Raw genomic sequence first — 144,179 nt, 5'->3', positions numbered from 1 at the left:
AGTCAGTCTTTCACTCTCTGCTGCTTGTAGAACTCTGCAGGACATCACAAGGAGCTGTGCTAAGTCTTTTACAAGTGAAAAAGCGTGCAAAAGCGGGCTTTATAGCAGGGGGTTGAAAAGAGCCAGGAATTGACCCAAAATGGCCAATAAACTACAAGTTGCTGGGCTGGAACCAATCCTCTAGGGACAAATAGGTTGCTCAGTGCTCCCCACTCCCACTGGTGAACAAAGAAACTTCCTCTTATCCAAATAAGGATATGGATAGCACAGGAACTAAGACAAAGCCCAGAGATCAGCAAAATCTGAAGACTGGACTATTCTAGTTCAGAAAAGCCGGAAAAAAGGGATTTTTTTTTTTTGTTTTTTCACAAAGAAAGGAGAAAAAGATACAGTAACAAACAGTAAATGCTATAAAATGGCTAGCGCACTTTAGTGTGTTAGCCTAACAATTAAATTAAACAAAAACAACTTTTTAAAGTGCTAACAGTACAAATTCAACACAAGAACAGTAAAAACAATATGCAGAGTTGTTTTATAAGCGAAATACAGTCGAGATGCAGTACTTTAAGCGAAAGCCAGAAAAAAATACTTATAAATCCAGGAAAGTCACTCTTTCACTCTCTGCTGCTTGTAGAACTCTGCAGGACATCACAAGGAGCTGTGCTGAGTCTTTTACAAGTAAAAAAGCATGCAAAAGCGGGCTTTATAGCAGGGGGTTGAAAAGAGCCAGGAATTGACCCAAAATGGCCAATAAACTACAAGTTGCTGGGCTGGAACCAATCCTCTAGGGACAAATAGGTTGCTCAGTGCTTTCTACTCCCACTGGTGAACAAAGAAGCTTCCTCTTCTCCAAATAAGGGTATGGATAGCACAGGAACTAAGACAAAGCCCAGAGATCAGCAAAATCTGAAGACTGGACTATTCTAGTTCAGAAAAGCGGGAAAACAAGGATTTTTTTTTTGTTTTTTTACAGAGAAAGGAGAAAAAGATAAAGTAACAAACAGTAAATGCTATAAAACGGCTAGCGCACTTGAGTGTGTTAGCCTAACAATTAAATTAAACAAAAATAACTTTTTAAAGTGCTAACAGTATAAATTCAACACAAGTACAGTAAAAACAATATGCAGAGCTGTTTTTAAGTGAAATGCAGTCGAGATGCAGTAATTTAAGCGAAAGCCAGAAAAAATACTTATAAATCCAGGAAAGTCACTCTTTCATTCTCTGCTGCTTGTAGAACTCTGCAGGACACCACAAGGAGCTGTGCTGAGTCTTTTACAAGTGGAAAAGCATGCAAAAGCAGGCTTTATAGCAGGGGGTTGAAAAGAGCCAGGAATTGACCCAAAATGGCCAATAAACTACAAGTTGCTGGGCTGGAACCAATCCTCTAGGGACAAATAGGTTGCTCAGTGCTCCCCACTCCCACTGGTGAACAAAGAAGCTTCCTCTCATCCAAATAAGGATATGGATAGCACAGGAACTAAGACAAAGCCCAGAGATCAGCAAAATCTGAAGACTGGACTATTCTAGTTCAGAAAAGTGGGAAAACAAGGATTTTTTTTTCTTTTTTTTACAGAGAAAGGAGAAAAAGATACAGTAGGAAACAGTAAATGCTATAAAACGGCTAGCGCACTTGAGTGTATTAGCCTAACAATTAAATTAAACAAAAATAACTTTTTAAAGTGCTAACAGTTTAAAATCAACACAAGTACAGTAAAAACAATATGCAGAGCTGTTTTTTAAGCGAAATGCAGTCGAGATGCAGTAATTTAAGCCAAAGCCAGTAAAAATACTTACAAATCCAGGAAAGTCACTCTTTCACTCTCTGCTGCTTGTAAAACTCTGCAGGACACCACAAGGAGCTGTGCTGTGTCTTTTACAAGTGAAAAAGCGTGCAAAAACAGGCTTTATAGCAGGGGGTTGAAAAGAGCCAGGAAATGACCCAAAATGTCCAATAAACTACAAGTTACTGGGCTGGAACCAATCCTCTAGGGACAAATAGGTTGCTCAGTGCTCCCTACTCCCACTGATGAACAAAGAAGCTTCCTCTTATCAAAATAAGGATATGGCTAGCACAGGAACTAAGACAAAGTCCAGAGATCAGCAAAATCTGAAGACTGGACTATTCTAGTTCAGAAAAGTGGGAAAACAAGGATTTTTTTTGTTTTTTTTTTTTTTACAGAGAAAGGAGAAAAAGATACAGTAACAAACAGTAAATGCTATAAAATGGCTAGCGCACTTGAGTGTGTTAGCCTAACAATTAAATTAAACAAAAATAACTTTTTAAAGTGCTAACAGTATAAATTCAACACAAGTACAGTAAAAACAATATGCAGAGCTGTTTTTTAAGCGAAATGCAGTCGAGATGCAGTAATTTAAGCGAAAGCCAGAAAAAATACTTATAAATCCAGGAAAGTCACTCTTTCACTCTCTGCTGCTTGTAGAACTCTGCAGGACACCACAAGGAGCTGTGCTGAGTCTTTTACAAGTAAAAAGCATGCAAAAGCAGGCTTTATAGCAGGGGTTGAAAAGAGCCAGGAATTGACCCAAAATGGCCAATAAACTACAAGTTGCTGGGCTGGAACCAATCCTCTAGGGACAAATAGTTTGCTCAGTGCTCCCCCACTGGTGAACAAAGAAGCTTCCTCTTATCCAAATAAGGATATGGATAGCACAGGAATTAAGACAAAGCCCGGAGATCAGCAAAATCTGAAGACTGGACTATTCTAGTTCAGAAAAGCAGGAAAACAAGGATATTTCTTTGTTTTTTTTTCTTTTTTTTACAGAGAAAGGAGAAAAAGATACAGTAACAAACAGTAAATGCTATAAAACGGCTAGAGCACTTGAGTGTGTTAGCCTAACAATTAAATTAAACAAAAAATAACTTTTTAAAGTGCTAACAGTATAAATTCGACACAAGTACAGTAAAAACAATATGCAGAGCTGTTTTTAAGCGAAATGCAGTCGAGATGCAGTAATTTAAGCGAACGCCAGAAAAAATACTTATAAATCCAGGAAAGTCACTCTTTCACTCTCTGCTGCTTGTAGAAATCTGCAGGACACCACTAGGAGCTGTGCTGAGTCTTTTAAAAGTGAAAAAGCATGCAAAAATGGGCTTTATAGCAGGGGTGAAAAGAGCCAGGAATTGACCCAAAATGGCCAATAAACTACAAGTTGCTGGGCTGGAACCAATCCTCTAGGGAAAAATAGGTTGCTCAGTGCTTCCCACTCCCACTGGTGAACAAAGAAGCTTCCTCTCATCCAAATAAGGATATGGATAGCACAGGAAGTAAGACAAAGCCCAGAGATCAGCAAAATCTGAAGACTGGACTATTCTAGTTCAGAAAAGTGGAAAAACAAGGATTTTTTTTTGTTTTCTCTTTTTTACAGAGAAAGGAAAAAAAGATACAGTAGCAAACAGTAAATGCTATAAACCAGCTAGCGCACTTGAGTGTGTTAGCCTAACAATTAAATTAAACAAAAATAACTTTTTAAAGTGCTAACAGTTTAAAATCAACACAAGTACAGTAAAAACAATATGCAGAGCTGCATTTAGGCGAAATGCAGTCGAGATGCAGTAATTAAACCGAAAGCCAGAAAAAATACTTATAAATCCTGGAAAGTCACTCTTTCACTCTCTGCTGCTTGTAGAACTCTGCAGGACACCACAAGGAGCTGTGCTGAGTCTTTTACAAGTGAAAAAGCATGCAAAAGTGGGCTTTATAGCAGGGGGTTGAAAAGAGCCAGGAATTGACCCAAAATGGCCAATAAACTACAAGTTTCTGGGCTGGAACCAATCCTCTAGGGACAAATAGGTTGCTCATTGCTCCCTACTCCCACTGGTGAACAAAGAAGCTTCCTCTTATCCAAATAAGGATATGGATAGCAAAGGAACTAAGACAAAGCCCAGAGATCAGCAAAATCTGAAGACTGGACTATTCTAGTTCAGAAAAGCGGGAAAACAAGGATATTTTTTTTGTTTTTTTTTTCTTTTTTTTACAGAGAAAGGAGAAAAAGATACAGTAACAAACAGTAAATGCTATAAAACGGCTAGTGCGCTTGAGTGTGTTAGCCTAACAATTAATTTAAACAAAATATAACTTTTTAAAGTGCTAACAGTATAAATTCAACACAAGTACAGTAAAAACAATATGCAGAGCTGTTTTTAAGCGAAATGCAGTCGAGATGCAGTAATTTAAGCGAAAGCCAGAAAAAATACTTATAAATCCAGGAAAGTCACTCTTTCACTCTCTGCTGCTTGTAGAACTCTGCAGACACCACAAGGAGCTGTGCTGAGTCTATTACAAGTAAAAAAGTGTGCAAAAGTGGGCTTTATAGCAGTGGGTTGAAAAGAGCCAGGAATTGACCCAAAATGGCCAATAAACTACAAGTGTCATTCAAAGGGGATCCAGTGTCTGTCAGCCTAGGGTGACATGCTCGACATGCCACGTAGCTTCACTATGGACAGCTTGCACCTGTCACCCTTGGACTTTTGAATACTCGCTAAGGCTCTTGCTACCACCATAGTGCCTTTTTTAAGCAGAGCTCAAAAAACAAACCCACCTCCATAGACATTACAGAGTAAATTAAACTAAGGGTAATGCTGCTCAACATCAGATGTGTTACCCTCAAATTGCGCACACTCAGGACTCTCCTCAGTGTGGAGAATAGCAATATCTGTGCACTAACAGACGCCTGGTTCAGGCTCGCAAATGCACACCAGCACTACCAGGTTATGTTTCATACCATGCTTTCTGACCACAAGACTCAGAACGGACAACACAAATAGGGGGAGTATCCATATGCATCACAGATACACACACCTTCGGGTTAGTAGCACTGCATGAAGCATCACAGACCATACATATGCAACTAACATTGTGCAAAACTGCCTTTCAGTATGTTGCCTGCTGCAGACCACCCTCCCAAACTCAGGAACCACACTCGGCTTTCCTGGGAACAATGAAGAATATAAAGATTTCCCAAACACCATTATATTGCATGACTTCAAATACCCAAACATTGACTGGGGATACTACTGAAGCCCCAGCACCCTCGCCCAACAGGCGATACTATTTGTAAACTCATATGCTATGGCACAACTGGTCCCCACACTCACAAGAGTGGAAAACATATTGGACCTGATCATCACCACATGGGGACTCTATGTTCCACACCAGTGATATACCCCTCATTGGTAAGGTCAGAACATACATTGATCTTGCTGGACATCCATATCCCATCCCCACACCCATCCTGGGTGATCTTGGTGAACTTCTCATAAGCCAACATCTCACTTCACCAAAGCAAGGTGGTATCCTTCAGAGACCCTGGGACAATGGTAAATATGGCTCAGACTGCTGAATCCTTTACATACACATTCTATGGACACCTAGTGGACTGCATGGATTGTGCTATCCCAAATAAAAACAGGACTAACTCCTCCAATGGCAGGGGACCTGTCTGGTCAACCCCAGCGATTAATAAGCTATACAATGACAGGAGGAAGCTACTACATGATAGAGCACAATCCCAGACAGGGAAGGCATCTGTGATCTGTATCTAAGGGCCGCTTCTAACGGACAATTACACCAGACACATAGCACAATCACAAGGCCTTCTTCAGTTATGCCAGGAACCTGGGTGGACACTCAGTGATATGCTGTGAGTTACTGCATACTGACTAAACATACCCTGAACCCACTGACATTGCCAACATCCTGGCAAACAGGTTCAGTGCAGATGTCTCCCCCCCTTCCCCCCTAAGGAGCAACTATCCATCCCAACAGAGTGTAACCTCCCTGACATCACAATTTAACAGGTGAGTGCTGCCCTCCCCAAAGCGGACAACACAGCATCAATGGGACCAGACGGTGTCCCGGCCTGCATCTTACACGAGCTTCATGACAGAGGTAACCCTCACATTACGTCACTGTTCAATATTGGAGTTACTACAGGATATGTACCCAAGGAATGGCATACAGTGACAGTGGTCCCGCTCCACAGAGTTGGTGCCACAACAGACCACAGACAATATCGCCCTATTAGCCTAACTAGCCTGTTCTGCAAAGCTATGGAGCGTATTGTCATGGGACTCATACACATAGACATTGGGAACCTACAGACACTGTGTCCTACACATTTCAGCGTTGTTGTGGGCAGATCTTGCCTCTTGAACCTGTTTGTATTCTTTAAACAATTACCAGGTCCATTGATGTAGGGACGGTTGTCCACACAGCCTACCTGGACCTTGCAAAACCCTTCAACACAATACCCCACTAGGCCATTATGCATAGGCTCACCAGCGTCGATATGGGCACATATCTCACACGATGGATTGCTACCTGGATCAGGGATAGCACCCACATGGTCAGAATAGCAGGTGCCATGTCTGACTATACACCAGTTACATGTGGCATCACATAAGGCTCGGTCCTGGGACCTCTCTTGTTCAGTATATATTTGTCTGATGTACAGGCTAACACAGGGGGAATATGGACGACCATGTTCACAGATGACTGCAAACTGGGTGCCATAATCAACTCTCCAGCTGGCACATGCATACTCAAACAGGGTCTCACAGAGATGGATGATTGGTGCCTGAGCCATGGCCTACAGCTAAATGCCATTAGTTGCATAGTCATCCCCTTTGGGAATAACAACATGCCCACACATTACCACATAGGTAGTAATCCATTACATATGGTGGGAGTTGTTAGGGGTTTGGGGACACGACTTGTCACCTTTGATAATCACGTTGCCAAAGTGGTTAGACAGACCTTCTATATAGCCCACCTTATCCCATATGGCTTTACATCTAGATCAAGTGAGGTCATTGTGCCCCTATACTCATCACAACAATGCTTGGTTACAATGCTACATTTGGGATGTACCTTACCCGACACCTGCAGCAACTGTAATGGCCACAAAAGTTCCTCACCAAGCAGATCTAGGGACTCACAAGGATGCCCTGCACAGTTCGGATACAGTAACTCCAGCTCTACTCAGTCGCTTACCACCTACTCAGATATGATGTGTGCCTGTTGTTTATGGAAATACCCAACCCAGAATTACTGGACATGCTCCACCTCAGGATATCCGACTCCCTTGGAGCTACACACTCCAGGGACATATACCTCAGCACAGAGGTTAATAGGACATGCAGGAGGGACAGATTCTTATCCCAGAGGCTCCACTCCCTCTGGATTGTAATCCCAGTTTCGCATAGGCAGAGCCACCCACTGACTACCTACAGAAGACATCTTGACAACTGGATGGGTGATCGTATGTTTACCCCTGGGATATCTTCTGGGTCCCTGCTAGACAGAGGCACACTAGCCTAAATGTACATAGGCTATCTTGTGTGACCTACTATTCACAGGCGCAGTGTAGTAATCTGACAGGGATGTGAAAGCCAAACACACTCTGGCTAGGCTTGTACATGCCCTAGGGCAGATAGCCTAGTATCGACCTCTGAACCTATGGTAATGTTTGGGATGCACAATGTTTATCGCTGATACTGTTTGCAGGTTTTTATTGTCTTTGCTTTCCCAGTTTCTATGAACCGCTTAGGTATCTGCAGAACATATTTGATTATGACAGGGTTCCACTATATTATATATGTGTCTGTTGTCATATAACTGTGTGCACAGGGTGGATTGCTGGATAGTGAGAGGTTCCTGGATTAACACATGCAACTGCCAGATATGTGTGGCCCACTGCTGTACTCAGACATGGCCTAAGTGTGTGAGCATGTCCAGTTCAGGCTTTCCGTGTTTTGTTGCTTGACATTTGTCTCATTTATTCAAGTGTGTGAGCATGCCCAGTGTGACATTTCAGTATGTTGCTATCTGAGGTCCACTACATTTGCTGATGTATGTGAACATGACCAATATTAACATTTATACTGTGTGTGTTGGAAGTCTTGTTCTACTCTTACTGCAGGACTCACCTTTATGCCATAACTCGACAGGGATTATGCTGTGCCTGCAGGGTTTCCATGAGATATTTTGCATAGACTTATCAACATTTCTTCATACAGGCTGACCACTGCAATACTGTCATCGTTTAGTAGTTCAGTACTGTAACTATAGCACGCCAGCGCAAACACGCTTACAACTCTTTAAACAGCCTTATACATGCTTACTCTGGCTTAAACGCGTGCACTCACACTTACACGCATGCACACTGTTTTACTCGGATTTACAGGTGCGCACAAGCATGCATACCCACTTAGCAAGAAACTTTAGTGTTATCCACGGCATACACCTTCAGTATCCTGGATTCGAGGCCCATCACTGATTTATATTTTCATACTGAGCAGACCAGACTGCTTAAGGGCCAGTAGAGCAAATATGAGCATGTTGGCTTTTGTTCAGCTATGCCCTACTTAGACCAGGCTTGTCCAACATTGCTCAATATTCACCAACATTGCTGGACGTTGCCCAATATTTCTCAACATTGACCACAGTTGTGCTAGTTGGTGTGTGCGATTTTGTTTGCATATACTACATGGTGGTAAATACTGTTTAGCACTGCTTTATATTGCTCAACACATGGCAATCATGCCTCAGGTGGTGCTGCAGGGCTGCCTATGTCGGATGCACATAGTACACTCTCTATACATGTTTGAAAGCAGGAAGTGTCAACTTAGGCATCCCTTTTACTATATGTGTGAGTCAGAGAGAGAGGTATAGTTTCCAGAGTTCCTACTGAGCCAGTGTATGTGCTATGCGTTGCCTCTTTGCCAAGGCCAAAGCATACTGGGCACACCACCTTCTGCCTACTGGGGCAGGCTCAGGTTGTTCCTCCTCTGAGTCATGCTCTGCCTGTGATGGCCTTGGCAATGGTGGGGGGCTGTTTGGCCCAGGCCTATGCTGGTCCTGCTGCAGCTGTTTTTGCAGGATCATATTATGTAGCATAGCACATACCATGACAATTTTGGTACATGTAGTTGGTGAGTACTGCAAGGCTCCACCAGACGTGTCCAGGCACCGGAACCGTGACTTGAGCAGCCCAAACACATGCTCGATTACATTTGGTGTCTGTGCATGTGCCTCATTATGGCGTTCCTGTTCAGGTGTTTGTACATTTCTGATGGGTGTCATCCATCCAGTGCATAGCCAGCATCCCCCACTAGGTGACCATGTGGGATGCCCCCATTGGCAAATGTCTGGTACAGCTGCGTCAGTTGCCAGATATGGGAAACATGGTAGCTTCCAGGGCAGCCAGCACACACATTCAGTATTATGCCCTGGACATCACACACGACCTGGCAGTTGATGGAGCGGAAGCCCTTGCAGTTGAAGTAGACCCTACCCCTCTCACTGGCTGGTGCTTTGATGTGTATGTGCATGCAGTCTATTGCACCCACTACCTCAGGGTATTCCACTATTTGTTGGAAGAGACGCATATTGCTAGCCAATACCTCACGGGAATTGGGAAAATATACATGATCACCGACATGTGCTGACATGGCATCCAGGAACTGGTGCAGTACCCTGGATGCTGATGCCTGTGATATCCCCATCATATCACCAGTTGGTCTCTGGAAGGTACCTGTTGCTAATATTCTTAGGCCAACACATACCTTGGTTTCCACTGGGATGGGTTCCCCTCTGTTGGTTCTGTGTGTGAGGCGTGGCCTGCACATCTCAACAATTTGCTGCAAGAGGTCTCTGTCCACTCTATAGTGCTCCACTATCTCCAGCTCATGTAGCCCCTGGTAGGTTACCCTGAGCCTGTACACTCTTCTCTGTCTCCTCACTGTGGGTTGTCCAGCAGCATTCACATTGTCACCACCCTCAGCATGTTGCATATGTCACCTTATAACAGCAATGGCAGCCCCTAACATTTCTTTGTCTCAGTAAAGCTTTTTCAGTTTTCACTTCTATTAGCTTACTGCAGTGTTGCAGTGTTTCTTGTAAGAAACATAATGGACTGTTGTTTGTAGAGTTTTAAGTGCTGGGCTGGGCTGGGCTAGTGTACTGCCTGTGTAATTGCCTGATTCTGATTGTTTTCACCTGCTAGCTCTGCTAGTACTCCTTGGTAGCTTCCTACTATTTGTTGTGCTTCCTTTTTCCTTTCTGTTTCCTCGGGAGGCAGCACAGCGCACACAAGCACAAACACGCTCTCAGCAGCTCACATGCACGCACACATGCTTACACGGACTAAAACTTGCTTATTCTTGTTAAAACATGAGCACACCAGCGCAAACGCGCTTACAACTCTTTAAACAGCCTTATACATGCTTACTCCAGCTTAAACACGCGCATTCACGCTTACACATATGCACACTGTCTTACTCGGGTTTACAGGTGTGCACATGCATGCATACCCACTAAGCAAGAGACTTTAGTGTTATCCACGACATACACCTTCAATTTCTTGCCTTTACCTAGCCTACCTGTTGACACACCTCTTTCAATGATGTGTAAATGAATGCTGACACATGCCACTCTGCTCCAATGAGCTTTACTTCTTTCATACATACCACACTCATGATGTCACCTATCTTCTACTCTGTTACTCCCCTTATCCTACTCCTACACTCCACTGACTGTGCTCATTTTCTATGTAAACTTGCGATTCACTATCCTAACCCTCCTTTGCATAGGATTGCCTACTAATGCTTGGTTACATCTCTTAGACTGAGCTTCCCCCCCTAGCAACCTCTACTCGGTGGCCATGTTGTCTTCAGCCTGCCATTCACTTGCATTGTAAATTCATATTAATAATAAAATCCACATTTGTGGATCTTAATTATTGATTTTCTGCTTTTTAGGGTGCAGCGCATTTGCGTGGCACTGCACTACATTTAAACCCTGGAGATCGGGATGAAAAAAAAAGTTATTTTATTTTTATTTTGCATCACTTAACATTGCCAATGGCCGTATTTTTCACCATTGGCATGCTTCCTCCTGTAAATGCATCCTTTTCTTGGAGCTGTCACAGCTCCGTTTTGCTATTTGCAGAACCATACTCAGTTGTCAACTGAGTACATTTCTGCAAATAACACTACTCCTACTCGGACAGGTTCAGGTTTCCTGGATCACAAAATTACCTCATTTGCATAGCTTTCACCTGCAATTGAGGTAATTTGCATATCCAAGCCCTGTCCATGTAGGACTAGTTTTGAGAGCTCTGTTGCACGCCCCTTCCGGCTGTTCCTGGATCGCTCAGTGGACATGTTGGCTGCATGGAGTCTTACTCTACTCTTAGACTCTGTGCAAGCCTTTGTGAATCCGGCCCAATGTATGAACACAGAAGTGTCCATGGCATGCAAATCACCACATAAGCAGGTGAAATGCTTGCAAATAATGCAGGTAGAGTGATCCAGCAAGTAGATAAGAAGTTGTGTACACCCCATGTTGGCGTCCACAATGTACATGGAAAAGTTCCATGTACAGCATGTAAAAATGATACTAGGAGCTGTAAAGGTGTACTGACAGAGGCAGAAATAGCATAGGGCACACAGATATGTGCAAAACTAAATACCATATGTCCAAAACCATATGGAAAATAATGTAAAGTAATTTTATTTTTTAATACCCTGGCTATGTTTCCTCAGTACATCGCAGTGCGCAAATATGCCATTATGGAAAAAAAAATAAAATAAAAAGATTGTAAAAACCAGAATTTGAGAGTATGTTACTGTAATACATTATAGAACTTTGTGTGGTATATGTACAATGTTGTTAGATTGGTGCGGCTGCTAATGAGTCACAGCCTGAAACCGTGCAGTTTCCAGGTACTGTGCATGGATCTGTGTGCAAATGGGCTCGGGTTACTGAATAGCAGAAATGGGTATCTGCGTCCACAGATACCATCCTTGTAAGCACAGAACCATGTTGATGTCCACAGAACAGGTAGCTGACATTAAGAGGGGTCGTGTCTGCAAACATTTAAGCTCATTGGAGCTCAGCAGCTAGTGTTTGAGTGCTGATATGCTGACCTGAGCAGGGGGGGCATGTACAGTCACTGTTAAGCTGTATGTACCTTTGAAGCATGTGTTTCATCATGTTTGCATGTGTTTGCAAAGTGTGCCGCCATGCTGAGCATGACCTTCCATGGGGGTGTGTCTACTGACTGCTAAACTTTGTTTATCTTTGAGGCGTGGGTTTGCACAGTGGGCCACCGTGCTCAGCAAGGAAGGTTGTCAAAAAAAATAAATAAATAAATGCCTGACAAGCCAATGATATATTAATTACTGACGAGACCTGTTTCTCTTAAACTAGGGCCATTAAACCCCTTAATGATGTACTTGACAGGTGAAATGCATCACAGGTAGTCAAACACACAGGCTAAACCTACAGCAGAGCACTATAAACTTTCCATACACCATACAATATGACCCCCCCCCATACTCTGCTCCATTGGAATACAGACTTGGGAATTTTAACTGAGAGAATGCTAGGGGCTGCTACAGGTCTGCTACATATGTATGTACTAGATGGTGAGGTCAATGCAGCAGCTGCTGCTGCTGACCATAGGCTTAGACTGAGAAGGAGAAGAGTGCTCAGACCTAGGGTAACCTACCAGGAGATACATGATCTGAAGATTGTACAGCACTTCAGCGTGGACAGGGACATACTACAAGAATTCGCTGAGCTCTGCCACCCTCAACTCAGACCCAGAGCTAACAGAAGGGAACTCATCCCAGTGGAAACACAGGTATGTGTAGTCCTTAGGATACCAGTTACAGGTACTTTCCAAAGACCAACTGGGGACATGATCCAGGTCTCACAGGCATCTGCTTCCAGGGTACTCCACCAATTCCTGGATGCCATGCTACCACATGCCAGTGAGCACATTTATTTACCCCACACCCCTGAGGAGAGAGCAAGCAGTATGCAACTCTTCCACCATGTAGCACACTACCCTGAGGTACTGGGTGCCATAGACTGCACTCATGTACACATCAAGGCATCACCAGGTGAAGAGGGTGGAATCTACATCAACCACAAGGAGTACCACTACATCAACTGACAGGTCATGTGCAATGCCTAGGGCATTATCATGACTGTGTGTGCTGGCAGCCCTGGCACTTATCACAACTCCCATATCTTGCATGCATCACAGCTGTACCAGATGTTTGCTAAGGGGAACATCTCACATGCTGGCTATGTACTGGAACCGTGAGTGATGGCACCCATCAGAAATGCACACCCACCAACCGAAGAATGCCATAATCAGGCTCATGCACAAGCTAGCAACATCACAGAGCATATATTTGGGATGTTGAAGTCACAGTTCTGGTGCCTCGATATAGCTGGTGGAGCCCTAAGGTCTATATTATGTGATGCAATGGTCAAATATTCGAACATATAATAGTCGACCCGTAATAATCGAACTGCCACAATGTCTAATGGAAAATAAAAAAAGAAAAACCCACCCAGACAAACCATTTAAATGCTCTACGCAAGGGGGCAAGCCCCCTGCACCCCCCCCACACCCCCTGCTACTTAAATATACCAACTCCAAGATCTCACTACAGTGCAGACAATGGAAAACTTCAATTTCCGCACTGTACAGAGATCTCCATTGAACTGTTCGACATTATGGTGGTTTGATTATTACAGCTCGACTATTATATATTCGAATATTTGACCATTTGTTCACATAGTATACACCGGAGCCCTGCAGTACTCTCCAGCCACATGTGCACAAATGTTCACAGTATGTGCCATGCTACGCAATATGCACCTGCGGACACAGTTGCAGTAGGATCAGCAAAGTGAAGGGATACATAGCCCCCCCAGTACTTAGGTTTCCACAGCTGCACCCACAGGGGGACTCAGAGGAGGAAGCCACTGAGGCTGTCCCTGTAGGCAGATGTAGGCATGCCCAATATGCCCAGTCCTTGGCCAAGAGACAACACATAGCACATGTTCTGACAACTTAGGGCCCTAAGAACTGACACCTAACTCCAACTTGCATACATATTAGTAAAAATGATGCCAACCAGACCACGCAACCTGTACCTCACCATGTATTGGCTGTGGACTGTGTGCATCAGACAGAGTTAGCTCCAAACTACAGGTCTGTGAATTGCTGTATTTGCAAGGTAAGTCACTCTCCTACACACCACTTTTAAGGGGTACTACAATATAGTAGCATAAGTATGGACTTGCCACATGTATGCAAAGGAATATAGTGGGCTATATATAGTGTGCTACTGGGCTACTTGCAGAGATCTATAGTGGGCTACTGAGCTAATTCTATAGAGCTAACAGCCACTTGGAACAACATATAATCTGTTTACTAATATGTGCCCCATAACATCCACTAAGCCACATACCTGGAAACGCCATGAAATTATTCCAGGGAAATGCCAAACAGTGGGGTGTCAGGACAGTCACATGATTGTCTATGCCAGCAGAGCACATGCTGGTTATCTCCCACCCAAACACATCAGTGTTCCATTACAACTGCTGTAACAGCAAGTCTGCAATAATATACCAGCAGACCAAACAATACCTGTGTGTTGTTGATAGTGTGAGGAATGAAACCCCTCTGTCTGGTGGCTGGTCTGTCTCTCAGTATCCCCCTCATGCTTGATTAGTGTCTCTATCAGTATGTGGCACACACAGCTCTCTCTCTCTCTCTCTCTATATATATATATATATATATATATAGATGTCTCCTTAAATGTAGTTTTTATGTGTACATTATGTACAGGTGTTATGTAGATATATGTGGGGTGTCTATGTATCATTGGACAGTGCAGTGATGCAGCAGTAGCATTGTCACCTCACAGAAAGAGGTTCTCTGGTTCAATTCTTGACTGGGGTGCCTTCTGTGTGGAGTTTGCATGTCCTCCCTGCGTTCGTGTGGGTTTCCTCTGGGTGCTCCGGTTTCCTCCCATGTTACAAAGACATGCATCTGGAGCTTTTCTCTCTGGGCCTCTGCTGAAAATTGGCTTTGGTCCAAGTTGGACTTTCCCGGTTAATAAATGATAAATACATAAATTATTTATATATATATATATATATATATATATATATATATATATATATATATATATATATATATATATATATATATATATATATATATATATTGTGTGTGTGTGTGTGTGTGTGTGTGTGTGTGTGTGTGTGTGTGTGTGTGTGTGTGTGTGTGTGTGTGTGTGTGTGTGTGTGTGTGTGTGATAAGATGTATATATAGCTATATAAAGTACAATGATACAGACTTCCCACATATATCTACATAACACCTGTACATAATGGACACATAAAAACTACATTGAAGGAGACATGCCTGTTATACACATTTATATAGATAGGGGTGGGGATATACGAATGTCTCCACATATACCAGAGTGCTGGGATTATCTGCATGTATACATCACAACAGTTGTCTGATGGAACCAGACCAAGGCCACAGCAGTACATAATTCATTCATCCACAGATCCCTGAGCCTGCGGACTGTCACCCTGTAGAAAGACACAGGTACACAGGTGGTGTAATGTACAATGGGTGCAACGCATGCCTTGGACAGGCCATATTGTCCCCATCCACATGTCGATCTATCAAACTGCAAACAGCCACATATGGCCAGACTGGTAAATGTACACACATAGCAGAACATTACCAGATATCTCACTCCTAGGACACTAGATGCAATAACAGTACCAAGAAGTATCACTCAAGAGGCCACACATGCTAACACAAGGCCACTTTGTGTACTCCACAAGTACTGTGCCTGCATCAACATATACACCTGACATAACCTGTGGTGCATTCAGTAAGTACTGTGACCTGTAGTGTGTTGGAGTTCTAATCACACACCATCCAACTTGAGAGTATCTGTGTGCGTAAACATATCCCCATGCAGCACTCCAGACAATCCCATATGGGCTATCTCTGTGTAACGGTTTTGCATTTTATGCCCTGTGACTACCTGCTGGCCTCAACATTGGCTTCCTTCACAAGGCCTGCTTATGTCATCCACCTTAAGACCATTGACTGAGCTGGTGTAATATTAGATAAACAGTGTGGCGCATGTGCTAAATACTGTGAGCAGTAGTGTGTACTATTAGATAGGTAAGGGCTCTAATCTTACAGCATCCAATGTGTGTGTGTGTGTGTGTGTGTGTGTGTGTGTGTGTGTGTGTGTGTGTGTGTGTGTGTGTGTGTGTGTGTGTGTGTGTGTGTGTGTGTAAATATCTCCCCTTACAGCACTACAGACATGCCCATGTGGCCTACATCTGTTTATTCGTTATGCATTTTATAGCCCTGTAACTAGCCACTGGCCCTAAATTGCCCTCATCTACACAAGCATAATTGATGTCCCCAACCATCTAGAGTTGTATGTACAGAACACCCAGATGAAACATAACAAGGGTAGTAGACTGTGCCACAGAGTATGAAAGCATAATGATGCTGTCTGTCCCCATTGTCCCTTACACACTGTTCTACACATATGCACTTAGGGAGCCATGCACATATACTGGCTTACCTTGCTGATGTCATATTTCTGCTGTGTTGCCTTGCCGTCCTGTGCCGCTGTTTGGCACAGTGTGTCCATAGTTGAACCACTCAGACTCCTGTGACAAAAACATATACAAGTCCATACAGACCTCTCATTCTGTAACACTACCATCAGTGTACCATCAGGCAGCAAAGATAACAATTTTTGATGTGTAGTCATGACACGTGCCAGCATACAGTACCTGTCATAGCCCACAACAACTGCCATGGCATAACACTACTGCACTACACAAACACATGTAAGGTAATATAGGCAACCTGTGCATCAGACATATATTTGCAGGTCCCTGCATTGATGGCGCAAATGGCAGGGATATGACACAAGTATCATCACATGCACAGGGTGTGGTGTGGAGGTGCCAGAAGCCTACGCTGTGGCAAACAGTTGACAGCATGTGTGTGAGTCAGGAAAGGGTGCTGGTTAGATGGGCCATGGAGAGGTATCATGTGTATCTGTTGGTAACCTGCATGTGACAGTGGTGTTGGCATGTGTGCATGTACACAGTCAAGCCCAGTGTCAGCCCTACATTTGTGTATGGTGGGCAGCTGTGGACTGTACATGGTAGAGTGGACAGTTCATCATCTCTGGTCATTTACATGAGAACTGGCTACACCAGGAGTAGCACGGGCACCATAATGCCCAAGGTCAGATGTGGTGCAAGAACTCAATGGTGACTGCTGTCAACTAGGCATGTATCCCCCATGGGACCACCCAGGGCCATGTACCTATGGCCATGGCCTGTCATGTTGTGGTATGGATAGCACACTCCCCTCTGTAGTGCTGAAGGCACTGACACTATAGGAGCATGAGTGTGCATGGCCACATGGAGTCTTAGCAGATGGTGCTGCTGGGCAATGTCCATGTGTCTGACACCCAACTCCAACCAGATGTTTCGGCACAGGCAACATGTGGTTAAAGACAGACACTGTCTCAGCCCTCTGTCTGTCCACTACATCAGTGAAATGATCCAGGGCATCACCAATGTGGTGGAGGCAGTCACAGATCTCAGACTGAGCTGCATCTATAATCCTAAGAATCTGTCTGGTGATGCATTCAGAACATGCCTGTGCCTCCATGACAGCCCAAAACATGTGCCAAGTGACCTGTGATGTGACACTTGCAACAGGAGGTGGATGGGCAGCAGTTCTCCTTTGAGCACCCCTGTCAATCTGCCTGTGTGGGACCAGCTGTCTGGCTATAGCCAGTGTCTACACTCACTGATGCCATAGTTCTCACACTGTCCTGTACTATGTCACCACCCACTGACTGTATAATATCTGTGGCCTCTGGTGACTGGGTATGTGTCGGCATACTGGTTGTACAGAGACAATGGGAGCAGAAAAGAGATTTCAACCTCTGGGACAGATTCAGTCCCCAACAACTCCAACTGTGCCTCACTACAGCCACCATCATCAGAGTCTGTTGAGAGACTGACATCAGGTTGTGAGGGGGACAGATTCCAACCCCCCCATTCACCTGTGAGAAGCAAGACAAAAGCAGTGTATTGCCATCTGCACTATTATGTATCGTAATCCACACAGAGTCATACATGTGCGGCTCTACTACTGCATTATATGTCCCACATCATCTCATCTCTGATCCCATGCACAAAATGCATACCCACAACAACATACACGGACAAGTCAGGCCCTGTATAATATGCACACCATCTACATTTGTTTAACGTTGCCAGTAAAATACATCTGTGAGGTATGCAATATGACAGTGTATATGATAGAATTACACAGAAAATCCAGTACACCTATCTTGATAATGATATGCTAGTTGTAGTATCACTGCCTCAGGTAGGTATCATCTCTCTAGTGTGTTTGAACAGGCATCTACAAGTAATTGCCTCATGTATAGCAGGCTGCATAGTTGCCCAAAACTATAAGTGCAAACATGTTAATGTTTGTACAAGACACACCAGTCATTCCCTAAGTTATGCACTGTAGTTAACTGCTCTGAATTGGAACATCCAACTATTCTACTCTGACTAAGCACAACAGTTGTGCATGAGGCAAAATGGCAGCCCTTATCTTTCATAAGGTCTATATGATCCACAAAACCACAGTATCACACTTACCAGGTGCAGAACCACAGACTCCAGTCACACCTGACAGACCTATAAAAAGGTGAGGGAGAGGCATAGTCAGCAACACCAACAAGGTAATATATGCATATATCCACATGCACAGTACCTACTGTGATAATGGCTATATTGCTGACATTCACAGTATGTGTGCACAACTGTGCGTAAAAGGCAAAACCTGCCCCCCCAATGCAGGTAAACCTGACACCCATGTACTGATATGCAGAGCCTGCCACAATGACTGATACAGTATTATGCTGGTGAACAAAATAAGCTTACCTGGATGCTCTTCTGATGTGGATGCTGTGGCACCCACCTCCAGGATATATGGCGTGCTGGATGACTGGGAGCTGTTGGTTGATCCTAGGTTCACCAGGAATTCCTCTGTGGCTAAGGGTGGCTGTTCTGTTACAGGCCCCACAACTGGTGACAGCATAAACTCTGGCAAAAGCAACTTCCCTTTGACATGCAGCATTGACTATATCAATGGCCCGGTGTCAGACCTGCTTGTAGGACCTGTCCTGCTGGCCAATCTGATTTACAGCCCTCACTAAGTCGCCCCACAATGCTGTCCACTGTTCTTGATTGTGACAAATCCTGGAAAGCAGGATGTGATGGTGGAGTCTGAGGGCATCCAGTATAGCATCATTCTCTGCAGATAAAAATGGTGGATGTCTCTACTGGTACATCGGTCCTGCAATACAACAAGTGGGAACACATTACAGGACCAGATGTGTGGATGTCCACTATCAAGAGAGCCTACATACCCATAAAGGCCTGCACTATCCACTGCTACCTCGCACGTCATACCCCACAGTCTGGCAAAACACTACATGTTTGGCCATCACCGAGATAGTAGCAATACTGCACAATGTCCCTGTGTGCAGTGACAGATTCTGATGTATGTCTCTACACCCACCACTGCAGTCTACTGTGGTATGTCCCCTAGGGGCAAATCCCCACTAATATGTTGTACAGCCACTGTCAGACAAATAGCAGTGTGCTATTACAACAACTAATTGGGGACAGTCCAGCAACACCAGTGTGCCACAATGACAGAAAGCAATGCAAACCTGCTGTAGTATATGTTCCTTGTAGGCATCATACCTCTTAACGATACAGATGGTTGCAGAATGTCAACATGTTTGCCTCATAGATGTGGTCCTTTTTGCACAAACTTGTGGATGTCTGACAAATGGTTGTCCAATCATTGATGGTTGCTGTAAGAAAATTACAACAGAATCTGGCTGTGACATGGCCGACCCCTCAGAAAACATTTCTGCTACAGTAATATCTGTTAGTCTCTTCGCACTCTTACTTTGCATGGCCAATATGTATACTCTGTCACTGAGGTTGGGCCTTTGCCCTCCCCCCGATTAATTATGGCTTTGTCTTGATTTCTTACTGTAGGAGGTTGAGAGGTATGTTAGGCATAGCTGTCGACCAAACAGGGATGAATGTCCACGAAACAGGGACTTAGCCAGAGTACATCAGGGACATTCAGGGACACTTTTACAATGTTAGACATTTATGTGTGATATTGAAAGACTAAGAGGAAGTGAATTGCAGTACATCATTTGATGTTATGGAGTGTACACCCTTAATTATTATCACTATTTGCCTTATGTGTAATCCACTATCTTTACTACAACAGCTGACCATTGTAGGAGGGATTGACAGGGACAGAGCAGAGATGTGATTCAAAGCAGGGACAGCTGAGAGGCACGCCTTTAGGTGTTAGAACAGTATCACTGACATGTCAATATCATAGATCTAATACAAGCCTACTGTTTTATTCCTTATTCCCCATACCTCCATCCTCTCATCTGCATGCCTTTTGATGGGGAAATCTAGTATATACCCAGTAGAGTGATGTATTCCTTTTTTTGAAGCATTCCTCTGCAAATGCTTTGCACATATGCTGCTTGTGTGTGTAAAAGCACATACAGACCTATTCCCCATAAGCAGTTGTTTGCCTTTTGTAGGTAATGCTCATTGACAGGTAATTGCCTCTGCACCAGTCTGTGACACAGAATTGCTAACTGCATCCAAAATAGGTGAATTGCACTGTCTTTAGCCAATGACATGGCAACACAGTGCAATATATAAGGCCTTCATGTAGGCCTTGGGCTCTTTCTTAATTTTTAAGATGGACGTTACTGAGGTGTGGAGACTACAGCATCTCACAGGGTAAGTACTGATACTGTCCACTGTAGCAATGTATGAAGTATGTTTACAGTTTTGCTTCATATGTTTTGTGAATGTCCCATGACAATGTGGTCATCTGGCAGTTCATTGGCAAACATTGTGGGTTGAAGTCAGTAAGGAGAAAGAGACATGTGTGAGTCACGCTTCATACCCATCAGAATATGCAGGCTAACGCAGTAGCTGCTATTCTATCAACGTACTATCTTTGTAGGGGCAAACTGTGAAACATATGCTTATCTCTGGGCCTTTGCCCTCCTCCGCCATGTATGTTTGTATCTGGATCCCTTGTTATAGGGGGTTGGAAGGTATGGTCAGTCTGTAACAACTACCTTAACATACAGGTTTGTGTCCTGCTCCTGCAGCCTAGGACACATGGGGGAGTGTGAACACTTTTGGAGCAGGGTAGTATGTGAAATATAGTTAGGCTATATGAATAAGTGCAGTGTGTCCCTACCTGCAGACCTTTGACTTGCAAAACTGGGTAGCAGATAATTCAGTAGCAGTAACCTATGGGGATTAAAATTCCATGACTCAGTCATTATTTGCTGTCTTCACAACAATTTAATTGAAGTGCAACACAATGGATTCAAACCCAGGACTGTGTGTGGCAAAATGTACTACATGAAAGGCATTTAACTAACTGACCTAGTGCTGGCACAGGTGTATTTGCCAGATATGTGTGCAGACATACAGACTGTGGCGCCCATTGTCTGCATCTATCAGAATGTTCATGGCTTTCAAATGCAGTTGTTCTGTAGCAGGTTCCTAGTTGAACATGTATACTGTACCATTGATGCCTTAGCAGGTGTATTTAAAAATATTGCAGATAAAAGGCAACATTTACCTGCTATTCCAGGCCTCATGTACTGTCATTATTATTTATTTGGCTGTCTACTGGTGTATATTTGCATCAGAGTCCCAAGTGAACTACCATTTTCCCCATTATGTTTAATTTCAGTCTGTCAGTGGCAAGCAGTATGTTTTGCTGGAAACACCTGCTTCAATTAAGATCTGTGTGATGCAGTGGGTTAGTGCAGTAGGCTGAAGTTGGCAGTGGTTCGGGTTTGAAACATGGCAGGGGTGATTATTTTGTAGATGTGCTTAACACTGTGGGAAACACATAAGATCATTAAGGCACATTAAAGCTCATTTAAGTGGATTTGGGTGGCATCAAAGCACTCTGCACAAACCTGCGCTAAAAAATTACAAAGAAAGTAAAAGGAGGGATAGGACAGTGGTGAAATGGGGGCAAGCAGGGGAAAAAGTATAGTGAAAAGCAGTTAGGGATGTTCAGGAAGGGTATAGAAAAGAACCTTAACTATCCATTTCTTGTACAGCAAAAGCTGTTCATTTTGACAGATTTTGTGGATGAATTTGGACTCTCAACCCCCAGAGAGAGGGGTGAAGACAACATAAATGCATCATCAAGCCAATTAGATCAAATTACCTGTGTTCACTGGACATGTGTGTGAATTGGAGAGCTATGTATGGGGCATACATCCCCCCCACCAATGCCTAGGTCACCGTAGCCACTGTCAGAGGAGGACTTGGAGGGTAAACGACCAGCTGCTGTGGCTGGAGGCAGATGTAGGCATGCTCAGTTTGTCCTTGCTATGGCTAAGAGACAATGCATAGCACATTCATTGACCACCTAGGCACCTACTACCTTTCTGCTACTTACATACATATAGTAAAATTGATGCCAAACAACTTTCACAGCCTTTACCTCCCCATGTATTGGCTGTGTACTGCTTGCATCATAAGTCCGTACTACCAAAAGAAGAAGCCACTCAGTGTGTCCAGCTGCCCAAATAAATCCTGCAAGCACAAGTAAAGTGATGTACTGTTTATTACAAAAACAAAAAATCACATAAAGTGCTTTTCGTCAGGCCACATAGCCCAACTTCTTCAGATATTTGTTCAACATAAAACATTGACTATATAGGAAGTGAAAGAGTCAGCTGTTTCTTGGAACAAACAGCAATCAGCTGTTCTTAAAGTGGCACTCACCCTCATTCATTACCTAAAGTATAGCTTGAATAGCTCTCATCTACACAATTGTTTTAAAAAAAAACAATGTTTCTAAATAGTAAGTAAGTAAATAGTTAAAATGACATAAAAACAGTGGGCCAGATTCACGAAGGCTTGCACGGAGTCTAAGAGTAGAGTAAGACTCCATGCAGCCAACATGTCTGCCGAGCGATCCAGGAACAGCTGGTAGGGGCGTGCAACATAGCTCTCAAAACTAGTCCTACACGGACAGGGCTTGGATATGCAAATTACCTCAATTGCAGGTGAAAGCTACGCAAAAGAGGTAAATTTGTGATCCAGGAAACTCGAACCTGTCCGAGTAGGCGTAGTGTTATTTGCAGAAATGTATTCAGTTGATAACTGAGTACGGTTCTGCAAATAGCAAAACGGAGCCATAACAGCTGCAAAAAAAGCATGCATTTACAGGAGGAAGCATGCCAATGGCCAAAAATACAGCCATTGGAAATGGGAAGTGATGAAAAATAGAAATAAAATAACTTTTTTTTATCCCGATCTCCGGGGTTTAACTGTAGCGTAGCGCCACGCAAACGCTGTGCCCTAAAAAACAGAAAATTAATAATTAAGAACCACAAATGTGAATGTTATAGCTAAAATGAATTTACAATGCAAGAGAATGGCAGGCTGAAGACAACATGGCCACCGAGTAGAGGTTGCTAAGGGGGGAAGCTCAGTCTAAGAGATCTAATCAACCATTAGTTGACAATCCTATGCAAATGAGAGTTAGGATAGTGAATCGCAAGTTTACATAGGAAATGTGCACAGTCAGTGGAGTGTAGGAGTAGGATAAGGAGAGTAACAGAGTAGAAGATAGGTGACATCACGAGGGGGGTATGTATGAAAGGAGTGAAGCTCATTGGAGCAAAGTGTCATATGTCAGCTGACAACTACATATTATTGAAAGAGGTGTGTCAACAGGTAGGCTAGGTAAAGTCAAGAAATGGAAGGAGGATGCCGTGGATAACACCAAAGTTTCTTGTTGAGCGTGCATGCGTGCGTGTGCACGCCAGTAAACCCGAGTAAGACAGTGTGCGCACGTGTTAGCATGTGTGCGCGCGTGTAAGCTTGAGTAAGCATATGTAAAGCTGTGTAAACAGCTGTAAGTGCGTTTGCTCCAGTGTGCGCGTGTTTTAACAAGAATAAGCAAGTTTTAGTCCATGTAAGCATGTGTGCGCATGTGTCAGCTGCTGTGCGCGTGTTTGCGCTTGTGTGTGCGGCGCTCCCCCCTCAGGAAACAGAAAGGAAAAAGGATGCACACCAAATAGTAGGGAAGTTACCAGGGAGTACTAGCAGAGCTAGCAGGTGAAAACAATCAGAATCAGGCAATTACCCAGGCAGAACACTAGCCCAACCCAGCCCAGCCCAGCACTTAAAACTCTGCAAACAACAGTCCATTATGTTTCTCTCAAGAGACATTGCAACACTGCAGTAAGCTAATAGAAGTGAAAACTGAAAAAGCTGTACTGAGTCTAAAAATGTTAGGGGCTGCCATTGCTGTTATAAGGTGACATATGCAACATGCTGAGGGTGGTGATAATGCAAATGCTGCTGGATAACCCACAGTGAGGAGACGGAGAAGAGAGTACAGGCCCAGGGTAACCTACCAGGGGCTACATGAGCTGGAGATAGTGGAGCGCTATAGAGTGGACAGAGACATCTTGCAGTAAATTGTTGAGCTGTGCAGGCCATGCCACACACACAGAACCAACAAAGGGGAACCCATCCCAATGGAAACCAAGGTATGTGTTGGCCTAAGAATATTAGCAACAGGCAACTTCCAGAGACCAACTGGTGATATGATGGCGATATCACAGGCATCAGCATCCAGGGTACTGCAAAAGTTCCTGGATGCCATGTCAGCACATGTAGGCGATCATGTATATTTCCCCAATTCCCGTGAGGTATTGGCCAGCAATATGCGTCTCTTCCAGCAAATAGCGGAATACCCTGATGTAGTGGGTGCAATAGACTGCACGTACATACACATCAAAGCACCAGCCGGTGAGTGGGGTAGGGTCTACTTCAACTGCAAGGGCTTCCCCTCCATCAACTGCCAGGTCATGTGTGATGCCCAGGGCATAATACTGAATGTGTGTACTGGCTGCCCTGGAAGCTACCATGATTCCCATATCTGGCATCTGACGCAGCTGTACCAGACATTTGCCAATGGGGACATCCCACATGGACACCTAGTGGGGGATGCTGGCTATGCACTGAAGCAGTGGCTGATGACACCCATCAGAAATGCACACACACCTGAACAGGAACGCCATAATGAGGCACACGCACAAACACGAAATGTAATCAAGCATGTGTTTGGGCTGCTCAAGTCATGGTTCCGGTGCCTGGACACATCTGGTGGAGCCTTGCAGTACTCACTAACTACATGTACCCAAATTGTCATGGTATGTGCTATGCTACATAATACGATCCTGCAAAAACAGCTGCAGCAGGACCAGCATAGGCCCGGGCCAAACAGTCCCCCACCATAGCCAAGGTTATCACAGGCAGAGAGTGACTCGGAGGAGGAACAACCTGAGCCTGCCCCAGTAGGCAGAAGGAGGCATGCCCAGTATGCTTTGGCCTTGGGAAAGAGGCAACGCAAAGCACATACACTGGCTCAGTAGGAACTCTGGAAATGATACCTCTCTCTGACCTGCACATATAGTAAAAGGGATGCCTACGTTGACATTCCCTGCTTTCAAACATGTATAGGGAGTGTAGTATGTAGATCCGACATAGGCAGCTCTGCATCAACACCTGAGGTGTGATTGCCATGTGTTAAGCTATATAAAGCAGTGCTAAACAGCATTTACCACCATGTAGTATATGTAAACAAAATCGCACACACCAACTAGTACACATGTGGTCAATGTTGAGTAATATTGGCCAACGTCCAGCAATGATGGTTAATATTGAGCAATGATGGACAAGCTGAGTCTAAGTATGGCATAGCTGAACAAAAGCCAACATGCTCATAGTTGCTCTACTGGCCCTTAAGCAGCCTGGTCTGCTCAGTATGAAAATATAAGCGGTGATGGGCCTCGAACCCATGATACTGTGTACTATAGTCATAGTACTGAACCACTAAACCATGACAGTATTACAGTGATTAATTTGTATGAAGAAATGTTGATATGTCTATGCAAAGTATTCCATGGAAACCCTGCAGGCACAGCATAATCCCTGTCGAGTTATGACACAAAGGTGAGTCCTGCAGTAAGAATAGAACCTGACTTTCAACGGGTTCATGTCATTTGATCGACAGTTCATTTGATCGACAGTTCATTTGATCAACAGTTCATTTGATCAAGAAGCATTTGCCCCCTTCCCCAATGTTGTGCGACCTTGGAGTTGATATATATAGTTAGGGGGGTGTGCGGGGCACAGCCCCCCACATTGGGGGGTGTGGGGGGGTGAAGCCCCCCACCTAAAATGCTTGTCGATCAAATGAACTGTCGATCAAATGAACTGTCGATCAAATGACATGAAAACCTTTCAACACACACAGTAGAAATGTTAATATTGGACATGTATACATACACCAACAAATGAAGTAGTCCTCAGACAATAACATACTGAAAGGTCACACTGGGCATGCTCACACACTTGAATACATGAGACAAATGTCAGGCAACAGAACACTGACAATCTGAACTGGGCATGCTCACACACTTAGGCCATGTTGGAGTACAGCAGTGGGCCACACATATCAGGCAGTTGCATGTGTTAACCCAGGAACCTCTCACTATCCAGCAATCTGCCCTGTGCACACAACACTTATATGACAACAGAAACATATATAATATAGTGGAACCCTGTCATAATCAAATATGTTCTGCAGATACCTAAGCGGTTCATAGAAAGTGGGAAAGCAAAGATGATAAAAACCTGCAAATAGTATTAGCAATAAACATTGTGCATCATGAACATTATCATAGGTTCAGAGGCTGATACTAGGCTATCTGCCTAGGGCATGTACAAGCATAGCCAGAGTGTGTTTGGCTGCTACAACCCAGTCAAATCAGAACACTGTGCCCGTGAATAGTAGGTCACACAAGATATCCCATTTACATTTAGTGTATTGTGCCTCTGTCTAGCAGGGACCCAGAAGATATCCCATGGGTACACATACGATCACCCATCCACTTGTCAAGATGTCACCTGTAGGTGGTCAGTGGGTGGCTCTGCTTATGCAAAACTAGGACTACACTCCGCAGTGAGTGGAGCCTTTCGGATAATAATCTGTCCCCACCAGCATGTCCAATTAACATCTGTGCTGAGGTATATGTCCCTGGAGTGTGTAGCTCCAAGGGAGTTGGATATCCTGAGGTGGAGCATGTCCATTAATTCTGGGTCAGATATTGCCTTAAACTACAGGCACACAACACATCCGTGTAGGTGGTAAGTGACTGAGTAGAGCTGGAGTTACTGTATTTGAACTGTGCAGAGCATCCGTGTGAGTCCCTACATCTGCTTGATGAGTAACATTTGTGGCCATTACAGTTGCTGCAGGTGTCGAGTAAGGTGCATCCCAAATGTGGCATAGTAACCAAGCATGGTCGGGATGAGTATAGGGGCACAATGACCACGCATGATCAACATGTGAAACCATATGGGATATGGCGGGCTATGTAGACGTACTGTCTAACCACTTTGGCAATGTGATTGTCAAAGGCGAGAGTACGAACAGGTTGTGTTCCCAAACCTGTAACAACTACTACAGTATGTAATGGATTACTACCTATGTGGTAATGTGTGGGCATGTTGTCATTCTCAAAGGGGATGACTATGCAACTAATGGCATGTAGCCATAGGCCATTGCTCAGGCACCAGTCATCCTATCTCTGTGAGATCCTGTATGAGTATGCATGTGCCAGCTGGAGAGTTGATTATGGCACCCAGTTTGCAGTCATCTGCGAACATGGGCAGCCATATCCCTCCTGTGATAGCCTGTACATCACACAAATATATACTGAACAAGAGAGGTCCCAGGACTGAGCCTTGTGGGATGCCATGTGTAACTGGTGTGTAGTCAGACATGGCACCTTCAACACTGAGCATGTGGGTGCTATCCCTGATCCAGGTAGCAATCCATCGTGTGAGATATGTGTCGATATTGATACCAGTGAGCCTATGAATAATAGCCATTTGGGGTATTGTGTTGGGTTGTGCAAGGTCCAGGCAGGCTGTGTGGACAACCGTTCCAACACTGATGGACCTGGTAACTGTTTAAAGAATATAAACAGGTCCAACAGGCAAGATCTGCAAACAACAATGCTGTAATGTGTAGGACCCAGTGTCTGTAGGTTTCCCATGTCTATGTGCATGAGTCCCATTACAATAAGCTCCATAGCTTTGCAGAACAGGCTAGTTAGCCTTATAGGATGATATTGTTTGTGGTCTGTTGTGGCAGTATTCAGTGGAGCGGGACCACTATCGCTGTACACCATTCTGTGGGTTCAAATCCTGCAGTAACTTTGATATCGAACAGTGATGTAATGTGAGGGTTACGTCTGTCATGAAGGACGTGTATGACACAGACCGGGACACTGTCTGGTCCCATTGATGCTGTGCTGTCCGCTGTGGGGAGGGCAGCACTTACCTGTTTATTCATGATGTCAGGAAGGTTACACTCTGTTCGGATGGACAGTACCTCCTTAGGGGGGATGGGGGGAGACATCTGCACTGAACCTGTTTGCCAGGATGTTGGCAATGTCTGTGGGTTCAGGCTGTGTTCAGTCAGTATGCAGTAACACACAGCATATCAGTGAGTGTCCAGCCAGGTACCTGAATTATCTGAAGAAGGCCTTGTGAGTGTCCGATGTGTCTGGTGCAATTGTCTTTTAGAAGCGGGCCTGACATAAATACACAAGTGATTGTAGCTGTCTGCTAGTACAGATCACAGATGCCGTCCCTGTCTGGGATTGTGCTCTATCATGTAGTAGCTTCCTCCTTTTGTTGTATAGTGTATTAATGCCAGGGTCCACCAGACAGGTCCCCTGCCATTGGAGGAGTGAGTCCAGGTGTTATTTTGGATAGCATGATCCATGCAGTCAACTAGGTGCCCATAGAATGTGTATGTAAAGGATTCAGCAGTCTGAGCCATACTTACCACTGACCCAGGGTCTCTGAAGGATACCACCGTGGCATGGAGAAGTGTGACATTTGCTATTGGGAAGTTCACCAAGATTACCCAGGATGGATGTGGGGACGGGATATGGATGTCCAGTGAGATAAAGTATGTTCTGTCCTTACCAATGAGGGGTATATCACAGGTGTGGAACATAGAGTCCCCATGTTGGTGATGATCATGTCCAATATGTTGTCCCCTCTTGTGGGTGTGGTGACCGGTTGTGCCATAGCATATGAGTTTACAAATTGTAGCAACTGTTGGGCAAGGGTGTTGGGGCCTGAGTACTATCCCCAGTCAATGTGTGTGTATTTGATGTCACCCAGTATAATGGTGTTTGGGAAGTCTGTCATATTGTCCAGTGCTCCCCCGGAAAGCCGAGTGTGGTTGCTGAGTTTGTGAGTGTGGTCTGTAGCAGGCAACAAACCAAAAGGCAGATTTGCCCAATGTTAGGTGCATATGTACGGTCTGTGATGTTTTGTGCAGTGCTACCAACCCGGAGGTATGTGTATCTGTGATGTATATGGATACTCCCCCTATTTATCTTGGCCATTCCGAGTTATGTGGCCAGAAAGCATGGTACAAAATATAACCTGGTAGTGCTGGTGTGCATATGGGAGCCTGAACCATGTGTCTGTTAGTGCACAGATATTGCTATTCTCCATACTGAGGAGATTCCTGAGTGTGGTCAATTTGAGGGTAATACATCTGGTGTTGAGCAGCATTACCCTCAGTGTCATGTACTCTGTAATGTCTATGGAGATGGGTCTGTCTTTTGAGCCCCACTTAAATAAGGCAGTATGGTGGCAGCAAGTGCCTTAGCCAGTATTCAAAAGTCCAAGGGTGACAGGTGCAAGCTGTACATAGGGAAGCTACGTGGCATATCAAGCATGTCACCCCAGGCTGACAGACACTGTATCCCCTTTGAATAACACCAATATGTCAGCCAACTGTTAAACGTGATCAGTTTGTTTGTATACTGAGACATCATACTTGGTGAGTGTAAGATGCTAGACAAGGTCAGGGTCATACTGACCTGGGCTGCATGATCAGATAGTTCCTCTATGTATCATGTCATGTGGTCCAGGGAGGAATGTCTGAGGTTGTATGCACCAGCATGGACAATGATGGAGCCAGTCCTGGACTTGCTTTGGAGTGACCTGAGTGCATGTGTTATGTAGCGGATCCTGGCACCTGAGAGACAGCTCAAAGTGACTATTCCCTTGTTTGGCCTGGTGAGTGGGATGTCAGTGTGTCTGACATTAAGTGTCACCTATTACAAGCGTATCAGGTGTGTTGTTTAGCCTGAAGTGCAGTGACTATGTGGCACACTGACATTGTGAACTACGTGATATTTGGGTATTGTAGTGGGGTAGCAGTTGTTTGTGTGTCTCCTTTGGAGGTCTCTGCTGCTTAGGCAGAGTGTATGTAGAGCCTCCGAGTATGTGTATGTGTGATAATGTGGTTTGATTGCTGTCGCTATCGGTGTATGTGAGACTGATATGTGGTGTGTGTGGTCACCTTCACCACCTGATAGACCATGCCAGTCATGGGTCGAGAGAGCTCAGCCTCCTGTATGTCAATATTGTTGCATCTCTCACATATATCTGAGTGTGTTGGGAGGAGGTGAGAGTTGTCTGTGTACATGAGGCAGATGTGACATTGTGTCATAACCACAATATTCACTAGCTGGACTGGAGAGAACACACAAAACCATGCCTGTATATTATGGTGACATACTCTGTAGCCTGATCACAAAGGATCAGTAGGGTGTTAAGTATGTAAAAGAGTATAACCAGGATTAGTGCTCAGTTTTGTTGGTGTTTTGTAAAGAGTAGCTGAAAAGGAGTCCAGACTGAGAATCATGACATGTCCTTCAGCTATGTCATAAATAGTAACGTACACTCATATATGTCCTGAGTCAGGGCCAACTGTATCTTACTGACAATGCCGACATCCTGTCAGACAGGCCCATATATACATACCCACCTCCCACTGACGATATTTCCTGACAGCATACAAGGAGATATCATGTGTAGAATGGCTGACCAGCTCCCCCAAAGCCAAAAGCATGGCAGCAATTGGATTATGTTGTTTCCCAATATGTGTCATGCATGCACTACAGAACAAACAGACCATGCACCTGAACAGTCTGTTGAACCTCAACCACTCCACAGGGTCTGGAACCGTCGAATGTATAACAGCAACATATGGCACTCCCCACAAGTGCGGGTGCACAACACACCATGGGAAGTATAGTCCAGTAAGCTTATAAAGTCTGATCTGCAAGGCCATGGAGTGCATCATGGCTGAAGTCATAAACAGAGCTATTGGAAGCTGACAAACACACAAGCCTACCAACTGTGGTATGTTCATGTGCAGATCATGGTTCCCAAACATGCTACACCATTTGCAAGGCAGCCACCCAGGACATACATCACTGAAGAGAGCTACACATGTCCCACATAGACTTTGCATAGCTCTTCATCAACATCACAGACACATGTTGTATCCATAAAATCAACAATCTGTACATAGATATGTGTTGACATATGAAGGAATGACAATGTGTCCACAGATAGATCACACAAGGTGCGACTCACAGGGTCCTGCTCAAGCTGTTCATACCTGCTGACCCACATGGATCATTCCTGGGATTGCATAAAAGAAAGTGCACACACATTACCATGTCCAGTCTGATGATGTCAGCATCCTACAAATATACCAGGAGAATAGAAGCCTCCCAGTGAAGCATATAGCGTGCTGTGTTAATGCGTATCTTTCTAGTATCATAACATCGTTAAGTAGCGGTTTGAATCCTGCAAGCACTGAGAGAGTGTGTGGGAGGGGTGTATGTATGTGATTTCCTTTGAGAGGAGTAGCCTTTTTGGAGACTGGGAAAACACATTAAAAAAGGCACATCCCTCTTTGGAATGTCTGATGATGTCAGCATCCTACAAATATATCAGGAGAACAGAAGCCACCCAATAAAGCATATAGCGTGCTGTGTTAATGTGTATTTTTCTAGTATCATAACATAGTTAGATAGGGGTTTGAATCCTGCAAATGTTGACAGTGTGTGTTAGTGTGCGGGGGGGTGTATGTGTGTGATTTCCTTTGAGAAGAGTAGCCTTTTTGGAGACTGGGAAAACACAATAAAAGAGGCACATCCCTCTTTGGAATGTCTGATGATGTCAGCATCCTACAAATATATCAGGAAAACAGAAACCACCTAGTAAGGTATATAGTGAGCTGTGTTAATGCGTATTTCTCTAATATCATACCATAGTTAGGTAGGGGGTTGAATCCTGCAAGCGCTGGCAGTGTGTGTGTGTGTGTGTGTGTGTGTGTGTGTGTGTGTGATGCTCTTTGAGAGGAGTAGCCTTTTTGGAGACTGGGAAAACTCATTAAAAGAGGCACATCCCTCTTTGGAATGTCTGATGATATCAGCATCTTACAAATATATCAGGAGAACAGAGACCACCCAGTAAAGCATATAGTGCGCTGTGTTAATGCATATCTTTTTATTTATTTATTTTATTTATTTTACATTTGTTGGCTGGGCTAGTCTAGCTGGATACATGTCCATTTTCAGTAGAGGCCCAGGGAGATAAGCTCCAAGCATTAGTAAATTACAAAAAAAGATTACAATAGTTAAAAAATGACTAAATTCAAATACAAAGAAATTAAAAAAGATTTAAGAGAATCAAAAATTGTTTCTGTGAATAATAGCTCACAGGCTGTGCAAGGTTTAAAATACAATTGAGTACAAGGACATTCAGTATTCTGAAAATAATGATTAGTAGGTCTGAGAAAGAGAAAAAGAGAGAGCAGAAGAAGGCAAGAATCACAAGGGCTAGAATAAGGTTAGATTCTATTGATTAAAGCTGTAGAGGGGACAAAGGTTGGAAGGAAGGCGTATAGAAAAAAGAACATTAAGGGGGAAAAGGTAGGGTTTAGTCTGGTTTAGAACAGGGACAAAGCCAATGAAATTTCAGATGTTCTTTGAGATGTTTCTTGAAGAGTGGTGTGGATGAGAGTGATGTGAGAGTACTAGGAAGATTGTTCCAGATTTTACCCACAACGTTGTAAAAAGTGAGTCACCAGCTTTATTGTTTGATTTAATATTGGAGATTAATAGCTTATTTGCTGAGCGAAGTGTTGCAAGATTTCTATATGGGGAGATCAGGTTGCAGAGGATTGGGGTATTGCTTGGGCGATAAAGAATATTATGTGAGATAAGCAGTTGCTTATACAGTAGATGGTTTTGTAGTTCTGACCATCCAAGTTGTTTAAGGTTGTGACAGTGGTGGGTTCTGAAAGGGGTGGCAGTGACAAATCTAGCTATGTTATTATAGCTGGTTTCAAGCTTGCTTAGATTGTGTTTTGATAGATTGATGTATATGGCGGAAGCATAGAATAGAGTAGAAGTTAGGTGAGTCTGGGCAATGGAGGTTTTAGCTAGTGGTGTGAGGAAGGGTTTGATTCTATACAGGGAGCCTATTTTTTATTGACAGTCTGTATAGTATTGTTGATATGTTCATCGAAGCTGAGGTTATTATCTATGGTTATGCCCAGTAGACGTGTAGTAGTGTCAGGGGAAATAGTAGTTCCATTGTTAGAGATAATTGTGAAGTGGAACTCTGGTGACTTTTGAGTGGGGGCAAAGAGTAATAATTTTGTTTTTTTAGGGTTGAGGAGGAGGTAGTGATGGGTGAACCAATTCTCAATGGTGTTAAAAACTGCTTGAGTAAGGGTCTGAAGAGAGATAGATGACTTAGCAGTGCAGATTAAGGTAGAATCATCAGCGTATTGTATGCATGTGGCTTGAGGAACAGCAGTATTTAGATCATTAATAAAGATGGAAAATAGAAGAGGGCCAAGGATAGAGCCTTGAGGGACTCCAATGTTTACAGGGAGGGGTATGGAGAGATTATTATCCCAGAGCACTGCTTGTTGTCTATTTTTTAGATAGGATGTAAACCAGAGTATTGCTTGTGGGTCAAGAGATTGGGCTGTTAGGACATTGATTAGTAAGTCATGGTTAACCATATCAAAGGCTTTTGATAGGTCAATGAATAGTGCAGAAGATAGAGAGTTATTATTTCGATTCTTGTTAATGCAGTCAGTAAAAGATAGAAGGGCGGTAGTTGTACTATGAAAGGGCCTAAAGCCGTGCTGACAGTTGGCAAGTAAGTTATTGTGGAGCAGATGTTGGAGTAGTTGATGATGAATACATTTTTTCCATTATTTTGGCTAGTGGAGAGAGTAGTGCAATTGGTCGGAAGTTGGAGATATCAGTGGATTTGCCCCTTTATGTAAGGGGATTATATGGGAGACTTTCCATATGGATGGGATGTTACCTTCTGTGATTGTTCGGTTTATAAGGATGGATATGGGATATGCTATGACCTTGGAAGCTATTTGAAGGTATTCTGCTGGTAGGTGGTCGGCAAAAGGGGTGCAAGGTTTGAGTTTTTGAAGGAGTTTGCAGATAAAGGATGTTGGCACAGGTTGTATATGGAAGGGAGGCAACGAACTGTCTGTGTTTTGTAAAATGCTGGGGGAAATGTGAATATTGTGTTTGCAAGAGTTTGTATAGTTTCTGTGAAGTAATTATTAAAGGCATCTGCTATTTGCAAAGGGTTATTATGGGGAACTGAAGATGGGGCTGGAGTTTTGGTATGTCCTGGATGGAGAAGTTTATTAATGCCTGACCAAAACCTTTTAGGGTTATTTGGGTGTGATTGCTGAAGGTGGAGATAGTATTTTTTCTTGTCTAAGACAATGTCATTCTTGGTTGCATTTCTTAGCTGTTTAAAATATAGGTGGTCAGCAGAGCTCTTAGTGGCTCTCCATCTGGCCCATATTTTGTTCCGTAGGAGTATTTTGTCCTTTGTTTGTTTTGTGAGCCATGGGGCTGTTTTAGTCCTAACTCGGGAAGAGCGAAGGGGGGCATGGAGATCTAGGATTTGTAGGAACTTGGTATTAAAGTAAGAAACTGCTTCATCTAGATAGAGTTGTGTCAGAGGTGACCAGTTACAGGCCTTTAGTTCGTTCTGAAAGCTCTCTGCTTTAAAGTGTTTTTTGGAACAATAGGTTATAAATGTGTTATTAATAGGTGTGTGAGCCTTTTGTTTTGTTATATAGGTAAGTACATGGTCACTAAGGTAATCTGGAAGTGTTCCTGAAGTATAGGTTTCAGGATGACTATTTATAAGTATCCAGTCAAGAGTATATTCTTTATTACTAGGTTTGTGGATTCTTGTGGGGGTGTTTATTATTTGAGTGAAGCCATAAAGATTTATGTGGGAGTTAGGATTAGGAGAGTTACAGGTAGTCCAGTCAATGTTAATATCACCTAGTACAATAGTTTCTTGAGGTAGTAGGGTGGAAAGGCTACTAAGAATCTTTTCAAGAGTGTTAATATTATTTCCTGGAGGGATATAGGTGCAGATTATATAAACAGATTTAGATTTATTAAGTTGGAGTTTAATGGTAAGGGTTTCTGCATTGGTATTAGAGGGGAGTAACACATTAAAGCATGAAATTAGAAGTTCAGATTTGTATAAGATAGCTACACCTCCACCCTTTTTGGTGGTACAGTCACATCTTCGGATGTTATATCCAGGTGGGGTTATTTCTAGGTCATGAGTAGAGGGTTTCAACCAAGTTTCTGTAAGGCAAAGGATATCAAATGCATGCACCTGTAAGAGGGCATGCAGTTGAGTAAGTTTATTGTTAATGCTACGGATGTTGAGATGGGCTATTCTAAGAGAATTTCCTAGTTTTATAGAGGTAGAGACACAATTAGTTGTTTTGTTTTGTAGGTTATTGTATATTGGAGGGTTTGGGCCTGGATTAGGATGAATATTGCAATCTAATAGAAGTTGAGTGGGATATTTTAGTAAAGTCTTAATGCTTTTATGGTACTTGGGTGGGCTTATCTTGCTGGAGAAGTAAAAAAAAAGTAACATGGGAAGATCTATGAAACCTTGGGAGTAGGTAAACTGAAGTAGAGGTTATATTACTATGGGAGAAGAAGTTGAGCTGAGTGAAAGGTAATGTTTGTTGATGGGAAGGTTCATTATTAATTAAAGAGAGATGTTTGTAGTAGGTTAGGGCATAGGGTGAAGTTAGGAATATTATTGAAGAAGTAATAAGAAGTAAGTTCTTAAGGGTATAGTTAAGTAAGAAGGTCATTTGTGATAGTGGGGTTAAGAGATTATATAGTGGGCTAAACAAAGTAAAGATAAGAGAAATTTAAGGTAGAATAGATGAGGGGTGACTTATGGGAGGGGTAACAGAGAAGTAGAGGGATGAAAAGTAAATTTATTGAAGGGTGGGGTTAGTTATAGAGAGAATTGGAGAAGGGGTGGGGTTGATAAGTAGTAGTCTAATGGGATAGGCTGAGTAGTTAAGTGGGTGTGGTCAGAGATGTTTAAGTTTAACAGCACTGGGGGTGGGTGGGAATTGGGGGTAGGGTAGTGGAGCGGAGTGAGCCCATATAGCGAATGAAGTGGGTCAGACCAAGTGGTGGAGGATTCAGAGGAGACAATCAGTAAGGGGCAAAAGAGAAGGAGACGGAGTAGCAGGTATGTAGCTTCTAGTAGAGCAGGTATGGTGTAGGAGAGAGGATAATGAAGCAGGGACGCTAGAAGTGGATATAGTCTAAAGTAGGTAAAGGATGAGAAGAGTAGGGGCTAGGAGGTGAAGCAGTAGGGCAAGAGATGAGAAATAGAAGAAAAGAGAATTATATTGAGCTAAAGCAAGCACAAGTGGGGGAGACAGCAAGGGCACAAAGCTGGATTGTACTGCCACCTAGTGGGCAGAAGGAAAACTACAGAAGGTAACCAAGACAAGGATACGTAGGTGGGGAAAGAAAAAGTTAGTAACAGAGGAAAAGGACTGTCAGGAGATACTAGGCAGGGAGAGGAGTCTGGCTGCTGGATTACCTGATTCAGTGGCAAAAAAGTACAACACACTCAACAGGTATTATCTTACAATATGGGTCAAAAGTTAAACATGCTTTGTCAAGTACTGTACAAACAGGAGAAATCAGTGGGGCAGCAGAAAAGCAAGATGGTCCAAATTGGCAAAGCCTGAAGTAAATCAGGTGGTCCTTAGAGGCCAGGTAGGTCCAGTAATGGAAGGCAGTGGGTAGATTGTTTGTCAAGTACTGTACAAACAGGAGAAATCAGTGGGGCAGCAGAAAAGCAACATGGTCCAAATTGGCAACGCCTGAAGTAGATCAGGTGGTCCTTAGAGGCCAGGTAGGTCCAGATTTTTTGTCAAGTACTGTACAAACAGGAGAAATCAGTGGGGCAGCAGAAAAGCAAGATGGTCCAAATTGGCAAAGCCTGAAGTAGATCAGGTGGTCCTTAGAGGCCAGGTAGGTCCAGTAATGGAAGGCAGTGGGTAGATTGTTTGTCAAGTACTGTACAAACAGGAGAAATCAGTGGGGCAGCAGAAAAGCAAGATGGTACAAATTGGCAAAGTCATAACATAGTTAGGTAGGGATTTGAATCCTGCAAACGCTGACTGTGTGTGTGCTCCACAGGCAGTCAATGCATTGTGAGTTTTGCTTTTACTACGGTATGACATATGATTAAAACAGTATGTGCATTGCACACATCGGGTATCTGCGTGGCAAATAAATATGTGTATATGTGACCTCAATCAGTACATAGGTGTGAAGCCTGTATACTACATGAATACATTTGTTTCCTTTGACAGATTGTGCTGCTGCTTCTCATATCATAGGTCACATATGTATGTATGCGACAAGCCCGGCCACTGTAGTGATCCGTGGCCAAGGTCATCTGTGCCACACACACCCATGACATGTACTATAGAGTACTGTGAGTGAGGGTAATTGTCTGCAGTATATGTCAGACATGTTCATACACAACAATGACTGGCAGTAATGGACAATCATTATAGGTGTACAACAGCCCTGTGGATATGCATGCAGGCCCCTAATGTGTTATGTGAAACACTGAAGGACCCCACAATACCTATGGATATGTGGATACCAAGGGACAGATGACATAACACGTGTCTGTCTGTACACATTGGTACCCAACATACATGTTGAGGGCTACCACCTATGTGGTACTGTCGGGATAGTATGTCTAGAAAATGTGGATGACTATGCCATAGTCAGCTTATGACTATACAGCATGTATTGGACAACAGGTATCTGTCTGTATGATACCCTTGTGTAGGATATGCGTCCCATCCAGGGAATGCAGTGTAGGCCAATGCATGCATTTCCAGATGTGGATGGACATATCCCTAGTGTGTTTGCATGCACCTAAGAGGGCTATATGCCACACAGGTGTGGTCCCAGAAATGTGTGGTGGTCAATACCACTGGTTACTGTTATAGTATAGTACTGGAAGGATCCAACTGTTACTGAGTTCCCTACAACTGTGTGTCATTTGTCAGGACATCATCTAATGATTGGTTATAGTCATGCTGTTGAGGTGGTGTATACCACCAGACTGCAGATCATTGACAGATATCAACAGTATCACCCAAAGCATAGTGTCAACCCATGTAATACACATATGTGTTCCCATGTTAGTACATATCTGTAGTAGAATGCATACTGGCCATCGAAAGATACCATAAAATGTCAACAATGTGTACAACAGGGTATGTCTCACATCCCATGTGTCCACTATGCACGTACATGCAGACAGTGTGCACACACCATGTTCACAGATGTACACCTGCTAATTTGTAATGCACACATCACACACGTACTGTCCACTCACTAACACATGCTGGCAACACTGTACACTTCAGCCAAGTGGTACATGGGTGGACAATACATACTCAGACCTAACACTGGTGTAAACAATGCTACAATAACTATCAGAGTTGTGATGCATAATGCCTGCTCAGATATACCTACAAGGATATCAGTACACTTTCCTGTTTGCAACTTGCTACTATTGCTACACTGCTATAATGTCACCCTGTGCATCAGAACCATGTTAGCCTAATCCTGCATCAATGTTACAGATGACAGGAGGTGGAACACGTGTCATCATATGCACAGGGTGTGTTGTTGGTTGGCCAGAGCCTGACATTGACGCATCCAATCAACATGTCTGTGTGTGTGTGTGTGTGTGTGTGTGTGTGTGTGTGTGTGTGTGTGTGTGTGTGTGTGTGAGGGACAACAGTACAGCATGGGCCAATGTTGATATAATGTGTGTGTGTATGTGTGAGCCCTAGTTGTTTGGTTAATGTGTGGGTGTCTGCATGCACACAACTCCACCATGTGGCTGCCATATACGGGCAGTTGTGAGATAGCCACAGACTGTACCTGCTAGGCCATACACATCACTGTCTCTGGCCATCGACACGGTACCTGTGCCTGGAAGGGTTTTACGGGCAGTATCGGGTACCAACCCTGACTGGGTGCTATTATCAGAGGTATGATGACTGGACCCATGTCCCTGCTGGGACTGGCCAGTGCCACGTGCATGTGGTCTAGTAGGATGGTCAATGGGCAGTCCAGCCCCAGCATTGTTGGGGCTGGTACTGTCTCTACGGAAGCATCTGTGATCCGTGGTCCATCCGCGATGACTGCCAGCTGATGCTGTTGCTGGCATGCATCCGCATCGGCTTCCCATCCATCCCTCATGGTCCTGGCTCATGGCTAACACATTGTGGAGGACATCTAATATCTCCCTCCAATGGCTATCAATGACCTCGGTGTAATTCCGGATGGCACCGGCAAGGTCACAGATGCTGTCATTGATAGCAGTGTAATGGGCCCTCTGCACCCTTAGTCCCTGTCGCATGTACCGTTCCATAAGTGCCTGTGCCTGCATTACAGCCCGGAACATACTGGAGGTTGTAATACCTCTGGGGGCATGTCTGCCAGGGGCAATACGACCAGTGGTGCTCCCCCAAGAACCCCTAGACATCCACCTATGTGGTACCATTTCAGCAATCCAGCTATGGCTGCTGTGAGGTGATGGACGTGCCATGGGTACCACACTCTCCTGGTCAATGCTGACTGTATGCTGTCCCTCAGCTAAGGCCATTGTGATGAGGGATGTATTGGCAGTATGAGTGTGTGCATAGATGGGGTTGAACGCTGTGTACTGTCGATTGGTGGACCAACGACAGACCCTGACAGACCTTCCTGTGCCACAATACATGTCTCATCATCTCCACTATTAGTGGCAGTGACATCAGGTTCCCTGCTGCATTCAGACACCCCTAACACAGCACCTGTGGAAGGAAGACAGGAAACACACTTCACAATCTGTACATGATGTTAGCACACATGCACACATGCACACATGCACACATAAACACATGCACACATGCGCACATGTTCACATGAACACATGCACACATGCACACATGAACACATGCACACATGCACACATGCACACATGCACGCATGCACACATGCACACATGAACACAAATACACTGCTCACCACAGCACATACACACACACACACACCAGCAGTCCAACACATACACAGTAGTGGGTGAAGGTGGGTGACAGTATCACAAGGCAAACAGTCACCTCACACGTGTCAACATGCAGAATATGTGTTGCTCAAGACCATGCAGTGCAAGTGTAGATGGCCCTATTTAATGACATTATGCATGGCTGTGATGTATGTGTATAGTTGTTCAGTGATTGTCTACACCCTGGAACACAATGTGTACATGGACACAACATTGCTGTGCAAGTATTATATGCTCTGCAATGTCCTGTGCACCATCACTCAATGGTATACATACCATGGCTGCATGTGTTATCTGTGTGACACATAGATTGCCATGTCTGCTTACAGTGTCTGTGTCAATAGCAAATAATAGTGGGCACAGGTGTAGCAAATGCATGCAATGTACAGACATGGGATGAGTGGTGCATGTAGATGTGAAGGAATCCCAATATTCAACATGGCCATTGTACAGTGGTTATGGTGAGTGTGGGACATATTGCAGATATGACAGTGCCAGCCATGACATGGCATGCTACATGACTGCAGCATTAAACACCACACATACCCAATATGTGTCATGTGACCTATACACCCAATAGCATTCCAGGACATATATGTGACTCTTTGTACAGATGGCAACAGCTGTGCATATTGTGTACTCTGGCATATGTAAGCACACACATAACATGCTATGCATATTGTGTATAGGTGCATATGTTTGCACACACACAACAATAAGGTGCAAAGCAAGACCGCTATGTGTAGTACTGTGGTCACTATAACTGGATGGGGTGTACTACCATGTGTCATCATCATCATCATCATGCATTTTGTGGTCACTCACGGCTACTACTGTGTGACAGACCACCGCTTAGCATGCTGTACCTGAACTGCAGTGCCATGGCTACATTCACTATTACACAGCCACTTTGTACATGGGTGTATGAGTTGCCCAATAGGGAGCATTGCCTAACATGACTGTGCTATGTGTTGAAGAGTGTTGCACAGCCCCATGATAGGCCTCTACTCCTGAAGTACATCATGTGTGTGTGGATGACATGTGGGATACTGAGGTGTGACCTTACAGTGGGTGTGTGGTTATGCCATATGTAGCATGTCTTTGTGTACTGCGTATGATAAACGTGTTATGTTGTGTACAGGTGTTGCAACTATGCTTAGCCAATGTGCAGTACGGGGTTGCCACAACTGTGTCTTATACTCTGTGTATTACATGTCAGTGAGGCAGCTACTGACGTTACTAAGCTGTGCAATGCCTTACAGCAAACATGCACGGCATGCATTATGCATAGGTGTGTTACGTTTACATGGCCTACACCTCACCTATGACATGCATATTTCATTACCAACATTGCAGTTATAACACACTCACCAGCATGGATTGGCTGCCCTGCTGTCACACCAGAGGGACCTACGAGAATATGAAAGAGTTTGTCAGTGGCCACAACTGTGGCATTGCTACAGTGGGTATGCTAAACTGCAGTATAAACACAGTCAACAATCACAGATGTGAAGATATTATTTGAAATATCAGTATTGCAAAACACTAGGCAGCAGAACTGCTAAACATGCAGTACACATCTCACGCAGACATAATCTAACAATACAGTTAAATGTCGTCTACAGATAAGGCATGTTACCTGCTTGCTCCAGGTGGATGTGCTGGGTGGCTCCGGCCTCCATGACAACACATGTCAGAGGTTGATGTTGCTGTTGTCAAGGAGCCACCACGCCTAGGAACAGCTCCTCCACTCTGGTGAGGGGGGATGAATGGCCACCCCACCACCTGTGGCAAGCTGTTGTCTTTGGATATCAGACGCATGCTGCCGGACATGTCTAATTAAATCACTGCAGTGATGGCGTACCTGCTCATATGTCCGGTTATGCATGCCTATGTCATTTACCAATGAACAAGTTCCTGCCACAGTGCAGTCTGCTCCTGCTGGTGTTGACTGCTTCTGGAGAACAGCATTGTGTACTGCTGCAATAGGCTTTGTAGTATCACCTCTTCCTCATCCGCTGTGTACAATGGATTGCGTTGGTGGGCCATCTGGCTGAAGAAGATATGAACAATATGTGTGAGCAAGTCCTGTGGCACACTTTACACCTTTAACCACAGATATCACTTTACTGACATATATACCATCCTATTGTCTGTCAGAGGTTACACACATTCAATACCACTTATTGGTTCTCAGGCCACAACTAACTAACAGTGCCTGGCACACTCTATATATCACACCACTATACAACAGTACCCGACACACTGTTTGTGACACATTGCACAACCTCAAGACAGGGGTGTATATCACACCAATGCATGAACAGAGATGTCATCCATTGTAATGGATGTAAAGTACAGGTACAGTAGTACCAGTCAACCACCCTAGTCATTGATGCCATAGCCCTGCCTAACAGATGTGTACAGTTGTTACTATAGGTGGCATGCTGCTGTAACAGAGTATATATGTTGCTCGATACACATGTATACCCTGTAACACACATATGATTGCAGCCATTGTACAGGCATGATTACACACACATCAGACAAACATACAACACACCACTGTATGCCAACACAGATGAGCATTACCTGTGTACCATACAGTACTGTATGCCACTACTTACACACCCTTATGCCTGAGTTTTGTCCTCTGTGCAGACTACAGGAAACACACATGACAGTGTTTCCAAGCAATATGAACACACACCATACTGTGCTGTTTAGGCCTACAGCTTCAGGTAGTACTACAGTTAATATGGGAGTTGGATTCACCAGCAATACCACTCACTAAGCATACATGTATTGCTTTAGCCTACAATGAGACACCACATTCGTCAACAAACCAAAAGACAGCTGATTCATCCAGGCTAACACTGTACTGAAAAGCAAATAAACTGTCTGTACAATCCAGTGATTAAAGTTCTGTTAAAATGCAGAATTTAATGAAAAAAGTAAAATAAAATAAGAACAAAAATAATAAAAATTAAGTCCCTTGTCCAACGATAAGCGCTTTCGAATAGTTCTTCTTCAGATCACCACTCCTATTTTTTGTAAATAGTATCTGTTGTTGAAAATGATGTAATTGTTAGAAAGAACTATATCCAATAGTTCAGCCATCAAATTTACTTCCTTCTGGGGGGGCTCCCATACCATGTAGTAACAAACTCACCCATTCTATTCCCTCTGTATGGAGAATCAATGAATACAAATCTTTCACATCTATTGTGAGAAAATTTAAGTTATCTTGGTATTGTAGGTTATTCATGTTGTCCAAAAATGTCCAAGAGTCTTTACAAATATGCTTTTGTTGCACCACTTATTTCTTTAAAGTGTAGTCAATAAATTTAGAGCAAGCATAGGTAATGCTTGCTCTAGCATCAACCAATAGTCTCATGGGTGGGTTATTTTTGCATTTATGCATTTTTGGCACTCCAAAAATAGTAGGTATCCTTGGGGCTGACATATGTAGATAATTTTCTAAAGTCATGTCTATCCTTGCTATAATGAATAATTCATCAAATAATGCCCTAACTCTTCCATAAGCTATGTTTAATTTGTTCTTTGATACCTCCTCCTAAGTGTCACCTTCTAAAATAGTCTGAATTTTGTGGTTATAGTCGTCCAAGTTAAAAATAACTATACCCCCTCCCTTATCTGGTTTCATTGTCCTAACATGTTTTTTGCAAGTACATAAGTGCTTGTTTTTCTTCCTTAGTAATGTTGTAATTAAAGCTAACAATTTGTTCATTATTCATCCTATCCATTTTGTGAAAAATGTCTAACATACATATTTTTTCAAACAAAGCCACAGCTGGGTGGGAATGGGGACAAAATGTACTAGAAATATAAAATGGTGTAATAGAGGGTGGTGCATCTCCTAATAGTAAATTTAAATTCAACTTCCTAATAAATAATTTAAAATCAATAATCAACTCTGCTACATTAGTTCTACACGGAGGAACAAAAGTAAAACCTTTTGCTAATAAATTAGCCAAAGTAGCATCGACATAAAAGTCAGAATAATTAAAAATCTTAAAGTCCCCAGTAGAATTATGTACAATGGTAACAACCGGTTCTTTAAGGGATACATTCTCTTCGTGTAGGTTCTTCTGATGTGTTGAATCTATAGGAAGAGAGTCTGTGATGTCCATTTTATTATGTTCACTGGTTATTGGTGTGAATGAAAGTACATTTTCCTAGGGCCTTGCCTCAGGTTGTACCCCGAGGCAGGAACTTGAAAATCCTGATTGCGTGGCCATTTTGGCCTCTTTGACCATGGTGGGCATTAGGGTAGTTGTTACCCTGGGTAGCTGCATTGAGTTTGTTAGTTTGAACCCCATTGGAGTTAGTCTTATACTTTTTATTACTATTGTTGTTGTTATTGTTGTTGCCTTTCTTTTTGGGTATTTGTGTCCAGCCCTCTTCAAGTTGATCCAATTTGTGCATGTCCATAGCTTCATCAGATCCCCCTGCTGTCCATACCCTGCCTATGTCCATAGCTCCATCAGATCCCCCTGCTGTCCATACCCTGCCTTTGGTCATTTGTGTTGCCAAAGTTCATTTGAGACAAGGGAGGTGCTGGGTATGCCAAACCCTTATTATAGGCTTCCCTGTCTCGATTTAGTTTTTTAAGTTTGTTACTTTTTAATTTCTCAAGGTGACGGTCAATAGTAGAAAACGATCTTCCATACTCGTATTTGTAATGAAAGAAGTTACTATCTCTCTTTATTTCTCCATCTAAATTAGTAGCTTCCTGTAATAAATCATCTGCAGCTTTTTTATAATGTTTACTTATAAGTTGTAACAGTTCAATGCCATGGTTATTAAACATTTTTATTAGGTCCTGATGAAATTCCGAGCCTCCTACCAACCCAGTAGGGTATTGCCAAACTTGGAGGCCTTTTGGAACTATGCCCTCACTAATACATTGTTTAAAGTAAGCTAGTTCCAAATGTAATTTTTTGTATTTAAGCAACTTTAAGTCTAGTAGTTTAACTTGTACTTTTCTACATTGTACATACTTCATTTCTGTTACTGACTCTCCATATGTCACTATTTTTCTCAATCCTCTTCTTTCCGTGACAGTCTCACTCTAGCAATTAATTAATTTTAATATTGCCTCTCCATTGCTATCTCTTGTTTTACTACCTCTGCATTTTTCTAAACTACATTATAACCGTTCCTTTATCTGCTTTCATATTTTATACTGTTTGTTTAATTGTTGTTGCTTTTTGCTTTTTGTGTTTGATTGATTGCCTTGATTCATTGATTGTTTTTTGTACTGTAAAGTTATTAGTATGATAATGGAGCTTTTCTCCTCAGGCCTCCGCTGAAAATGGACATGTATCCAGCCAGACTAGCCCGGTTAACAAATGTAAAATAAAAATAAAAAATAAAATAAAATAAATTAAGTTTACTGTTCAATGTTTCAGTTTGTACATTTACAGTTGTTAGCTTACCTTGTGTTCGAGCTGAAGTAGCAGGTTGGAAAGTTGGTAACTGTTCTGACCAAGAAGAAAAATTGAAATTAAAATTCAGGTTCACTGCCGGTTCATTGGAAATGTGCTCTCCTTGTAAAACATGGCCTTCGCTTCTGTTGTTACATCCGCATTCCAACTCTTCTTGCAGTGTGGGATAAATAGACATATTAAGAAGAGGGTCCTCATCTGGTGTGTCCATACAAATGTCAATAGAAGGACTTACTAGTTTCTGTTGGTTAATAGATGATAATGAAGATAATTTTGCTGCGATAGGTGGTGCCATAGGTTTCCCTGAGAGGCTGTCAACTCTAGCCGCCAAAACATCAAGTTGTTTGGATAATTTAAGCACTAGAGCCAATAAAGTAGACAGTGCTCCTTCCGTTTCATTTGTGGTTCCATCTGGGTCGAAAGTACATGAAGCAGGTACATTTGCAGGCTCTTCCATGAAAACAAATGAAGCTGAAAACACAAATGCAAACTAAGTCTGTACTACCAAAAGAAGCCGTTCGTGTGTCCAGCTGCCCAAATAAATCCTGCAAGCACTAGTAAAGTGACTTACTGTTTATTACAAAAACAAAAAATCACATAAAGCGCTTTTCGTCAGGCCACATAGCCCAACTTCTTCAGATATTTGTTCAACATAAAACATTGACTATATAGGAAGTGAAAGAGTCAGGTGTTTCCTGGAACAAACAGGAATCAGCTGTTCTTAAAGTGCACTCACCCTCATTCATTACCTAATGTATAGCTTGAACAGCTCTCATCTACACAATTGTTTAAAAAAAAACAATGTTTCTAAATAGTAAGTAAATTGTTAAAATGACATAAAAACAATATTTGTCCATTATAAAATATTGATTCAATTAATGTTAAAATTAAAAAATGTATATAAGATATATATATGTGTATGTCTAAAGAATATATATATATATATATATATATATATATATATATATATATATATATATATATATATACACGTAAATGTCACCATATATATGATGTTAATGTTTAAAAAGAGGTGTTAGGAGTGTAACAAGACATAAAAGCACATAAACAAAAGCAGCCAGAACGTAAACATAAGAAGCTAAATGTCAAGTAAACCAAAACGCAATGGTATATATAAAACTGTGTTAAAAACAGTGTAGTGATCAACTCCTAACCAAATTTTAAGTTGTAGTATACAATTAATTGAGTGCATTTCGTTAATACCCAGCAGGTAACATGCAAAAGTACATAATTGCCAACTCAATTCTAGTTTCTCTAACAGTAAGGAGTAAGCTATACTTTAGGTAATGAATGAGGGTGAGTGCCACTTTAAGAACAGCTGATTCATGTTTGTTCCAGGAAACAGCTGACTCTTTCACTTCCTATATAGTCAGTGTTTTATGTTGAACAAATATCTGAAGAAGTTGGGCTATGTGGCCTGACAAAAAGCACTTTATGTGATTTTTTGTTTTTGTAATAGACAGTACGTCACTTTACTCGTGCTTGCAGGATTTATTTGGGCAGCTGGACACACTGAACGGCTTCTTCTTTTGATAGTACTGCTTGCATCAGACAGAGTCAGCCCTGAACTAAAACTGTGTCAGCTGCTGCATTTGCAAAGTAAGTCCTGAATCTAGAGTGTATTCTTTTACAATATTATAACATATTCTTGTGTTTCTTAACTTGGTACGGTAATCAATAAATAGTGGAGGATTTGTACAGAAAGTACCTTAATATGTGACAGGAATTACTTATTTTACTTACGTGTGTCCATTAGTAAGTAGTAGGCCTCAAGCATCAAAGACTCACACAGTCATACCTCTCAAAAGTACTGATGATCATTGCATGCCCTCAGTTTAGCACCATACTTTTGTACGGGTCTATATTAAAAGCACAAAAGCTTACAACTGCGAATACTACTACAGTGACACATAAACATCGAACTATAACAAGAGCAAAATATGTAATCGGTGAAAATTAGAAGACCGAACATATTTCCTCAAACAACAGAGCCATACAGGTAAGGAAAGCCTAACTAAACAAAGTTAAATAAACACACTTTTGCACCCCCCCACGTGGGGGGCTGCATACCCCCCCTATTTAATATACCAATGCCGAGATCTCACTACAGTGGGAAAAAGCTTATATTTCCTCATCCCCATGATCATCCTGCTGGCCAAGGAAATATGTTTGGCAGTCTAATTTTTACGTATTTTGCTCTTGTTGTAGTTCGACGTTTATGTGTCGCTGTAGTGGTATTCACGGTTGTAAGCTTTCATGCTATTAATATAGATCCCCTTCGTACTGGTAAATCATTAAAGAGAAAAAAGTTAGAATGTAATGATACACATTGCAGTTTCTTATTTCTCAAATCTTCCCAAGATTAAACAACAGGAAAGATGCAGAACTAGAAGAGTAACAAGAGCATCATATTCTTATTTGTGCCATAGCAGTAATTCACATTTACTCCCCCTTAAAAGAATAGACTATGTTTGCTTCTGCCATAAGAGTAACTGAGCTTTGCCCCCTCCCAAAAGAACAGTGTACCCTTGTTCATGCCATATGCTTCTCCCTAAAGAACAGTATATGCTTCTTTGTGCCATCCAACCTGGCCTTCAGTTGCTGGCAATTGCATATCATATTACTCACAGTTAATATCCTCACACTTTAAGGCCACTGATATGGAATGGCTTGCACACTGCATGTCTCATACTACTGGTCGGATAAGTGATGATTTACCAAGAAACACATAAATGTAAGACAGAGCTGTATATTTACAAGCATAATTATAACATGTTGTGTGATCAATAAGTGCACTACATCCAAATATAATAAAGATTATTAAATGTACTAATAGCTGATGGTTTGATAGAAGTTTACATTCTGTTGCAGTTGGTTATATGAAGAATAACTTCAGTTATTTGCTGTAAAGTTGTTTGTGTGCAAAGAGGAATAAGGCATCCATCTTGTTTTCTGAAGTTGCATTGGTGTAAGAGTTCAAATTCCGAATTACCTAGAAATATCTCGTGGACTATAATTTTCTACTGTGTATGCCATACATTGCTTTTCCTCATTTCATGTATGTCTCCCTTGTTTTCCTTATTTTTCTTGTTTTTAATTGAACATTTTTTGTATGATGCACTGCATAGTGCAAACAGAGGTACCTGAGAACAAATAAATTTCAGGTTTGGCTATGCTTATCTGGTTTGCACAAAGTGTGGTAATGCAGAAACAGGAAACAAAAAACGGGCCACCTAGGAAGTAGACAGCAAAAAATAGAAACCAGATATATTCAATTAATTCTCTTGGCCATCATGAAAAACCCATCCTGGAGTACGGATGGAACTGGGTTATAGTACAGAGTATGCAACTTTTGTTTTACTGCTGTGACATTGCAGTTTACAGTATGAAGTGCAACATACACAACTGTTTCCTCAACCTTCTTATTGCAACAGGTGCAAGTGTAGGACTGCCATACACATGATCCTGGGTTTAAATACAGCATATTCCAAACATTATTCCTTTTATTGATTTAGAAATCTGTGTATTATCAGGCGGCAATGATGGTGCAGCGGTTAGGGTTGTCACCTCACAGCAAGAGGTTCTCCGGTTCGATCCTTGGCTGGGGTGCCCTCTGTGCAGAGTCTGCATGTCCTCCCTGTGGTCACATGGGTTTCCTCCCACATCCCAAAGACATGCTGTAGGTGGATTGGACATTCTAAACTGGCCTTAGGCTTGAGTGTGTGTGTGTGTGCCTTCTGTGGAAGGTTGGGCATCGGGTTGGCAACTCAGCACTGTAAAACTCCACTGCCAGTCATGAGCAGACAGGTTATCCACTGTGGTGACTCCTAACCAGGAAAAGCCAAAAGATGAAGAAGTAATCTATGTATTATCACATTTATGATCAAATATATGATTGCGAGTACGCTGTGTACTATAGTCCTGTAAATGTATTCCTTCTATCTGGACCAGCATGGCTTTCACATTCACTAGCAACACATACACAACTGCCTACATATGCAATAACCCTGAAATTGCATTGCTTGCCACTGCTGCCCTTTGTTTACCATTGTGCAAAAGCAGTACTGATAACTAGCGGCATATGTTAGATACTCAATACTGTCAGATGTTAGCAAAACAGCTTGTGTTTATGCATTGCTTACCTGCATGCAAGCAGGTGTATCTCACATACGTAAATATGTTTTTAACCATTGTGCAAACCTGCTGCTTGCTACACTATGGAACTGTGTATATGATGCCTTATTATTGGTGTTTATTGCCCATTTCCTTTGTATTACATAAAACTACATGTGAAAACTTTGCAAACTAAGGGCCTGATCTAACTATACATCATATATTTATAATATAGTCATTCATTGGCCCCCACCACCACTAATCACTACAACCCTTGTGTCTCAGTATGTTTTCCACACATATATCAACCGCATTACAAAGTGCAATATATAATGTTGTGTGCTCCCTCATGGACAGGGCCAGTTGCTGATGCTAGCAACCTCACTCTGCTAAACTCAAACATCTGACTATGGACAGTAAGGGTAATTGTATTGTTGCACAGCTAGGCTTCTAAACAGCCAAGTGCTATTAGGCTTGTAGCCTCATATGAAGCTATAAAGCTATGTGCCTATGCAGGCCTCCCAAGCCATTGTTTCCCACATGTCCTTCTGTTGTCATCTACTACAAATGCACCTGCACCCCTGTATAAATCAGACTTGTATTGTGGTGCTTGAGTTAAGTATTGTATTCTGTGCACTTAAATAGGTAGGGGTTCTGTTCTCACTGCAGTCGACTGTGTGTCTTAGTCAGCAGAGTAAACATGGTATCCTACAGTTACTTCTCCAATGGCATAGATTTCCAGTATTTTGATACTTGTACAAACCTACACATCCACTTCATGCAGCCCTCTCAACCTGCTGTCTCCCACATGGCCTGATGATGTCATCTACTAAATGTCACCTGCACTCCTGTATAAATCAAACTTGCATCTTGGCACTTTCTTTACATACTGTGTTCTAGTCTGTGCACTTAGGTACAGGTTCTGTTCTCATTGCAGTCAACTCTGTATGTCTAGTCAGCAGATTACACGTTATATCCTACAGTTACTTCACCAATGGCATGGATTGCCAGTATTTTGATACTTGCACAAGTCTACACATCCATTTCATGCAGCCCTCCCAATCTGTTGTCTCCCACATGGCTGTGTTCTTAGATAAGTAGGGGTTCTATTCTCACTGCAGTCAAGTGTGCATGTGTGTGTGTGTGTGTGTGTGTGTGTGTGTGTGTGTGTGTGTGTGTGTCTGTGAGATGTTACTTGAGATTGCTGGAAACATTTTACACCAGCATGTGGGACACTTATCCAGACACTGCTGATGTCATTAGCTAGAAAGTGTCAACTGACACACACCAAGTCAGAGACGAGTTGTAGCACTTGTGTAAAGTACTGTGTTCTGTAGTCTATGTACTTAGGTAGGGATTCTATTCTTGCTGCAGGCAGTTGAGAGAGTATGTGTGTATATCTGTGAGCTGTTGCTTGACATTACCAAGAGCATTTTATACCAACACGTGGGACACTTATCCTGTCTTTAACAGACACTGGTGATGTCATCACCTATAAAGTGTTGTCTGACACACAGCAAGTCAGAGTTGAGCTGTGTCGCTTATGTAAAGTACTGTGTTCTGTAGTCAGTGTACTTAAGTTGGGGTTCTATTCTCACTGCAGTCAACTGTGTTATTTTGTGTGTGAGCTGTTGCTTGACATTACTGACAGCATTTTACACCAGCATGTGGGACACTTATTGTGGCCTCAGCAAACTCTGCTGATGTCATCAGTTTTATGATAGTTTTGGATATGCAGTATTCCTACCAGACCATGTTCAGACAGTGGTCTGGAGGCCAGGCAGATGTGACCTCATCCTATACTTGACAGATTACAGTGACACAGCTTTTAATCTATCCACCTACATCATGGCATGGTTTGTAGCCTCTGTGTTACATTGATGAGAAAGGCCTGTGGTCTCTCCAGAGACACTTTCTAGAAATAAGCTGAGACACCCAGTGGAAGTAAGGTAGCCTGCAAGGCTATTGTGATTTCCACCTCCCAAACAGTAATCACATCTGCAATCCATTAATAATCTACACCATATAAAAAGGCAACCCTGTAGGTAGGAAAACAGATATTGAGGAGAGTTCTATATGTTTTTAACAGTGAGAGAAAGCATTTTCTTAAGGATATATGTACAGAGGAGTACTGAATCTCAAATGGTATGGTTCAATTTTGTCACCTACATACTGCATATGCTGGAATGTATTTCACATTAATGTGAAGCACAGGCTTTTACATTGTTATCTGTATGCATTACTTAGAAGTGTATTGATGTTATGGTCATGTTTGTCAAGCTATTTCAGAGGTGGACATGATTAGTAAGACATGAAATTACATGGAAAGGAATGCTGTGTGAGGGACATGTAAAAATGTTTCAGGGGCAGGTCCTTTGACAACACTTTTAGCATTTCATAGATGTTTTGTTAGCCAAAAGGGTCATTTTCCTTTTATTTTGTGGGGATGGGGGTTAAGTTGAGTTAATGTAGACACCACTACAATAACATCCAGTGGAGGAAGAGGGATACTCTCAAATATTAGACTGAGGAATGGAGAACTGGGAACACCCTATGTATGTGTATCAATTACAGAGACTATGTGTAAGAGTTAAAAGCTGAATATAGCCAGGACTGGTATACCTAATGATATTCTGTTATGCTCTGTTTTTCCACAGTTGTCTCAAAGACAGACATTAATGTGAGAACCCATGCCACTAGATTGGCCCAGATGAGAAATGCATGTCTTATATATGCAGCAGAACAGTACTGTTATTGTAGCATTAAAAGTTTAAGATAGTTTTTTGGGGCATCTTATACAGTTGCATCAAAGTGAACATGCAGACCTCAACTATAAAAGCAAGTATGCATGCATTATTGTGCAGAGCAAACCAACAAATTCAATATTCTAAAACAAAAGTAAGCATGCATCTCTCAACCATAAAAGAAAACCATGCATCCATTAGTATGTATGCCCAAACAACAGTACAGTATTAGAGAGTAGTGAGAGGTTGTGGGTTCAAAACTACACTTCCCAACTATACAATACTGTTAAGTTGTCATCAATATTGTAATGTAACTTCAGACCTCTATACCAGTGGCACAGATGGCTTGCAGTAAATTATGAACAGTATAACTGGAACATGCATATGTGCAATAGATGCACACATAAAAGGCTCGCTTTCTGCAATGTGGAGTATAATGTGCATCTTTTATAGGCTGGGTAGTCTTAAAAGTAAAAAAGTTATTTGTTATGAGTTGGTAGTCTTAAAAGTAAAGGTAGAGAATAGAGTCAAATAATGTATCAGGGCATTGTATGTCACATATGAAGTTACTAATGTTTGCCATTTTTTTCTCTCACCCCCAACCCTTACCTTCTCTTTTTTTTCCCACAGCACAGTGGGGTACGCCTGTCCCACAGTATCCTCCTGCCCCCACTTCACCAGCTACAGTACCTAGGCCCAGCACATCTGGGATGCAGCCTAGTAGCACTTTCTCTGCTACCCCTGCACTACCTGGCCCCTCAGGTAGTTCTGCCTCGCAGAACTGGCCAGTGGTTCTCTCAGGGAGCAGTGGCAGAGGTGGGGATTTTGTCACCCATGATGAATTGCCAGGGTTGGCATGTAGGACTGTGTGCTGCACTGTTGGTGCATGCCTACGCTGGATGGATTGCCTGCTTTCCATCACTGTACAGAATACCAGGAGGAGACATACAGGTATCAGTAATAATAGTCCAGTGGGGTGGCGACTCAGTTCTTACTGTCACCCAGCTTGACGACCATGGGTTCTGGATGTCTCTACCCTCACCCCAAACATTGCTTTGCATTTTTTTTTAGTTTGTCTATCTGCAGTCAGTTTCTGTGCAAAATATTATCCTTCATTGGATCCAAGAGATTTCAAATTCATGCATTTATTTATAAGTTCCAGTTAGTATATAAGATCAGTTAGCACATAATCATTTTCTTTATCATTCATATAACATATTTGCAGAAATGTTGAATAAAATTATTGATACAATTTAGTTATTTTGTAAAATACTTTATCTGCAGAATGACTCAAATCCACCATTAAATTATTTGTAGTATGAGTCATGGTCTTTTTTATTATTATTATTTTTATTACAGTATTTCAACTCCTGATCAGGCCCCTTGGTAATTTCTCAGATTATTTGCCTACCACTGTTATTGTTAAGAATTTTAATTAAAAAAAAACTAACTAACTAGCTAACTAACTAACTACCTAAATAAATACCACCTGATAATGTTTTCTTAAATAACTAAAATGTGTGAGGGTATATATAAGAAGGTGAAAGGAACATATCTTATTAATTTGTAAGAAAAATAAACAATATGTAAATAGTTGTTGAAGTAAAATCACAGATAGATTTAAACTAAGTTAGCATGTTTGCACTGACCTATCTTAAGAACGTTTAATCTTATGATTTCTATATGTACACCTCATGTATATGTTGTGGTAAACTTTTCGAATTCAAATCCAGCCCTAATATAGTTGAGCATAGTACTCTAGTATTAAGACAGCTTTGCTGAGTGGTAATGAAGCAGTCCAGTGAAGAGACATATGCTAATTGGTCACATGGTCTCTATCCTAAAACTGCCTACATCCACATACCAAGTGATTCAGTAAACCACTACCACAGCTGGCCCCATCACATTGTGGTAATGAACATAGCCAAAAGACTGTCCTCATCTCCCAAAATATAAGACAATACAAGAATCAGGAAATGGGGGAACCAGAAGCCACCAGTGATAGCCCACTTATGCCATAATGGCACTTAATCAAGTATGGAGACTGGGGTGGGGGGAACCACTAGCCACCAGGGATACTACACTTGTGCCATAATAGCACCTAAGCAAGTATGGGAATCAGGAGTGGGGAAAACACTAGCTACCAGAAATAGTACTTTAATCTCTTCTGCCTTAATGATACTTAAAAAAAGTATCAAGATTGGGGTGGGGGCACACACTAGCCACCAGCGAGTAATCTAAACTATTGTGCCTTAATAAATCTTAAAGTAGTATTGGGATTGGGGATGGGAGAAACTGGTAGGTAGGGGAAAGGCAGACAACTCATGGACAGATACAAGAACTGTGACATGGATCTGTGCATTTTTTTTGTGTTTCAATGTGCACTTGTTTGTGTGGGAGAGACACTGGGAGGGATGCATATGCCTACACTATACTGCTGCAGCAGTTAACTACTACAGTGTTCAAATCAGCAATGATCTACATGTTGTGGTAGCAACAGAAATTTGGAGACATACTAATTAGCTGATAATGAGGTCTTTCCTCATGATGGCTAACATGTCTCTCAATTGCAGTGCCATTTTAAATCGGAGTTGCTGGCTACTGAGACTTATCTGCATATATCAACTTGTCACAAGCTGATTTAAGTATACATTTCTCTGCACTTATTTAAGATTTGAGTCAGTAAATATTGTGAGTCTTTGATTCAGCAAATATAGTGGGCTGGATTCACGAAGGCTTGCACGGAGTCTAAGAATGGAGTAAGACTCCATGCAGCCAACATGTCGACCGAGCGATCCAGGAATAGCTGCTGAAAGGTATGCAAATGAGGTAAATTTGCGATTCAGGAAACCCTAACCTGTCGAGTAAGAGTAGTGTTATTTGCGGAAATGCACTCCGTTGACAACTGAGTACTGTTCTGCAAATAGCAAAACGGAGCCGTGACAGCTCCACAAAAAGGATGCATCCAGTCGAGGAAGCATGCCAATGGCCAAAAATGCGGCCATTGGCAATGTTCACCGATGCAAAATTAAAATAAAATATATTTTTTTATCCTGATGGCTGATGTTTAAGCATAGCGCAGGGCCGCGCAAACGCGCTGCGCTGTAAAAAACAGAAAACCAATAATTAAAATCCACAAATGTGGATTTTACAGTAATCCCTAATATACAATGAAAGGGAATGGCAGTCTGAAGACAACATGGCTACCGGGTAGATGTTGCTAAGGGGGAAGCTCAGTCTAAGAGATGTAACCAAGCATTAGTAGGCAAATCTATGCAAATGAGGGTAAGGATAGTGAATCCCAAGTTTACATAGCAAAAGAGCACAGTCAGTGGAAAGCAGGAGTAGGATAATGGGAGTATCAGAGTAGAAGATAGGTGACATCATGAGGGGGTATGTCTGAAGGAGGTGAAGGTCATTGGAGTAGAGTGGCATGTGTCTGCTGTCAGTTACTCATCACTGGAAGAGGTGTGTCAATAGGTACCCTAGCTAAAGGCAAGAAATTGAAGATGTTTGCCGTGAACAACACTAAAGTTTCTTGTAGAAGTGCCTGCAACATGTATGCGGGCGTGTGCATGCCTGTAAAACCGAGTAAGCCTGTGTGCATGCATTTAAGCTGGAGTAAGCAAGTGTAAGGATGTTGAAACCCGTGCAAACGCGTTTGCACCTGTGTGCGCACGTGTTAGCAAGAATAAGCAAGTTTTAGTCCATGGAAGCATGTGTGCACGCGTGTGAGCTGGTGTGTGCGTGTTTGCACTTGTGTGCGTGGCACTGCCACCCTGAGGAAACAGAAAGGGAAAAGGAAGCACAACAAAAAGTAGGAACTTAACCAGGGAGTACTAGCAGAGCTAGCAGGTGAAAACAATCAGAATCAGGCAATTACACAGGCAGTACACTAGCCCAGCCCAGCCCAGCACTTAAAACTCAGCAAACAACTTTCGACTATGTTTTTCTTAGAGACACTGCAACACTGCAGTAAGCTAATAGAAGTGAAAACTGAAAAAGCTTTACTGAGACAAAGAAATGTTAGGGGCTACCATTGCTGTTATAAGACGACATATGCAACATGCTGAGGGTGGTGACAATGCGAATGCTGCTGAGCAACCCACAGTGAGGAGACGGAGAAGAGTGTACAGGCCCAGGGTAACCTACCAGGAGCTACATGAGCTGGAGATATAGTGGAGTGCTATAGAGTGGACAGAGACCTCGTACAGCAAATTGTTGAGCTGTGCAGACCATGCCTCACACACAGAACCAACAGAGGGGAACCCATCCCAGTGGAAACCAAGGTATGTGTTGGCCTAAGAATACTAGCAACAGGTACCTTCCAGAGACCAACTGGTGATATGATGGGGATTTCACAGGCATCAGCATCCAGGGTACTGCACCAGTTCCTGAATGCCATGTCAGCACATGTCGGTGATCATGTATATTTCCCCAATTCCCATGAGCTATTGGCCAGCAATATACATCTCTTCCAGCAAATAGCGGAATACCCTGAGGTAGTGGGTGCAATAGACTGCATGCACATATGCATCAAAGCACCAGCTGGTGAGCGGGGTAGGGTCTACTATAATAGCAAGGGTTTCCCCTCCATCAACTGCCAGGTCGTGTGTGATGCCCAGGGCATAATAATGAATGTGTGTGCTGGCTGACCTGGAAGCTACCATGACTCCCATATCTGGCATCTGACACAGCTGTACCAGACATTTGCCAATGGGGACATCCCTCATGGTCACCTAGTGGGGGATGCTGGATATGCACTCGAGCTGTGGCTGATGACACCCATCAGAAATGCACACACACCTGAACAGGAATGCCACAATGAGGCACATGCGCAAACATGAAATGTAATCGAGCGTGTGTTTGGGCTGCTCAAGTCACGGTTCCGGTGCCTGGACACATCTGGTGTAGCCTTGCATTACTCACCAACTACATGTTCCCAAATAGTGATGGTATGTGCTATGCTACATAATATGATCATGCGAAAACAGCTGCAGCAGGAGCAGCATAGGGCCGGGCCAAACAGCCCCCCAACATTGCCAAGGCCATCACAGGCAGAGCGTGACTCGGAGGAGGAACAACCTGAGTCTACCCCAGTAGGCAGAAGGAGGCGTGCCCAGTATGCTTTGGCCTTGGCAAAGAGGCAATGCATAGCATATACACTGGCTCAGTAGGACCCCTGGAAATGATACCTCTCTGACTCACACATATAGTAAAAGGGATGCCTAACTTGACACTACCTGTTAACAAACATGTATAGGGAGTGTAATATGTGCATCCAACATAGGCAGCCCTATAGCACCACCTGAGGCATGATTGCCATGTGTTAAGCAATATAAAGCAGTGTTAAGCAGCTCTTACCACTATTTAGTATATGTAAACAAAATTGCACACACTAAGTAGCACAACTTCAGGCAATGTTGAGCAATATTGGGCACCGTTCAGTAATGTTGGTTAACATTGAGCAATGTTGTGCAAGTTTGGTCAAAGTTGCGCATAGTTCAGCAAAAGCAGGTAAATGTGGTCATATTTGCTTCACTGTTCTTGAAGCAGTCTGTTCTGCCCAGTATGAAAATATGAAGCAGTGACAGTCCTTGAACCCAGGATACTGTGCACTATAGTCATAGTGCTGAACCATTAAACCATGACAGTATGTCAGTGGGCAGCTTGTATGAAGAAATGTTGATAAGTCTATGCAAAGAATCTCATGGTAACCCTGCAGGCATAGAATAATCCCTGTCGAGTTAAGACACAAAGGTGAGCCCTGCACTAAGAATAGAACATGATTTTCAACACACATATAGTATAAATGTTAATATTGGTAATGTTCACACACATCAGCAAACAAATGTAGTGGACTTCAGACAGCAACATACTGAAAGGTCACACTGGGCATGCTCACACACTTGAATAAATGAGACAAATGTCAGTCAACAAAGCACTGAAAGGCCGAACTGGGCATACTCACATACTTAGGCCATGTCTGAGTACAGCAGTGGGCCACACATATCCGGCAGTTGCATGCGTTAACCCAGGAACCTCTCACTATTCACCAATCTGCCTTGTGCACACAGTTATATGACAACAGACACATATATAATATAGTGGAACCCTGTCATAATCAAATATGTTCTGCAGATACTTAGGTTGTTCATAGAAAGTGGTAAAGCAAAGAAGAAACAAAACCTGCAATCAATATCATCAATAAACAATGTGCATCCCGAACATTATCATAGGTTCTGAGGTTGATACTAGGCTATCTGTCCTAGGGCATGTATAAGCCTAGCCAGAGTGTGTTTGGCTTTCACAACCCTGTTAGATTAGTAGACTGTGCCTGTGAATAGTAGGTTTCACAAGATAGCTCACTTATGTTTAGTTTATTGTGCCTCTGTCTAGCAGAGACCCAGAAGATATCCCAGGGCTAAACATACGATCACCCATCCACTTGTCAAGATGTCTCCTGTAGATGGTCAGTGGGGGTCTCTGAATATGTGGGACTGGGATCTCATTCCAGAGTGAGTGGAGCCTCTGGGATAGGAATCTGCTCCTCCAGCATGTCCTATTAATATCAGTGCTGATGTTTCCATCACTGGAGCGTGTAGCCCTAAGCAACTTGGATATCCTAAGGTGGAGCCTGTCCATTAATTATGTAATGGACATGGCTTTAAACAACAGGCACAGATCGCATCTGAGTAGGCAGTAAGCGACTGAGTAGAGCTGGGGTTACTATAGCCAAACTGCGCAGGGCATCTGTGTAAGTCCCTAGATCTACTTGGTGAGGTACTTTTGTGGCCATTGCAGTTGCTGCAGGTGTCGGGTAAGGTACATCCGAAATAGGGCATTGTATCCAAGCATGGGCCTGATGAGTATAGGGGCACAATGACCCCACTTGATCTAGATGTGAAACCTTATGGGATAAGGTGGGCTGTATAGAAGGTCTGTCTAACCACATTGGCAACGTGATTATCAAAGGTGAGAGTACTAACTACTCATGTCCCCAAATCCCTAATAACACCCACCGTACGTGATGGATTATCACCTATGTGGTAATGTGTGGGCACATTGTTATTACCAAAGAGGATGACTATGCATCTAATGGTGGCAATTAGCTGTAGGCCGTGGCTCTGGCATCAGTTATCCATCTCTGTGAGACACTTTTTGAGGATGCTTGTGCCAGCTGGAGAGTTGATTATGACACCCAGTTTGCAGTCACCTGCGAACATGGTCATCCATATTCCTCCTGTGTTAGCCTGTACGTCTGAGAAATATATACTGAACAAGAGAGGTCCCAGGACTGAGCCTTGTGGGATGCCACTCATAACTGGTGTATAGTCAGACATGGCACCTGCAATACTGACCATGTGGGTGCTATCCATGATCCAGTTAGCAATCCATCTTGTGACATATGTGTCGATATCGAAGCCAGTGAGCTTATGTATAATGCCAGAGGGGGGTATTGTGTTGAACTGTTTTGCAAGCTCCAGGTAGGCTGTATGGACAACCTTCTCTACGTCTATGGACCTGGTAAAAGTTTAAAGATGTCAAACAGGTTCAAGAGGCAAGATCTGCCCACAACAAAGCCAAATTGTGTAGGATACAGTGTCTGTAGGTTCCCGATGTCTATGCGTATGGGTTCCATGACGATATGCTTCATAGCTTTGCAGACCAGGCTAGTTAGGCTTATATGGTGATATTGTCCAGGGTCCATTGTGGCACCACCTCTGTGTATCAGGAACACTGTTGCTATACACCATTCCTTGGGTACATATCCTGTAGTAACTCTGATATTGAACAATGACTTAATGTGAGTGTTAAGTTCGTCATGAAGCTCATGTAATACGCAGGCTGGGACACCGTCTGGTCCCCTTGATGCTGTGTTGTCTGCTATGGAGAGGCCAGCACTCACCTATTCATCTGTGATGTTTGGGAGGCAACACCCTGTTGGGATGGACATTTGCACTTTAGGGGGGATGGGGGGGAAACATTTGCACTGAACCTGTTTGCCAGGATGTTGGCAATGTCAGTGGGTTCAGTGTATGTTTTGTCATTATGCAGTAACTCACAGCATATCTGGGAGTTTCCACCCAGGTTCCTGACATAACTAAAGAAGGCCTTGTGATTGTCCTTAGTGTCTGCTGCAAGTGTCCGTTAGAAGCGGGTCTTAGATGAATTAATGAGTGATCGTAGCTTTTTGCTAGTACTGATCAGAGATGCCTTCCCTTTTTGGGATTGTGCTCTATCATGTAGAAGCCTCCTCCTTTCGTTGTATAGCTTATCAATGGCTGTGGTCCACCAAACAGGTCCCCTGCCTTTGGAGGAGTGAGTCTTGTTATCTGGGATAGCACAATCCATGCATTCCAGTAGGTGTCCATAGAATGCATTTGTAAAGGATTCAGTGGTCTGAGTCGTAATTACCACTGTCCCAGGGTCTTTGATGGATACCACCTTGGTTTGTAGAAGTGTGACATTTGCTTTTGAGAAGTTCTTCACTGAGATTACCTAGGATGGGGGTGTGGACGGGATATGTATGTCCAGTGAGATAAATGTATGGTTTGTCCTTACCAATGAGGGGTATACCTCTGGTGTGGAAAATAGAGTCCCCATGATGGTGATGATCATGTCCCACATGTTTTCCCCTCTTGTGGGTGTGGTGACCAGTTGTGCCATAGCATTTGAGTGTATAAATCCTAACAACTGTTGTGCAAGGGTGTTGGTGCTTGAGTAGTATTCCCAGTCAATGTTTGTGTATTTGAAGTCACCCAATATAATGGTGTTTGGAGAGACCTTCATATTCTCCAGTGTTCTCAGGAATACCGAGTGGTGTTCCTGAGTTCAGGAGGGTGGCTTGTAGCATTCTACAAACTGAAATGCAGTTTGGGCCACTGTTAGTTGCACATGTATGGTCTCTGATGCTTTGTGCAGTGCTACTAACCTGGAGGTGTGTGTATGTGTGATGTATATGGATACTCCCCCTATTTTTGTTGGCCGGTCCGAGTCTTGTGTCCGAAAAGCATGGTATGAAGTAAAACCTGGTAGTGCTGGTGTGCTTTTGGGAGCCTGAACCAGGTGTCTATTACTGCACAGATATCAACAGTCTCCATACTGATGAGAGTTCTGAGTACGTGCATTTTGAGGGTTAGACATCTGTTGTTGAGCAGCATTACCCTTAGTTTCTTTTACCTTGTAACATCTATGGAGGTGGGTTTGTCTTCTGAGCCTCACTTAAAACAGCCACTATGGTGGTGGCAAGAGCCTTAGCCAGTATTTGAAATCCTAGGGGTGACAGGTGCAAGCCTCCATAGCGAAGCTATGTGGCATGTCGAGCATGTCATTGCAGGCTGACAGACACTGGATCCCCTTTGAATGACACCAATATGTTAGCCAACTGTTAAAAGTGATCAGTTTGTCTGTATACTCTGACATCATTCTTGGTGCGGGTAAGATGCTACACAAGGTCAGGGTCATACTGGCCTGGGCTACATGATCAGAGAGCTCCTCTATGTATCTTGTCATGTAGTCCAGGGAGGAACATCTGAGATTTTACACACCAGCATGGACAATGATGGAGCCATATTTGTACTTGCTTTGGAGTGACCTGAGTGCATGTGTTATGTGGCAGATCCTGGCACCCGACAGACAGCTCAAAGTGACCTTCTCCTTGTTCAGCCTGGTGAGTGGGACGTCAATGTGTCTAACAATGAGTCACCTATTACAAGTGTATTAGGTGTGTTGTTTAGCCCTAAGGGCAGTGACTGTGTGGCACAGTGACTTTGTGAACTATGTGATATGTGGGTATTGTAGTGGGTTAACAGTTGTTTGGGTGTCTGCTTTGGATGTCTCCACTGCTTAGGCAGAGTTTATTTAGAGCCTCCGAGTATGTTTTTGTGTGGTAATGTATTTGGTTTGCTGTTGCTATAGGTCTATGTGAGACTGAATTTGTGGTGTGTGTGGTTACCTTCACCACCTGATAGACTGTGCCACTCACGGGTCGAGAGAGCTCAGCCTCCTGTCTGTCTATATAGTTGCATCTCTCACATATATCTGAGTTTGTTGGGAGGAGGACAGGGTTGTCTGTGTACATAAGGCAGTTGTAACATTGCGTCAAAATTCCAATATGCACCAGCTGGACTGGAGAGTACACACGAAAACGACCTTTGGACATGCCAGGATATTTATGACGACATACTCTGTTGACTGATCACAAAGGATCAGTAGTGTGTTAAGTGTGTAAAAGAGTATAAAAGGGGTTTAGTGGTCAGGTTTGTCGGTGTTTTGGAAAGATTATCTGTGAAGGAATACAGACAGAACCATGACACCTTCAGCTATGTCATAAATAGCAATGTACACGCATATATGTCCTGAGTCAGGGGCAACTGTACCTGACTGACAATGCCGACATCCTGTCAGACAGGCCCATACATACATACCCACCTCCCACTGACAAAAGGCCCTATCATCATACCAGGAGATATCACATGTAGAATGGGTAAACAGCTCCTCCCAAAGCTGAATGAATGGCATCACTTGAATAAGATTGTTTCCCCATATGTGTCAAAAGTGAACTACAGAACAAACAGACCCTGCACCTGAACAGTCTGTTGAACCTCACCCTCTCTACAGGATCTTAAACTGTTGAATGTGCTACAGCAACACATGACACACCCCACAAGTGTTGGTACACAACAGACCATGGGAACTATAGTCCTGTAAGCCTATGAAGTCTGAACTGCTAGGCCATGGAGTCCATCATGATTGCAGTCAGAAACAGAGCTATTGGAAGCCGACAAACACACAACCCAACCAACTGTGGTATGTTAATGGGCAGATCATGTTTCCCAAACCTGCTAGACTGTTTTCAAGGCAGCCACCCAGGACATACATCACTGAAAGGAGCTACACACGTCGCACATAGACTTTGAATAGCCCTTTATCAACATCCCAGACACATGTCGTATACATAAAACCAACAATCTGTGCATAAATATGTATTGTCATAAGAAGGAATGGCAATTTGTCCATAGATAGATCACACAAGCTAAGAATTGTGGAGTCCTGTTCAAGCTGTTCATACCTGCTGACCCACATGGTTCATTCCTGGGATTGCATAAAACAAAGTGCACACACATTACCATGTCCAGTCTGATGAGGTCAGCATCCTACAAATATAGCAGGAGAATAGAAATCACCCAGTAAAGCATATAGCACCCAGTAAAGCATATAGCATGTCATGTAAATGTGTATCACTCTAATATCATAACATAGTTAGGTAGGGGTTTGAATCCTGTAATTGCTGAGTTTGTGTGTGGGGGTGTATGTGTGTGTGTGATTCCCTTTGAGAGGAGTGGCCTTTTTGAAGACAATGAAAACACATTAAAAGAGGTGAATTCCTCTTTGCCAAGTCTGATGATGTCAGTATCCCACAAATACAGCAGTGGAAATGAAAACTCCCAGTAAAGCATATAGCTCGTCGTGCTAATGCGTATCTCTCTGGTATCATAACATAGTTAGGTAGGGTTTAAATCCTGCAATTGCTGAGTATGTGTGTGTGTGTGTTTTCCTTTGAGAGGAGTGGCCTTTTCGGAGACTGTGAAAACACATTCAATGAGGTGAATTACTCTTTGTCAAGTCTGATGATGTCAGTATCCCACAAATACAGCAGTGGAAATGAAAACTCCCAGTAAAGCATATAGCAAGTCGTGTTAATGCGTATCTCTCTAATATCATAACATAGTTAGGTAGGGTTTAAATCCTGCAATTGCTGAGTATGTGTGTGTGTGTTTTCCTTTGAAAGGAGTGGCCTTTTTGGAGACTGTGAAAACACATTAAATGAGGTGAATTACACTTTGTCAAGTCTGATGATGTCAGTATCCCACAAATGCAGCAGTTGAAATAAAACATAGGAGTTTGAATCCTGCATATGCTGTGTGTGTGTGTGTGTGTGTGTGTGTGTGTGTGTGTGTGTGTGTGTGTGTGTGTGTGTGTGTGTGAGTGTGTGGATTCCTCTTTGGCAAGTCTGACAGTATCTCACAAATAAAGCAGTGGAAATGAAAACTCCCAGTAACGCATATAGCATGTCATGTTAATGTATATCTCTCTAGTGTCATAACATAGTTAGGTAGGGCTTTGAATCCTGTAATTGCTGAGCGTGTGCGTGACACTGTTGATCAATGTGTCGTGGGTTTTGCTTTTACTACTGTATGACATATCAGTAAAACAACAGTATGTGCATTGCACACTTCAGGTATCTGTGTGGCAAATACACATATGTACATGTGACCTCAATTGGTAACTGTGTGGCCAAGACATATATGTAAATGTGACCTCAATGACTTCATAGGTGTGAAGCCTGCTTTCAACACGACTACATCTGTTACCATTGACAGTTGGTGCTGCTGATTCTCGGACCGTAGGTCACATATGTATGTATGTGACAAGTCCAGCCACTGTAGTGATCTGTGCCCTAGGTCATCTGTGTCACACACACACACACATGACAGTTTCTATAGAATAGTGTGAGTGAGGGTTTATGCCTGGGGCATATGTTAAACATGTTCAAACACAACACAGTCTGTCAATAATGGGCATTCATTATAGGTGTACAACAACTCCGTGGATATGCATACAGACCGCATATTGCTTATGTGATACACTGAGGAACATCAGCATACCTTTGGGAATGTGAAAATCAAAGGACAGATGACATCACATGTGGCTGTATGTACACATCGGTACCCCTGCTACATGTTGTGGGCTACTACCAATCTGGTACTGTCAGAATACTATGTGTAGTAAATGTAGATGACTATGCTATAGTTGGCTCATAGCTTCACAGCATGGGTTTGTCAATAGGTATCTGTCTGTATGATACCCTTGTGGAGGATAAGTGTCTAATCCGGAGAATGCATTGTAGGCCATTGTATGCATTACCAGATGTGGATGAACATATCCCTAGTGTGTCTGCTTGTACCTAGGATGGCCACATGCCAAACATGAGTGGTCACGGGAATGTGTGGTGGTCAATACCACTGGTAACAGGTATAGTACAGTACCGGAATGATTCAAATCCTACTGTGTATCCTACAGCTGTGTGTCAGTTGTCAAGACATCATATAACGATTGGTTAATATCAGGCTGTTGAGGTTATGTACACTACCAGAATGCAAACCAATGACCGATATTAACAGTATCACCCACAGCATAGTGTCATACCATGTCATACACACATGTGTACCCAAGTTGTAACATATGTGTAGTAAAATGCATATTGGATACCAATAGATAATATGAAGTGTTAACACTGTGTAATACAGGGCATGTCACCATTCCCGTGTGTCCACCATGCACGTACATGCAGACAGTGCACCTCCATCATGTTCACAAATGTACACCTTGAAATCTGTACTGCACACATCACACACGTAACGTCCACTCACCGACACATGCTGCCAGTACCACACACATCAGCCAAGTGGCACATGGGTGGACAATCCATGTTTGGAATTAACACTGGTGTAAACAATACTACATTGATAATCATAGTTTTGATGCATCATGCCTGCTCAGATATACCTACAAGGATATCATTACACTTTACTGTTGACAACATGCTAACATTGCTACACTGCTATTAGGTCACCCTGTGCATCAGCACCATGTTAGCCTGTTCCTGCATCAGTGTCACAGATGACAGGAGGTGGCACAGTTTCATCATATGCACAGGGTGTGTTATTGGTTTGCCAGAGCCCGACAATGACCCAACCAATCGACATGTATGTGTGTGTGTGTGTGTGTGTGTGTGTGTGTGTGTGTGTGTGTGTGTGTGTGTGTGTGTGTGTGTGTGTGTGAGGGACAACAGTACAGTATGGGTCAGTGTTGATGTAATGTGTGTGTGTATGTGTTAGCCATAGGTGTTGGTATTATGTGTGTGTGTCTGCATGCACACAGTACCCCCTTGTGGCTGCCAAATACGGGAGGTTGTGGGACAGCCACAGACTGTACCTGCCAGGCTGTACAGATCACTGACTCCGGCCATGGACAAAGTACCTGTGCCTGGCAGGGGTGACACGGAAAGTATCGGGTACTAAGCCAGACTGGGTACTATTGTCAGAGGCAGAGGGATATGGACTGAACCCATGTCCCTGCTGGGACTGGCCAGAGCCATGTGCACGTGGTCGTTTCGGATGGTCTACCGACAGCCCAGCCACAACATTGCTGGGGCTGGTACTGCCACTACGGGAGCGACTGGCACTTGTGTGTCATCCGCGACAACTGCCAGCTGATGATGTTGCTGGCATACATCCATGTTGATGTCTCAGCCATCCTGCACTGTCCTGGCACATGGACATTACATTGCAGAGGACATCTAGTGTCTCCCCCCAATGTCTATCAATGACATCGGTGTAATTATGGATGGCACCGGCAAGGTCACGGATACTGTCATTGATAGCGGTTTTATGAGCCCTCTGCACCCTTAGTCCCTGCCTGGTGTACTGTTCCATATGTGCCTGTGCTTGCATCACAGCCCGGAACATACCTGAGGTTGTGAGACCTGTGCGGGCACGTCTGCCAGGGGCATTACGACCAGCGGTGCTCCCACGAGAACCCCTGGACATATGCCTATGTGGTACCATTCTGGGTGTCTGGGCATGGCTGCTGTGTGGGGTTGCATGTGCCATAGATACCACACTGTCCTGGTCAATGCCTACCTTATGCTGTTCCTCACCTAAGGCCATTGGTGTTGAGGGATGTATTGGCAGTATGTATGTGCGCATAGATGGTGTGGAAAGCTGTGTACTGTCGATTGGCGGACCAACGACAGACCCTGTCAAATCCTCCTGTGCCACAACACATGTATCATCATGTTCAATATTTGTGGTAGTGACTTCAGGTTCCCTGCTGCACTCATCCAACAATACCTCAGCATCTGTGAGAGGGAGACAGGAAACACACTTTACCATCTGTACAGGATGTTTGCACACATGCAGACATGCAGACATGCAGACATGCACACATGCACGCATGCACACATGCACACATGCACACATGAACACATGCACTCATGCAGACATGCATGCATGCACACATGAACACATGCACACATGCACACTTGAACACATGCACACATGCATACATGAACACATGCACACATGCACACATGAATACATGAACACATGCACACATGCACACATGAACACATGAATACATGCACACATGCACACATGCACTCATGCAAACATGCACACAAATACACTACTCAGTCAAGTTGACACACACACACACACACACACACACACACACACACACACACACACACACACACACACCAGCAGCAATATGGAACATATTCATTAGTACAGTATCACAAGCCAAAGAGTCCTATCACATGTGTCAGCATGCAGGATGTGTGTTGCTCAACAGCATGCAGTGTGAGTGTAGAGAATCCTTGTTGATACCAGTATACATGTTGTTGATGCATGTGTGTTGTTCAATGATTGGCCTCACCCTGGAACACAATGTGTACATGGACACAACATTGCAGTGCAAGTCTGAAACACTTTCCAATGTCCTGTGCACCATCACTCATAGGTATACATACCATGGCCAGATGCACACAACTGTCAGGTGTATAACAATGCATGCTATGTGTAGTACTGTAGGTACTGTAACTGGATGTAGTGTAGTACCATGAGCCATCATCAGGCAGCATCATGTGGTCACTCAAGGCCACTAATGTATGTCACACTGGCAACTATCTTGCTGTACCTGACCTGCACCACTTAGGCTACATTTACCATTTCACAGCCAGTTGTTACATGGGCACGTCAGGTGTTCAATAGGGAGCATTGCCTAACATGACTGTGTTGTGTGTTGATGCATGTCACACTGCCCCATGATAGGCCACTACCCCTCAGGTATAGTATGTGTGCTGTGTTGATGACATTTGGGATACTGGAGTATGACCTTACAGCAGGTGTCTACATACACCATGTGTATCATATTAACAGATACTGCATATGACAAAGTGGTGTATGTTGTATGCTTGTGTATTGACACTGCCTATACAATGTCCACTACAGTGTACCCCAATTGTTTGGGATGCTCTGTGTATTGCATGTGTTTGAGGCAGCTACTTATGTTACTGGGATGTGCATAGTCCCATAGAGAACATGCAGAGCATGCACTATGTGTAGGTGTTTAACATGTGTATATGGCCTACAACTCTCCTATGACATGCACATGTTATATGCTATATTAAATGTAGACCATTCACAAGCATGGGTCTGCTGTCTTGCTATCACACCAGAGGGACCTGCAAGGATGTGAGACAGTTTGTCAGTGTCAGCAACTATGACATTGCTGCTGTGAGTTTGCAATTTTACAGTAGTACTTAAGGTGACAGTCACAGGTATACAGATAATGTCGCAAATTATCAGTATTGCATGACACCAGGCTCCACATCTTCTGCATACACAGTACACATCTGATAAATGCATGTTATAACAATTGAGATAACAGTGGTCTACAGATATGCCATGTTACCTGCACTCTCTGTATCGCTGTGCTGGGTGACTCTGGCCACCATGATGACACAGGTGTGTTGTACTGGTTGGCCAGGAGCCACCATGCTGAGGAGCAGCTCTTCCACTCTGGTGAGGGGGGGATGTGTTGCAGCACCACCACCTGTGGCAAGCTGTTGTTTGTGGACATCGGAGGCATGCTGCCGGACATGTCTGATTAAATCACTGCAGTGATGGTGTACCTGCTCATAAGTCCAGTTATGCATGCCTACATCATTCACCCGATGGATAACATCCTGCCACAGTGCAGTGCACTCATGCTGGTCCTGGCAGCTTCTGGAGAACAGCAGGTTGTAATGGTGTATGAGTGCATCTGCAATGACTTCCTCCTCCTCAGGGGAATACGTGGGTTTCCTGTTGTGAGACATGTCCCTGGAAGACAATAAAACAGTAATCGTGAACAAGTCATGTGGCACACTTAACATTCTAAAGTACAGACATCAATGAAATGCCATATATAGCAACCTATTGGTTGTCAGTAGATACACACTTTTAATACCACATATGACTGCTCAGCCCACAACTGCCTGACAGTGCCTGGCACATACTATATACCAACCCATGTTCTGCACAGCAACAAAGTGGAACCAGTATGTAAGACTATACAATAGTACATGGCACACTGTATGTGACACAATGCACCATCTAGCCACAGGAGGTGTATATGAAGCTAATGCATACAGACATTTGTCATCCATTGAAATGAATGTACAGTACGGTTACAGTACTACCAATACACCATGCCACTTGTTGATAACAAACCCCTCAGTAACATATGTGCACATGCTTTACTATACTATACTATACTATACATGTTGCTAGATACGCACTTATATCCTGTGACACATATACCACTGAGGCCATGTTACAGGCATACCCACACACACATCAGACATACCTACAAGACACAAAGGTATGGAAACCCAGATTAGATTTACCTGTGTACCATACAGTACTGTGTGTCAGCACCTACAAAACCTCATGCCTGAGGGATGTAATGTGTGAGGACTACAGGTAACAAACAAAACAGTGTTACCAAGCAATGTGGGGATATAAACCATACTGTGCTGTTGAGGCCTACAGCTTCAGGTAGTACTACAGTTCATACGTGATTTGTATTCACTAGTGTTAACAATCAATAAGCATACATGTACTGCTTTAGCCTACAATAACACACTCCAGTCAACACCATGGGACTATGTCACACCGTATGCCATTCTGCTTTTCCTGCCTAGCAATAGCATACATACCTTTTGATGGGATTATAGCTACAACAATACATACCATGGTATACACAGTTTCCCACTAGGCTATCACACATATACACATCTTTGACACATTCGCCTACACATTTTCCATCACACCCAGTCAACCTCACATAGCATGTGATGCAACAAGTACATGCGTGTGTGTATTGGGTCCTAGGTAGCTAATAGACTATTATCCATAGGGCCTATGGAAACCTAGCCATATGGTACCCTGCCCTTCAACACCCATGTAATGTAGGTTCATGTGCCCCTGTCATGTAGAGCCACAGAGGTGATTACAGGGTTGTGTTTCCTATCTCACAACCAATAATCATGATTATTCATGGCAACTGCTAATGAGGACCTTCATTTGCTATTGATAGGTAGTTAGTTCCAGAGTATGGTATGTGTCTGAGATGATAATGTGCCACTCAAGCATGTTCTGCTTTTTGACATTACAAGGTTTAGATCAGTACAGTGTGTAGCTTGTATGGAGTTTCATCAGTTTACATGTAGCATGTCCAACACCTGTGGGTTTGGCCTAGATTTGTATGTTAGGCAGAGGTAGCCTCTGGGTAGGCGGTATGCAACACAGTGTAGCTGTGGTTTTGTAAGACAGTCAGCATAGGGCATCTGTTTGAGTCCAGTAATACACTTTGTGAGGTATGTGTCTGGTGTCTACAGTTGCTGTGGATGTCTTCTGAGGTACATACCAACAGGACCATTGTACTCTATGATGGGTGTTATGACTTTTGAGTAGAGTGAACACTGACCTCTGGTTCCATGGATGACACACCTTTACTGATGACATGTGGACTGTACTCAGTTTACATGACTAGTGTGGCACTGTGATTATCATAAGGGACACTACTGTCCACCTGTGTCCCGTAGTCTCTCATCACACTTTCGGTGTTGCGTAGACTACCACCTATGTGGTAGTTCATGGGTACAGGGCTTTTAACAACAGGGCTGGCAATACATGTACAACATTGAGCTTGAGCGTACATATGAACATCCAGTGTATATATCTATATATATATATATATATATATATATATATATATATATATATATATATATATATATATCTATATACATCGGCACATATACAGTCCACCTTTCATGGTGGAAAATCAATTATGCAAAGGTTGAGAGTGATACAGTTATGTAATGATATTGCACAGTCTTGTGCAGAATGCATGGAAGGTATTCTCAGCCCATGCATTTTTAGCAGGACCCCCTATCCGGAAGACTAAAAAACTAACAAATCATACCCACGGCGTTTGAACAACACATGTCATATGCCAACACTGTATGCTGTCTTGTTTGACACACACACACTACAACCTACATATAAATATGCACATAACAACCTGCACCAACATATAACTGTCCACCCTTTACAAACAGTTGCAGTATGTCCCTTGCTCTATGCCCATGTTCAGATGCTAATATATCAGGCACATGTATCTCGCCATATGTGTGTGCCATACAGACACAGGGTCCACACTGTTATAAGTCCGTACACCTCACGGATGACCTGTTGGGCCTTGCTACAACATGGACAGTTGTCACATGTGTGCATACAGTAACAGTACAAGAGTATATATAGCTGCAAATGATACATTACTATACTAGCCTGCTACAGCAGTTGCCAATGCTAAGCTACACATTATGTGACTATCATGCATGTCTTACTCTGTGACATCCAAGTTTATATAGGTGTTTGCACTACTCCCACAAACTGCCATTAAATGTAGTACTGTACAGACCATAGATAACAGATGTTTGACATATAATGCTGAGCTACATATGTCACAGTTATGACTCACTGCACACAGCTACACACCAATTTCTCCATGGCCATAGTTATGCATGGCATCAGCGCATACATACCTACTGCTGCCACATATGCATGTTTCAGAGGATGTACAGTACTATTAATAAACATCTACTACTTGCTGGAAACTACAAACTGCTGCATACCTGTTTGTCCCTTTCAGGTCCATCTGTGTATGCTTTGACAGTTTTTTTTATTAAGTAAACATTCTTACTTAAGTTTAGTTTGTGGTTATTAATTATTTTTTTTGCTTAATAACTTTAGTTTTTAATTAGGTCTATATATTTGTTACCTAATTATATATTTATTTCTTATGTGCTACTGTTTGACAATACTCTGCAGGAGCTGTACAGTTGCTTACACATGCAATGTAATGATTGCATGTGGGGATAGCAAGTACAATCTGCTTTTATAGGTATCTGGGCATGTGCATTTGATGCCCTCTGCACCAATTGTTGTCCAGCATTTGGTAAATGCATACAGCCTGCTGTGTGATAATTGCAGTACTCACTGTCATAGCAACCCAATGCTATAAATTGCTATGGTATGTAGGCATAGCCCTTTCAGATTTGGGGCCCATGCTTGTTTGCTGTGGACACTGTTGTGTAAGTCAGAAGGTTGGTATACGTCTTATAAATGAAGCTAGAGGTGTAGACAGTGCTGTACATGTTGTACTCAGACCTGACTGTTGCCGCTTCCAGTACAGAGCTATCAGTGTAGAGGTTTACTCACCCCTATAAATGCTTACACAACATTTATGTGACTATGTAGTTTCTTTTCTACTCATATCATTAGCTGCCATACAAATGTAGTTATTGAGATGTATTCCTTTGGCACATGAACTGTTTGTGAATTGTTATACTGTGAATATTAATGTACTCACTTCTGCATGGTTTGTGTTTTTTATTGTTGACATTAGCACAGGGTTCGCAGGACAGCTGGACAATTCCAGTACTGAGTATGCCTACCTACACCCTAGGTAGAGCCTAAACACACAAGTATCTTTTAATTGTGGGGGGGTGCTTACATACAGAGAGCATTATGTATTAATGTGTGAATATTATCTTACTGGACTTAAAGGATTGGTGTGTACCTATCAGTTTATCAAGGTAGGTGGTCTGTCTTCATAGTTCCCAACTGTGTACCTCTCCAGATGGTAGCCAGAAGTTACACTGTCATTCTTTGTCTGTGCAACTCACAGGTGTTTTCAGGACTGGTACAATGGCATTGTTACAGTCAGTTGCTACCAGTACATGGCTACATCCTTTGGTATTTCTGTGTTGTACTCCTACATAAGGGTATGCTTGTGGAGGTCCTATCAAAGCTATTTGCAGAGTGTGTAACAGCAGTATAGCTTATATGCCTGTGTGTGTGTGTGCCTCTGCCAGGCCTATGGAACACTCAGATACATCTTTGCATGGAGTCAGGGATAGGTTGTTAACAGTGAGGTACACCTTACACATAATAGGGACAGTAGGTGTAGACATCAGTGAAGCAGTGCATATGGATTAGTACTCCTTTCATGAAGTACAAGCGGGGTCTACTGTTATTATTGTCAGTATTCATTGTGTAATAGCCCACCTTTCTGACTGACGTCAGTACTTTTCTGAGGGATTTGGAGGGACACAGCTAAAATATGTTTCACAATCAGGGACATCCCTGGAAAGTTGTCACAGTTAGGAGGTATGGCCTCTGCCCTACTTAGATATGCCATTGATTGCCCGGCTATGATACTGTGTGGGGGTTGTAAAGTGCCTCTGTAACATTATTTGCTGCTTGAATGGCTGCTTCTCACATCACACTCATGTAATGCAATTCCACAACAATTGCTGGTAAAGATCCACAGAACAAGCTTTGTGTTATGGCCTTCCTATTTTTCCTTTACATTCACTCATTGTAATGCATGATATATTTTTTCAGCACCAAGTTATTGTATATCTGTTGTGGCTTAGTGGTACTTCATGCAATCTAGTGTGTCCAAGGTCTGGGGTTTGAGACTGACAGAGGCATTTTATTTTGCTGCTGAGCAGCACAAGGGCCCTGACATAGAGTGACTAAGGCACTTTTAAGCAGTTGTAAGCGGGTTTGCATGCCACTTAGCGATGCTTAGCTAAGCGCACGCATGCGTACACTCGCTCAAACCCGCTAACTACTGCTTAAAAGTGCTTACTCCTGCTAACCCCCGCGCTAATGTCTTTGAAAGAAAAGAAAATGGGGAGATAGGAAAGTGGTGAAAAAGGGGGCACAAAGAAGGAAAGACAGTAGGAAAACAAGCTCGGGATGTGCAGGATGGGTGTAGGGAAGGTCCATAGCTGCCCATTTGTTTACCAGCAACAGCTGTGCATATGTTGCAAATTTGGAGTGAAATTTGAAACCTTCCACCCCTGAGAGAGGGGTGAGGACAACAAAGTATGTTGTACTGCCAATTATAATTATCAGTTTACATGTCCAGAGGACATGTGTGCGAAATGGTCAGCTATGTATGGGGCATAATTTTGTTGTGGGTACAGATTGCCCTTTTTTTTTCAGATGAGAGTGGAAAGTGAGGTAGAGGAAGTAGGTATCTTTGGGGAGATGGGTTGGGGAGGTAAACAGACAAGACAAGCAAGATGCATACAGGGGCGGAGTATGACACATAGGGTGGGTGAACACAACTGATGGGACAGATGTTTGGAAATCGCAAACCCATGAGCTCACAGATGGTAACAGTAGGACTGAGATCCCCACCCATGGGCAGTCACCACTGAACCTTCACAGACCCGAGGTTTGCTGTGCTGGGGGCTGTGTAGGAGGGGCAGGCTCACCCGTGAGTTGCGCCACTCTCGCCTTGAGCTGGCGTAGGGGATCTGCGACTAAATGCTGGATCTCCCTATGCACCACAACCCGGACCCTTCAGAGGGTGACAGGTGGCCCTTCTCTGCCCACGCTTGTAGGGGGGGATGAGCCCCATCCCCTGCAGCGCTTCCACCCGAAGGTGGCACAGGACCAATGGAGGAGGGTAGCCCGGGCTGGGCACCAGGCCTGCTTGTGCCAGGTGCAATCGCCAGCTGAAGAGGGAAAGGTGGGTCCGCTGGGACCGGCCTTCCCATATGTTCTGTGATTAGGTGTGTTTAATTACAACATAGACAACAGCATTCCAAATTAGTTGTAACAGCATGCAGTAATATTCCCATTAACCCAACACACCAGGGTTACAACAGTTGAACAGCAAGCATAACACATGCATATATTGAACGACAGTGGACATTCCAACAGCATGCAGGGATGATTGGTGGCAACAGGCCACCAAGATTGTGGTGTTTGAACAGGGCACATGCATCAAAGTAAATGCAGATTTTATAGAACAATAGGACATATGTCCCAACAAATGTTTTGAGATTAGACATACCCATTGAGGTGTGGAATTGCATTGTTTATGCACATGGAGTAGGGTGTAAAAAGAAACCTCCATTAACATTTTATTAGTACTTTAACTCTACACTACATTCCTATTGACTGCAGGTGTATATCCCCTACATGTATTATTACACTAGGCAACATGCATTAGATTGTGTAATGGGTTTGGCTAGTTCATTATATACCTGACCTATATCTGACATAGTAACTGTCCAAGATGCAGATGTTACTGCTACATACTTGTATTTTATTTTTATATTCATGTATCTACACATCTCGATGTGTTCATGTGACATTTCCACTTGAATTTCTACAGAACCCTACATTTCATGAAGCACACTCACATTTCTGGGGAACACCTTGACTAGCTACGCCTGTGCCAGATTTACCTATGCATGTCAGCCATTTAACAACTGTTGAGGACTGTTATATGCTTCACAGCTACTGGCACTTCCTTCATCCACTTTATATGAGACTGCACAACTGTGGGTTGACAGCACTTAATACAACAGTACTATTTATTTAATGCAAGGGTACAACAACATTTCTAAGTAACTGGCACAGACACACTCCAAGTATTATACCTTTCTTATTCACATTAAACAGTCTTTGCTGCAGGCTCTCTCCTTTATTTGATATTGCAGTGCATACAGAAGACGTATTCAGGACATATTATACATTTATTGATAGGTTACAACACTCTTTTTCATGCTCGCTCACTTATTTTGTATGACAGTACATGCTGAGATAGTATTCCAGACTTATTTTACCTTTATTGCTGGGTTAGTACACTCTATTTCTGGCTCTCTGACCTATGTTATATTACAGTACATGCAGAGAATTTATTCATGGCATTTTATTGCTGTATTATTGGGCTACAACACTTTTGTCATGCTCCCTCACATATATTATATAACAATACATGCAGAATAATTACTAACCTGCATGGTGGTGCAGCCTTAGCAGCCTATCTGCATAGGCTTGCTGATTCATAGCACGGACACCTGCAGCTGTGAAGTAAATGAAGGGATATTGAGACATAACTATCCATTATTTAGACTATATTAGCATGTCTTACATACTGCATTCCATGGCTACCTACTTAGTAGTGGGGCATCTTGCATATGACGGGCCTCCTGGATCCATTGGTTCAGAAGGTCCTACTTCCATCTCTTCAGGTCTGCATGGTGGTGATGGACCTGCTCACCAGTCTGAGGGATGCCCGTGGCACTGGTGAGTTCATGAGCCAACCAATTCCAAGCCTCTGCCTTATACTCCATCCCTTGGAACTGGCCCTGCAGGAGTTGTGTCTCATGATGATGGGCTAGATATATATATACATACATATATATATATATATATATATATATATATATATATATATATATATATATATATATATATATATATATATATATATATATATATATATATATATATGTTAACAGTGGATGCTTATCCTAAGCTGTCGTGGCTTAGTGGTTCAGTACTTTGATTACGGTGCACAGTGTCCTGGGTTCGAACCTTGTCATTGCTTTTTATTTTACTACTGTCCAGACAGGTTAGGGGGTGTGGCTGTGTTTAAGCAACTTTGCTCTATGTTGCTCCACATTGCCCAACGATGCACTGGTTGGCGCGGCGCGTACTTCTGCGCAAACCGATCGTGCTGGGTAAAGCGCTATTTAGCTATGAGCAACTACATTGCACTGGGTAAAGTGCTGCTTAACTACAGGCAACTATATTGCACTGTGCAAAGCGTTGTTTAACTGCAGGCAACTATATCGCGCTGGGCAAAGCGTTGCATAACTGCGGGCAATTATATTGTGCTGGGTAAAGTGTTGTTTAACTGCGGACAATTATATGTCAGGTTCCTTTATAAATATACATTTTATTCACTGATACATAGGCCATTTCAATGCTTTTTAGTAAAAGTTTAATCATATATGTCAGGAATTATTTCATATACTCATTTTGAACATAAAATAGGAAGGGGAGTGGTGGGACTTGAACCGTGAATGCCTCCTCTTTGTGCGAATGCTCTAACACTACGCTATTACTATTTGGCGTAATTTGCATACACATTCCTTATTATGCTCTTCTATGTCAATATTGCTAACTGCAGCTAAGCAATGGGCACACCTGCGCACACACGCACAAATACGGGCAGCTATATCGGGAATTAGAAAAAAAAATATGTTTTACTTTTTATAACTGTGCTGTTAGTTTACAATGTCAGGGAGTGTGGTGTCGGGTACATGAACATTTGAGCAGACTCGCTCTTGTGTGTTGACATTTTGCATTTCACACACTTGCAGGGGCGTGGATCTTTAGAATGCTCGGCAGTTGGACACGACCCAGCTTGCCTGCACAGTCTGTGTTAGACTTGGAGTAGAGTCAGTGTGCCTTCATGAATATTCATGGCATGCTGACATCATACCGTTCAAATGCAGCCTCCGAGTAAGACTTATTTAGTCTTACATGGAGGTTTCGTGAATCCGGGGGGGTGTCTCTGTCTCTCTGCAGTTAAGTTGCCTGAAGTATAAAACAGTGTAGCCATCTGGGCTCATTGAAAGTTGTTAGACTGCTTTGAAATTCCTTTGTTAGTGTTAGTTAGCTTGGGGGATTTTGCTAGCATTGAAATCTGTGTTGGTTACATTTCTACTAATCATTTTAAATCAGAGTTGCTGGCTACTGAGACTTGTCTGCATATATCAACTGGACACAAGCTGATTTAAGTATACTTTTCTCTGCACCTATTTAAGATTTGAGTCAGTAAATATTGTGGGTCTTTGATTCAGTAAATATTGTGTCTCTGTCTCTCTGCAGTTAGTTCCCCACCCCCCCCTATTTGCTGTTTCCTGTTGTGGTGTTAATCTTGGTGGCTTTGGAACTGCCCGCCCTTGCTGTAAATCTGTTTTTGCACACTCCTCCTGGACCCATCTCATTTGCTCACTCAACTGAGTACAGTGTGATCATATTTTAATTTCAGATACTCCTGCCAGTCCCATCTCCTCTGTGGTGTACAGAGAAAGCACTTGGGAAGGACATTCCCCTATAGTATCTTAATCTGCTTTGTTTCCTCCATCTCAATAAAAAAGTTGCACTTCATCTGCTTTACTGTATTTGTGTTTCTTTCTACTTTATTACCTTGTTTTGCTTTTGACCCTTCTTAAAAGAACTCAATTGAATTTATTCTGCTGCCTTTATTACTGCTTGTTAGTAGCCTGATTAAATTGTAACTGTTATTCTAAGGCCCTTGGTTTAAGCACTTGGGCTTCAAACCAGTTGTTTTACATTAAGAAGGCTTGTGGTCAGCACTGTTGTGGCAGAACAGGTAGCATACATCCTTCTAAGTTGTGAACTGCTGACTGAAGGCTCAGTGTCTGTTATTCTAAAAGTGTATTAGTTCTGGGTTAAGCAATTGGGCTTCAGGCCAGTTATTTTACATTAAGAAGGTTTGTGGTCTGCACTCTTGTGGGAGATGAGGCTAGATTCTGCCCTTCTGAGCTGGGAATTTCTGGTTAAAGGCTTATTGCGCATGCTTACTTTAACTGTTTCTTTCTGAAATCGGTACGCCTTGTTTGCTGTAGCATAGACTAGATTCAGGCCGACTGGATCTAGCTTTGTTTGTATAACTTGTGCACTGATCCAGGCCATCTTTTTTGGAGAAGGTTTCTCTGATTGAAGACTGCTGGAACAGGTTCAGTTTTAAGCTTTTTAACTGGTTAATTGGGTAGAGTGTTGTTTTGATTGTATCTGCTCTATTTTCTGAAAAAAAAAAATATATATATATATATATATATATATATATATATATATATATATATATATATACTTGTTTCCCACCTTTCTGAACTAGTATAGTCCAGTTTTCAGGTTATTGCTAAATCTAGGGCTGTGTTACAAGTTTCTGTATTACCCATAACTTACTTGGATTGAAGGAAGTTTCTCTGTTCACCTGTGAGAGAGGGGAACTTTGAGCAGCCTATCTGTCCCTGGAGGAGTGGTTTCAGCCCAGAAGTTTGTAGTTCATTGGCCATTTTGGGCTAATTTCTATCTCTTTTACTTCCCTGCTACAAAAAATGCATTTGCGCAGTTTTTGTGCTTGTATTCCGCTCAGCAAGTGCCTTCCAGGTGTTCTGCAAAGTCTACAGCAGCAGAGAGACAAAATAGTGACTTTGGAGTGATTAAATATCACTTTTCTGCTTTTCTTGCTCTTAACTAATTCTGCTTAAAATGCTAGTTTTTTTTAGCGAATCTGTGAAAAGTTTGTTATTGCTGCACATTGTACTTATTTACTGCCTGCACTTGAATTAAGTCATTTTTGTGTTTAAATTATCGGTTTAACTGTTGTAGGCTACACACTAAAGTGCAATATCCTTTTCTGTGCATTTAAAGTCTTGTTTTGATTGTATCTACTCTATTTTCTGGAAAAAAAACATATATACCTGTTACCCACCTTTCTGAATTAGTATAGTCAAGTTTTCAGATTATTGCTGAATCCAGGGCTGAGTTACAAGTTTCTGTGTTGCCCATACCTTACTTGGATAGAAGGAAGTTTCTCTGTTCACCTGTGAGAGAGGGGAGCTTTGAGCAGCCTGTCTATCCCTGGAGGAGTGGTTTCAGCCCAGAAGTTAGTAGTTTATTGGCCATTTTGGGCTAATTTCTATCTCTTTCACTTCCCTACTATAAAAACTGCAATTGTGTGGTTTTGTGCACTGGGCAGCACCATTTAGCTAGAGTTAAACTATTCTTGGCTCCAAGAAGTCTACTCTTCAATTTTTCCCTTGGAACTAGACAAACCTTCAACTTTAGCACTCAAACCATTCATTTCACAGTCAAGCACTTGCTTAAAACTCATAGCAAGCACTAATTAACGCTAGCACTAGACCCCCCCTATACTGTCCAGAAGGACAAGGTTCTCTATACGTCCCCACCATCCAATCAGAAAAACAGCTTACTCTACCTATTCAGGCATGTCCAAAGGGCAGTTTCCGGTGTACTCTCCAGTCCAACTGGTGAATCTGGGCATTTTGAGGCAAAGTTACAACTGCCTCATGTACACAGACAACCCTCTCCTCCTACCACCAAACAGTAATATATGCGAGAGATGTAATTATACAGCCAAACTGGAGGCAAAGCTCTCTCAACCCAAAACTGGAACTGACCGTCAAGAGTAGAAGGGTAATACTTGCAACACACCACCAGTCTCACATAGACCTAATAAACCAACGCTGGCAAATAACACACATGAATACATGAAAACATACTTGGAGGCCCTAAATAAAAATCTGCAAAAACAACAGAGACATCCAAGCAACCTCCACACCCAATCACCAACCATGAAACACATACTTCACATAATCAGTGTGCCACACAATCACAGCCCTTAACGTAAAATAACATACCCAACACACTAGTAATAGGTGACTCTATAGACAAGCACACTGATGTCCCTCTAACTAGGCTGGACAAGGAGAAGGTTACAGTTAGCTGCCTGTCGGGTGCCAGGATCTGCCACATAACACAAGCACTCAGGTCACTCCAGAACAAGTACAAATACAACTCTGTCATTGTCCATGTTGGTGTGAATGACCTGAAACGTACCTCCCTGGACTACAAGAAAAGAGACATGGAAGAGCTCCCTGATCATATAGCCCAGGCCGGTATGACCCTGACCCTAAGTAGCATCCTGCCCTCACCAAGAATGATGACACAGTATAAAGAAAAAAGTATCAATTTCAACAATTGGCTAAATTTCTGGTGTCATTCAAAGGGGATCCAGTATCTGTCCACCTGGGATGACATGCTCGACAAGCCACTTTGCTTCACAAGAGATGGCTTGCACCTGTCACCCTTAGGCTTTCGAATACTGGCCAAGGCTTTTCCCGCCCCCCAATAGTGCCTTTTTTAGGCAAGGCTCAAAAGACAAACACACCACCATAAATAGCACAAGTAACCAAAAACTGAGGGTAATGCTACTCAACGCCAGAAGTCTAAACCTCAAAATGCACACACTCGAGGCACCCCTCAGTACTTAGAACATTGACATCTGTGCAGTAACAGAAACCTGGTTTAAGGCTCCTGAGAGCACCCCAGCACTACTAGGCTATAACTCATACCATACCTTTCAGCCACAGAACCAGGACCGAAACACAAAAAGTGGGGGTGTATCCATGTTCATCAATGATACCCACACCTCCAGGTTAGTGGCACAGCACAATGCATTGGAGATCATCCATGTGCAACTAACAATAGGCAAAACTGTAGTCCAAATTGTAGCTTGCTACAGATCACCCATCATGGCCCAGGACCCCCATTCCACATTTCTGGAGACACTGGGAAATATGAAGGTCCTACCAAACACCTTAATACTGGGTGATTTCAATTACCCAAACATAAACTGGGAGAACTACTCAAGTACTAACTCCCTTGCCCAACGCTTCCTAGAATTTATAAACTCGAATGCCCTGGATCAACTGATCAACACCCCCACCAGAAGGAACAACATACTGGACCTGGTCATCACCAAAATGGGCGACCGGTGTTCCACTCCGGGGGTCAACCCCTCGCTGGTTAGATCAGACAATAGACTAATCACTCTGGATATCCACATTCCGCCCCAACCTCCAATCAAGAAAACCACCATGAAAAACTTTTCAAAAGCAAACTTCACGTTACTTAAGACAGAGGTGGAAAGATTCACAGCCCCCATGCTAAAGGACAATGCTGTCCAAGCTGCTGAAACCTTTACAAAGGCACTCTATGAGCATCTACTGGAATGCATGGATCGTGCTATCCCAAGTAAAACCAAGACTCACTCCTCCAAGAAAAGGAAACCACTCTGGTGGACCCCTGCCATAAACAAGCTATACAACAGAAGGAGGAAACTAGTACAGAAAAGAGTAAAATCCCAAGAAGGAAAGACATCCCTGATCAGTATCAGCAAGAAACTATGATCCCACATTAAATCATCCAAGGCTAGTTTCGAAAGAAAAATTGCCAATAACTCCAAAGATAATGACAAAGCATTCTTTAGCTATGTCAAGAACCTAAGTGGAAACTCTCAGATCTGCTCTGAGTTAGTGCAGAATGGCACAAAGTACACTGAACCAACTGATATTGCAAACATTCTGTCAGACAGGTTTAGTGCAAACTTCACCCCCCCGTCACTCCCTAAAGGGCCCATAACCATACCAGAAGAATGTAGGGCCCCATCAATCACCAACACAGAGGTTAAAACAGCCCTATCTAAAGCCAAAAACACAGCTTCAATGGGACCGGATGGTGTCCCAGGCTGTGTCTTACAAGAGCTCCAAAATGAACTAACCCCTCACCTAAACACACTATTTAAACTCAGCCTCTCTACAGGCTACATACCCACAGAGTGGCACACAGCAACAGTTATCCTGGTCCACAAAGGTGGAGCCACAACAGACCCTGGGAACTATTGCCCTATAAGCCTGACTAGCCTGGTCTGCAAGGCTATGGAACGCATCATCATGGAACTCATTAACAGAGACATTGGGAACCTCCAAACCTTGGACCCTACCCAGTTTGGCTCTGTTAAGGGCAGATCGTGCCTCCTAAACCTAGTGGACTTTTTTGAGATGGTTACTAAGGCATTAGACAAGGGAAAGGAGGTCCACACAGCCTACCTAGACCTCGCAAAGGCTTTCAACACCATTGCCCATTCTAGTATTATAGACAAGCTCACCAGCTTGAACATAAAACCCTATGTCATGAGATGGGTTGCCATCTGGCTCATGGATAGAACCTACATGGTGTGAGTTGCAGACTCTATGTCCAACTCTAAACCGATTACAAGTGGCGTCCTCTCGGGCTCAGTCCTAGCACCCCTCCTGTTCAGTATATACTTCTCAGAGGTGTAGGCAAGCATAGGAGGACTGTGGCTGACCAAGTTCACAGACAACTACAAACTAGGGGCCATAATTGAGTCTCCAGCTGATACAGACACTCTCCAGATGGGTTTCACTGAGATGGATACCTGGTGTCAAAATCATGGCCTCAAGCTAAATGCCAAAAAGTGCATAGTCATCCCCTTTGGAAAAAACAAAGTACCCACAAATTATGACAGAGGTAGTAGTCCCTTAAATACAGAAAATGTAATAAGGGATCTGGGGACCCAAGTAGATAGTAATCTCTCCTTTGATAATCATATTGTCAAGGTGGTTAGAAAATCCATCTATGTGGTCCACCTAATCACAAAAGGGTTCACATCTAGAATAAAAGAGGTTATTGTGCCTCTCTACTCATCACTCATTAGACCCATCATAAAATACAACTCCCCATTTGGGATGTACCTTACAAGACACCTGCAACAGCTGGAAAGGCCACAAAAGTACATCACCAAGAGGATTACTGGCCTCAGACAGATGCTCTATGTTCCAGCTGTACTCGGTTGCATACCGCTTACTCAGAGGTGATCTCTGCCTGACATACAAGGCCATGTCCAACCCAGAATTGATGGACATGCTCCACCTAAAAAAAAAACAAATCCCAGAGAGCCACATGCTCTAGAGATATAAACCTCACCACAATGATAAATAGGACATGTTGGAGAGATAGATTCCTATCCCAGAGACTCCCCATGCTTTGGAACAGGATTCCAATATACATCAGGCAGAGCCCCTCACTAACACTCTTCAAGAGAAACCTTGACAAATGGATGGGAAACAGAAAATTTACCCCGGGGATCACTGCAGTGGCTCTGCTGAACAGTAGCACAGGGAACTAATGGCTCTGCTGGACAGAGGCACAGGGAACTAATCTAAGGGGGTGGTGAAAACCAACACATTCTGGCTAGGATTATAAATGCCCTTTGGCAGATAGCCTAGTACTTACCTATGAACCTATGAACCTATGTCATGTGACCATGGGCCTTTTCAACTCAATCCATACATCTCTCACTAGGCCCTTTCATGAATCCCAAGGATTGTGTCCTAATTTAGTATTTTTCTTGATAACTCTTTTCTTTTCACTCTACTCTTGTCCTGCTAAAACATTATCAGCAATAACATGTTGCATTATTCTCACGTTTTCCAATTGAGGCTCACTGTCCTACTTTCAGTTTATGAATATTCCTAATATTATTTACTCCTCCCAGAAGAGAAGACGTTCGTGGACTACCTGCCTGTGCCTTATTAAATAATTTGTTGGGACACTCTCCCTTGCTAAAGAGACTCAGTGTATGTAACCTCTTAAATATTTTTGTCTCTAGCATCTTCCTAATCTTGAGCAGCATTCTACTCCGGTGCATGTGAAAGCAGCCTAACACTGGTCACTGCACAAGCCCTCCATCCTTAGTTCCCAGTCTTTCTCCCTTTTTAGCTCTATCTACTCTCGGTAGCCTAACTTCTCCGAGGAACCTATTCCTCTCTGAGCACACCTCCCTCCTTTAACCACTAGGTGGCAGCATATTCCTGATAAAAGGAACTGCAATATTTCCCTTTTCCCTGCTCTACTTACTTTCTGCCCAAAAGTGCCCCTGCCCTACACTCTCAGATTTAGGTACTTGCATACTTACTTCCAGAAAGATCTTCACTTACCAAACTTAACATCCTTGCTTTTTACTGTAAAACAAAGTTTAAAACACTTACCTGAACCCTGCTGTATTTCTCCTTATCCAGCCTTAGGTCACTGATTGATTATTTTGGCCCTTTTTCCCGCCTCTCTGGCTCTTCCCACTCCGTTCGCCCTGCGGACTCACTCCGCTCCCCTACCCTGCCCCCAAATCTCATCCGCCCCCAGTACCTCTGCATTTATCCCCCCTATCCATCCCTCCCCCTCCTCAAACCAATCCTAACTCTCCTGTCCCCTCCCCTTCCTCTTTCTAAACACTTCCCCCATTACCAACACCCCATCACCTCTCTTTTCTACTTTCCTCTAACTGACCACTACTACCATGCTCTCCCTTCCTCCCAAGATCCTTCTCCTCTCTTCCTTTCTTTTCCTTCTAATATCTCTATACCATATACTCATGTCCAGTTACTCCCCCCTCCTCTTACTCCCCAACACCACCTTACCTCCCATTACCACAACATCTCAGCTTCTTTAGTTCACTCCTACCCAATTTTCCTCCTGAAAGTAAAGCTTTTTCCAAGCTCAGATGAAAACCTTAAATATAAACCACACATCTACCAGCCTCTTCTATCTAAATACAAAACTAATAAACACCTCCTCCATCCCACATTCATTCACTTGGCTGGAGATATTCACTCCAACCCCGGTCCTACTTTCCATCCTACAAATCTCCCTAGCACCAACAAGAAATCCACTAACAAAAACCTCAAATGCCTCACCATCAACGCCCAAAGCTTAAAAAATAAACTATCCCTCTTCCATGCCTGGCTCAACCATAACTCTTCTGATATAGCAGCTATTACTGAAACCTGGCTAAAACCTCACATTAATGACTCTGAGTTCCTACCCCCAGGATCCCATTCTCTCCGATCTGACCGACCTAATAGAAGATGTGGTGACATTGCTCTAATCTACTCCAACCTCTTGTCCATTACTCCCTACCCTAACCCCATCCCTTCTTTCAATAATAAAGAACTAGTAATTGGCTTACTAAAAATGAACAGCCATAAAAGTATCTGCATCATTTGTCTCTATATCCCTCCAGGCAACAATACCAATACATTAGAAGACATCCTCTCCTGGACTTCCTCCAATATTAAGCTAGAAACCTTCATTTTGGATGATGTAAATATTGATTGGGGAAAAATCTCTAACCCAAATCCCACAATAACTATCAATCTATTTAACTTCTCCCAATTTATTAACTCCATTACCAGACCTAACAAAGCCAATCCCCCTGGCTCCATACTTGACTGGATTCTAGTATCTCATCCAAACAAAGTTATAAAATCTGGTATCACTCCTGACCCTTTAGGAGATCACCTCCCTGCCTACTCCATTCGAGCTACTCCCACCTCCCCACACTCTCACCACTACACTCACACTCAAAGCCTTTCTAACTTCAACCCTACTTTTTTCTCTGACTCTCTTAAACTCACCAACTGGAACCCTCTAAAAATATTACCATTAGACAAAGCCGCCAACTATTTAAATTCAACATTCTTAACAGTCCTTAACTCTCTAGCTCCAACAAGAACAAAAAGAGTTAAAGAAAATACCTCCCCTTGGCTCACCAAAGACATAAAAAAGTTAATGCTCCAAAGAGATAAAACCTGGAAGTCCTACTTTAAACACAAGCAACCCGAAATATTACTCAAGTATAAGCAGTTAAGAAACCTAACCAAGAAACAAGTCATTAAAGATAAAAAGTCTTACTACATCAAACTTCAAGAAAACCATGCTAAAAACCCCAAACAATTCTGGAACTCCATCAATTCCCTCCTCAGACCTGGTACTAAAAACAACCCCTGTCCAGATACCAGCAAATCTGACCTTGAAATAGCCTCACTATTTAATTCCTTCTTCACCTCTTCCATCGCTGAGCTAACCAAGACATTTACTAACAATCACCTTCCTCCCCTCCCCACTCAATCTTCTATAACCTGCTCTCCCCCTCCTCTTTCAAACTCAAACCAGTATCTACCGACCAAATAAAGAAACTTCTATATAAACTAAAGCCCTGCTCCAATGCCCCTGATAACATTCCATCCTCCTTCCTAAAAATAGCTTCTGACTCTATTGCTCTACCTATCAGCATCCTAATTAATAGGTCATTACTTGAATCCTACGTACCTAAACTATGATGTACCGCTTACATTCTACCTCTCCACAAAGGCGGCAAAAATTGTACCATCTCAAATTTCCGCCCTATAGCCATTCTCTCCCCTATCTCCAAAATCCTAGAAAAATGTATCCACCTGCAACTCCTGCCATTCCTTACCAAGCACCAACTTCTCTCTCCTACCCAACATGGCTTCCGCCCAGGACACAGTACTAACACCGCCCTTCTCTCCTTCTTGCCCTCTGTCAATTCAGCTCGTGACTCCGGTAATATGGTATCCAATGTCCTACTAGATTTATCCAAAGCTTTTGACACATCTCTCACACCCACCTTCTAAATCACCTATCTAATCTCAACCTTTGCCCAAAGACTCTTTCCTGGTTCTCCAGCTACCTTTCAAACAGATCCCAAGCTGTGAGAGGGGGCCAAGCCACCTCTACTTTTCTTCCTACCCCTACCGGAGTACCTCAAGGTTCCATACTCGGCCCATTACTATTCAATATCTTTATTAATGACTTCCACAAAGCCATCCATAACACCAAAATTGTGCAATATGCTGATGATTCCACATTGATCTGCTCTGCCTCTAACCTAACAGACCTCCATGCCCTAACTCAAAGTGCCTTCTCAACCACTGAAAACTGGATGCTACAAAATCGTAAATGCTAACAAAACTATGATCCTCCTTTTCTCCCCCTCTAAATCCTCCTCTCTTGATAAAAACTCATTTCGAATCACCAGCCTTAGTAACTCCTCTATCGAGATTGTACCCTCAACCAAACTTCTCGGTGTTACAATCGATGATCAACTAAAATTTAAAACCCATATCCAGCTAAACATCAAAAAACACACATAAAACTAGGTTTACTGCATAGAAACAACCACTTCCTCTCTCCTCATTCCAGACTAACCCTTGCCTCTACCTACCTCCTTCCCTCCCTTTTGTACGGAGCCCCCCTGCTCACTAATATTTCATCCACACTTACCGCCAAATTGTATCTATGCTACAACAAAATCTCTAGATTTGCCACAAATGCCAAATCCTCTTCTTATCATTGCTCCTCCCTTCACTCTCTTAACTGGCTTGAACTTCCCAATCAACTTAACCTCCTCCAAATTACCACAGCCTTCAAACTATTGCTACACCCTTCTAACTGCCCAGCTCTTTCTAATATTCTACAACCTTATACCCCCCTTAGACCACTTAGATTTTCTCAACAAAACCTGATCGCAGTTCAAAAACCCCAACGCCCTGCAGGTCAGCTTCTCTTATTTTTTACCCTAGCTAAAAAATGGAATGCCCTGCCCTCATCACTAAGGACATGTACAAACCTTATTAACTTCAAAACCCAACTTAATTCCTACCTCTATCTAAACAGAATTTGCAACTGCACTCTTCAGCCTACAACTCTTAAACTACCTTCTCCCTGTACTCCAGGCTAACCTCCTCTTATTCACCTTCCTATTCCTTTCTAAAAATTATTTAGCTTAGGGAACAAAACAGTAAAACTTGTATTTTCATTATGTAAGCCTTTTTCCTCCTTAACAATAAGTGAAATTGTTAGTGTTTATTCTTTTTGTAACTACCTGTTATCTGTAATACATACTGTCTATGACTTTGCATGTTAATTGAAACTGTTTTGTAATCAAAATATTTGAACTGTTGTATTTCCTTGTTGGAGCTTTTTTCCCCCGGGCCTCCACTGAAAATGGGCCCCCAAGCCCAGTGGACCTCCCCGGTAATCAAACTGAAATAAATAAATAAATAAATAAATAAATTATGCACATAATAGTTCTGCAATTAATTACAAACAATGTTTATTTTATGTTATATCATATGCTTTCTGCATTCCAACTCATATTGTTACATGTATGTCTATTAAATTACTTACTGTATCAATATTTTCCATTAGATGTTTCTCTGTGACGCTGTGTTTCTGACCTTATAACAGTAAAGTAACACAATAATATGATTCAGAAAGCACTACAAATCAGGGAAAGTTGCATCAACATAGAAATCTTTACTTCAGCTATAACGCAAATGATCTCAGTTCATATTTCAACTTCCACATCAAAGGAAATGTCCAATTAATACAGAACAAAGGTCCTTTACCCTAGTAATTAACAAAATAAAGCAGATCATAAATATCATTTCCATCATACATTATCTGTGGCCTAAATGCTTCATTATAGCAAAGTATTTGCAAATAAGATGACCCTATGATACTTATTAAAGCCCATTATCAGTGCAGTTACCATTCCATTGGAACAGAGGAAAAAAACATAATTTGCATTAATAATATAGCTCATAAAGCATCTCACAATTTTTGTATGTAGCTTTATTGCACCATATGAAATATCATTCAAGCATCACTCTGTGCCACCTTAAAAATAATAATAAATATACACAATCTAAATGGTATTACTGAAATTGCCTTGCTCAAGAGGTAGGATTGAAGTACAGCTGAAGAAAAAAGGAGTTATATTATTTTAACCAACATCAACATTAGGCAAACATAAAAGGGTGCTTCAGATATGGATGCTTAAACAGTGATTAGCTAGAATTTAATGCACTCACTATATAAAGATGGTAGTTTGCAAGAAGGCTGCCTTATATCACCAGACCTTGTAGCATGCCGACTATTACATACCGAACTGTTTCTTAAAAAGACACAAGCCACTGGCTAATTCCAGATTCCCATAACTCATTTCACATATTAATGAAATCAAACAACCTAATAATATATTTCTGCTATAAGAGCACAGGATTTCTGCATTTCTTTTAATATAGGAATTAAATGTCTGGACTACATTGCTATCATATACATGAATTCTAATTAGCAAAATAACGATTCTAAAACTACAGTGTTATGATTGTTAGTCTTATCATAAAATATTTTCTTTATTTTCACAATTTCCCATCAAATATTTTTTCATATCTTTGGCAGGTATGCTTCTAATAAAAAGTGAAAGGAATTCACAAAGTGATGTAAAATAAGTCTGATAGCAAAGCTTTTCAAGTAAAACTCTTCTTCAATGCTTAAAATCATACTAAAACTCGTTATCATATATACACCACATGAACAAATCCAAATCAATAGGAACACAGCAATAATAACATAATTAAAATAAACAATTAAATACTTGTTTCATGGAAAAAAAGACTTCTTGAGAACAGATTTTAAAATTTCAGTATCATTCAGCCCAGGGGGCACATCTGCTTGAAAGTAATGAATCCATTTATATTGAACATTCTCAGTGTTCAACCCTATACCCCCTACTCTAAAACTACTTTCAATGTTTTTTATGACCCTGAATGTGAAACTGTGTTTTATCTGAACTTATGATATGTTTAGCTAAGACTTTGTTTTCCACCTCCCTACGTCTGTCAGATATGTTTTTAACTATCTTTTTTTTAACATTTTGTTGGTTTTTCCAACGTAAAATGAAGTAAATTTTCACAGGTGGCTAACTAAATCACATTCTTGGTTTTACAAGTGGTAAACATATGGAAATAAACTGTCTTACTTTTATTAGGGTGTACAAAAACATTGTTCTTATTTATATAGCAACAAAACTGGTAATCATAGCAAGGCACAGTATTTTGTAGTTTTAATTAAAGCTTTCTTAGGGCACATTTGTAAGTCTTTATAACAGAGCTTTTGTTTCAGATTCCTACAATTTCTAAACACAAAACCAGGTGATGAACCTACAATTTTTTTTAACCATGTCAGTTGTACATAGTATAGACCAGTTTTGTCTTATACGTTGTTTAACCCTAATGATATGTACATTATATTGCATGATGTATCTAAACTTATTTCTGGAAGTGCTATCCATAATATTATTTACAGTCCCATTAGTTAGGCTTTCTTCTATATCTGAAAGATATGGTCTCGCTAGGCCATCTCGTTCACTCAACACTTGTTTTTTTATTTTCTTCTAACAGTTTAATACTACAACCCCTATCTTTAAATTCTGCAACCATCTCATCTAACTGTTTGACAGAGTCAGCTATATCTGTATTTAGCCAACTGGCTCTAAGGAACTGACTATGCACAATGTCTTTGTATATTTGGGGGGGGGTTCATATTGGTATTATGTTAACATCTGGCAGTTTAAACTTCTTTTCTATAGGATATATTACATATTATATTTATATTATCTTTCATATATACAGTAATATCCAAGAAATATATATTTGATTTTGAATAACTATGTTTAAACTTCAAGGTAGTATTAGAATCATTATATGTAAAAACGATTCTAAAGTTTCAGTACTGTCTTGCCACACTAAAACAATATCATCCAAAAAGTATTTGAAAAAAACACTAGTGTCAGAAAATATATTCTCATTTTCCCAAATGGAAAGTGCAAGATTAGCATACGTGTTGGCAACAGCTGTACTCATTGTCATTTCTTTCACCTGATGGTATAGGACTTTATCATACAAAAATACATTATTACATAGTACAAGATCTTATGGAGCATACAGAACTTCTACTTCAGTGCTCCTTTTGTCTGTGTACACACACAGATGGCGTCTAACAATGTCTACTCCATAGTCATTAGGTATGACACTAAATAAGGAGTTTACATCTAGTGTTATAAACATTATTTCTTTGAATTTATCTACTACAGATTCAGCTCTGTTGTTTAGTTGCCATTTATGTAATTGGATAATAACTTTTAACAAACTTCAGACAAGGTTTCAAGTTTTTTCCAGAAAAATGGATATAAACTGTGTCATCCACCCAGATCCTGAAACAATTGGTCTCACTGGGGGCTTAACTAGATCTTTATGGATCTTAGGAAGATCATAAATAACAGGTCTAACAGGATGCATTACTTCCATATACATATACTCATTCAAAGTTATAGAATGCATAAGTTACATATCATATAAATGTGACTTGTAGGTAAATATCAACTGGTGAACAGAATTTGTATATATCACTTTAAACGTAATATCATCACTTAACAACAACATCATTCTATCATTAAATAGCATTTTATCCATTACCACTATAACCCCACCTTTCTCTGCTTGTTTAATAATAATTTCATTTTTTTTCATTCAGTTCTTTCAAAGCTAGATTATCATTCTTACTTAAATTATAACATTTATGTTGGTTATTTGTATTAAATATTTCAAACATTTGTTTTTCACAAATTGTTTGAAAAGCACTCAGTAGGGCTATGCTTTAGGTATAAAGGATCTTTTACATTTGCATCTAGATGTGTTCGCAGCAGTAGCATTGTTTTTAAAAATAATTTTTAAGTTAAGGTCTCTAAAAACATTCTTAAATCTCTAAGGGATTCACTAATATTACCATTACAAGAAGGCACAAACTTCAATCTAGATAATTTTTTTACATATTAGAAGTCAGAATAAAACTAGAAAGATTCAAAACACCATTAATAATTTTATACTGAGTATCAACATTCATACATTTTCCCTGGCTCTTTAGTTCATTTTGCAGTCTGTTTGATTTCTGGTATTTGGATAGAAAATCTGATCTGGTTGTTTCTTCCTTCTGCCTAAATTTTTCACTGAATTAGATATTTTTCAAAGGGCAACTCTCTCAGGCAGTTGAACAGTCATTAAAAAAGACACTGTAGTTGTTTTCATTTCATTTGAAGAGTTTTCAGCTCCAGCTAGAATGACAGAGGCATCAGAAACACAGGCCACTTTCTGACTCAGATCTTCTTTGCTAGGAGCAATGATGACATCATGCTGAGTATTTAAAATCTCTGTTTCCATGGCCCCAGACAGCCCAATCACATCAAAACTATTCAAAGATGTTCCTCCATCTTTCATCTACTCACCATCTGTTCTCATTCTCTGATTGGCTGAACCAGTAGTTGTCTTTCTGAATTAATTTCTTGGCCTATAAAAATGTAGGGAGATAGAGAACAATGCCTCAGCTAAACATATCATAAGTTCACATGAAATGCATAGTCTCATGTTCAGGTTATAAAAAAAAATTGAAAGAAGTGTTAGAAGAGAGGATATTGTGTTGAACACTGAAAATGTTGAATATAGATGGATTCATTACTTTAAAGTAAATGTGCCCCTGGGCTGAATGACACTGTGAGTTTAAAACCTGTTGTCAATTGTTTATTTTAATTATTTTATTGTTGCTGTGTTTCTATTGGGATCAGGATGGTGCAGTGATGCAGTGGTTGCATTGATGACTCACAGCAAGAGGTTCTCCAGTTTGATTCTCGGCTGGGGGCCTTCTGTGTGGAGTCTGTATGTCCTTTCTACATTTATGTGGGTTTCCTACAGGTGCTCCACTTTCCTTCCACATTACAAAGACATGTGTCTGAAGTATTTCTCTCTGGGCCTTTGCTGAAAATTGGCCTCATTCCAAGTCAGACATTCCCGGTAAACAAATGTTAAATAAACAATAATAAATATTGGTTTGAATTTGTTCATGTGGTGTATATATGATAATGAGCCTTAGTATGATTTTATGCACCAATCAAGAGTTTTATCTCAAAAGCGTTGTTATTAAAGTTATTTTTACATTACTTTGTGAGTTCCTTTCACTTTTTATTCTTGTACTCTTTTGTTTTGAACTCTATACTGGATGTTTACCAGTTTGTTTTTTTTTTTGCATTTGTTTCTAATAAATGATTTTTCAGAGCAAAGCTCCTAATTTTGTACACCTCAGAGTATTATTATTTCTTAGCTACCATTTCAACATATTTACATTGCCATGTCTTCCCATTAATAAAATGCAAGCTTACATTTCAAACAGTGAGAAGATGAGGGGAGTACATAAGACCAGGAAAAACATGTAGATGAAGGGCATGAATGTAAACTTCATGATAATATGAATCCCTGTGTTTAGGTGGGAACTGAAATATTAGATATATTATTCAGTCCAGAGATAGTTAAAAAAAAAACAGAATTTAAGGTCAGATCTGTACTCGACTGTTGAGGTCACAGTGACAATCAAGAATCTACCTTTGTAAAAGGCGATCAAATCCCAACATGCTCCAGGTCTGACAATCTACCTGCACTCTACCAAATCCCCAAGACTCAACATCTGCCCTTGTCATAAGCCATCAACTCTCCACAGCAAATACTGCAAAATTAAGATGACATCTAACATCCTATGCAGTAACCAAAACTAAACAGGCCCAGGTGGAAGATGGTCTCCCTGTTGTAGAAGAAGTAGTAGTCCACAAAAATCACAAAAACTGATAGGCCAAAGAAGAGCAATAAAGATGATAAAGTGGACTGTTAAGGATAATAAAGAAATTATGTGCTGTTACTATTATGCAAAAAGCCCAGAACTTTCAGACACAAGATATGCAAAATGATTAAGAGAGAGATTAGAGGAAAGAAAAATACTTCCAAAGGAAAAACTGCCAGAAGGCTCAAATGAAAAAGTGTGTTCATTAATGCAACAGATTTGTGAAAAACAGTATATAGATCAAGAAACATTGATCAGTTTGGAAAAAGAAGCATCTGAGGAAGTGCAAAAACATAAACAACAAAACCTAGAGATATTTGAAAAGTATAAAAAGAAATATGGACATGGAAAAGAAAGAGAGATTTGATATGGTGCAATATTTATGCAAAAGAGAAAGCCAAATTAATCAATATAAAGAAGGTAGCCCCAAAGATATTCAAAGAGAAATACAGGCAAACACATCTGGATATGGACAATTTCACAACAAAAAAATAATATCACAAAGAGGGAATGCAGAAAAAAATTAGTAAAGTAGAAGTTAAAAAAATAGAAGTTGAAGTTATGGAGTGCTTGTAAAGTGAAGGATTTGGTGTAGAATGTCTAACACAGGTTACATCACAGTATAATGGAGGGAGTGCCCACAGTAAGGCAAAGCAGGCAGATCAGGAGACATCTGAAGAAGAAATATGGACATGGGAAAGAAAAAGAGATTTAATATGGTCAAATATTTATGCAAAGTAGAAAGCAAAACTAAACAACACAAACAGAGCAGCACCAAAGATATTTGAAGAGAAATACAGGCAAAGGAATCCAGATATGGAAAACTTTACAATACAACAAAATAAGGAGACAAAGAGGAAAAGTAGAAAATGAGATTAGTAATGGAGAAGTTAAAGAAATCGAAACTGATGTTATGGAGTACCGGCAAAGTGAAAGATTCATTGTAGAAAATCTAATTCAGAAAGCACTACAACAGGATGGAGAAAGGGATATCCAAATTAAGGGAAGCCAGTGGAACAGGAAGCAATTGGTCAGGTGCCATATGAAGATATTTTGAGTCTACCACAGGAAACCAGTATAAATGTTCACTTGACGCTAGGCAGCAAGGGAAGGAATGGGAAACTGTGGAAACTCTGATGTAGCCAATGCTGAGGAGTGATAGCTCAGTGAGTTCCCATATGACAGAGCAATGGCACAGTATGAAATTGAAGAAAATGTGCCACTGGAAGATGCTATAGAACTTTCTATAGAATGCCAGCAGAAAATGGAAAACAAGAGACTTGCTCTACCTTTGGAAGAAAATGAGTTAAGAGAAGAGTTGCTTGATTTAATAGACATAGCTAGACATATTAAGATAAATTAAAGTAATAGACTGCAGAAGGTCAGTAAAACTCAAAAAGTCAGAAGTATGATAAAACAAATGACCACAGTAATTAGAACTGTCCCTATAGATCCATGTGATATAACAGAAGTAAACATGATATATTACTGTGCGGTTAAATTAATAATTGATAAAGTTCTACCGCAAGAACACATGGTATTAAGGGTAAGGAAGGGGAGAAATCTAATACCATCATGGAATCATCAAAGAGAGAAAACTATAAAGCAACTAAGATAAGAAGTGTCATTGTTAGAAGACTATAGAAGAGAGAATAGATCAACAAAATACTAAGAAAGATAGATGTGATAAAAGCAATATGCAGTATCAGGTTATCTCATGCACTACAACAAATAACCTAAAAATCTTAGCACAGGTGGAAAATCTTAGAATATATGCAGAAAAATATAAAGGAAAAGTACAAAATATGCAATTTATTGATGACCCAAAAAGGTTTTATAGAGAACTGGGAAACAAGGTAAAAGGAATTGACAGACCAACAAAAAAAGAAGAAATAGATACATTTTGGAGAAGTATCTATGAAGATCCAGTGGAAAATAACAAATATGCTAAATGGACAGAAGAAGTAAAAGCAAGACTAAGAAGTTTAAAGGAACAGGATATGAAATGGGATGAAGTAGCAGCCAGAGAGATGGAAACAAAGTTAAGAAAAGCCTCTAATTGGAAACCACAGGCCCAGATGCAGTACCTAACTTTTGGTTAAAAGTATTAACATCTTTGCACAAAGATTTAGCCATAAGTAAGAACTATTTACATGGGAACCCCGAACAGACATGAACCTGGCTAACAACATGAAAAACAATCCTCCTACTTAAGAGTGAACCTGCAAGCTACTCTAAATATTATAGACCAATAACTTGCCTTCTGACAACATATAAACTATGCATGGGAATTGATGCTGACAGAGTTTATAGTCATTTAGACAAAAACTCATTTATGGCAGTAGAACAAAAGATCAATAAAAGAAAGTCATATGGAACAAAGGATCATTTGTTGTTAATGTCATAGTGGAGAACTGTAAAAAGGGGAAGAATCTAAGTATGGCATAGATTGACTACAAAAAAGCATTTGATAGCATCCCGCATTCATGGATAAAAGAGTGCTTAAAAATGTATAAGATACACTCTACACTGATTAACTACATTACAGTCACCATGAAAAGGTGGCAGACCACTTTGCAATTAGCCCATGATAATGGACAAATTATTATTCCAGGGATAAAAATTCAAAGGGGATATTCCAGGGTGACTCTCTGTCACTACTGCTATTCTGCCTTGCCCTTAACCCACTAAGCTGCCTACATAACAGCTTAAGTCATGGCTATAATCTGGCTCATAGAAAACAACATAGTGTAAAGATTTCTCATCTGTTTGTCGATGATTTAAAACTGTATAGCTCATCAGATGAGGAACGGAAAGCACAACTGCGGGTTGTCAAAACTTTTTCAGATGATATAAGAATGTCATTTGGTCTTGATAAATGTTTAAAAACAACCTTTAAGGCAAGAAAACTGCAGCACCAAGAAAACATCAGTTTCGGACAAAAATGTGATATAAAAAAACTTGAGCAAGAGGGAGTGTATAAATATTTAAGAACTGATAAAGGATCAACAGTAAAATATGAACAAATGCAAACAAAACTTAGAAAGGAATACTTTAGAAGACTTAAATTAATCCTGAAAACAGCATTGACATCTAGAAACAAAATCCAAGCTATAAACCAGTTTGCTCTTCCTGTACTTACAGTTTTGAAGTAATTGACTGGCCCCAAAATGTGTTGGATAGGTTAGATAGGAAAACAAGAAGGATGCTTCATGCTCACCGAATGACTTACAGAAATCAATGCATACCAAGATTATATATTCCCCATTCTGAAGGAAGGATGGGGTGCCTTGAAATTGACTACATGTATAGATCTGCAATTGTGGGACTCCACATATATCTGCTGACCTCACAAGACTCAAATATATTGAATGTTTTGAAATATGAGGAGAAAAAAATCTAAGACAACTTCCCCTCTTAATCTAGCAGAAGCATATTAGCATCAAGCAGGAATGGAAATCAAACCAGAAGTAAATAAAAATCAGGAAACAACTGAATGTGCCGAAAAGTAAAAGAAAGAATATAAGGTGAAGGACCAGATGAGAAGGCAAGAAATGTGGAAAATGCATAAATATAGTTGCAAGTATAGAAAACTTCTCAAAGAACCTCATATTGTTCAGGAACAAATGCAAGAATGGTTAAGAAGAGGCAAATTCAAACAAAGAGATGAAAGGTTAAAATCGGCAGCCCAAGATAGTGGGCTATATACACACTGGTTTACAAAGCTACTTGAGAAACAGACAAATGTAGGTTTTGTAAAACCGAACTGAAAACAGTCGCACACCTCATTGCCGGTTGTGACATACTAATGGTAGAAGGACTGTATACTGAAAGGCATAATAATGTGCCAAGACTGCTACAATGGGAATTGTGCAAACATTATGGTATTGAAATGGCTGAAAAACACTGGAAACATGAGCCACAAAGAATCATAGAAAATTATGAAGTTTATATCACAGGGGATCACCCTTTACAAACAGTTCAAAAGGTAGATGCTAGAAAACCAGATATTGTGGTCCATGAAAAGAAGACAAAAGTATCATTGAAATCACAACAACTAGTGACTATAGTGTCTTGCATACAGAGAGAGACAAAGTCATCAAATATCAGGATTTGCAAGCAGAAATGAGAGCAATGTGGAAGAAAGGTACCCAGACAGTTCCAATAGTAGTAGGAGCAATGGGTCTTATAAAAAAGAATCTACAATCGTATTTAGATATGTTATCAATCCATGTAACCCTGTATGAATTGCAAACGGAGTCATTACTGGGCACATTGTGGGTGCTGCAAAGAGCATTTTTGGCTGACATCAAAGATTGAAACAATACTAATTTCATGAACTTTAAGGATACTTTGATTTATGAATGGGGTCCATTCCTGTCATGGTATTAGAAATCCAAAAGACTTGGAGATATTAAAAAGTCAATAACCAAAACAAAGTGATGCACAAGTTGCTAAATGTCAGCACCCTGTCTAGCACATATTATGTGACACACATATAAATAGTTTGCTTCACTTCTTGCAATTGGAAAATCAAGTAGGATGGAGATAATTGAGTAGTCCTATACAACCTGAAGTGCATGCGATAAAATTTGACTACTTCCTCCAAATGACCATAAGATATACAAACCACAGAACCTGTACCCCAGCTCAAGCCAACAGCTACTTTTAATTATATTATGCATCAAATAAGACAGATGTCTCCAAAATAGAATCCCCCAATAACACTTCACCCACCATTAAAACTCTAAGTACACTTATGAAGCACCCATTTTTAATGCTGTATAAGTAATATGAACAAACTTGATGCTATTCCTGTCTCTTTTAAGCTGTACCATTTGATGAAGTCGTTGCATGGTTATTGAACTACTTTCTAAGAAAAAAAATCACTTTCAAACTGAATCATTTTGGTGGAGGCCCACAACATCATTCACCAGAAAGTATATGTTATAATGTAAAAACTCTTTAATGTGTGTTATGCTACCCAAGTAAATATAAAAATATGCTAATTATTATAGAGATGGCGAGCTCTCAAATAGACTTTAACATAACTAATATATAACTAGATTTTTACACATTTTTATAAAACAGAAAAGGAAAAAAAATCCATAAAAACATGCATGAAATATTCAGAACTTCTAACCTTAATATTTCACCACTGCTATTTTTCATAGGTAGGTACTAGGTTATCGGCCCAAGGGCCTAAGTAATCCTAGCCAACAAGGTTCCCTGGCTTATGCCACCCAAGAAAGTTAATTTCCTATGCCCCTGTTGAGCAGAGTCACAGAAGTAATCCCCGGGGTGTATTTCCTATTTCCCATCCAATCATCAAGATTTTTCTTGAAGAGTGCTTATGAGGAACTTTGCTTGACATAGATGGGTAGCTTGTTCCCGAGTATGGGAAGTCTCTGGGACAGGAATCTATTCCTCTAGCATGTCCATGTTGATGTTAATATTTGTATTGTAATGGTAAATCTAATAATACAGATGTTGTATAATACACTCATCTCAGCTATGTTTGGATATAACACATATATATGAAACATGTAAAGAAAGCACTGAAAAAGAATCAGTACCAAGGTAAAAACTATTAACTCAGAACAAAACCTGGAAGACAAAAGTCTTAAGCCTTGTGGCACTATAGAACAAATCAATTTATATCAATTTATCAGTGGGTGTAAAAACAATTTTCTTCAAGGCAAGGAATTAATGGCAAATTCTGCTGAGGGCCGATAAATTCCCTGGCCTTAATGAAAGTGCTAATATAAAATGTCTTCTTAAGTCGAGGTTAATATAAATATATATTATTTTGTAGGTTCTATACACCTTATATGTTGTAATATATTTTTTATAGTAAACATTTTTTAAGTTGAAGATAGACATTTATCATGATTTTTAAAGATTATGTGACTTTTAATAGAAGAGGTTATTGGTCATGTCTTTTTTGTGTCATTACTTTCACTGGTTCATTTTGAATTGATTTGGCAGGCTTTTGTATATTTAAGGTTGATTGCAAAATTGCATAGGTTGCTATTTATTCTGAGGAAGTTCCGATCAAATAAAACTTCAGCCAAGCTGGAACTACCAATGAGTTTACCTCTCAAACCTCTTGAATCAGAGGCCCTTGGGATAAATGAAAATGACCCTTATGAGCACCAGGTGTTTTAGCTAATTAACGATTCTGAATGCCCATGACTTGTTTTGCCTTTTTAATGGACAATTTCAGGCCAATAAAGCCAAACCTATTGGCCTGAAATTGTCCATTAAAATGACAAAACAAGTCATGGGCATTCAGAATCGCCAATTAGCTGAAACACCTGGTGTTCATAAGGGTCATTTGCATATATCCCATGGGCCTATGATTTAAGAGGTTTGAGAGGTCACTCATTGGAAGTTCCAACTTAGTTGGAGTTTTCATTTAGTTTTTGCAGATGTTTTTTTCTGTGTGACCTTCTCACTCATTGTTTTGATCAAATAAAACTTGGAATGAAAGCTCTCAATAAATAGTCTAAATGCCAGTAATGGTTTTGTTTTTGCCCGTGTTTTAAATGTTTTCATTTTCCCAATGGTTTCATGGCACGAATTCCAAGGTTGCATTCTCATTTTAAAGAAAACAGCTAAACTCATTATTTTATCAATATAATTTGGTATTTTTTCTTTGATTTTGTTCCATCCTTATACAGTCTTTTATCTTTTCCTCTTTGCTTGTCTCTTCACTAATAGCATACTTCATTACATTTCTTCTGATTCCATCAATAAATTATTTGTTCTCTTGTAAGCTATAGCACCTTCAACTGAGCTCTAAGTTTATGTCCATCAGGAAGAATCTAATTATTCAATTTAATTTCCAAACAACATGCACAGTTTTCTTTTACTTTATTTTATTCTCTTTTGTTTCTTTTATCTGTAACATTTGTTGAATATAGCTTATCAGATTTAATATATTGTTACAATTTTTATAAGAGCATTTAACCATGCTGATCTTAAAATTAAGTGAGAAATGAATTTTCCAGTGATGAATCAAGGAAGTGGCCCATTTTTTCATGGTGGTTTTGTTAAAGACATGTGTGCCCTTTCTATTCCATGTGATAATCCCTATAGTAATTGTAATAGATTTGGTAACAGTATATTCAAAAAAGGATCATGCTGTATTGTTCCATTGTCTCAGGAAATAAATAAATACTTTGATTGTTTCTACATTACCTGTTTTCCAAATCATCTATTTTACAAAATCCAATAGTTTTCATTCAAAAGAAACTCTGTATATGACTCTTCTTGTTGAATTCTTCCTTCCTTATTGTTTAATATGCTTTACATATTGTTAGTTTGAAAAACTTCTGAATTATTTCCTTCAATAATTTGATTTGTTTATTGCTGTCAATTTTTACTAAGTCCACTTTATTATCTAATTTATCCTTATTGACAGATAGCTCCTATGAAGTAACAATGAGTTTCTGACTATCTTTTTCATATTTAAGGCTTGTAAAGTAACATTGAAGTGTCTTACTTCTGTATATCATATTATTCATTGAATTTGACAAGAAGCTGTCTTAGAAATGTTCTCCTTTTCCCAAAATGTAATAGTTTCATTCTTCACTGTTATTCTAGCTAATTTTTACAACTTTTAAAAACTGTTTATATTAAAACTGTTGTCAAAATTACATTGGAATAACAGAACAGCAGTTTCCAGTTCACCCCCCCCACACACACACGCACACTAGACAAACAATATTTTCAAACTAGTTATAGCTTAGTGTTTCTAACAGTGAAAACAATAAGGTGTTTTTAAATTATATCAGAAAACTGAAACCAAAAGATCCGAATGGAAGTCATCATCCACTCACTGGATATAGTAGCAAATGCACCTGCTGAGAAATTTCATGCAAATTTCATAATAAGCAGACATGTTCGTGTGACATAGAGACAAAAGGAGATATACATAGTATTTAACTTCACATGCAATAACTTATTGCAGAAATAAAATTAATAAATCCAGTTCCATAGGAACACATGGTATATCTGGTGGCTTTCTACATACAATAAAGAAAAAACTTGCTAATCCCCTGTCAAATCTTGTTAAACAAACTATTTTCATGTAGTACATTCTTGGCCTATATAGGCAGACTGTGGTTTTCAAGTTCAAGAACAGCATGCGTGTGTGTGTGTGTGTGTGTGTGTGTGTGTGTGTGTGTGTGTGTGTGTGTGTGTGTGTGTGTGTGTGTGAGTATGTCTGGGGGGACATATCAGACCAAAAAAGAAAAAAAAATGTAGACCCATCAGCGTCATCAGTATTTTACATAAAATCATGCTGAGTGTCATAAAGCAGCATATCTGAAATAGCACAGAGATTTTCTTCTATTTAAAAAAGAAGTATATGAATTTATTGGAGGATGAAAGTATTTCTGCATCTTGTAACATTCTTTGAAGAGGTAACAGCAAGATTTGATGAAGGGCTAACAGTGCAGGCCACTTATCTTGATCTTGCTATTGTATTATATTACATAAAGGAAAGATTGACACATTTATAAGCATTAAAATGCCAATCACAGGTAGTTTAATTAATAAAATATTGGGTAAGCAGCAAGCCACTGTTTTTACAGTAGGGTCTACCTGCCTGTATCAAAATGGGCCAGTGTTAGCCAGCTTATCTCTCAGACAGAAAAAGCCCTGAAAAATGTGCAGCTGACCTGAGCTCATGCAGGGACTCAAGCATCAGTAAGAGATGGTTGGGAAAGATGGGAGTGAGTGGTCACTGTCCACTCGTCCATCATTGTGTGGGCAGCTCAGGTATACTGTGATACATTTTCACTAGGTAGATGAGGGGAATTCAGCATGAGGACACATGCTTCCCTTCGGAAGACAGAGATGGCAAGGCTTGGAGGAGATAGCAGGTTATCTCCAGGACCAGCAGCCAGGTCTGCACCCTACCTTCTAACACCTGCCAGGAATAAATGGCTCATTGAGATTCGCTGGCAGGAACAAAAAGGCCTTATGGCAATTATCTAGTGCAGGAATTCCCAGTTCCAATCCCCAAAATAAAACAGGCTAGTTGAGTGCTAGTAGTTGAGTCATAATGTGAGGTCCTGAGGGAAGAAATAAAAAGTGTTGAGAGTTGTTTCATGGGTCCAACAGGGGTCTGTATGGTGATATTTTTTTCTGACTATTCTTCTGAGATTTAAAAATTAGATAGTGTTATAAATAATCAAATATGCCAATTACACTTAAATAATATAATTTATTTTCTTAACAAGAAACATCTTCATGAAAATTATCACACATGACACTATAAATGAAAACAAACCATATTGACATAATTTTAGTTGCAAACATTATACATCACAAACCATGTTGAGATGACTGTTGTTGCAAGCATTATACATCACTTATAATCTATCCAGTCATTATCAGTCAAACATTACATAGCTCATTCAGACCCTGCCTTCATTTAAACCTCTTTCCTCCTCTGCATGTATTGTTCCCACAATTCCCATTTTTCCTATGAAATTTACTCCTACCCTTTTCTAAAGATCCCATTTCCAATTGTTTTATCTCTGTTACTATATTCACTACTTCTAGTAAAGTTGGTTTAGACTTTGCTTTCAATTTTCTAGTAATTTCTTTTTTGGCAGCTTCCATAATTAGACTCAGTAAGGCCTTACTATGTCTAGACAATTCTAATTCTGTATCATAACTGGCTTATTCAATTAGAAGAATCACCTTATCCCATTTGGCTCATCTTCCCCTCTCAGGTAAAATCCACAATTTCTCTTTTGGTTGATAAAAATCTGCCTGACCTATGTATAAAACTAAAGGGACTAAAAACATTTAGCTGCTTGTATCTTGCTATCCATTTCCATATAACAGAGCTTCTAATTTCTCAGTTTTTGTATTATCTTTTATTTAGTCTCCTCCAACATATTCATAACTGCCACACCAGAAAACTTTAATCCATACACCTAAGTACTTAATTTTATCATGTCCCCATAAATATTGATATTGCTGATCCAATCCCTGCTTGGATACATAATTTGCAGCAACTGCCTTTGTTTTAGCTTCATTAATTTTGTATGCAAAAAAGATCTGAAACTGCCTCAAAATGGTCCACAACACTGAAGTGTCCTTTTTTGGTTTTATCTGGTATAAAATAATATCATTTTCAAATAGCGCCAGCTTTTCTTAACTACCATACCAGTTATATTCCTGAATTTCTGAGTCTCTTATTTTCTTCACCAGTGGTTCTAAATATAGAGCAAATAACAAAGGGGAAAGAGGACACCCCTATCTGGTTCCTCTGCTCAAACAAAAGATTATCAGAGAGAAACTCACCCATTTTAATTTTCATCTTCAATCCCTCATATCTTCCTAATCAACCTTATAATTTTATCAGGGAATGTAAATGCTTCAATTGCCCTGCACCTAACCTTCCAGATTACTCTAGCAAATGCTTTCTCTGCATCAAGACCCACTAGAAACAGTGGCATTTTTTATGTATTCAGCTTCCCTCTGAATCACCAATGTTCTTTTAATATTGTCAAATATTTGCCTCCCCTCCACAAAACCATGTTGATCCATTTTTAACAATTTTAGCATCACCTCTGACATTCATTTATCCATTATATTCATAAACATTTTATAACCATGGTTTAGGAATGAAATGGGCCTGTATGAAACTGTATCTGATGGGTCTTTGCCCTCTTTAGGCACTAAAGCACCACCACTTTCTTCCAGGAAGTTGCTACTTCTACTCCTCTTAAGATGCTGTTAAACAAAACCTCCAGATCTTCATCAGTCTTTGTCCTCATAGCTTCCAGAATTTCACAGAAATATCATCCATCCCTGGGGTCTTTCCTGTTAATTGGTTATATGTCACTATTTTGATCTAATCTCCTCCTATCCTAACTATTAGTAATTGAGCCTCCTCTACCTCTAACCTTGGCATATTTAATTCTTCCATAAACATTTCCATCTGTACCTTTTCTTGATCTCCATATTTCTCTTCATTATAAAGGCTTTCATAAAATTTCTGAAATATTTCTAATACCTCTACAGGATCTCTTGACATCTTATCTGTTATAGGCTCCCTAAGCTTGGCAACAACCATTTCTACTTTCTGTTGCCTGAGTAGTTGCATTAAAAGTTTTTGCGCTCTGGCATGATTATCAAAATACAGTTGCTTAACAAACAGCAATCTTTCTAAACTCATGTACATTATCAAAATAATCCTTTATTTACTGCTTTGCACTCTGCAATTGCTCATCTTCTTGTTCTGTGAGATTCCCCCCATTCTGCAATACTTTAACATTTGTCAGTCCCTCTAAATAATTCTTGTTGCTTCTTAACCATGTCTCTTTCTGTTATTTGCTCCCTGTTTTTAAACTGCACTTTAATTTTATCCCACTCCCTAGTTATATTTTCAGAAGAAATTTCTGTTTTCTCTAATAACTCCTGCTTAATTTCCAGTACCCATTCCTTAACGTCCTCTCTTTTCAACAGATAGGCGGGAAAGTACCAGTGCCTCATTTTTATTTCATTAATCTACATTTTTATTTTACTTATTATTTACATGTTATCTGAAATAGTTATTGGATGTGTATTAAAACTTTCAATTAAATGCACATGCTCCTGTGAAATGTAAGTTATGTCTAGCCTAGCCCAGTTTTTGTATATGGGGGAATAATATGTAAATTTATTCCAGACTCCTACTACTGAATTCACATCTTCCATGCCAAATATTTTCATACTTTTCTTCAAAAATCCACCCTGTTTTGTTATATTTTCCCTTCTGGGCCTCCCAGACACATTTTTCCTTCTGAAGACCAAATGTTAATCCACACCTCTAAGTAATATTCCCTGCTGAAAACTGATTATTTCTCCAAGAATTTTCTTAAGTTCCATTATAGCAGTTTTAGGTAGAATATAAATACAGACCAATGTAATCCTCCTTCCTTGCCAGTAGCCCCTTAGTACTGCAAATCTACCATTATTATCTTTTTTATCCTCTTCTATCACTATTTGAGCTCCTCTTGCAATTAATATAAGTACTCCTCTTTTCCTTTGTCCCAGATATTCTGCTGAATAACCATCTTTATCAAATGCACATGTTCAGTTCTTTCCAAATGTGTTTTTTGTAGCATAGCTATTTGCACTGTACATTTTAATATAGTTCAATACCCTTTCTTTTTTGTATATATTATTGAGACAATATTAAAGATAACATCAGAAGGGTCATTATGTTTAAAATTATTATTCCCCACCTTTTATTTGTAACAGTTTTTTTTTAAGTATCTAGTTCCGGCTTTTATGTTACATGCACATACTAATGTTTGGCAGGCTGGTCTTTTATACATTTGTTTATTGTCATAACCATTCAAGCCTATGTCACATCATACAAAACTTTTTGTTTTGTCAAAAGCACTCAAACAAGTAAAGAAATACACCGCCAATACACCCCAAAAACCTATTAGCTTAACATTAACACACAAAACTATGTACATATTCAAATTTTGAAGATTTACCTTCCTAAAAGGAAAATTGAACCAAACTGACAGCCACACTCATAGACTTGGGTTAAATTAAAAGAAAGGTTATCCATGTTAGGATGCATAATACAGCCTGTGCTTCTACTAAATGTTGTCTATTTTTTCTTATCTGTATTGCTTTCCCAGAATGAGAAAACACTTGAACGCTTTCAGAAAACAGCATCCCGTAGCCACTGGAAGAAAATCATTAAAAGAAAGAAGTATTCTTTTTTTATTGCTCTTTATTAGATAGTCTCCATGGAGACATGAGAACCAGATACATGGTTTCTTCTACAAGTATTTATTTAATTGTTAGACGATAGCTTTATTATATTCAATGTACTTTTTTTATTTACTTACTCTATCTTAAAACGTGTTACTAGATAAAGCCAAGAGCTTTAATCCATATATATATATATCTGTGTGTGTGTGTGTGTGTGTGTGTGTGTGTGTGTGTGTGTGTGTGTGTGTGTGTGTGTGTGTGTGTGTGTGTGTGTGTGTGTGTGTGTGTGTGTGTGTGTGTGTGTATATCAAAGGTGTGGAGCAGAACATTTTAGAGTGAGCTGACAAAGCTGAAGGCTCCAATACAATAGCCACTGCCTTCTGTATTAAAGGCATCATTTATTTATGTATTTATGTTTATAGGTAGAGCACTGATCAAACCTGACTCTTTGCAGGCTCAGCCTGGATTACATACATAGTAACAACAGCAACAATGTATAACTAAGTTACAGTATAGTGGCATAACACAGATGTGAAAAAAATATATATGTGTATATTTACAAAAAGGTTTAGACAGAAGTAGGATTATGAGTATGCAATGCATAGTGCAAGTGTTACATATGGGGTAAATTCAGTACAGCCAAAAGAATTGACATAGTATATACAGGTATGGTGGGACATTTTGGCAGTGAAGACAGCAGAAATTATAGAATACTAAGAGCTGTAACAGAAGAGCTAATAACTGGAGAAGTATATATTACATATATAGTAAGGAATGGATAGGGCACACAGGGAAGCAGTGGGTATGAATTTGTATGCTGGAGAGGTTAGGAGACTAGGCAGCCAAAGTTTTCTGGAATTAATACAACAGTGTATGCATGGGAATTTTTGGCATGGAATGTGCTCTGACGTGCACTTCCGTTTTTCAGTCAAGTATTGCTTGAACTGAGTTCTAAACTGTTTGAAGTCTCTGATTTCAGTAGGATCAGGGGCAATGATTGCCACAGTTTAGGGCCAAGAGCAGAGAAGGGCCATGGTGGTACAGCAGTTAGTGTTGCCGCCTCACAGCAAGAGGTTCTCTGGTTCGATTCTTGGCTGGGGTGCCTTCTGTGCAGAGTCTGCATGTCCTCCCTGTGGTCACGTGCATTTCCTCCGGGTGCTCCGGTTTCCTCCCACATCCCAAAGACATACTGTAGATGGATTGGACACTCTAAATTGGCCCTAAGTGTGAGTGTGTGCATGTGTGTGCCTTCTGTGGAAGGTTGGGTGCTGGGCTGACAACTCGACACTGTAAAACTCCACTGTCAATCATGAGCAGACAGGTGATTTGCTGTGGTGACCCCTAACCGGGAAAAGCCGAAAGAAGAAAAAGAAGAAGAAGAAGGGCCAAGAGCAGAGAAGTTGTGATCTCTTGAGTGAAGTTTAGTCGATGAAGTTATGAGAGTAAGGTCATTAGTGGACTGGAATCTTGGGTTGTAGTGTGGGTTGGTTATAGTCAATCTCATAGTTAGTGGAGATAGTGTGTATCTTTGTTAACAATATTCTGTTTATTCTGCTATGTATCCTGGCCACATAGGACTAGTGAATATACAAAAAGGAGATCTAATTCTGCTTGTCCATGTGAACCATGCCTGAATCTTCCAGTTTAGTCAGCAGAGCAGATATCAGTTGCACATGGAATCTAAATTATTTATTTCAGTCAGGCACTAAAAATATTCTCCTTTATCAATTTCTCTTTCTTAACATGAGAAGAGCTTGTTATTTTTGGCAATAATGTTTTAGGCCCAGAACCATGTAGAATATAAAATAAGGATACAATGACATTTTCTATTCCAAAGTGTCTTTTTCATGCCACCAGGCATCCCGCATTATTGGTGCCTGTGTCACTTATTACCAGATCTATAGTCTTTGGAGTCAGGATGACAAACCTCTCCTCTTATCTGAAGGACTGATGGCAGGAACTGCCACTTTGTAACCTATGTTATTCAGCTTAATCACATCTCAATATTCCTGGGAGGGATAGATATTTTTCACAAAATAGAATCAAGTTAGCTTATTTTCCTCAAACTGTTTAGCACTTTGCATCACTTGGCAGCATTCTAAAACCTTTTAGTGTATGTTTGCAATAGTATTATCCTAAGCAGCTTACTTGCTATTTAGTTATTTGCTGAACAAGTTGGTGGACTGTTACAGTGGCTACAACCATGAATCAAGCCAGAAGCAGACATTGGTAAAACATGAATGACATACTTGTTAAACAAAGACAAGAATGGATTAGTACTTCCTGAAAAACAGTCACAGAAACATCAATACAGATACTTGAAAATACTATGCAGTTAAATGCAACCAAATAAATGCCCACAAGAACTGCCCAAGACTGAGCACTTCTATCTAATCTGATGAAGGAATAAAATAAAATACTACATTGACAATTAAGTACTTAAGAACTCCTTCTGTGGGTTGGTATAATTTGGTATGTAAAGTAAATACCTCTGTAAAATATATGTTTGCCAGACTACCACACACCCTCTCCATTCTTCACAAAATGCTTGCCAAACTACCACCACAAATATATCCTACTTTTTAGGCCAAGCCTCTAAAACCAATAACCTGCACCTTTGTAGGATTAACCTCAGAAGCATTAGAAAAATAATTATCAAACGTTTATGTGTGGATTGTTCTCTACTCCCCTGACATCATGGCCATAACAGAAACCTGGCTAAAACAAGATATAAAAGATGAGGACATACTACTAGATGTATGTAACATGCTTAGATTAGATAGACCAAAGAAAAAAAAATAGCAGGGCTGTGGCAATAATTCGCAATAACACCCTGCAACTACCTTACTCCACTTATAGTTCCTCCAGCTAATAAAAATGCTGAGATTCTTGAATTCTCACTTAAACTTAGTAACTCTAAGACTTTTTCTATCAGTGATATCTACATACCCTGTGGTAACAACATAGATACTAAAGAGGAAATCCACTCATGGACTTCAACAAATATCAGACAAGAAACTATAATACTAGGGGACTTCAATATATCTTGGCAAAGTATTACTAACGAGTCCAACAATAATGCAATCAGTTTATATGGCCTCACTCAATTCATCTTCACTCCCACTAGATACAAAAAAATAAATAAATAAATAAACTGAATCCTTAAATGATCACCTCTCTGTGTTTACATTTAGTGAGCTAAACTGTCATGTAAATCACCAGCACTATAACCTTGCATGTAAACGTACATATTTCCATAAAGACACATTCATGGCCATCTTATCATACATTAATTAGAACTGCCTTCATACTCTCCCTGTTGATGATGCCTTCATATAGTTTAATTACAAATTTCCACCCTAAATGAACATGCCTCACTGAGAAACAAAAGAGTTAAAGTAAACCCTGTACTCTGTATAAATAGGCATACCAAATGACAATGAAAGAAGAGTGGGAGCTTGGTATATCAGGAAACAGACTGAAAGTCCTTCCAGCCTCCAAAACTGAAAAGAACTCAGAAACACTACAAAATACAAAAGCATGCTATACAAACTCCTAATGCACTAAGCAAACTGTCTCTAAACTTTTCTTGTCCTCCATAAATAAACTGCATCCTAACCACACCACCCAACCAAACCTTTCCAGTAACTGCACTAATGTCAATGTTGCCAGACAATTCACTACACATTTTTTTAATGCAATAATTTCCCTTTTAAACAGTTCTACCACCTGTAATACTCACCCCATCCAGAGTAAACAAGTAATTCCAATACATTTGATTATCACATCCCCCATCAGGAAATACCTTCTAAAACTAAAGCCAACTGCACTTTTCCCAGACAATCTTTCTGCTGGGTATATTAAACCCACATCAGACACACAAGCTATCCAAAGCCTTAGAAAATTGTGCCCAGTTCCAGCTACTTGAATTCAATACCACAAACAACTTAATATGTCTAACACAACATGGTATCTGACCATAAAATACTACTACAATAACCTTTCTCAGCTTTGCTACTGCCATCAGCAGTAACAGGAATGCAAGGAACTTAGTTGTGGCCCTTTTCTTGATTCATCAAATGTTTTTACATTGTGTCACACCAAAAACTGCTCTACAAATTCTCCTCCCTAGGACTTCAACACTCAGCACTCACTGGGTTCAACATCTACCTCAAAAAAACACTAAAAATAAAAAGCACTAAAATTATTATCCAACCTTACTCCACATTTAGGACTATTCACTCTACTGGCAAAATCTTAACCCAGCCGCTAGGGATGCACAAGCCAGTGCATTTATTTGTGCCAGTCCCAAGCCCAGATAAATGGGGAGGGTTGCATCAGGAAGGGCATCTGGTGTAAAACTTGGCCAAATTATTCATGCAGAAACCAGTAAATATTTACATACCAGATCGGTCGAGGTCCGAGTTAACAACGACCGCCACCAGTACTGTTAGCCAACAGGGTGAGATCGGGCTACTGTTGGCCGAAGAAGGAGAGGAGGTGGAAGGCATAGTCAAAGGAAGGAAGAGAGGAGAAAGGCTAGGACTGTGGTAGTGAGGGTCGGAACTTTGAATGTTGGCAGTATGACTGGTATAGGGAGAGAGCTAGCCGATATGATGGACAGAAGGAAGGTTGGCATATTGTGTGTGCAAGAGACCAGATGGAAGGGGAGTAAGGCTAGATGTATCGGAGGTGGGTTCAAATTGTTTTATCATGGTGTGGATGGGAGGAGAAATGGCGTAGGAGTTATCCTGAAGGAACAGTATGTTAAGAGTGTTTTGGTGGTGAAAAGAGTGTCGGATAGAGTGATGTTTATGAAGCTGGAAATTGATGGTGTAATGATGAATGTTGTTAGTGCATATGCTCCACAAGTGGGCGTGAGATGGACGAGAAAGAAAAATTTTGGAGTGAGTTGGATGAAGTTGTGATGACTGTACCCAAGGGTGAGAGAATGGTGATTGGAGCAGATTTCAATGGGCATGTTGGTGAAGGGAACAGAGGGGATGAGGATGTGATGGGTAGGTATGGTGTTAAGCAAAGGAATGCAGAAGGTAAGATGGTAGTGGATTTTGCAAAAAGGATGGACATGGCTGTGGTGAATACGTATTTTAACAAGAGGGAGGAGCATAGGGTGACATGCAAGAGTGGAGGAAGATGCACACAGGTGGATTATATCTTATGTAGGAGGGCCAGTTTGAAGGAGATTGGAGACTGTAAAGTGGTGACCGGGGAAAATGTAGTTAGGTAGCATTGGATGGTGGTTTGTAAAATGATGTCGGTGATTAAGAAGATGAGGAGGAGTGTGAGGACAGCACCAAGGATCAAATGGTGGAAATTGAAAAAGGGTAATTGTGAGTTGGAGTTCAGGGAAAAGTTAAGACAGGCACTGGATGGCAGTGAAGAGTTACCAAATAGCTGGGTAACTACAGCAGAGCTAGTAAGGGAGACGGCTAGAAAGGTGCTTGGTATGACATCTGGACAGAGGAAGGATGACAAGGAGTCATGGTGGTGGAATGAGGAAGAACAGGAGAGTATACAGAGAAAGAGGTTGGCAAAGATGAAGTGGGATTGTCAGAGGGATGAAGAAAGTAGACAGGAGTATAAGGAGATGAGGTGCATGGCAAAGAGAGAGGTGGTGAAGGCTAAGGATAAGGCATATGAAGAGTTGTATGAAAAGTTGGACACTAAGGATGGAGAAAAGGACCTGAACTGATTGGCTAGACAGAGGGACCGAGCTAGTAAAGATGTGCAGCAGGTAAGGGTGGTAAAGGATAATGAGGGAAACATACTCACAAGTCAGGAGAGTGTGTTGAGCAGATGGAAAGAGTACTTTGAGGGGGTGATGAATGAAGAGAATGAGAGGGAGAGAAGGTTGGATGATGTGGGGATAGTGAATTATGAAGTGCAATGGATTAGCAAGTTGGACGTAAGGATAGCTATGAAGAGGATGAAGAATGGAAAGGCTGTTGACCCAGATGACATACCTGTGGGAGCATGGAGGTGTTTAATTGAAATGGCAGTGGAGATTTTAACCAGATTGTTTAATGAAATTTTGGAAAGTGAGAGGATGCCCGAGGAATGGAGAAAAAGTGTTTTGGTACCGATTTTTAAGAATAAGTGTGATGTGCAGAGCTGTAGTAACTACAGAGGGATTAAATTGATCAGTCACAGCATGAAGTTGTGGGAAAGAGTAGTGGAAGCTAGGTTAAGAAGGCAGGTGATAGTGATCATCAGTATGGTTTCATGCCAGGAAAGAGCACTACAGATGCAATGTTTGCTCTGAGAGTGTTGATGGAGACGTACAGAGAAGGTCAGAAGGAGTTGCATTGTGTTTTTGTAGACTTAGAGAAAGCATATGACAGGGTGCCTAGAGAGGAGTTGTGGTATTGTATGAGGAAGTCTGGAGTGTCAGAGAAATATGTAAGAGTGGTACAGGATATGTACGAGGGTAGTGTGACAGCGGTGAGGTCTGCAGTGGGAGTGATGGATGCGTTTAAGGTGGAGGTGGGATTACATCATGGATCAGCTCTGAGCCCTTTCTTATTTGCAATGGTGATGGACAGGTTGATAGACGAGATCAGACAGGAATCCCCGTGGACTATGATGTTTGCAGATGACATTATGATCTGTAGTGAGAGTAGTGAATAGGTGGAGGAGACCCTGGAGAGATGGAGATATGCTCTAGAGAGAAGAGGAATGAAGGTCAGCAGGACTAAGACAGAATATGTATGTGTGAATGAGAGGGAGGATAGAGGAATGGTGAGGATGCAAGGAGTAGAGGTGGTGAAGGTGGATGAGTTTAAATACTTGGGATCAATAGTTCAGAGTAATGGTGAGTGTGGAAGAGGGGTGAAGAAGAGAGTACAGGCAGCATGGAGTGGGTGGAGAAGTGTGTTAGGAGTGTTTTTTTACAGACGAATACCAGTAAGAGTGAAAGGGAAGGTCTATAAGAGGGTAGTGAGACCAGCTATGTTATATGGGTTAGAAACAGTGGCACTGACAAAAAGGCAGGAGTTAGAGCTGGATGTGGCAGAGTTAAAGATGTTAAGATTTGCACTGGGTGTGACAAGGGTGGACAGGATTCGGAAAAAGTATATTAGAGGGTCATCCCAGGTTGGAATATTTGGAGAAAAAGCCAGAGAGGCAAGATTACATTGGTTTAGACATGTGCTGAGGAGGGATGCTGAGTATATTGGGAAAAAGATGCTAAGGATGAAGCTACCAAGTAACAGGAAAAGAGGAAGGCCTAAGATAAGGTTTATGGATGTGGTGAGAGAGGACATGCAGGTGGCTGGTGTGACAGAGCAAGATGCAGAGGACAGGAAGAAATGGAAACAGATAATCCGCTGTGGCGACCCCTAATGAGAACAGCCGTAAGATGATGATGATGATGACTCTACTGACAAAATCTTACTGTGCCCAATTAATAGGCTCATCAAACAATACTGCAGGTGACTCGCTGTATTCTTCTCTATTCTCTAACGTCTGGAAATCCATTCCCCTTCTCATTCAGGAAAACTTAACAATCTGAAATTCTTCAAGCTATTCTTGAAACAAGACCTAAATGTCTCATAGCTGTATTTCTGCACCACATCTGGCTAATCCCCATAAAAAATACCTTTATACACTCTCTCCCATCCTGTCCTAAAATGACTACTTGGCCACTAATCTTTTATCTTATCATGTGCTATTATATCTGCTTGGCCACATACACTGTACTATACTCTCCTCAAATTTATATTGTGATGAAAGTTCACTTTACTACTGTCCTACTGTTATAAAATATTTTGGGTCTAAACATTTTCTAAACACTCATTTTGATTTACCTTTGAATGACTTTTCACATCACTTTGTTGGTTGTATCTTGATTATAATGGTCTCTATACTGACTATGGTCTATATACTGACTATTCATGTGTCCTTTCAATTGTTTATTGACATCAACATTTCTGCTTTTTGTATATTAGCCGGTCAGCCATTTTCTCTAAACATTGAAATATATAAAGTGAACATTAATGATTTAGTAGTTTCCATTTTAAAAAATCCATTTTAAAAATCCAAGGCTTTTACAGTAGCAGTTATGATGCAGTAGTTACTGCCCCTGGTTGTTCCTGTTAACTTCCCATTTTTCATTAAGTAAGTTAAAGTTGCAGTGCCATCTGCTTCTAAATTATGTAGGTCAGTTAATACTAATGTCATCAAATCATGGTACTGGAAAGGAAAACTTAAAATGATTCCGCAAAAAAAGGAAGATTGGTGAAATATTTCAGCATGTCTGCAGGTAACATGTTAAGTGGCTTTCAGAAGACAATACATGCTGTGGGCCTCTATGATGAAATACAAGACAAAGTGTCAGATAAAAAAAAACTTCATGAAATGCTGGTAGCAGCTTTTGAAATAGAGATGTGGCCACTAAGTTATTATTGAAATGAAGAAAAGGGGTGCAAGATGCTAGTGGTCTTTGACCTCTCATATTGGTTCCATCAAGAAGTCAAAGAAAGCAAACAGTGAATTAAATGAATGTTTCTTGCCTGAGTTGGATGTACTTAGCAGGATAAGCTCAAAGGAAAAACATTCAGATTACTGATGTGCCAAGAAAATGATGAGGGGCAATAATTTTTGGGTTATGCACCAGAAACAGTGGTTGGCTGGACTAGGTTGCACTCAGGTCAACGAGCATATGGATTGTTTGTCTTTCTTTCAGAACTAACTATGAAAAAGTCTGGTCAAATATTAATGTGATTTGAGACTTACAAATAATAATAAGTTTTCACTGCTTTGAGGACCATGTAAACATTACAAGGTTGGAGACAATATGTTTTGTTTGACAGTTACTATAATGTACATACTCAAGGATAAATTGATCAAATTCTAACCTGCACAGGAGATAATGTAGCCTAAGGTATCTAAAAGGTCGTATGTTTTAGCAGGACTTTTTAGTTTATTTTGTATATGGAATTAAGAATTATTTGATTCACAGGAATTGCTAATCACTATCTAGAACTATGAATTACTACATAGTGCTCAATGAAGAGTCAATCAGATGACACTGAAAAAGGGCAGTTAATTTATGAGATGAAACAAGGTCTGTTTTGAATACATTAGAAGCAATATGATGATCACTGAGTCAAGATTTTCCTCTTTATAAAACCAGCATGGCTCACAGGCAGAAGGTGGCAAACAGCATGATAAAGCAAGCTGGATAATAAACAGAAATGAGCCGGAATGGACAAAAAGTATTTCTCTGAATGCCTCTTACTCTTGATGGTACTTATCAAATTTCATTTGTAGACTCTATGAGGGTAAAGGGGAGAACCCACTCTTCTGCTAGGGCTATAGCAAGTAACACAGCATTCATGCTGATGGCTTTTAGCAGACTCTTTATAAAACAATACTATAGTTTAATATTTATGCAAATAGAAATAAGGAAATACATGTCACTTTCAGAAATGTTAATTTCAAAAGAAGAAGAATACAACTGGGCTTTGATAAAAAGGTATTTACAGAAATTTGAATAAAGAGCTACATCATTTCAACTGACTCATATCCTTGTTGGTGCAGCTAATAGAAATTTTGCTTTACATTGCTATCTTTTAGGAATACACTTGCCCCTTAAGATTATGTTGCTTGTTAATGTGTGTTTGATTGCAAGATTTTAAGTAGGCATTGGCAGAGTAGTGGGGGTGAGGGGGTTGGGGGCTCCAGTTCTCTTTAGAGACTATTGGAGGTAAAGATGTCATTTACTAATGAAATATTCTACGGGTAGATCAGAAATTATATTTACACATTCAAGACAAGTTAATTTATGTTATTATGAAATTAGTGATATAAAGCGTTATCAAGGAATATTTTGATTATATGTTTAAACATACCACACAATATTATTAAACATGATAAATGTAGGTTTAACTGTGGCAAGATGGAGGGAGGATTTAAATACACATGTATTATTTAAATGGATGTAGGGAGCAATAGGGAAGAAGTATAACTTAACATTAGGGAGCAGGGGAGTTTTGTAGTTTTTGTTTTTATTTTATTTCAGTTATCAGTCAATAAAACTATAGGCAATGGTTTATTTGATTAGCTGGGCAGCTTAATCTTTTTTTATTGAAAATAGTTTGCTTCCTGGTTTATTTAAGCAATAATCCATGACTGGTTGTGGGTATATCAGGATTTACTCACAGCTGACCTGAGTGATTAAACAAGGCCAACTGTGGGGAAATCCTGATACACCCACATCCAGGAGTAGATTATTGTTATTATACAATGACATTGTTTAAGAAAGAAATTTCTTACCTTTCTTTAAAGATATCTTTGTATAAAGGCGCTGAAGTGATACTACACATTTTTCATTCTTTACTGTTGTACTGAGCATGTGTATGGGACTTGTATCCCAATGCTTGCACAGTATATTAGTGCAATGTAGGAGATGCAATGGGGAAAAATTAATCTCTGTTATTTATTTTTTTTCTTGTTGAGATTTTATGAAGAACAGCACAGAAACAGAAGGAAAATCAGGTATATTTCTGTTTTTTTTTTTTTTTTGAGAATATAAGCCGAAAGACACAACAACAACAACAACCTGAGTTTTCTTCTGTTTTGCTCTGTTCCTCAGTATATTCCAGTAGAAAGTCCAGCTGCTCAATGGTACTTCAATAGCCAGACTTTATTTTATTGGTATATGCTCAGCTTACAATGGGCATGCTGACTGCACTGTCCAATCAGCATGCTCTTTTCTGAATACAAATCAGCCATCATTGAATAAATGTGTTATATTTGGGTCCATGAGACTAAGTACTTCTTGCTGAGTTTCACATTAGAATAGCCATCTCTACAGAAATATGAATTTAAGTTAGAATCTGCATTTGTTGATATCATTTGGAATATTTTTAGAAAAAGAATTGTTATAAATGGTGGATGGTTTTATAAATGGGGTATTACTAGATTAGTCAATCCAGATAAAACAAATTTAGTATTCCTTTATATGAGGTAGTTGACACTGTGGGTTAAGTTCCAGAAGAGATATATTTAGATAAACTAAAATATAATACTTTGAAAAAAAAAGGTTATCCGTCATGGGGAACTAGCACTACATTTCATAATGCAACAAGATGAGGAGTTTTGGTTGCTAAGTAATGACCTGTGAGTCAGTAGGACATACAGTACATAACTAAAGAAAGTCAGAGGATTAACCATGGAGATAAACAAGTAACACAAAAAAGTGTGGACTACACTGTTGCCCTTACAAAGGAAAGGGTGTAACAAGTAAAAAATTCCAGTACGTCTGAACTGACGTATGAAAATGTTATTAAATGTGAGCTAAGTGCTTTCATCCATATGCAATGCTTAGACTTCTTTAGAACTCATAATATTATAAAACAGGGTTTTCTCAGCTCAGCTGTTCAGCTACCAAACAGGAAGTTAAACCTCAGATCCTCCTCCTACTATACTTTTTAGGAATATTCCCTTTCTCTTAGGTAATGGGATCATGGAGTTATGATTTATATATATATATATATATATATATATATATATATATATATATATATATATACATGTGTATACCATGTCAATTTGGATGTACTGGAATTGTTTACTTCCTGCACCCTTTTCTTTGAGAGGGCAGCAGTTGGACCATGCTTTTTTGTGTTACACAGTAGTCATGCTCCTCTGCTGATTTGAAACTGTTTACTAGTTCAAATGTTATTGTCATATATAGTGAATATCTACCCCCAGGTACAATGCAAAATGATTTCTGTGAATTGATGATGAAACTAATTCCATTTCAAGAAGGAATAACTGCGTAGTTAGGTAATCAGAGTGTTCTATCAAGTAATGCAGAAGTTAGCAGTGGTACTCTGGCTTGTTTAGGGCAACATATGAGTACTTTTGCAAAACGATGGGCTTGACTGTGGTTTCTTATATTAAAAGAAAGTCAGCAAAATATACATTTTACTCAACCATCAGGTCTGAGAATGGATCCCCTTCATATGATCAAAATTACACTTACCGGAAAGTTAAAAGGACAACACGACTTCCCCGAAAACTTATTTTCATGAATGACTGGAATTCAAGTATGTGAAAGGAAACACTTGGCCTCTACTACAAAAAAAAAAAAAACAAACCAAAGCAAATCAAACCCACTCAAGTGGGGAGCCATGACCCCTGCTCCCTAACTAAATATAACAACTCTGAGATCACACTACAGTGGGGAAAAGGGCAGAGTTGACCATGTTGCCCAAACTGCCTCCTTTCCTGGAGTAATATTCCGGTGATCCGAGTGTTCATGAAATTAAGTTTTTGGTGAAGTCGTCTCATCCTTTCAACTTTTGGGTAAATGTAATTTCAATCATGTGAAGGGGATCACTGAGAATATATAATGTTTATATTGCAAATGCGTATCTTTCTTTTGCTAAAATGGTAGGAAAATATCCCATAGCAGTTCCATACAATGTCCTACTGGACTGTGTACTTTGTATACTAGTACACTTGTCTTTAAAAAATTATTGGCAGTTTCCTGCATGCTGCCTTAGGCAAGAAGGAATTGTTCCAAACTGCGAACAGACACCATAGAGCCAGAGGGAATCAATAAAAATCAAGTTTATTAAAGTACCACAATATAAAAATAATAAATATAAGGTTAAGTGCTTTCATCTTTGCAATACAAGATTTCTTCAGAACAAATAAATAAATACCAAAGCACACTTATATGTTCCCCTTTCAACACATCATATAGAGTAACCACTCATGAAATTCCATCACTTGACATCCCATTCATCAACTAATTAAAATTAATTAAATGGACCACCACCTAAAATCATCACTGTTAATTTAAAACACTGACACTTGCTTATTCAATGTATAAATAAATAAATAAGCACCAAACAATACACAGAATTTTCCAAAAAAAATGTATAATACTGTCTAAAACACTTTCTCAGCTTTGCCACATGCATTTTCAGAACACTAATAATTGAGATGTTGTCATTCATTGCTGGGGGTGTCCCTGTATCGAATTTAAGGTGCCACATCAGTTCCCTGTACAATTGCTGCCTGGTTTATACAATTAAATGAAAATGAACTAATGATATAAATTAGAAGTAGGAGTACATGCAGAATACATGGGATTTATCTAAAACAAACATAAGATTTGAATTAAAAGGTCAAACCGCTTGAACTTTTATAACAGCCAGGAAATTGCCATACCTCAAAGAAAGGACATATTCTCAGAAATTACAGTCTTGGACGTAATATGTGTAAGCCCAGATTTTCAGTGATTCAATCTCTACATTCTAGGAAATGGCACTGCAAAAGTCGACAATTCATATAGTTACCACAGAAAGATAAGATTACTAGTAACAGGGGAAGCATACTAAATATTTAAGAATTCAGTTAGGTCACAGCTTAGAATGAGGATTCTGAAAGGTCACAACAAGGTGTACACTACGCGTAACCTTTCTGAATGAATAGCTAGAGCTGTTATAGAATTCAGAAGAGTGTATACACCTAATATTAGCTAATATGAATCTCTAATAGGACTTATTATTCAATGATTCAATCTTCAAAGAGTAGTTTCCCTGAATGGAAATTGATTAGACTGGAATTGGATCTTATTTGCTCTTCTGTTGTTACTGTATGTTTTCAAGCAATTCCAGCAGATATGCCAGTAAATGTTTTAAAGGCAGATAAAATAATGATGCAAAGTCATCATGGGATAGAGGCAATTATCAAGTTACTTGGAACAAACTGATGCTTTCAAAGGATGAGGAAGGTTTGCATATTTCTGAACTGAATTTATACTGTAACATGGTACAATTAAAACTAGTCTTTTATTTATGTGTGAATATGAGGCCAAGTGGGGAAAAATAGTAATGTGGCAAATTTGAAAGTTTTTTTTGAGGGTTATATTTTCCTAGGAGAATAAAACTTCACTGTGTGATAACAACGAATATAAATAACTTTACTCAACATACTAGAAAAGTTAATACCTAAGTATAGATCAATGTAGTTATGGCCCATTAGAGATAGTCAAATGGCTGTCAAGGAGAAGCAATTTTAAGAAACTGGACAGACAGGAAAATAAAAGTACTTCTTGAGGACAGTTAAACATTAGTATCAAGAGCTATCTGCTCTAAGTACTAACAGTTACAGAAAAAAATAGGGCATACGGTCACAGATGCAGCAGTAGTCAGAGTTGATACATTGCTTAAGGCTAGTACATGAGGGGATAGCTGACACAGCCAAATGTTTAGGTTTAAGAGAGTTACTGAATGCTTCATCTCCTGAGTCTCCAATACTTAAAGGATTAAACTGTCATACTTAGAAAGCATTGAAAGCCTTAGATATTGTGACAATAGATAAATAGAGGGAGAATTGGAGAACTCTACTAGACATACCTCTCAGCTGTACAGATTTTTGCAGAATGTCCAGATTTTGCCTCATAGTTTTGATCTGTTCCTCATAAAATCTGTGTTTTCTGGCAAATCACTAAGGATTGAGGTCACTGAATAATGACATACATTTGACTTTCAGACTTCATATCATTCAGAAAATGCATGCAAAACAAAACCTGTTACTTTAGTAGCTTTATAAGTTTATAAGAGCAATATTTAAAATCTGTCCCTATTTTTGGACCTTTGTGCCCCCATTATTTTAGGTTTTTCCCAGCTTTCTTGCACTAACAGGTTGAGAGGTATGCTACTAGATGAAGAAGTAGATATTGAAGGATCTTTTAATAAGTGGGACAAGATATCAAATGTAGGAGGTTTAGATAATTTGCTTGCAAATGTCTAGTACTGTTATGTTACTCTAAAATTTAAAAGGGTATGTCCAACTGCAAATTTTCACAGTTGGAAATGGGAGGAAGGGACAGTTAGTAAATAAGGGTGTATTTTTGGTCATATGTAGATATGGATTTCTTTATGAACAAAATTGAAACTTTCCAGGAAGGGATAATGTGCAAAAGAGCACAGCCTGCTAAGATATTAATGTCAGTAAGATATTATAAAAACATCTTTGATGTACCATCTTAGAATGAGTAGTGTTGTTTCTGTTGAAGCTAGTTGCCAAATAATCAATATGAAAAATGGAAGTCGAAAGAGTATTTGAGAGTGGCTGAGGTTATAGAAATCATGGATGAACTAGACAGATATGACACTCATATTGCTAAGGAAATTTTATAGTTCAAGCCTGTAGCAAGATGGTTTCCATGGAAAATGTGTAAGTATATTGTTAGTGTTTATTAATGATATGTTGAAAAGATGAATGCATGGAGAAATAATGGATATTAAAATGCCATTTGTTTAGTTGTGACTAGATAAATGACTGAAGTTAGGATATGTGTCACAAAATAAAGCAAGGACCTTTTATAAGTTATATTGAATAAAAAGACTAGCAGACTCCCTTTATGTAAGTTTTTAATATAGTTTTTTTTTAAATTGTAGGAAACATTCAGTGCATATTAATATAAATATTAATATTATATCTGTTGGCACAGATGTTAAGGCTGACAGTTTAGTTCTTGTGGTATAAGGTTTGATTCCCTCAGCCATCATTTACCCCATGTGTGGCGTTGAGCAAGTCACTTAACCAGACATTGCTCCTGGGTGGCACCTTAGAAGGGTCAGTGTGTCCAGTAGGCCTAACTGGTTAACAAATAGAATTATTTATAACTATAGGTGCCTGAAATGATTGCACCCAATAGAATAAACATCAAAATTACAATATTAGTCATACTTTATGTTATAGAGATGCCCATTTAAAAACAATATATAGGCAAAACTGTCAACATGTATAGGATCATAGGTTCATAGATGTGTACTAGGCTAATGGCCCTGAATCCTTTACAAGCCTAGCCCATAGGATTACCCTGGCATTGTGCCACCCGTCCCTAGTTCCCAGTGCTTCTGTCGAGTAAAGCCACTGGACTGATCCCTGGGGTGAATTTTGTATTTTCCATCCACTCATCAAGATTTCTCTTGAAGAGGGCCAGAGAGGTGCTCTGCTTGACATGTATGGGAAGTCTATTCCACAGCATGGGCAGTCTCTGGGTTATGAACCTGTCCATCCAGCATGTCTTTTGATTGTGGTAATGAGGTTGAGGTCTCTAGAGTGTGTGGTGTGGAGGGATTGGGATTTCTTTAGATGTAGCATTTCTAACAGAGCTGGGTCAGCCATGGCTTTGTAAGTCAAGCAGAGATTGCCTCTAAGTAGGCGATATGAGACAGAGAATAGTTGGAGTTTTTTATATCTGTCCATATAGGGCAAGTGTTTAAGGCATAGGATCCTTTTTGTGAGGTACTTTTGCGGCCTCTCCAGTTGTTGCAGGTGTTTAGTGAGGTACATCCCAAATGGGGCATGTACATCAGGTCTATGTTAAATGTTTGAACATCTAAAATGTCGAACATTACATGGTCGAGACCAAATGTTCCACATTTGGATGTTCGAACATAAAAAAAAAAGAAAAGAAAACACAGAAAAAACACTTTAACAGTGTAGGCTGGGGTCAAGCCCCCCTGCACCCCACACCCCCCTACTTTAGTATACCAACTCTGAGACTGCACTTCAGTGCAGAAAAGGGAAATGATCCCTATCTTCACCGTACGGTGCCATTGAAAGTCTATCTTCGAGCACTCAAAATTTCGAACATTTGGTCTCGACCATGTAACATTCAAAATTTTGAGCGTTTGAAGATTTGATAGGTACCCTGTACATCTTATATATAAATATATAATTATGGATCTAGGACGTTTGATTGAAAGATCAAACGTCCGAATCCATAACCACTGAACACACTTTAATGAAAGAGCTTTCATCGAAAAAGCACTTTCGTTAAAGCATGTTAATAAAAAAAAAAAAAAAAAAAAAAACCCACTACAGTTACATTTCTGCAGGGGGGCTTTGCCCCTCTGTTCCCCCAGCACCCCCCCTATTTTAATATTCTCCCTCCAAAACCACACTACAATGAGGAAAAGGGAATTTCCCTTATCCGCACTGTAGTACGGCCTCGGCAACAGGCATACTTACGTGAAAGTGCTTCTTCGGTGAAAAGCACTTTCGCGTAAGTATGCTCGCCCTAAATGGATTATTTTGATCAAATGTCCTAGATTCATAATTATATAATTATATATAAAGATATAATCATAGATGTATATCTTATGTAAATGCAGAGATGAGAGTGTAAGTATGGGAAATATTTAAAAGAATTTCTACTGTAAATGCTATTTGAATGAAATAAAGATGATTGTTTAAAATACAGATGGTTATGATCAGGTCTCCATTCAAACACAGCTTATTATATGTTTGAGATATGGATACCTAGAAATTCACATTGAGAGCAAGGCTTAAGAGTTGAGTCTTGGCATCCACATAAAAGACACGGGTCTATATTGAAACACCAAACGCTGAAAACAGCGAATGATGTTTCATCGACACATTTTCAGTGAAAGCTGAAAATGTACAAACCACAGAACACAGTTCCAACCCCCCCAAAAAAAAAAAACATTAAACACTTCAAAACACATGCACACATACCCTAACCCTAATTATACCCCCCCAAGAACCAGTAAACAACTAAATACACATATGCACATAACCAAACCATATATCTAATGAAAAAAAACAGTAAACATTTGAAAACATATGCATTTGCCTTAACCCGCACCCTAACCCTAAGGTCAGTAACTCTCACACATTTACATAAACAGTTCCAAACACATACACACTTATCTTAACCCTAATTCTACCCCCCAAAAGAAAGTAAATAGCTGGAAACACATACACGCGTAACTCAACCATACATCTAACGCAAAATAAAAAACAGTAAACACTTTCATACATATGCACTTACCTTAACCCGCAACCTAACCCTAAGGTCAGTAACTGTTGCACATTCATGCTTGGGGGCTATACTGGACAAGGGACCACACTACACTTCAGAACATGGCAAAACAATGAAGCAGTCAAGCGACTTCTTTCCCAGGGAAAGAACTCACTGAACAGCTGCTTTGCTGTTTTGCCTGTTCGCTCTACATGTGTCAACGAAAACGCATTCGACAAAATGCATTTTCGTTGTTCTAATAGGAGCCCAAAAGACACATAACAAAAAGTTATGAAATTCTCTGTAGTTCATGGATGCTTATCTGCTTTGTGTACTACTGGATATAGAGAAACAAAGTTAAGGCATGCAAAGTGTTTTGCTGGTTTTCAGTCATACAGCAGCATACATCTCATCTTCTTTACTTAATTCATTCATGCCTATAGGACCATTCCTACATTCATTTGACTTGCATCTATAGTGCCATGTCATTTAAAAGCAGATTCCCTACCGTTTCCATAGCTCCTATGAGCATTACCTTAAGATAAATAAGAATTCCTTTTCCATGCGATCAGTTAAATATGCCCAGTCATAATCAGTAGGTTCTATGATTTTGTGTTTGTCCAAATGTCAAAATTGATGCATCCGATCATTAAAAAGGAAGGAAAAACAGTCTTAGTTCATTTTTAATAACATGTCTGATTGATGTAAATCCATGCAGAAGATTACATGCACCCCCCCCCCCACGTTTGCTGCTGTTCATGGATGAAATGTCCATAAAAAATAAAGCATTTTTTTCCTTTTTTTTCCAAATAATTCAGTTTGCCTGCTTGTATTGCTAGCGGTGTAGTGTATTGCCAGCTTTTCTGTCCAGTACTATATAGGTATTTGGTGCGGTGGTGGTGCTGCGGTAGCATTGTCGCCTCACAGTAAGACGTTGTCCCGTTCGATTCTCAGCTAAAGCGTCTTCTGTGTGGAGACATGCGTGAATGGGCGTACCTTCATTGAAGGTTGTGCATCGGGGCTGGCAACTCGGCATGTAAAAATCTACTGCCAATCATTAGTGGACCGGAGTTCCACTGTGGTGACCCCTAACTGGGAAAAGCCGAAAGACACAACAACAACTATATAGGTATTTGGTGTTACCAAAAGTCAGTCCAGTCAGATGACAAGACATCTGTGCAGTTGTGGATAGAACCTAAATGAACAACTCACAGTTGTAGAGTAATAGTGTTTACTGTTTCATGAACATTCCTTTTTTTCTTTACATTAGAGTTTCATGATTCTTATTTTTCAGAAAATGCACGTTTATGCCAAACTTGTTCTATTAAATTTTGAAGTTAATTAAAGTAGTATTATCCTCTCATTTTCAGCCTTTGCCTACCTTTATTTTTGGCTTTGTCTATATTTATAGATCAAATATTATAGGTATAGTGACACTTCTATTTAAAATAATGTTTTACTAGTTTGCTAAAACCCAGACCAAACAATAGATGTGTGAAGCAAAAACCAAAACCATTAATTGTCAACACAGATTTCCAAGAAAGCAATATAGTATACAGATTCTCCAATGAAGGACTGAGACATAAATATTCTCAGCACATATTAACCACTACTGATCATGAATATAGTTTACCTAAGCTGGGTGCCATGCCCCTAATGGACATAGATAGTTTATAAAGGCCTGGCCTTCAATGTCCTATTTGGATGCAGGACATCATTATTCTTTCAGAAAAGACTTGACTGGGCTTAGAAAGGCCCTTCGGCTCATTAGCCTAGTAACAGTCTATGAATCTATGAGTTACTTGAAAAAAAAATCAGAAATGTGACTGTGACGTGTACATGAGATGAGCACCTAGCAGTAACCATTTATTATTTAGAGAAAGCCTACTAAAGTGCTTAATCCTGAAAACATGCAGCACTACAGTGGGCTATCTCCATGGCTATGTTAAATGCTATTGTGGCCTTATGGGTGGAGAGGCATATGTGCTATTAGTCATGTCCTTTCCCACTGAAATGCCTGCTATAAGTTTTTACCATTTTGCTGCATAGTTTAACATAGCCTATCTTGACCTGTTGTATTAATGAACATGGCCAAATACTCATGGTCACCCATTGTGGTAGTGATAAGTGCTGGGGAGTATAGCGGACAGGTAATGCTGAGAGTGTGTGCATGTGTGTGTGTGTGTGTGTTGGGCTGTATGTGTGAATGATTGAGTGTGCATCTGCTGGTTTGTCACAGTAAGGGGATTAGTTAGATGATAGGTACAATAGTTTGTATACGTGTGTGTGTGTGTGTGTGTGTGTGTGTGTGTGTGTGTGTGTGTGTGTGTGTGTGTGTGTGTGTGTGTGTGTGTGTGTGCTGGGTGGTCTATAACACCTCAATATTCCCATAGACTGACTAGAAAATCCTACAATATTCCGGGGTATGGCACATCTACTACTACTAGATCTACTAGTTCTCTCCTCTCCTGCACTTTTACTAGCTTATTAATCTAGCACTTTACCAGACTTCTTGTAGCAATTATTGTAGCACATAAAAGTGCTACCAGCACTAAATGTTCTACAAGGAAACAGCTCCAGTACTTATTATTAATGCCCACCCCTCTAGGCATGCCTAAAGGTCAGTTCCCTGTGCTTTCTCCTATTAACCTGGTGAACTTGGGCATCCTGAGGCAATGTAGCAACTGCCTCATGTACACTGACAACCCTCTCCTCTTACCTGCCAACACTCAAACTTGTGAGAGATGCATTTATATATCCAAACTGGAAGCCACACACTCACCAGCCAAGACTGGAATAGCTGGTCAAGAGGAGAAGGTCAACCCTTGCACCACACCACATGGAACACATAACCCTCCAGAACACACACCAGCACTGCCTTTACATAAAAACACGAACTGCACACCCACCTTCGTGGAGGCTTTCAATAAAAATCTACCCAAATAACAGAGACCTCCAAGGCAGAAATGCACTCGACCACCACAACACAACACTAATCACGAGACACATAACTCTCCTAAATAGTGTGCCACTCAACCAAAGCCCCTAAGGAAAAACAGAATGCCCAACAAGCTAGTCATAGGTGACTCAATAGTGAGGCACACTGATGTCCCACTCACTAGGTTGAATAAGGAAAAAGTAACAGTAAGCTGCCTGTCAGGTGCCAGGATCCACCACATAACCCACGCATTCAGGTCCCTCAACAACAGATACAAATATGACTCTGTCATTGTACATGTGGGTATAAATGACCTGAGACATACCTCCCTGGACTACATGAAAAGAGTCATGGAGGAGCTCTTGGATTATGGAGACCAGGTGGGCATGACTCTAGCCCTGAGCAGCATCCTACCATCACCCAGAATGATACCACAGTACAAGCAGAAAATGACTGATTTCAACAATTGGCTAAGTTTCTGGTGTCATTCTAAGGGGATCCAGTATCTGTCTGCCTGGGATGACATGATTGACAGACCTCGATGCTTTGCCGGAGATGGCCTGCATATATCACCTCTGGGCTTCCAGATACTGTCCAAGACTCTTGCCAGCCCTATAGTGCCTTTTTCAGGTGGTATTCCAAAGACCAAATTACCACCATAACAGCTACAAGCAAATGCAGTCTGAGGGTCATGCTGCTCAATGCTAGAAGTCTAAATCTCAAAATGCACTCACTTGAAGCACTCCTTAAAATGGAGAACATCGACATTTGTGCCATAACAGAGACTTAGTTCAAGGCAGCAGAAAGCACCCCTGCACTACCAGGCTATAACTCATTCCACAACTTTCGGCCCCAGAACTTGGACCAAAGATCCAAAGGTGGTGGTGTTTCCATATTCATAAAGAATGCACGTACCTCCAGATTGATAGCCCAACATAATGCATCTGAGATACTTCAGGTACAGCTAACATTGGGTAAGACAGCTATTTAGGTCATAGCCTGCTATAGGTCCCCCAACGATGTCCCAAGACTCACACTCCATGTTCCTAAGCACCCTGGAGAATATTAAGGTCTAACCTAACACTCTCATACTGGGTGACTTCAACTACCACTCCATTAACTTGGAAAACTACTCATGTACCAATACACTTGCCCAACGTTTCCTGGAATTCATTAATTCCAATGCCTTGGACCAGTTCATTCTTACCCTCACTAGAGGTAGCAACGTCCTTGACCTGGTAATTACTAGTCAACTCCTCCCTGATTAGATTTGACCACAAACTAATCATCTTGGAAATCCACCCCCCCACCCCCACCCCGCAAAGGTATCTACCATGAAAAACTTCTCCAAAGCTAACTTTGGGCTCCTAAAAACAGAGGTGGATAACTTTACTTCACCCATGCAAATGGAAAGCAGTTGCATGACTGCCGAATCATACACCAATGCACTGTACGAACGCATACACAAATGCATGGATCTCGCCATACCCAATAGAATGAAGACGCTCGCCTCCAAAAAAAAAAGGAAGCCAATATGGTGGCCCCCTGCCATAAACAAACTCTACAACAGAAGGAGGAAACTGATGCGGAATAAGGTGAAGTCCCAAGACTAGAAAAACTCCCTTATCAGCCTCAACAGAAAGTTGAGATCCTTCATCAAATCCTCTAAAGCTAGCTATGAAAACAGAATTTCAGCAGATAATAAAGACCACCACAAAGCCTTCTATAGTTATGGAAAGAATCTCAATGGCAATACCCAGATTTGCTCTGAGCTACTGCACAATGGTACCTCCTATACTGAGCCATCAGATATTGCCAATATACTGGTCGACAGATTCAGTTCCATCTTTACTCCCCCCCCCATGGGACCAGTCACAATACTAGTAGATTGCCAGGCACCCAGTATTACTGCTGCACAGGTTAAAATAGGACTGTCCAAGGCCAAGAATACAGCTTCTATGGGACCTGACAATATCCCTGGCTATGTTCTACATGAACTACAGAGTGAACTGGCACCTCAACTGTGTGCCCTCTTCAATCACAGCCTCACCTCAGGCTTTGTCCCTACCGAATGGCGCACTGCTACAGTTATTCCTCTCCACAAAGGAGGATCAACTACAGACCCTGGGAATTATCACCCCATTAGCCTGACGAGTCTGATATGCAAAGCTTTGGAATGCATCATCATGGACCTAATAAACAAGGATATAGGGAATCTCCAAACTCTGGATCCCACACAGTTTGGTTTTGTGAAGGGTAGATCATGCCTGCTCAACTTGGTCAACTTTGAGTCAGTTACCAGAGTTGTGGATGAAGGCAAGGTGATTCATGCAACTTACCTTGATCTGGCCAAGGCCTTTGATACCATTCCCCACTCAGGAATCATAGAAAATCTCACTAAGCTAGGCATCAACCCCTATATCACTAGGTGGGTTGCAAACTGGCTCACAGGTAGAACCCACAGTGTGAAAGTAGCTGACTCCAAGTCAGACTGCCGACCAGTCACGAGTCCCACAGGGTTCGGTCCTGGGTCCTCTCCTGTTTGGTATCTACTTCTCTGAAGTCCAGGCCAACATGAAGGGTCTCTGGCTGACACACTTTGCAGATGATTTCAAGTTAGAAGCTATTATTAACTCCCTAAGTGATGTTGAGAGCAACGACTGGTGTCAGAATCATGGCCTTAAGCTCAATACCAAAAAATGTGTAATCATCCCCTTTGGGGAAAACCCAGTTCCCATGAATTACCACATCGATGGTAGTCCACTGAACACAGAAGGCGTTATAAGAGATCTGGGAACACAGGTTGACAGCAGCCTCTCTTTTGACCACCACCACATTGCCACTGTGGTCAGAAACTCCTTCTATGTGGCACATCTCATTACTAAGGGTTTTATATCCAGAAAAAAGAGGTCATTGTCTCCCTCTACTCTTTCCTCATTAAGTCAGTCATCCAGTACAATGCCCCATTTGGCATGTACCTCACTAGACACCTGCAACAACTGGAGAGGCCACAAAAGTACATCAGAAAGAGGATCCAAGGCCTTAAACACTTGTCCTATATGGACAGACTAAAAAAACTTCAACTATTCTCTCTCTCATATTGTGTACTTAGTGGTGACCTTTGCTTGACTTACAAAACCATGTCTGACTCAGCTCTGATAGAAATGCTACATCTGAAGAAATTCCTGTCCCTCCACACCACATTCTCCAGAGACCTCAACCTCATTACCACAATCAACAGAACATGCTGGATGGACTGGTTCATAACCCAGAGACTGCCCATGCTATGGAACAGACTTCCCATACATGTCAAGCAGAGCACCTCACTGGCCCTCTTCAAGAGAAATCTTGATGAGTGGATGGGAAATGCAAAATTCACCCCAGGGATCAGTCCAGTGGCTTTACTTGACAGAGACACTGGGAACTAAAGTCGGGTGGCACAATGCCAGGGTAATCCTATGGGCTAGGCTTGTAAAGGCTCCAGGGTCATTAGCCTAGTACACACCTATGAACCTATGAACCTATGAACACAAGACACCAGGGATAACTCTATAGATCAAACCTTAAAGGCACTTAGAAAAAGAAGGAAGACTACATGTGCTAGGTGGAGGTTTAGACACCAGGGATACTTCTCATACTGTAACATTAAGATACTTAAAAGGAATCAAACTCTGTCCACACAGGTCTAATAAGCACATTGTTAGCCCTCTACACCACCTCTAGGCACCAGGGATAATCACACATATTTCATCTAAAGTCTTTACCCCCCCCCCACAAAAAAAATAATTATAATAATTAAGTAAACATTGTGGAAAGGCTCAGACCCCAAACTTTTAAACTGAAAGCAGGTCTTCAGGTAGAAGTCTTGATTCTCTGTATGGTAACTGAGAAGTCAGTGTAGCAGATTTTTATTTAACTTAGTGAGACAAATGAAATTCTAATGTCTATTAGTATTAACTGCTTGAGTTACAAAGGACACAGCAACATAATGTCCAACAACAGCAACATCCTGTAAAATCAAAGACATCTGAGAGGGATGGGAGTGTTTCTAAACAGGGAGAGTTTTCAGGACAAGGCCATTAGAACAATAGGCAACACCAGGGTGATGGTTCAAATGAGTAAGTGATCTCACTTTAAATGTTAATAAAGTAATAACTTTCCCATCACAATATACTTTGCAGACACTTGCATGATTGAAACTTCAATATTTGTCATTATTGACTGCAAAAGTCCATGATTTACAAGGACAAAGACAATGGGGATGTTCTTTCAACTCACAGATATGTAAGAGTTATGTGGTGTGCATATGTGTGTGTGTGTGTGTGTGTGTGTGTGTGTGTGTGTGTGTGTGTGTGTGTGTGTGTGTGTGTGTGTGTGTGTGTGTGTGTGTGTGTGTGTGTGTGTGCTTGAATGTGAATATGTATGGGAGAGTGAACTGGGGGGTACATGTGCCAGTGAGATGTACCAGTGTTAGCTACCAGAAAAAAAAGTGCTGATTAGCACTAGCGGTAGTTAATGATGAATCAGAGACTTGCAAATTCACTGATAATGAAGTATTTTCTCATTATGCCTAACGTAGTTCTGAATGAGAAAATACTGCACTGTATACCACAGCTCTTGCATATGCTGGTGGGGGTTTTCTGAATCCACCTGATCATTCTTGCAGAGGGACACCAGCAGCTTCCCTGCATCCCCTGTGTGAATGACGAACCCTTATTTAAATATACTAACTCTATGGCTTCACAACAGTGAGGAAAGGAGGAAATCCACTGAGATCTGCATCACAATCAAAAGAACTACAAACAACAGCCTCTTCAAGAAAAAAAAATCAGGCGGTTGGAACCCGATCAGGTGGCCATCACTCAAAGATGAGGAGTTTGAGTACATGAATATACCACTTGGTTTTAGTAAACTTTTGAAACATACTAAGTCTGTCTAAGCTTCCAGAAATATTGGAAAACATTTCACTTTTAAAATTTTGGTTGATAACTAATCACTAAATACACATACCAAAGTTGTGTATGTAGTATTGTATAAGAAAGACAGACCCCAATTATGAAACATTTACTTCTTCTGGGAAACAAAGTAAAGTTATTTCAGTGGTATTTGGAATATCTCAGAATACATATTATTTTAATGAGACCAGTTTCTTATCTGTGCTGAAGAGTTTACAGTCAGTCCCAGATTGTGACAGCCATTTATTCTGCAAGTTGAGTAAAATTAATTCTATTATAATGATACCTTATTCCAGAAACAGTCAATCTATAAATAGAATACTCATGAGTAATTTCTTATGGTAAGGCAGGTCTCTTGTTGCCTCAGGTAAATGAAGTACTGGTTCCAGTGAATAAATTAGATTTACCTTATGGTAGACTAATAAAGTGGCTTTTCATCATTAAGGATTATACAAAACTAAACTTGTAGCCTCTGTCCTGCTTTTTGATGCAGCGTTTGATACATTTATTCATTATTTACTCAATCTACCTGAACTGTGGTTTGATTACTTTTATATTCACAATTCACTAAAAATATAACAGATTAGGCAAATGGTTATGTGTTTTGTAACAGGAAAAACAAAAGTTGGCATAAAAACTGTAACATAAAGGTGGTGCATGAACATGCAGTGAAATGTTTTACATGGTATGAGACTGCTTTGGTGATCCAATGATTTGAGAAAAAAAGCTTATGGAAGTATTTCATTCATTTGCAAACAGACAACCAATGCATACACAGCTAGTGCAATGTGTGCACGTGTGTGTGTGTGTGTGTGTGTGTGTGTGTGTGTGTGTGTGTGTGTGTGTGTGTGTGTGTGTGTGTGTGTGTGTCTACATGAAAGAGACAGACAGGGAGAAAGAGAGAGACAGAGAGGTAGCTTGAGCTATAAATACTCACCTGTGCACGATTACAGTGAATGGCCTTGATTCTACATCATAGGTTTTCTATGTTTGTAAAATGTGTTGTTTCTTGTAAATGGTCAAGGATTACAACCTTTAAGTACTGCCATCTGAAATTCATAATTCATATGCTCTGATCTTGGTTCTTTGTCCCTCCTATTGTCTGAGGTGAACTATGTTGTGTGTGTGTACATGTATGTGTGTGTATGCGTGTTTGTGTGTGTATCCATGTATGTGGGTTACTTCTCATTTGTCTCTTTTCTTAACAGAATGCCCTTAATTTTACTGGAGTTATTATGTGTAATTTCCTGCTCAGGAACATACATATATGGTTAAGGTTAAGGTGTTTCACTCACAAATACAAGATACAGGGTTTGATTCTTGCCTTTGGTGACTGCCTGAATATTAGCTAGATGTACAATTTTCTGTAGACTGAGTGCCTAGTTTTTATCTATGAACAAGGCACAGTGGTACAGTATATAGCACTGTAGCCTCATTGCAAGAGGTTTCCTGGTTTGAGTCTCAGCTCTGATATCTTCTGTGTGGAATCTCCATGTCCTCCCTGTGTTCATGTGGGTTTTCTCTGTGTGCTCTGCTTTCCTCCCACAATAGACACTCAAAATTGTCCATAAGTGTGAATGTGTATGCAAGTGTGTGGTGTGGAAGGACAACCACAGCTAGGCAAGCCACCATACAGTGTAAACCTTTGCTTTAGGTGATTGTCACTATTGAAGTGACACCCCGATCTCATGTGCAAAAATGGGAAAAGAGGTTATGGATGGTGGAAATGGTGGCATGAACAAATGTGATCTGTCAATAAACAGGTTCTGAAGCTGGTATGTATGTGTGTGTGTATGAGATTCTGCAATCACTACATTTGCACTGACATATACGTTAAATTATACAGTGATATCAATGTGTTTCTGATTTTCATGTGTATCACTGGTTCTGTTTCGGTATGCATGCAAAAGGAGCAGAGTGCATTTTAGATGTCGTTATATAGGTTCATAGGTTCATACTAGGCTATCTGCCCTAGGGCATTTATAAGCCTAGCCAGAGTGTGTTTGGCTTTCACCACCTATTTTAAATTAATTTTGCTATGCCTTTTTTTGAGGTTAGTATACTGTGCCTCTGTCTAACAGTGACATAGAAGTGATAGCCGGGGTAAACCTACGATCTCCCATCCACTCATCAAGATTCCTCTTGAAGAGAGTCAATGTGGGACTCTGCCTAACCTGGACTGGGATTTTATTCCAGAGTGAAGGGAGCCTCTGGGTTATGAATCTGTCCCTCCAGCATGTCCTATTTATTTCAGTGCTGAGGTACAAGTCTATCGAGCGCGTAGCTCGATGGGATTTGGATTTTCTGAGGTGCAGCATGTCCATTAATTTCGGGTTGGACATGGCTTTATACATCAGGCACAGATCGCCTCTGAGCAGGTGGTATGCCACTGAATAGAGCTGGAGTTTCTTTAACCGGGCAGCATATGGCATCTGTTTGAGCCCTTTGATCCTCTTGGTGAGGTACTTTTGGGGTCTTTCCAGTTGCTGCAGGTGTCTGGTAAGGTATATCCCAAAAGGGGCATTGTACTGAATTATGGGCCTGATGAGGGATTTGTAAAGAGGCACGATGACCTCCTCTGATCTAGATGTGAATCCCTTCATGATTAGGTGGGCTATATAAAATGTTTTTCTAACCACTTTGGCCACGTGGTTGTCAAATGAGAGATTGCTATCAACTTGGGTCCCCAGGTCCCTAATGACTTCTTCTATACTTAATGGATTACCACCTATGTGGTAATTTGTGGGCACTTTGTTTTTGCCAAAGGGGATGACTATACACTTTTTGGCGTTTAGCTTGAGGCCACGGCTCTGGCACCAGTTGTCTGTTTCTATGAGGCCCTTTTGGAGGATGCTTGTGTCGGCTGGAGAGTTGATTATGGCGCCCAGTTTGCAGTCATCTGCGAACTTGGTCAGCCACAGTCCTTCCGTGTTGGCCTGTACCACCGAGAAATATATACCGAACAAGAGAGGTCCCAGGACTGAGCCTTGTGGGACGCCACTTGTAACTGGTTTGGAGTCTGACATGGCTCCAGCAATTCTAACCATGTGGGTTCTGTCCTTGAGCCAGTTTGCAACCCATCTAGTGACATAGGGGTTTATATTTAAGCTGGTGAGCTTATGTATAATGTCCGAGTGGGGTATTGTATCGAAGGCTTTTGTGAGGTCCAGGTAGGCTGTGTGGACCACCTTCCCCTCGTCAATGGCCTTGGTGACTGTTTCAAAGAAATCGACCAGGTTTAAGAGGCAGGATCTGCCCTTAACAAAGCTAAACTAGGTAAGATCCAGTGTCTGTAGGTCCCCAATATCATTATTTATGAGGTCCATGATGATCCTTTCCATAGCTTTGCAGACCAAGCTAGTCAGGCTTATGGGGCGATAGTTTCCAGGATCCGTTGAGGCACCACCTTTGTGGAGAGGGACCACTGTTGCTGTATGCCACTCTTTGGGTACATATCCTGTAGTAAGGCTAAGATTGAACAGTAGTTTTATGTTTGGGTTTAGCTCTTCTTGGAGTTCATTTAGGACGCAGCCCGGGACACCATCTGGTCCCATTGATGCTGTGTTTTTTTGCTTTGGAGAGGGCGGCTCTTACCTGAGCATCTGAGATGTCAGGGGGGGCAGCACTCTGTTGGGATAGATATTTGCCTTTTGGTGGGGAGGGGGGGGAGAAGTTTGCACTGAACCTGTCAGCTAGGATGCTAGCAATGTCTGTGGGCTCAGTGTATTTTTTGTCATTTTGGACTAATTCTGAGCATATCTGGGAATTCCCACCCAGGTTCCTAACATAACTAAAGAGAGCCTTGTGATTAAGCTTAGTGTCCTGTGCAATTTTTCTCTCGAAGCTGGCCTTAGACGATTTTATGAGTGCCCGTAGTTTTTTGCTAATACTGATCAGAGATGCCTTCCCTTTTTGGGATTTTGCTCTATCATGTAGTAGCTTCCTCCTTCTATTGTATAGTTTGTTTATGGCTGGGGTCCACCAGACAGGACATCTGCCTTTGGAGGATTGGGTCTTGGTTTTATTTGGGATTGCATGATCCATGCATTCCTGAAGGTGTTCATAGACTGCGTTTATAAAGGATTCTGCAGTCTGGGCCGTATTTTCCACAGGCCCGGGGGCTTTGAAGGATTTCGCCTCGGTTTTGAGGCGTGTGAAATTTGCTTTAGAGAAGTTTGTCACTGTGGTTTTCTCGGCAGGGGGTAGGATCGGGATGTGAATATCCAGTGAGATTAGTTTATGGTCTGATCTTACCAGTGAGGGATACACTTCTGGTCTGGAGCATAGTGTCCCCATGTTGGTGATGATCAGGTCCAGTATGTTTTCCCCTCTTGTGGGAGTGGTAACAAGTTGTTCCATAGCATTTGAGTTTATAAATTCTAGGAACCTATATTGTTCAACCTATATTGTATATAAACATCACAGTAACTTGAAGTAAAAGGAGTTTCTGTATACTGCTTCAGGGTGTCAAATATATACCACTTCAAGGCATCAAAGGAAAGGGAAGATATTTTCGGAAAACTCTGCACTAATAGCAGGTGTGTTACTACCACCACTTTGTAAAGGTTTATTCTTTATTCACCAACAAACCTATTCATAAATATATTTATGTTAATACCTTAGTGTCCAGTTGGAAGCATTATATAACATAATTTCATAGGCCCAGTCTGCACAAAAGACTGGGAGTGTCTCAAGAGATAGAAACTAGATGGTTAGTAAGTGAGATGCTATGATGTTTGTTTTCATTCAATATTATGAATATGTACAATATTAATACTTTGCCCTAGAATGAGTTAATGTAGCAGTTCATGGTATCAAATAAAAGATTATATATTGCTAGGAAGCTTAGCACTCACAGCATGCCTGACTACCACTCTTTGAATATATTTATACTTGTTTAGCAATAAATACATTTGCATATTTTATATAAGTATGCCAGGCATCATCTGTGTAGTAGCATGGTATAAGAGTATTTCAATAGCCAGGTCAACACATATGTCAGGAATGTCTGCTAACACAACTACAGTGGTCAGTACACAGGAAAGTGTGCTTTATTTTTATGCCAACATATGCATATGTGCCATAGTAAGAGTTTTGTTAATGGCTTGAGTCAGATACAATACATATGGTACTTCAGGCTACCAAATAAAATCTTACACAGTGTTTCAAAAGTTGTCACTCATTCCTAATGCCTACCTGCCACCAATTTGCAGATATTTTTATCTTTTCAAAAAGTAAACTATGCTTCCATGCATAAATATCATATTTCTTTAAGTATCTCAGGCATTGTCCCACTAGACTTCCTGTGGAATAGTCACATACCCATTTGACACTTGTTGGGAATGGCTCCTCAAACTAATGGGGCACTTGGTGCCAGAAAAGATGTGAGTTATTTTCTGGAAATATTATAAATATACATCACATGTTAATAATTATAATAACTTAAGCCAGAAGACATTTGCTTGGTACTCCATGGTATCCAAAGAAGGCATATGCAATGCTTGAGCTGTTGGACTGATAGATGATATCTAACTAGCACTGTTTTGCTTATATTTACCTTTATTTGTAAATCAAATATGCAAATATCCAAATATATATACCATTCTTAACTATACAAATATCTCAGAAATAGAATGACATGTATATAACTACTTTGTTGCAAAATGAAGAGCACATCAGCATGAATAAAAAGTCACACTGATAGTTGGAGTCTGTCTATTGTGATTAAAGAGATATTAATACTTCTTTGCGTAACTATAATAATTAAATTTAGATACCAAATCATTTGTTCAATATAAAGTTATTATGTCTGGCTGACATATTCCATCACTACTGTGAACAGAAATATCTGCTGAATAACTTCTTATTTTAACTATTTTTTATAATATATATATATATATATATATATATATATATATATATATATATATATGTACAGCTTTTGATATATGTTTGTTTACAGGTAAGTTGAAAAAGTCCAATCTCAGTCTTTCATCTCAGGCAAAATCTGTTCAGGCATTAATCTGCAGATGTCAAGATGTGAGAAATTTTATTCATGATTGGTGTGAAACAGTAAAGAATTATACCTAAATCCAAAAATAGTGGAGGGGGCAAAGGATCAAAATAAGGACAGTTTTAATTTCTTCTCTAATTCACTTACAAAGTTAATAAAACAAAATATTTTGCAACAATATATATTTTCTGAATAATGACAAAATTCTAATGGCTGGCATTGCTTACTGACTCTAGTGTTTAGTGATTTACCAGAAAATCAAAAAAAAAAAAAAAAAAAAAAATTACAAGAGACATGGTAAAAATATGAGGAAAATTTGGGACACTCTCCAAAAGTAGGACATTGAGAACAATGGTCAGCATGCATAAATGAAATGCTTCTCTAACTACTTGATTGTACCATAGTGTTTGTTTAAAAGTATTGCAAAGTGTCTAACAGTTTATAAAAGCTGTTTTTTTTTCTGTTGCCGTTCTTCTACTAGCACTACCTACTGTTAATCCTTGGCCTTAGACTTGATTTTAACAAGCTTTTGTTAAACCACCCAGAGTGCTGTTAAGACCATGTCTTGGACTAGATATGCACTGAACAAGTTTATATTTTTCTCTATGCTAGAGCATACTGGTTTGGCCTAGTGGTGTGTGCTTTGTTTCTAGTGCACAGTGTCCTGGGTTCAATACTTGGCAATGGTGTCTCATAACCCTGGATCCTGCCTGTGTCCCTGCTGGACAGGGGAAGCAGTTGCTGACTTTGAGAGAACATGGGTGAAATTCTTGGATAGGCTTATATGGGCCTCTGGGCCAATAGCCTAGGGTCATACTATAATTGCAGTGCTATATGGATGACATTAATAAATATGTCCAAGTTCTATTGGTTCTTAATGTGTCCCCCACGTTTTGTTTTTCAGTGGTTAATAAAGACAAGATGTTTGTATCCTGTTTGACAAAGGAGACAGTACTGTAAAAGGAGAAGTTTAATGTTAATGACATCTAGTAACAATGTGGCTGTGTTGGGAAGTAAAGCAATAATGTTTGCAAGGGTTAGTTCAGAAATTGGCTTACAGTAGTGTTATATGAGAAATACAGGGCAATGACTGGCATTCTAGTTATTATGTTTAAATGAATAATCCATCTGGATTCTAAAATATTCTCCAGGTATCAGTACTGCTTAATAATGTGCAAAGTACTGTAAAGAGAGTCAGGGACATTAATGACTGTTTCTTTCTCTCAACATCTAAGATTACAGAAGTGGTCCTTCTATGATTTGCTGCCAACCTGTTCGATTAACAAAGAATAAGTAAAATAAATATAACTAATGCAGTAGCTTACTGAAGTCTTTCTACAAAGTGCTTTGGACCTCAATGCTGATTTTTGTTCTCTTGAGAAGACAGAGTTCGTCTGCACCCATTGTACTTTTTTAGCATAGCAGATGAAGAGCTAAGTCATTTGTTACCAATGAAAAGAGACTGGGTCCCAGTGCAGAACCTTGCAGAACCATATCTATAAATGTTAATTGTCTCATTTACCTCAAGTCTGACACCTAACATCTACTTAAAATACCTAAAACAAGGAGACAAGCCTCCTAGCTATATATTCCATCCTTCTGGAATAATCCTTCCCTCCAAATCATAACAGACAGCTCACCTGTCAGAAAACGTTCACTAAATTGTAAAGTAGTAATGTGCACCCTCTTAATAGAGTGGTGTGGGATACTTTCCTGTTTAAATGAAGAGATGATAAAATCAGCAAAAGGAGAGAAGTATTGCTAGATTTGAATTCATCCTCAAGTGTTGGTGAGTACTTTCATGAGATGGACCCTGTTTTTCACAAAAATCTCACCAAAACAACACTGATATATAGACTGTATCTTATATACGAAATATTATGCATAGCAGTTGGTTAAAAATAAAGAAGATAGCTGGGTGCACAAGTCCCAGGATAAAATAATGCCCAATCCTGGTAGGTGCACTGGTACCAGGACTGGAAAAAAATGACAGTATAGAATCCTCAAGACACGGAAGCATTCCTATAATGGGGCTAGGACAGGCCCAGGAGGAGGATGGCCCCCTATTGTAGAAGGCAGTAGCAATCCACAAAAATCATAAAAATAGATAGGCCAAAACAGAGCCATACAGATGATAGAGTGGACTATTAAGGTTTATAGTCAGCTATAAGTTAATACATACTGCAGAGAGGACAATCTAGAGCTTATCTGAAACAATGCTATGATATATTGATCTTTACTGTGATAACAAGTTGAGACTGTGAGTAATAGTGAACAGAATATAATGCTCATGTAAAGGAAATCCAGCATTTATGTGATGTAGGTCACAGTAAGGACTTTAGTTTGTTGTTTGTCTTTTCGGCTTTTCCCGATTAGGGGTCGCCACAGCGGAACTCTGGTCCACTAATGATTGGCAGTCGATTTTTATGGTGACAATTTTATCAGGATATAAACATTTTTAGTGTAACAGATATTTTAACAAAAAATCAGATAGAACAATCCAAAACAAACTTGTTAGCAGCTGAAGGTGTTCCGTGAAAAAGAAGGGCAATGCAGAGAAAAAGTCACAAGCGAACCACCATGGACATCCAAAAGACACTTAAAATCCTTTATTAAAACAAACCCTCGATAAAAAGGAAATGTTTGTAGCAAAATCCTTGAGGAAAATACATAAAGACACAAAAAGGTGCACTATTCAGGATGGATAAGCGCTTTTGGGTTTTCCATTCCTCAGATCCTGTTACAACTTAAAAAAAGGTGTTCCATTTAAGGAAGGCTTGACCAATCAAGACATTCACAGAAACTGACACTTCCAGTACAAGCCAGAGCCAAGATATCCTATCAAACAAGAGCCAAGACATGATAGGATGGCCAGGATTTGGATGCATGTCTCCACTAAGTATGATTCGGGATGCTATTTAGATTATAGTTTTTAGGCATTTGATTACAGATGTGTTATATTTTGAGGAAATACGGTTGTTTACCTAGTGTAGGATTACTTTGAATGTGGCAAGGTAAAGATCTGAGATGTTGTGGATAGAAGGAGATATTACTGAAAAGGCTGGTTTGTCTTGTGAATGGTTGGGCAGGTAGGGGATTTAGTCTGAAGTTCTGAGTTGCTAGTGTAGTGGTAGGAGGTTAAGTGTGAGGTGATGGCAAGGCTTATTATTAACGTAAAGGTTAGGGTGCACATTTTGCTCTGACAAAGTGTTGATGTATTTTTGTGGATTTTTACTAGGTATCTTTACAGGACTGACTAGGGATTTAGGTGTGGCTATACTTTATGTAGGCTGTGGTTAGAGTGGGGGAATTAGGTAGGGGGTATTAGCCTGAAGAGATTGTAGAATCTGGGTATTGTGTAAGTAAGGTGATATGGAGCGAAGGTAGATGGTGATGTGGATTGAAGAGAGTAAGAAGAGGAGTGGCTATATAGAGAGAGTAGCTGATGCATGGAATAGACTACCAAATCACATTACCCCAAACACTAGTTTATATATATATATTTTTGAAATACCTGGACATTTATTACGGGAATAACTGTTTGGTATATTGACAGGCTAGAAGGGATTTTTGCCCATGCATGAAATATTTGTATGTAGGTGTGTATATTGTATAATTGCCTGCTATGACAGGACCCTAAACAACAGGATCTTACATATGTAAAACATATAGTTACACTGTGATGGATGTGAACAAAAGAGAGGTTCATTTAGGTACAGCCTACTGCAGAGTACCTGTGCATTGAGATAAAGTGTCCACTGTATCTGACCCAATCACAGTGGTATGGTGGAAGAAAAAGTAAATGCTAACAGACACATAAACTTGCCTAGCACATCTGTCTATGTAGCTGTATAACATAAAGATATCAGCTTGGTGTATGTAGCAATGATATGATGGGACTAGGACTCAAAGCCGTTTGGCACCACAAAGAGGATGATATATTTTCCTAGTAACACCCAGGTAACTTCATATACTGAAATTAAATTAGATTAGATTACACTGAAAAAGAAATGTGCATAGCTGACCCAAACAAAGCACAGGGAAGAGATGGAATTAGTAATAATGACCTAAAAACACTTCAGCATGAATTTACAGTATCAGTATATCTGTTGTTTACTAGGTTATTCAAATATGGAGAGATTCTTCAAGATTGGAAACTTGATAAACCTATCATTAAGGGAAAAGAACAAACCCATAGTCATACAGACCCATAAGTTTACTTTCATGTTGTGGAAAAGTAATGGAGAATGTTATTTTTGATAAATTATTTTCAGAATTTAAATGGTTGTGACTTGGAATCGTATGGATCAGCATGCATATGTTGAAAATAAATTTACAACCACCTGCAACATGATGTTCTATAACAATATAATAACAGTTATAAATGAAAAATTGTGCTGTGATGCAATTTGTATAGACTTAACTTTAGCATTTGATAGGCTTATACTCAAAGCATTGCTCAATAAATTAGAACAACTAGGTATTGATGTAATCTCAATAAGCTAGATAGCTACATGGCTTACAAATAGGACATGGCAGGTATCATACAGGAAATAGCCAGATGAAGTTCTAGGTTACATTCGGGTCATCACATAGGACTCTGTCATAGGCCCATGCTTGTTTGGGTTACAGCTTTCAGATCTATCCTTTTAATCTGAGGTGTTCTACAATCTATGCATATAACTTGAAATGGTTAAACTGATTACACATGTTACAGATAAGGCTTGTCTGCAAACAAACTTCTCTAAATAAACCATGTGGGCAAAGGAAAATAATATGCTGATAGAAGTGTAAAAAAAAACAAGCATTTTTGATTTGGGAGCCATAGACTGAAAGGTGAATATTTAATATAGCACACAGTGATTGAAACAATTGATTAATTTAAGGACCT

Source organism: Protopterus annectens, chromosome 1.part1 (assembly GCF_019279795.1).
Source record: "Protopterus annectens isolate FY-2018-M chromosome 1.part1, PAN1.0, whole genome shotgun sequence".
Classification (NCBI taxonomy): domain Eukaryota; kingdom Metazoa; phylum Chordata; order Ceratodontiformes; family Protopteridae; genus Protopterus; species Protopterus annectens.
Note: the sequence above shows the minus strand (reverse complement) of the source record.